This window comes from Vitis vinifera, chromosome 17 (genome assembly GCF_030704535.1).
Source record: "Vitis vinifera cultivar Pinot Noir 40024 chromosome 17, ASM3070453v1".
Lineage (NCBI taxonomy): Eukaryota > Viridiplantae > Streptophyta > Magnoliopsida > Vitales > Vitaceae > Vitis > Vitis vinifera.
In genome coordinates, this window is record NC_081821.1 from 7,025,406 (window position 1) to 7,166,938 (window position 141,533).

Below are 141,533 nucleotides of genomic sequence, written 5' to 3' on the forward strand. Positions count from 1 at the left end.
TTTTGCGGAGTTGGCATGTTTACATAATTTCCCCTTATTTTAATAAAAAATATTAAATTAAATAACAATCATTTTTTTTCCTAACTCTTTCAACGAGAACGATGAAACAACTTTAATTTAAAAAAAAATCATAATTTTTAAGAAATGTGACTTGTTTATGGGATAAAATGTAAATTTTAGTAAAAGCGAGATTGAAAGTTCGTTTGATTGTAATTTTAGAAAATATTTTTATTTTTTTTAATATTTGAAAAAATAAATCATTTAGAAAAACAAGATAAGCACCTTGTCTTCATTTTTAAACAATAAAAACATTTCTCAAAAAATTGTTTTCCCTACTACCATAAAAAAATAAAAAAAGTGGAAAAAACACTAGTACGTAAAGGCTCAATTCGTTTGCAGAACCACTCATGGCTTCACTCATTCTCTTCAACCTCGCGGGTCCATGAGTTCGAGGCTAAACCCACCTCCATCTTCAACCGATATGTCCAAATGGCTAACCATGATTCGCAGACACGCTTCAGACGCCAACCCTTTTCATGCAATCTCTTTCTTTAAAGCCATTCCGAGAAATCAACGTGAGAATGCCCCACTTGATGATCACTTCGTATATGCTTCCTTGATCAAAGCTTGTAACAGACTGTCTGCAATTCGTGAAGGACGATCGATACACTGTCATGTTCTAAGGTTTGGGTTGGACTACAATGTTAATGTGCTGAATGCTCTTGTTTATCTTTATTCGAGTGCGGAGAAGTCGATGGGCTGTGCTTGTGCTCTGTTTGATAAAATTCCTGAGAAAACGATTGTTACAGTTAACTGTATGATATCTGGGTTTGTGAAGAACAAGCGCTTTCATGCGGGTGTGGGCTTGTTTAATCGAGTTCTGGGAGGTGGTTTTGATTTGAGAGTGAAACCAAATTATGTTACTTTGGTGATTTTGATTTCTGGGTGCGTTGAGTTTGGGAGGTTTAGCATTGGGAATTCCCTGCATTCTTATTGTTGCAAAACGAGTTTGGATTTGAAGAATGAGGTCCGTAATGCGCTTATCCATTTATATGCGGAATTTGAATATATGGATGCTGCTGCTAAGCTGTTTCATGAAACGAACGTGAGGGATTTGGTTTCTTGGAACACTATGATTGCAGGGTATGCTAAGAATAATGACTGTAGAAATGCCTTTTCCTTGTTTAGAGAAATGAGAATTGGGAATGTTGAATGTGATAGAGTATCTCTGGTTAGCTTGATTTCAGCATGTACTAATAGTAGAGATCTCCACATGGGGAAAGCGGTTCATGCATTTATAAAAGTAAGTGGAATGGAGATGATGATTCATTTTGAGACTGCATTGATCAACATGTATTCCAAATGTGGATCCATAGAGTTAGGTAGAAAAGTTTTTGATGAACTAGCAGATGAAAATATTGCATCTTGGAACTCCATGATATATGGGTATGTCGAGTGTGGGTTTAATATTGAGGCTTTGAGTCTCTGGAATGTTATTCAGTCTAGAAAGATAAAACCAGATGAAGTGACAATGCTAGGATTGATATCAGCTTGCCGGAGTTCAGGAGATTTGCATCAGGGAATTCAAATAAATTCTTATATAGAGAGCAGTGATCATCTTAGTGGGAGTACAGTCCTTTGCAATGCTCTTATTGATATGTATGCAAAATGTGGGAGTATGGATCGAGCTGAAACTGTTTTTAGTAAGATGCCCAGAAGAGATGTTATCTCTTGGACTTCAATCATAGTAGGTTATGCAATCAATGGTGAAGGAGAGGAAGCCCTTCTTGCTTTTCGGAAAATGGGTGCTGAGAAAATTGAACCAAATTCTGTCACATTTCTTGGAGTTCTGTCAGCATGTGACCATGCTGGCTTGGTTGACAAAGGCAAAAACTTGTATGATATTATGTGTAAGTACTACCACATAGAGCCAAAGATTGAGCACTGTGGATGCATGGTTGATATGCATGCAAGAGCTGGAATGCTAGAAGAGGCGTACAAGTTTGTGAAGGACATGCCAGTAGAGCCAAATGCAGTTGTTTGGAGGATGTTAATTAATGCTTGTAGAGTTCATGGAGATTTTAATTTGGGGTTGAACTTAGTGAGTGGGCTCATTGACGTAAAGACAGAACATGGTCCCGAAGATCATGTTATTTCCTCAAACATTTTTGCTGAAGCAGGAAGATGGGATGATGTTTTACAAGAAAGAAGTTTGATGGTAGCCCAAAAAGCTGTAAAACTACCAGGAAAAAGCTCAATTGCAGACTCACTTGAGTGACTTCATTGTGTGAGGTTTAAGGCATCTTGAGGTAAATATGACTGTTTGATGTCTAAGCTAGAAACAATCTCTTAATTTCTCCCCTGTCCAGACCATCAATAGCAGCACAGGTGGCATTCATCTTCAAGTACTCTACATCGCAGCCCCAATATCCAACTGGCAAAACTTAATTAAGGTGTCGCTTTTGAACTCCAGTAGGAAGTGCACGGCTCAGTAAATTGATCCATGATTGTTATAAATATCATTCCTGACTTGGTTTCAAGAGTGCTACTCAGCAAAGTCTTATGATTCTTATCTCATCTATTTGGGGTTGGCCCAGCTCAACTATTCAACTAAAATTTTTATGCTGGCTGGCAAGCACCCCCTTCTTTACATCCTGGCAGAGTTGTATGATTCCATTATTATCAAATAATTGGTAACTACTTTCTGCAGGTTTGTGCCAAAGAAACTTTCATTTGGGAATGCAAACCTGAGCAGCGTCATCATCGATCATATTTGATTCCTGGCAGAGATTGCCTTCCTTGTCTGCCATACTAATAAATCTGGTCTTGTTCCATATTTCCAATCATTCTAGGCACGGCTCTTCAATATTGGATCTCTCCATCTTTAGGATTTGTATCTTGGAAGTTTTTATCATTCAATGTATAACCAAAATGTTATCCATTGATACTGACCCAATTATGATGTTTGTTAAACAGATACAAATTGTCCAGCTTGATCATTATATTTCTACTTATCCTTCCAGGATTGCTCCTATGTTCCAGCAATTTCAGTAGATAGCAGAATGGGTGGCCCTTCGAATAATGTAGTTGTTCCCTTTTGTTCTATCAATGTATTTGTTCTGGGCTATGCTGTAGTTGGTACCTTTTTTGTATCAATGCATTTGTTACCAACTATGATGATTATCTCTTGAAAACAGAATGTCTAACATAAAAATTATGATTTTGGCTACAAATAAGGCCAAATGGAGAAAGTTATTCTAAACCGGGCCCCATGTATGATAGATTTCAAAATATTCATATTCAGCAGTAGGTTAAAGCAGCAGACTGCCGAGATGGAAATTACAAAATCTAAGATGGCATTTGGAAACATTGAAAAGCAGTGCTTGGATTCCTTTCCCTATAACAGAAACAAAAACAAGACTATATTTCCAACTTTTTCCTTTACAGAACTTGTGCTTCTTAACGGTAATCCAGGGAACATGCATCATCATCTTCCACACGCAAACCTCCATTTACTGAAGGCCTCTGCCAAAGCTTGCCATTTGAAGATGTTTCCAGCTGATTATCTGGCATAAATTGTTTTAATTCATTGCTGTCATGTTGCACCCTTCCAGTTATCTCCAAGCGCATACCATTCCCTAGGCTCTTGTTTAGTTGTTTCCCTTTAGCAGGCTTCCTATTTGGTCCTGGGTCCATAAAGATTGGTTGTACCTTGAGAGTTGGGTTTGGTTTAATCCGGTTTATTTCTCTTTCATCTGGTGGCCTTAGTATTCTGTTCTCTGATTCTAATTCTGAAACTTCATCTTGATTCACCATCACCTAAAAAAAACATGAGAAGAAAACTCCTGTTAGTTGAGCTAAACCAGTTGTTAAAAAAATACATGACCTAAGATGGGAAAAGCAAATATGAGGTGGGAACCATCATGGGAAAACCATATTAAGAAATTTTTGTGTGTCCATGATAATGAATGCACAATAAATTTTTATGGTTACGAAAGACAAGCAGTGGACAGAGAGTAAAGATAACTTGTTCTGCAGATAGTTGCACAGAAATGCGTAGATATCAATAAAAGGACCAAATATGCACCCAAATTCAACTTAAAACTTGCAATGAGATGGAAGATTCATGCCTGCACAGAGCAACAACAACATAAAAGACAGTCCACTATTAATACCTTGCGGCCAACCAAGTCAAAAGTCACAATCACTTTATTCCGTTTGGCTTGCTCAGCTGCTTCAATCTCCTGCTTTTTCTTCCTTAATAGTTCCTTCTCCTAAGATTAAAAAAAAAAAAAAAGGAAAAAAAGAAAAAAATTAACAAATTTTTTGCAGTATGTTCTCCTGGATTTAAGACATGCTTGCATTTGTATACAGGTTGGATCCGAAGAATACCTCCACTGACAGCCAACTGTTCCCCTCAATTTCGTAGTAGTCACTTTGGTCATCTATAACTGTTGTACGTGCTGCAGAATCCCGGTCATACTCAACAAGTCTCTTTGCGTAAGCTTCAGCTGCTGCTTCAGCATCTGTTAGGGGAACAATGCTTTCATCCAGACCGGCATATGTGCTTCCTTCTCTTAGCACAAGGGCACCACAAAAACTGCATGGCCCCTCTCCCTCTTGTTCGCAAACTATCTTGCCACAAGATAAACAATTGCTCACCAGTGTGTGCTGACGGGCTTGGCATGTACATGGTTTTCCTTGCTTGAATACAATAGACCCTTTTGCAGCCTCTGCAAGTGAAACAACTTTGCCAGCTTTTTTCTTTCTAGAGCCACCTTGGTTTGCTACGTGTGTGTTTCTTGAATTGCTGGTATCGGTTGGAGCCTGTTTTTCCTGATTAACAGGGACCATAACCTGTTTCTGTGTTCTCAATGGTTTCTTGGCTCCTCCAAAGGAACCTTCATTCGACGGTGGTTTAACATAGGCGTGTAATTTGGAAGTTGGAACATCTGGGGTGCTGCTATGGGAATCCTTGTGACCTCTTCGTCGTAAATATTCCTCAATTACACTTTGGCCAGCTTCCTGACCAATGATATTCTGTAAAGGAAAATAAAACCAAGAAATATAAAATTGCAACATAAACATGACATTTATCCTATACATATATTCTCTCCTTTCATTAATATGCATCATACTCAAACAATATAGTCACTTCTCCTTCATATTCTAAAACATCACTGTATAAAGCAAGAATCATATGATGAAATAAATTGCATGTTTACAAAAAAAGAAGTGAACTGACAATGATCAATCTAAAATGCATGCACAGCATTTGAATCCTTGCATGCTAACAGGGTGTTATGCTTGCTCAGACAACTGTTCCAAATATTCCAACACAAATAAGGCATTGAGGTCTGATAATCCTAATTTTGGTCTACTAAAATAGAACAAATTCAGACATAATTATATAAAGATAGCTATTTATTTCATTAGGGGCAGTTACCAGTAAGGGACTTCCCAAAGGGAACAGACTCAATTTGGTATAATATATCCTCCCTATGGGAGTGTTCCACTCAGCATCAAAATAACAGGTTAAATCAAGTACAGTATTCAAGACCCTGTTTGTAATAATAACTGGATGACCTAAATCACCAATGTTACTGAACCCACTGCATCTAAAAACATGTATTCCAACAGTTAAACCTTTCTTTGATATAGATTCTCTATTCCTCACTGGTACAGAAAATATCACACTGTGAAGTGCAGACAAGGAAATAAAATCTCCCTTCTCTCTGATATATGAATGAGAAAAAATCCCTGAATCAATCCCCTTACCATGGGCCAATGTACCTCAGTGAACCAGATGGGCCAAAATTGTCTTAACCCTCATTATTTTAGTTAGGTTTAAGTCTAACAAGAATAATATTCTAGGACCAGCAATTCATTTATTTTCAAATCAATCCAATTACAATCTATTATTTGATTGACTAATCCTTACAAATATATTTATATTATTTATTAAATATATTAATTATTAATACTATTAAATAATGAATCCCCATTTCATTTATACATGGTCTGCTATAAGGAGAAGATAATAAAAATGAAAAATGAAATAGAAAGATGCAATTCAAATAACTGTAAATGTAATTATGAGCATAATGAGACATTCTCAGCTTTCGTTCAGAAAGGTGGAAGCTAAGATAAAAAGGAAGAATCAACCATTCAAGTACGCTGAATTGTACGAGAAAGATGAGAAGGGATAAAGACATGTGTGGTACAAATCTCATCTACACTACTGAATGGGGATATAAAAATGATAGAATCATTTCTGATTGAACCAAAGACGGTCCCTGATTGCATTAGCTCGGTCTCCAACTAATATGAATTTCTAACTACCCCAAGCAACAAAGTTCAATCTGAACCAAAAGTTCAAAATTTTAAACATCCATATTCAGTTTATCAGTTTCAACCTTCTTGAACTTCAATAACCCACAACTTCATTCTAATCAAGTACATGCATATTTCAACTACTTGGCATTCGCTAAATGAATTAATTTTTAGCATTAAGCTTCACATGAAATCATTTCTACTGTTAGATCCTCGACAATCTAGCTATCCCTCTGTCCACACTGCCTCAATCCCAATCTTTTCAACCACCCCACCCCTTTTGGTCAACTATAATAAAATCAATAGTCTGTAACCTGAATTGAAGGACAGCAGAAGCTTAATCTATAATATCCAAATACATCATGTTTAACAACAGAATTTAAACCTTGAGAGAAGCCCATTCAGGAGAAACGTAATTTTAGGCTAAAAATTTGAAATTGTTTCCAGGAGTCAAGGATTTGGGCATTTTGGGGTGAAAAACAAGGATTGAAAAATTGTCACTTGCATTGCAGCAAGAAACAAGAATACAGATGGTCATATCAGTTCTCTAAGATATGGGTGTGACTGGTGTGAAAAAAATTGAAAGTAATCAATCTAAAATTCAAATAATAATCGCATAAAATGGAGAGATTAAAGATTAGAGAGAAGAGATACGAACATGGAGGTATTCTTGGGCGTCAAGGGGAGGAGCGAGCTCGCAGTAAGAGACAAGTCCTGAGATGATGTCTTCGTCTAAGTCTAGACCCGTTTCCATTCCTTTGCACAGTTCTATCAACGCCTTCTCCAGCCATTGCCCTGAATTTTCCATTCTTCCTCTCTCTCACTCTCTCTCTCTCTCTCTCTCTTCCTGATCGAAGGATTTTGTTCTTGATTTCGCCTCCTACTCAAAGAAAACTTTTCCCCTGTATAGTTTTCACCTTCTCAACGACGTCGTTTCAACTATTGCATCCCTTCGTCTCTTTGTAAAAATAGAAAATCTTGTAAAAATACATTAAGGTTAATTTTATTCACCATCTTAAAGGTGTCGGTTAAATATTGTGGACCCCGCATTTCGGCTCAATGCGTTTCCCACTCGATGGCGAGCTCGATTTTTATTTGAAAAAATGATTGGATTTATCATTTGAAAATGACTTGGAGTCGCCACTTATTTTTGTTTTATTTTCAAAGGGTAAACAAAATAAGAAAGAAAAACCCTAAGTGTGACTCCTTATTTTGGAAAAGGTGGTCTGTAAAAAAAAACCGGATCGGGTCCGGGGGTCAGGTTACTTATCGGGAAGGTACGGTAGAGACCGTAGCACCCCTCTAAGTCCCTAGAGTCGGGTCCCTACTAATAAAGTGAAATTGACGTGGCAATCGAATAAGAGAGTCAATGGATACTCACATCAATCATGCATATATATGAGAATCAGAATATATATAGGGGATGATCAGAATGAGTGAATACGTACCTGGGCAGCAAACAACAACGCGCTATCAAGAAACGGGATTAGTGCACAATTAATGAATACAAAACATAGCTCATACATATCGGAGTGCGAAGCGAAGCTCAAGCGAAATACAGTAAGCACGATAATTGACAATCAAAAGGGGTCAAACATAGGGCCCCCAATAAAGCCCGATTTATTATTCACGAGCTAATCCCACAAACCCCGCGTTTTGGAATTAGAAAGGAATCACTATTGCTTATGTAAAGTCAAGAAGATCAGAAGATTATTTAGGAACTGAAATGCGATTAAAAACTATTCGAGTGAAAACTGGATTATTGGAGCTTATTTGAAAATTGGAGTGTTTGGAATTAAATTTTGAAGATTAGAGCTCCGGTGATTAAATCGAAACTTGTTAAAGAAAGAGAGAAACGGACTTTGGGAAATTGAAATGCGAGACCATAGACTTTTGAAAGCTGAATTTATAATAATGATAACAATGAGGTCTTGAGAGGTTGAATTAATAATAATAATGATTATAAGATTTCGAAAGTCTGAATTAATGATAATAATAACAATAATAAGATTTTAAAGGTGTGAATTAATAATAATAATAATAATAAGATTTTGAGAATTTGGATTAATGATAATAATAATAATAATAAATAGATTTTGAAAGTTGAGTTAATAATAATAATAATAATGAGATTTTTGGAAGTTTGGGTTGGTGATGATAATGATGATAATAAATAGACTTTGAAAGTTGAGTTTATAATAATAATAATAATAATGAGATTTTGAGAGTTGGGATTAATGATAATGATAAATAATGATAAATAGATTTTTGAAAATGTGAATTAATAATAATGATAATAATGAGATTTTGTAAGTTGAGTTAGTGGTAATAATAATAGGGTTTTGAAAGTTAGGATTAATGATAATAATAATAACAATGAATAGATTTTGAGAATTTGAGGTAATAATAATAATAATAATGAGATTCTTGAAAGTTTGGGTTAATGATGATAAAAATAACAATAGTGAATAGATTTTGAAATTTGGGTTGGTAATAATAATTATAGGGTTTTAAAAGTTTGGATTAATGATGGTAATAATAATAATAAATAGATTTTGAAAATGTGAATTAATAATAATGATAATAATGAGATTTTGTGAGTTGAGTTAGTGATGATAAAAATAATTATAATAAATAAATTTTGAAATTTTGGGTTAGTAATGATAATTATAAGGTTTTGAAAGTTTGGATTAATGATTGTAATAATAACAATAAATAAATGTTGGAAGTTTGAATTAATAATAATGATGATAAAAAGATTTTGAAGGTTGAATTAATAATAATCATAGGATTTTAAAAGTTTGGATTAATGATAGTAATAATAACAATAAATAAATGTTGGAAGTTTGAATTAATAATAATGATGATAAAAAGATTTTGAAGGTTGAATTAATAATAATCATAGGATTTTAAAAGTTTGGATTAATAATAGTAATAATAATGATAAATAGATTTTGAGGGTTGAGTTAATAATAATTATAATAATAATTAATGATAATAATAATAATAATTATAATGAGTTAATAATAATTATAATAATAATTAATGATAATAATAATAATAATTATAATAATAATAATAATAATAACAATGATAATAGTAATTAATAATAATACTAAATGATAATATGCATCCATCAAGCCCAAGCCCAAAGATGTCAAATGGGCAAGCCCAAAGCACCCAATGCTTTCACAAACTTGGGTCTCTCATCTGAGTCCAGCACACTATAGCCCAAACCCGCTCTCATTCTCTCTTTGGGCCTTTCAGCCAGGCCCATATCCATCATCTTGGACAAGCCCAAACTCTAATTCCATCACAGCCCATTTATTTGAGGAAACATGCTACCCTCCATCAACAAACTTGGATTGGGCTCCAACCCAAGCCCAAGCCTGTCACCCACGCAAGCTCCATCACAGCCCGAGGCATCTCCCTCCATCTGGGCAGCTCTCTCAGACGAGACCTCCACCAACAGCGACGTAGAGGAGAGGGAAGGGGTGGCGGCTTCGAGGGCGGCGCTGAGACGGTGAAGATACATGGATTTCGAGGCCACGACACCAGAAGATGGGTGTCTTCGCCGACGGCGCCGTCGACCACGCCGCGGAAGCAGTCGAAGAGGACGGCGCGCGGGCCGCCGTCGCCGGCATAGAGGGAGGCGCTCTGAATCGAGGCAGCGGCGCTGAACCCCAAAGGCGGCTCCGGCGAGGTTCGTGGGGAATGAAAAGCTGCTTGGCTGTTGCCCATTCTCTAGCCACTGAAGAAGGCTCGCGCGCAGAGAGGTCTGAGTGATGGTGGGGGCAAGGATATAGAGAGAGAAGGTGGTGATGAAGAGAGGGAGGGTGACATGCATGTACAGTCCCCATGCACGTGAAAGAGATGATGGAAATGAGAGGGTGGTGTTTCTGATGGGTGGTGAGGGTAAAAGAGTGGAGAGTTAGAAAGAGAAGTGGGCATGGAAAACGTAGAGAGAGAAAAGGTGGTGCCGGGCATGTATGACAGGTTTGAAAGAAAATGGGTATGAAGATGGGGATGCATGGGGGCGAGTGGGTGAGTATCATGGATGGCTGGATGGTGGATTTGCCTAAGATATTGGTCATGGGGAAGGTTGGCTCAGGGTATGGGTTTGACAGTGGAGACATGAGCATGAGAGGTATGTGCTGCTGACGATGGGTATGAGGGACGGTGAGGATGAAGATTTCCATCATGCCAGAGAAAGGTTTTGAAATAAAAATAAAACGTGCATGGGAAAAGAGAAAACAGAGGGTAAAACAATGTAAATATCAGAAGCAAACAAGAAATATCCAATGACAAATATATTGAGCCTCATTCCAGATGTAAATCCTTAGGCTATGGTCTGTGGAAAAACGGAGAACGCTAACACGATTTGAATGAACCCATACCATGATATCTTCAAATGAAATCAAAGAAAAACGAGAGAATAGCAGAGCAAACCCATTCGAGCAGTGAATGAAAACTAAAACCCATAAGGAAAATGCATGAAGAACAAATGTGATGAGAAATATGATCAGAAAACCTACGAGGCTCGCACCTGGGAGGGCTTCTTCCCAAAAACAAATCCGAAAACCCGTGGGTTTCGCTCCTGCTACTCTGCTCCGCTTTTCTCACCCCCCTCCTTTCTGCAGATCCCCCCCTTTTTCTTCCATTTTTTTCTTTTTCCTCCTCTGTTTTCCTTTTGTTCCTGTCTTCCTCAGCAAGCCAGCCGTATCCCGTCCAATCTGCCCCCCCCGAGAGCCGCCCACTTGAGTCCCCTCTCTGCCCCAAAAACCAGCTCCTGACCATCATGTCGAGCCCCGGGAAAAAGGTAGGAAAAGGAAAAAAAATAAAATAAATCCAAAATAACATAAAGAAAAATCCTACCTCCAGGGGGGTCTACAAATATGCCCCTCTTTGATAGAGTTCACGAGTGTAAGGAACGTGAACACTAGAGTGAAAAAGAAGTGTGAAAAGCGAGTGAAATGAAGTGAACTCTATCGAAGAACAAAGAAAGACCCCCGGACCCAAAAGGTACAAGTAGAACACAAACTCACTTAAGGCTTTAAAATTCTAAGAGGCTCAAGGCACCTCTAAAGCTGCATCGAGGACCCAGACTCCCTCTAAGATGTCTCTAAAAGTGACCCAAGAGATCAACGTCAAAGATGAGTAACGGTCGAACCACCCTGGAGTATGAGATGAATATGGGATAAGCACCAGGTAACGAAGTGAGGAAAGCCGAGGACGAATGCAAAACCCTGAAGGTAAGATGTGCAATGCCAATGGACATGAACGCCAGGAGTTGTGACTCTGGATGACAAGACCGACTCTAGGCACTAAACTGAGAAAATAAAAGCTCTGGAAGCCAAACCAAAAACTAACTCTAAAAGCTAAACTAGAAAATAACAGCTCTGGAAGCCTAAACAAGACAACAATGACGGCTCTGGAAGCCTAAACGAGACGACAGTAATGGCTCTGGAAGTCTAACCAAAAAAACTAACTCTAAGAGCTAAACTAGAAAATAACAGCTCTGGAAGCCTAAACAAGACGACAGTGATGGCTCTGGAAGCCTAAACAAGACGACAGTGATGGCTCTGGAAGCCTAAATAAGACGACAGTAATGGCTTTGAAAGCCTAAGCAAGATGACAGTAATGGCTCTGGAAGCCTAAACAAGAAAATAGTGATGGCGGTAATGGCTCTGGAAGCCTAAGCAAGATGACGGTAATGGCTCTGGAAGCCTAAGCAAGATGACAGTAGTGGCTCTGGAAACCTAAACAAGATGATAGAAATGGCTCTGGAAGCCTAAACAAGATGACAGTGATGACTCTGGAAGCCTAAACAAGACGACAGTGATGGCTCTGGAAGCCTAAATAAGACGATAGTAATGGCTCTGAAAGCCTAAGCAAGATGATAGTAATGGCTCTGGAAGCCTAAACAAGAAAATAGTGATGACGGTAATGGCTCTGGAAGCCTAAGCAAGATGACGGTAATGGCTCTGGAAGCCTAAGCAAGATGACAGTAGTGGCTCTGGAAACCTAAACAAGATGATAGAAATGGCTCTGGAAGCCTAAACAAGATGACAGTGATGACTCTGGAAGCCTAAACAAGATGACAGTGATGACTCTGGAAGCCTAAACAAGATGACAGTAATGACTCTGGAAGCCTAAACAAGATGACAGTAATGGCTCTGGAAGCCTAAACAAGATGACAGTGATGGCTCTGGAAGTCTAACAAAAAAAACTAACTCTAAGAGCTAAACTAGAAAATAACAGCTCTGGAAGCCTAAACAAGACGACAGTGATGGCTCTGGAAGCCTAAACAAGACGACAGTGATGGCTCTGGAAGCCTAAATAAGACGACAGTAATGGCTCTGAAAGCCTAAGCAAGATGACAGTAATGGCTCTGGAAGCCTAAACAAGAAAATAGTGATGGTGGTAATGGCTCTGGAAGCCTAAGCAAGATGACGGTAATGGCTCTGGAAGCCTAAGCAAGATGACAGTAGTGGCTCTGGAAACCTAAACAAGATGATAGAAATGGCTCTGGAAGCCTAAACAAGATGACAGTGATGGCTCTGGAAGCCTAAACCGAAAATAGTGATGGCTATGAATGCCAAAATTGAGAAGCGATGATGGCTCTGAACGCCAAAACTGAAAATAGTGATGGCTCTGAACGCCAAACTGAAAATAGTGATGGCTCTGAACACCAAAACTGAAAAGCGATGATGGCTCTGAACGCCAAAACTGAAAATAGTGATGGCTCTGAACGCCGAAACCGGGAATGCGGCTCTGAACGTCAAACTGAGGAAGTGATGATGATGGCTCTGAACGCTGATACTGAGAAGTGATGACGACTCTGAACGCCAAACTGAAAATAGTGATGGCTATGAATGCCAAAACTGAGAAGCGATGATGGCTCTGAACGCCCAACTGAAGATAGTGATGATGATGACTCTGAACGTCAAACTGAGAACAGTGGTAACGACTCTAAACGCCGAAACCGAGGATGCAACTCTGAATATCGATCTGAAAACCGATGATGGCTCTGAACGCCGAAACTAAAAAGTGATGATGGCTCTGAACGCCGAAACTAAAAAAATGATGATGACTCTGAACGCCGAAACTGAGAAAATAATAGCTTTGGAAGCCAAAACAAAAAGCTAACTTTAAACACTAAACTAGAAGAATAATGGCTCTGGAAGCCAAACCAAGGAACTAACTCTAAAAGCTGAATTAGAAAATAACAGCTCTGGAAGCCAAACCGAAAAGCTAGTTCTAAATGCTAAACTAGAAGGCCCACAGGTGAACTAACAGTAGGGGAATGCCTTAAACAAAGTAAACAAGGGGGATGCCCCAAACAAGGCGAGAGGAAAGGGGGATGCCCTAAACAAACTGAAAGTAGGGGGATGCCTTAAACAAACTAAAGGTAGGGGGATGCCCTAAACAAAAGCGACAGTAGGGGGATGCCCTAAACGAAATGACAGTGGGGGATGCCTCAAACGAAATGACAGTGGGGGATGCCCCAAACGAAAATGACAGTGGGGGGATGCCCCAAACGAAAATGACAGCGGGGGGATGCCCCAAACGTAAATGACAGCGGGGGGATGCCCCAAACGAAAATGACAGCGGGGGGATGCCCCAAACGAAAATGACAGCGGAGGGATGCCCCAAACGAAAATGACAGTGGGGGGATGCCCCAAACGTAAATGACAGCGGGGGGATGCCTCAAACGTAAATGACAGCGAGGGGATGCCCCAAACGTAAATGACAGCGGGGGATGCCCCAAACGTAAATGACAGCGGGGGGATGCCCCAAGCGTAAATGACAGCGGAGGGATGCCCCAAACGTAAATGACAGCGGGGGGATGCCCCAAACGTAAATGACAGCGGGGGGATGCCCCAAGCATAAATGACAGCAGGGGGATGCCCCAAACGTAAATGACAGCGGGGGGATGCCCCAAACGTAAATGATAGCGGGGGGATGCCCCCAGCGTAAATGACAGTGGGGGGATGCCCCGATATGACATCGGATGTGTGATAGGTCAGAAGAACCAAATGAGCTCAGATCACCCGCCATCGAATGCGCGATCCAAATCATCCACGTGTACAACTGAATCAGACCCATAGATCAAAAGGGCGTCCCCCGGAAGGAAAACATGATGACATCGAGGCGTCGCGAAGTGCAGCCCTAACTGGGTAACTCCCGAGAGGCTCCACGGAGGAAATATCGTGTCAACGTGTATCTCGTAAGTGGGGATGAGCATGCAACTCCATGGAGATCTGTAAATCTCAATCGAAACGGAAATATGCCCCAGTATGGCATTAAATGTATGATAGGTCGAAGATCGGGTGGCATGAAATCGTCTATCCTCGATCATGCGACATAAGTGAAGATCCATAAATCTCATCTGAAATGGAAAATATGCCTCCAGTATGACACCCAATGTACCCGATCTGTCCTGATGACCCGAGAATAACGCCAATGGGACGCGTAACAGATCGCATCCCTTTGAAATGATGTCGCGGGAAATCCAGGCACCAGAGACAACTCCATACGACTATATCAAAGGGTATGAATCTGGCTGAATGACTCAAAAGAGGCTCCTCGGAGTAGTCGGACAAAATGAGATCAAACATCGACCTGGCATGTATCTCATAACCGTGGATGATCATGTAAACCAGTGGGGATCTATAAATCTCGATCAAGATGGGGAATGTGCCCCAATGTGGCATCGAGAATGCAATACGTCGAAAAATCAGATGAGCTCAAGTCATCCATGCCTGGATGGACGAATCTCGATAGGCTCCACTAAGGAATCATCGTGAGAATAGCAAATATATCATCATCTCTGCATACATCTCGCCAAATAAGGCTAGGCACGCGACTCCCTCATGATCTGTAAATCTCATCCAAACCGAAATATGCCCCTGTATGGCGTCGAAATGTATGATAAGTCGGAGATCAGATAGCATGGAATCATCTATCCTCGAACATGTGACCTCTGCGAAGATCCGTAAATCTCACCCAAAACGGAAATATGCCCCAGTATGGCATCAGGTGCGTGACAGGTCCGAAGAACAAATGTCATGAAATCATCCATCATCGCACAAGCAACCTCCATGAAAGTCCGTAAATCTCATCCGAAACGGAAATATGCCCCAGTATGGCATCAGGTGCGTGACAGGTCCGAAGAACAAATGTCATGAAATCATCCATCATCGCACATGCGACCTCCATGAAAGTCCGTAAATCTCATCCGAAACGGAAAATATGCCCCAGTATGGCATCAGGTGCGTGACAGGTCCGAAGAACAAATGTCATGAAATCATCCATCATCGCACAAGCGACCTCCATGAAAGTTCGTAAATCTCATCCGAAACGGAAAATATGCCCCAGTATGGGCATCGGATGCACGACAGGTCAGAAATCGAGCGACACGAAATCATCTGTCATCGAACATGTAACAATGGTCGTCCGAATCCATAACTAAATCATGCACACATGCCCAAAATGTACCTCCCAGGTGGAGAGGCATGATGGAATCCAAGTGTCGAGAAGTGCGGACCCGGCTGGGTGGATCTCAGAGGCTCCGTAAGATAAACGATCATGTCCACGTCTCGATGAGCATCCAGTAAGTGATGGTCGCGCAAGTCCGTGAGGGTCCATGAACCTCTAAATGAAATGGGATATGCCCCAGTGTGGTGCCAGAGGTATGATAGGTCAAAAATCAGGTGACACCAAATCAATCATCATCAAACTCACGATCCTGGTAATCCGAACACAACTGAATCAGACCTACACATCGAAGAGGCGACTCCCAGAAGAAGAAGCATGACAATATCTAAATATCAACCAGATCTCAAACACCTGTCCAAGTAGAGGCTGCTGAAGACGACATCTGATCCCATGGCCTCAGGGTGGTCTTAAGACACGGGACGTAACGTAGGCCAAGGTGATAGGGTGATAGAAATGAAAGGAAACTAGGCTCAAATACCCAATGATCAAAACTCATGCCCTCATATATGAAATGCAACATGTATAGTGAACCCCATGAGCCATGGACCTGAGAATGCCTAACGTGAATATGATATCGATAAGGAGACAAATGGAGCAAAATGAACTGATAGTGACATGTGTAATGATGATGCGAAGTGAGCATCGAAACCGAGATGGGTCGCTATAAGGAGGGAATAAGACGCGAAGGGAATGAGATGAATCACAAGCAATGATAAAAACGACGGCGAAATAATGAATATGTGAAGAAAGGTGGTGATCGACTCAGATCAAACATGAAGTGAAGTCACATCAATAATGAAGGTAATGATGGAAAAGGCAATGACTCAGAGTCCTTAGGAGAAGGTCACTCGTCTCTCTCACAAATAGATATGACGAAGCAATACAAATAGCGTGGGATCTCAGAGAGTTCACATACGAACTCCCAATAACGAACATACTTGATAAAAATGACCCCCAGACATCAATATACATACCCAATGATCGAGAACACTATGCACATACACACATGTGCTAATAATAATAATAATAATTTTTTTTTTTTTTTTTTTTTTTTTTTTACATATATACAAATACGCGTACCCTGAACATGAACAAATGAACCCCAAAGATGATATCAATAACAAATGGACACACCCCCAAGTGCTAAGGTAACAAACAAACTCTCTCTGACAAGATGACCTTCTCAAACTAAGGATCTCTAAATCAGTGTCCGCGAGATAGATGGCGGAAATGATGTGACTACCCTCCATGTGATGAACTGAGGAGGATCACCTCCCAGGGTGAAGCGAAATATGAAACAAACAGATAGTAGATAGGATAAGGAAGAAGAGATGAATAACATCACCAATAAGATGAGATGAAAATGCAAAGGTGTAGTGATAGGAAAAGACAATGAGAAAAAACATGCCTCTAGGTCCAAAGCTCATGAAACTACCAAACAATGCATGCATACATTAAAGGGCCCCTATCCCGGTGTGAAAATGTGAGCAAGGCGATAAGAAAGAAAGGCTATAATGCGCATGCGTGGCTCAATGGGCTAGCAACGGACTATGTATCAAAAGGGAGTAACAAGGTAATGGCTAACCGAAATGACGGCCACCCATCCTGCGACCATGGTCTCAAACATAGTACCTCTTTAGCTGATCCACATTGGTTGGCTCTGAGAATCGGTTTCCATCTAAATCCATCAACCATGCAGCGCCCTCTGGGGTCAACTCCCTGATGAAATAAGGTCCGCTCCAGTTGGGTCTGAACTTCCCTCTAGGATCCCTGATCAATCCCCTGATGACTTTCAGAACCAAGTCACCTATCTGTAATGGTCTGGGCCTGACCCGCTTTTTGAAAGCGCGGGCCATCTTCCTCTGATATGCACGAACATGGTCTGCTGCTCTCAATCTCCTCTCATCTAGGAGATTGAGCTGATCAAATCGAGCCTGAGCCCAATCTGCCTCGGGAATCTGCTGCTCTAGTGCTACTCTCAACGAACCCATCTCAATCTCAACGGGTAGCATCGCCTCCATGCCATATACCAAGGAGTAGGGTGTGGCGCCTGTAGAGGTGCGAAAAGAAGTCCGATAAGCCCTCAATGCAAATGGGAGCTTCTCTGACCAATCCCGAGAAGCCTCGACCATCCTCCGTAATATCCTCTTGATATTCTTATTCGCGGCCTCTACTGCTCCATTCGTCTGCGGCCTGTATGCAGACGATCTATGATGCCGGATGCTGTATCTCTGTACTAAGGTGTCAACCTCTGCTCTGAAATGTACTCCTCTATCCGAAATCAACTCATGAGGGACTCCATAGCGACAGATAATGTGTGATCTGATGAAACTAGCAACTCCAGACGATGTCAATCTCGCATATGAGGCGGCCTCCACCCACTTGGTGAAGTAAACGATGGCGACCAGGATAAACTCATGACCACTAGAAGATTTCGGTGAAATCTTCCCGATGATATCAATACCCCAGACGGAAAATGGCCATGGTGAAGTCAGTGCGTGCAGCTCGGAGGGCGACACGTGAACGAGATCTCCGTGTATCTGACACTCGGGACACCTCTGAACGAACTGGCAGCAATCTGTCTCCATGGTCAACCAGAAGTATCCTGTCCTCATGATCTTACGAGCCAACATATGTCCTCCCATATGTGGTCCGCAGACTCCCGCATGAACCTCTCTCATCACTCGATCGGCAGAGGTGCGGTCCAAACATAATAGTAGCATCCCATCAAGTGATCGTCTATACAATGTCTCGCCATAGATGACGAATCGGGTAGCCAACTGTCTCAATGCTCTCTTATCCTTGGCCGTGGCAGCCTCAGGATATACGCCAAGTCTCAAAAAGTGATATATGTCATGATACCATGGCAAACCATCATCTGGCTCTGCATCATCGATCAAGCAACAGTAAGCGGGAGCAGATCTCGACTCGATCAACAAAGGTCGAACAGTGGCGTCAACGGGAATATCGATCATGGAAGCTAGAGTAGCTAAAGCATCAGCAAACTGGTTCTGCGCTCTAGGCAGATGGGTATATCTCAAATCATCAAATCTCCCAACCAGTAACTCCAAATATGCATGATAAGGCTTAAGCTTCACATCTCTAGTCTTCCACTCGCCCTGAATCTGTCTCAATACCAGATTGGAGTCACCAAACACCTCCATCTGTCTAATCCCGAGCTCGAGGGCCGTCTCTAATCCCAAGATACAAGCCTCATACTCAACAATGTTGTTCGTGGCAGGATGTCGATCCGAGAATGCCAAACGAACAGATCTGGGAATGTGATCACCGTGAGGGGATATCAACAAGACGCCTATCCCATATCCAGAATGGTTGGCCGCGCCATCAAAGTACATGTGCCAACCCGACAGACTAGTCACAGCAGCGACATCCTCGTCTGGAAAATCATTGTCAATAGCTCTGGCATCAGAAACTGGTAATGAAGCTAGATGATCTGCTACAATGCTCCCTCTGATGGACTTCTGAGTGACATAATGGATGTCAAACTCAGTCAGAAGTACCAACCATCTCATGAGGCGACCGACTAGGGCGGGTCTATCAAACAAATATCTCAGAGGATCTAGACGGGATATCAAATGCACGGAATACTCGGTCATATAATGTCTCAATCGGCGAGTGGCCCAAACCAATGCCAAGCAATAGCGCTCAATCATGACATATCTCGTCTCATAGTCTAGCATCCTCTTACTCAGATAATAGATGGCTCGATCCTTGCCCGAATCATCGAGCTGAGCTAACATGCATCCTAACGCTACGTCTGAGACTGATAGGTATAGGAGTAGAGGACGGCCTGGTGTAGGAGGCGCTAGAACTGGAGGCGACAACAAGTACTCCCTAATCCTCTCAAATGCGCGCTGACACTGATCATCCCAAACAGTAGGCTGACTCTTCCTCAAGAGTCGAAAAATGGGCTCACAGATGTCTGTCAATCTGGCTATGAATCTACTGATGTACTGAAGTCTGCCCAGGAAGCCTCTGATCTCTCTCTTTGTCCTCGGCGCTGGCATGTCAAGAATGGCTCTAATCTTGTCCGGATCTACCTCCATGCCTCGCTCACTGACCATGTATCCCAAGAGTTTCCCAGAAGTCACTCCGAAAGTGCACTTCTTGGGATTCAGTCTCAATCTGAACTGTCTAATCCTCTCAAAGAACCTCTCAAGAGCTGCCAAATGATCTGATCTATCTCGGGATTTCACTATCATGTCGTCTACGTAAACCTCGACATCCCGATGCATCATGTCATGGAAGAGTGTGGTCGCTGCTCTCTGATATGTGGCTCCTGCGTTCTTCAATCCGAATGGCATGACTCTATAGCAATAAGTGCCCCACTCGGTAATGAAGGACGTCTTCTCCATGTCCTCTGGAGCCATCAAGATCTGACTGTACCCGGAAAATCCGTCCATAAAGGACAACATCGAATGACCTGCCGTACTGTCAACTAGCATGTCGATGTGTGGAAGAGGAAAATCATCCTTAGGACTAGCCTTGTTGAGATCTCGGAAATCAACACAGACTCTCACCTTGCCGTCCTTCTTGGGAACAGGGACGACATTGGCCAGCCACTCCGGGTACTCAACCACTGATAAGAATCCTACACTGAGCTGCTTCTGGATCTCCTCTTTCACCCGCAAGCTCCAACGAGGGTGCAATCGTCTCAACTTCTGCTTAACCGGTCTGACCTGGGGCAGAACTGGCAAACGATGCTGGACGATAGAGGGATCAAGGCCTGGCATGTCCTCATAGGACCATGCGAAAACGTCCAAGTAGGATTGGAGTAGCTGGATGAGGCTATCTCTCTCATCTGTAGACAAATCCGATCCGATCCTCAACTCCCTAGGCTGATCTACCGTGCCAAAGTCAGCAATCTCGGTGTCCCCTACAGCAGGTGAAACTCTCTGATCAACGGGGTCTGAATCGGAAGCAGAAGACGAATCATCGTCTGAGTCGTGCTGCGCAATCTCATCATCAATGTCAAAAATCTGTGATGTGGGTGAAGATGGTGCAGATAAATCAATAACATGAGAGACAGGCAAATACTCAAAGGTGCTCAAATCCATAGATGAAAAGTCAGAAACATAGTCATGACGGGAGACAAATCCCGATAAAACATCAAAGGTGAGAGGTGGGTCCACAAGGTCGGACGCTCCCTCAACTAGGCCAACAGGGCCATCAAACAAATCAACAGCAACTATAACATCCTCGACGGCCTCTGGAGTGGGGGCAACCTGGATCTCCTCGGCGATCTCGAGGACGGACACCCCAAAGAGATCAAAAGGTGAAGCGAGCTCCGGCGGGGCCATCTCCTCGGTCTGGCTCAAACTCATCGCGAGCATCTCATCAACGTACTCGTCACGCGGCACGGCTCCATCCACTACGTCTCCAATCTCGGCAAAAGTCCCGTGATCATCGATCTCATCCGGGAAGCAAAGCGTCATAAGGCTCGTGCGATCTGGGGAAGGAGGAGCAATCAACACAGAAGCCGAAGGGCCAGGGGCTCCGTCACTCAACTGTAACTGCCGGACGAGGCGCTGAAGCTCGGCCTCCTGGATGGTGCTGAGTCCTCCGATGATCCCATCAGATGGTGCATGTGACTCCGATGCCCTCACAAAGTAATCAGATAAGCTCCTGGTGTAGGGGCGAAGAGGATAGTCGAAAGGCGTGTGGGTCAGCCGAGCCCTCGCTCTCTCCTTGCGCAAACGCGCCATGTATCGATAGTCAGCCTCGGTGGGGATGAACCCAAGCCCAAATGGTACGTCATGATCAGGAATGGTGATGAACTCGCTCGGTCCATGCTGACGTCGACCCAACCCCATGCCGGGTAGATAGGACATGCCTCTCATGATATCAAGCACCACTGTGCTCCCATGCTGGTCAAAGGACATAGCGATGAAGTCCCGGCAAAAGTCTCCTAGCTCAAGAGTCTGTACCTCATCAAAAGTGAACCCGGTCAGTAGTAAATCATCGTCACTGTGGCTGATCTGGAGTACGGGCTCAGCGGAAACGAACATGTCCCCTGCCGACTGTACAACGACTACCTGGCCCTCATGGATGAACTTCACTTTCTGATGAAGTGAAGAAGGAATGGCTCCAGCTCGATGAATCCACGGTCGGCCCAAAAGCAGGTTAAAGGATGTAGGAATCCTCAAAACCTGAAAGATAGTGATAAATGTGGTCGGACCTATCAGGAGCTCAATCTCCAATGTACCCATGACCTCTCTACGGGTGCTGTCATAAGCTCGAACGGTCTGAGTGGATGGACCGAAGTCGGATGGTGCGTACCCAAGAGCGATGGCGGTGGCCAGAGGACATACGTTCAGGGCCGAGCCATTGTCCAGAAGGACAGATGGAACTCGGCGACCTGAACAGCCAACAGATATATAGAGAGGACGCGTGTGGCCAGAACCCTCTGGTGGCAAGTCGTCATCGGAAAAGACGATACAAGTGGCTCTGCCAGCTGTCATCATATGAATGAGTCCCTCAGGAGTGGTCGTGGTATCAACTTTGATCTGGCTCAAAGCTCGAGTCAGTGCATCCCGATGAGTACTGGAGGACGCTAAAAGGCTCCAGATAGAAATACGAGCCTGAGTGCTCTGCAACTGCCTCAAAATCTCGTCATCCTCTACTCTGACCTCCTCCTGGGATGACGTACCCCCTAAGGGTCCAGCGGCAGCAGCTGGAGATGGCTGTCTCATCACTCTACCTCCTCGGAGAACGTACTGAATGTCCAGAGTCTGAGAATCATCAACGTACGGAGCCTGAACCCCCTCAACATCCGGGATCAAGATGAAAGGTGTCTGGACACTGTAATGCGGAAAAATCAATGGCTCAACTGTGGCAGCCTGCATGGACGCCGCCTCGGGAACTAATCGGAAGGGAGCAGGCATCCGAGGACCCAGAGTCACCCCACTCGTCTCGTAAATCACATCTGGCATGATGGGCTCTGGGTCTGAATCATCATCACTCAGCATGTGGATGTGATCATCGACCTCATCAAACTCTAAGAAATGAATATCATCGGCTGGTGGAGGGACTGCATGTGCGGTGTGAGCAGGCAACGGGTTCGTGGTCACACTCGGCTGACCTAAGTGTACCAAACCCTGGTCGATCAAATCCTGAACGGCATGCCTCAAAGCGGTGCATCGATCGGTCTCATGTCCAGGCCCCTGATGGTATGCACAGTGTAGATCCATCCTGAACTGAGGTGGAATCGGCTGAGGCGGCGGCCGAGGGGTGAGAGTAGTCAATAACCCAGCCTCTGTAAGCTTCCGAAGAGCCTGGCTCAACGGCATGCCTATCTGTGAGAACTGCCTCTGCGCCCTCAAAGCAAATGGAGCAGAAGTCTGCTGAGCTCTGGGTCGGGGATAAGGCGCTGCGGGCCTCGTAGTGAGCTGAGCAGCATAGCATGGCTGTCCGGTAGCCGTGTAGGAAACCGGGGGTCTCTCAACGCCCTGGGAGGCATAATAAGGCAAAGCCAAAGTCTGCGGAGTATATGTCTGATCATAAGCTGGTCGAGGTGCCCGTGGCCTGTACTGATGAGATGCATAAGACGAATGAGGCTCGGGAAACTGTAGGGTCGGCTGACGGCGCCTAGGAGGCCTCTGACTGGATGAACTGATAGCACTAACATCTGTCGACCTCTGTCCTACGAATGGTTTCTTCCCCTTAACATCACTAGGGGAAGAATCTGTCCATAAACCTCTCGAGATGCCGTCCTCGACATCATACAGAGCCATAACTAGAGACCCAAAATCTGTGAACTGGGCCCCTACTACATGTCTGGCGATCCGCGGCTGCAGGCTCCTCAAAACCATCTGAATCTGGTCCCTCTCTGATGGTCTATCGATAATCTCAGCTATCTTCCCGTGCCAGCGAGAAATGAAAGAAGAAACAGACTCCTCCGCCCTCTGTCTCAAAGCCTCGAGCTCCCTCCTCGATACATCTACGACAGTGTTAAACGAAAACTGTCGTAGGAACTCCTGGGCCAAGTCGTCCCATGTGCGGCGCCTCGAGGCCTCCAAAGATGCAAACCAACGCTGGGCCGCCCCACTCAAAGATAGTGGGAAAAGAGTAATCATCTGAGGCTCGTCCAGTCCATGAGCCCTCATTACGGTGCTGTATAATCGGAGATGGAGGCGTGGACAACCAATGCCGGTATACCTCTCAATATCAGGCATCCTGAACTTAGCCGGCAAGCTAGCTACCAACACTCCATCAAAACCCTCCCAAGTAGTGGCTCTGTCTGAAGCCCTCAACTGTCTCAAACCCTGCTCAAGTCTATCCATGCGAGCATGTGGGTCCTTTGAGGTCGGGGTGGGCACGGTGATGGGAGGCGGGGCAACCCCGGTCTGACTATGCAGAGTGAACGGCATGGCCTGTGGCGCTGACTGACTGGGTGGAGGAGGTGGTGGCACTGTAGGGTCATACTGGGCACCAACCGGGGGCGGGACCTGTTGGGCCTGCTGCCCATCTATCCTCCGGCCAAGGCTAGCTATAGCCTCCTGGATCGAAGCCATGGCCTCCGCGAACTGATCGACGGTAACTATCTGTGAATCCATATCCCTCTGATCTGATCTCTGGTCTAACTGGTCCGATACCCTGATCAATCTACCCCCAACTCTAATCCAAGAAGTCGATCCCAGACTGAACGTATCGGTACTCCTACAATAGTGAAAATACTAGATAAGGTGCGGGGTAAGGGAAACTTCACAAAGAATGTCTATCAAATGTGTCAAAAGGTAGCCTGGAAGCGAACAAACCGATATCCAACCCTGAGCAGATATATAAGAGACTACTGCGAAGGTAACCAAACCTGTTACTACTGAACCGACTCTGAAGGCCCACGGACGCACCCACGTGTAGGGAGGGAGTCCTAATTGAAGGATCTACGACTCAACCTACAAGGTGAAGGTGGCTCTAAATGGATATGGGTGGACTTTAAAAGATCCCTAGCAGAAGAGTTCATACCCTCCAGCGGTACGCAACCCTCTGCACGCCTCAAAAGAGACGGGGTGCTTCCATGCAAGGTGGTCATCACCTCCACACATGCACTACCTCGGCATCCCAGGGGGTTTCCTATGGTGAAACCTCTCAAACTCTCAACGCTCAATGGTCAACTAAAGTGCATAGTGAATGGTGTGGGTGCATCCGAAAACCCTAAGGATCTAGAGCAGAAGATGAAACACACTGGTCGCACGACTATCCATGAAACCTAGCTCGGGGCTATACAGGTCTTCAATGATCGGACTCCAATCGACATCAAAGTGTCGCTCTCCTCCAGAATGCTCCCGTGCATCGATATAGCCCGTCGCTAGACCCTACTCCTAATCTCTGGCTCGGTCAGAGAGCAAGCACACAGAAAGTCTCACACTTGCAATAGTGAGAACCAAGATGAAAGGAATGACCGAAACCAAGAGAGTTGGAGATAGGGGATAGAAGTGAGACCCACCTAGACAAGCGGCATGCAATCATGCAGAGGGAGGGCAATCATGCATCATACAGTCAGGCAGAGCAGGATATATCACTCATGTACACACAAGATAAGCGAGAATATGACAATCAAGACGAGTAGTGATACAAACATCATGCTCAAAGACGATCAAAATAGTATACAAGTCAGAGAATCAACATGTCAAGCTGAATGATATACAATGGTGAGTGTATGCATGTGAAGTGATCAGAACAATCATGCCAAAATCAGAATCAATACGCTAAGCAATGCAATAAGATCAATCATCAATAATCCAGCATGTCAAAATCTCAAATGAATACGACATCTAAACATGCATCAAGAAATCCTCAATGTACAATCAAGAGATGAGCATCCACTGATCGTCCAATCAAAAGCCACGTTTGCTTCACTCTAAGTTCAAGCTTGACCCTCTAAAAAAAAAATTCCCCAGCGGAGTCGCCATTTTGTGGACCCCGCATTTCGGCTCAATGCGTTTCCCACTCGATGGCGAGCTCGATTTTTATTTGAAAAAATGATTGGATTTATCATTTGAAAATGACTTGGAGTCGCCACTTATTTTTGTTTTATTTTCAAAGGGTAAACAAAATAAGAAAGAAAAACCCTAAGTGTGACTCCTTATTTTGGAAAAGGTGGTCTGTAAAAAAAAACCGGATCGGGTCCGGGGGTCAGGTTACTTATCGGGAAGGTACGGTAGAGACCGTAGCACCCCTCTAAGTCCCTAGAGTCGGGTCCCTACTAATAAAGTGAAATTGACGTGGCAATCGAATAAGAGAGTCAATGGATACTCACATCAATCATGCATATATATGAGAATCAGAATATATATAGGGGATGATCAGAATGAGTGAATACGTACCTGGGCAGCAAACAGCAACGCGCTATCAAGAAACGGGATTAGTGCACAATTAATGAATACAAAACATAGCTCATACATATCGGAGTGCGAAGCGAAGCTCAAGCGAAATACAGTAAGCACGATAATTGACAATCAAAAGGGGTCAAACATAGGGCCCCCAATAAAGCCCGATTTATTATTCACGAGCTAATCCCACAAACCCCGCGTTTTGGAATTAGAAAGGAATCACTATTGCTTATGTAAAGTCAAGAAGATCAGAAGATTATTTAGGAACTGAAATGCGATTAAAAACTATTCGAGTGAAAACTGGATTATTGGAGCTTATTTGAAAATTGGAGTGTTTGGAATTAAATTTTGAAGATTAGAGCTCCGGTGATTAAATCGAAACTTGTTAAAGAAAGAGAGAAACGGACTTTGGGAAATTGAAATGCGAGACCATAGACTTTTGAAAGCTGAATTTATAATAATGATAACAATGAGGTCTTGAGAGGTTGAATTAATAATAATAATGATTATAAGATTTCGAAAGTCTGAATTAATGATAATAATAACAATAATAAGATTTTAAAGGTGTGAATTAATAATAATAATAATAATAAGATTTTGAGAATTTGGATTAATGATAATAATAATAATAATAAATAGATTTTGAAAGTTGAGTTAATAATAATAATAATAATGAGATTTTTGGAAGTTTGGGTTGGTGATGATAATGATGATAATAAATAGACTTTGAAAGTTGAGTTTATAATAATAATAATAATAATGAGATTTTGAGAGTTGGGATTAATGATAATGATAAATAATGATAAATAGATTTTTGAAAATGTGAATTAATAATAATGATAATAATGAGATTTTGTAAGTTGAGTTAGTGGTAATAATAATAGGGTTTTGAAAGTTAGGATTAATGATAATAATAATAACAATGAATAGATTTTGAGAATTTGAGGTAATAATAATAATAATAATGAGATTCTTGAAAGTTTGGGTTAATGATGATAAAAATAACAATAGTGAATAGATTTTGAAATTTGGGTTGGTAATAATAATTATAGGGTTTTAAAAGTTTGGATTAATGATGGTAATAATAATAATAAATAGATTTTGAAAATGTGAATTAATAATAATGATAATAATGAGATTTTGTGAGTTGAGTTAGTGATGATAAAAATAATTATAATAAATAAATTTTGAAATTTTGGGTTAGTAATGATAATTATAAGGTTTTGAAAGTTTGGATTAATGATTGTAATAATAACAATAAATAAATGTTGGAAGTTTGAATTAATAATAATGATGATAAAAAGATTTTGAAGGTTGAATTAATAATAATCATAGGATTTTAAAAGTTTGGATTAATGATAGTAATAATAACAATAAATAAATGTTGGAAGTTTGAATTAATAATAATGATGATAAAAAGATTTTGAAGGTTGAATTAATAATAATCATAGGATTTTAAAAGTTTGGATTAATAATAGTAATAATAATGATAAATAGATTTTGAGGGTTGAGTTAATAATAATTATAATAATAATTAATGATAATAATAATAATAATTATAATGAGTTAATAATAATTATAATAATAATTAATGATAATAATAATAATAATTATAATAATAATAATAATAATAACAATGATAATAGTAATTAATAATAATACTAAATGATAATATGCATCCATCAAGCCCAAGCCCAAAGATGTCAAATGGGCAAGCCCAAAGCACCCAATGCTTTCACAAACTTGGGTCTCTCATCTGAGTCCAGCACACTATAGCCCAAACCCGCTCTCATTCTCTCTTTGGGCCTTTCAGCCAGGCCCATATCCATCATCTTGGACAAACCCAAACTCTAATTCCATCACAGCCCATTTATTTGAGGAAACATGCTACCCTCCATCAACAAACTTGGATTGGGCTCCAACCCAAGCCCAAGCCTGTCACCCACGCAAGCTCCATCACAGCCCGAGGCATCTCCCTCCATCTGGGCAGCTCTCTCAGACGAGACCTCCACCAGCAGCGACGTAGAGGAGAGGGAAGGGGTGGCGGCTTCGAGGGCGGCGCTGAGACGGTGAAGATACATGGATTTCGAGGCCACGACACCAGAAGATGGGTGTCTTCGCCGATGGCGCCGTCGACCACGCCGCGGAAGCAGTCGAAGAGGACGGCGCGCGGGCCGCCGTCGCCGGCATAGAGGGAGGCGCTCTGAATCGAGGCAGCGGCGCTGAACCCCAAAGGCGGCTCCGGCGAGGTTCGTGGGGAATGAAAAGCTGCTTGGCTGTTGCCCATTCTCTAGCCACTAAAGAAGGCTCGCGCGCAGAGAGGTCTGAGTGATGGTGGGGGCAAGGATATAGAGAGAGAAGGTGGTGATGAAGAGAGGGAGGGTGACATGCATGTACAGTCCCCATGCACGTGAAAGAGATGATGGAAATGAGAGGGTGGTGTTTCTGATGGGTGGTGAGGGTAAAAGAGTGGAGAGTTAGAAAGAGAAGTGGGCATGGAAAACGTAGAGAGAGAAAAGGTGGTGCCGGGCATGTATGACAGGTTTGAAAGAAAATGGGTATGAAGATGGGGATGCATGGGGGCGAGTGGGTGAGTATCATGGATGGCTGGATGGTGGATTTGCCTAAGATATTGGTCATGGGGAAGGTTGGCTCAGGGTATGGGTTTGACAGTGGAGACATGAGCATGAGAGGTATGTGCTGCTGACGATGGGTATGAGGGACGGTGAGAATGAAGATTTCCATCATGCCAGAGAAAGGTTTTGAAATAAAAATAAAACGTGCATGGGAAAAGAGAAAACAGAGGGTAAAACAATGTAAATATCAAGAAGCAAACAAGAAATATCCAATGACAAATATATTGAGCCTCATTCCAGATGTAAATCCTTAGGCTATGGTCTGTGGAAAAACGGAGAACGCTAACACGATTTGAATGAACCCATACCATGATATCTTCAAATGAAATCAAAGAAAAACGAGAGAATAGCAGAGCAAACCCATTCGAGCAGTGAATGAAAACTAAAACCCATAAGGAAAATGCATGAAGAACAAATGTGATGAGAAATATGATCAGAAAACCTACGAGGCTCGCACCTGGGAGGGCTTCTTCCCAAAAAAAAATCCGAAAACCCGTGGGTTTCGCTCCTGCTACTCTGCTCCGCTTTTCTCACCCCCCTCCTTTCTGCAGATCCCCCCCTTTTTCTTCCATTTTTTTCTTTTTCCTCCTCTGTTTTCCTTCTGTTCCTGTCTTCCTCAGCAAGCCAGCCGTATCCCGTCCAATCTGCCCCCCCGAGAGCCGCCCACTTGAGTCCCCTCTCTGCCCCAAAAACCAGCTCCTGACCATCATGTCGAGCCCCGGGAAAAAGGTAGGAAAAGGAAAAAAAATAAAATAAATCCAAAATAACATAAAGAAAAATCCTACCTCCAGGGGGGTCTACAAATATATTTATGTTTTTAAATATTTGAAATTTCTTCCAATATTTCTCATATTTTTTTTATTTTTCATTTTCATTTATCTCCCTTCTTATTCAAAATAAAAAAGGTATAAGATTAAATTTTAAATCTACAAGAGTTAGGATGTATTTAAACAAAACGTCAAGGGTGGTGAATAAATATAATTCTATTTAAAAAGTTAGGTATAAAATTTCTCTTAGAACATTTTTTAAATAAGAATATTTATTTTAAAATTTAAATAATATTAAAATATTTTTTATAATATATATATATATATATCCAACAATATCTTTTATTTTCATAAATAAAAAATAAAAATTTAAATTATGCTCTATCACTATCATAGACTTCATGTTTTTCATTTTTAAAAATATAAAGACATGTTTACCATATATTTTGAAACTTGGTTTTAAAAATTATTTTTTATTCTTTAACTTAAAAACAATTGTTAGAAATGAGTTTCAAAAAACATGCTCTAACTAATCCATATTTTCTTTTTATTTTAAAAAATTGGTAAAAAATAACTCTTATTTATTTTCTAAAAATTGTTTTCTATTTTATTTTATTTTCAAAAATTATTTCTAAATAACAATATTCAAACCATGTTAGAAAATTTTTAAAATGAGTTTTTTTTTATAAATAAAAAACTGTTTTTAAATCACAGTATCAATTTTAAAAATAAGTCTTAAAAAATAATTTAAAATTTTCAAAACTTGAGGTATTTAAACTTTTTAATACCTTAATTTTTTTAAACAGACTTTAATGATCACAATTTATATCATAATTTTTTCTCATAATCAAAATTTTCTATCCATGTAATGATTAATTAAATGTCAATCATTATTTGTTAAACAAATAAGCAGTTTTGAAAGCACTTGTCAACTTTCTCCGTTTTGTCGTTAGTTTTATTCTTTGCGTCAAAAGCGCAGAAGCGTGTTTGGGAGGTTTTCCCGTTTCGAAGAAGCTGATAAAAACAATTTTAACTCGATCTTACGATTGATCCGTTGATTTCAGACGTCAAGTTTAATCAAAATTCTTTCAACGGTCGAAAATGTTTCAGAGACTCTATGATGACTGCAGAGGAACGAACCCTTTGCCTCCTTGTCTACAATCCCTCCATTGTAAACCCTAGTCGTCCCGGTGACACCATTTCCGGCGAGCTTCGACGACGGCTTAGATTCCAACTCCAACGGTATTCTTCCTTCATTTGAGTAATTCGTTTCCTCCATTTTCTTGGGAGCCAAACTGAAAATTTGAGAACATTTTCTTTCCCTTGTGTGAAGCATTCTGCTAATTATAGTCAGTTGGGTTTTAGGAGTTGATGAAATCATCTATTTTAGCTTCATAGTTTAGAATGAGTCCTGCTTTGCTTCCTAAACATGTTGCTGCAGTGGTAAAATATCAGAAGAATCCTCTTAAAGCACTGGAAATATTCAATTCAGTTAAAAAGGAGGATGGGTTCAAGCACACATTGTTAACCTATAAGGGCATGATTGAAAAGCTTGGGTTTCATGGGGAGTTCGAGGCCATGGAAGAGGTGCTCGCGGAGACGAGGATGAATATCGACAATGGTTTATTAGAAGGAGTTTATATTGGGGCCATGAGAAATTATGGAAGAAAAGGAAAAATTCAAGAAGCTGTGGATGTATTTGAGAGGATGGATTTTTTCAATTGTGAGCCATCGGTTCAGTCATATAATGCGATAATGAATATACTGGTGGAGTATCGGTATTTTGATCAAGCCCACAAGGTGTATATGAGAATGAGAGACAAGGGTATAGTTCCTGATGTTTACACCTTCACAATTAGGATGAAGTCCTTTTGTAGGACCAGTAGGCCACATGCTGCTCGGAGGCTTCTGAATAACATGCCTTCCCAGGGGTGTGAATCAAGTGCAGTTGCATATTGTACAGTGATAGGTGGGTTTTATGAAGAGAATCATCGAGTTGAAGCACATGAATTGTTTGAGGAAATGCTTGGTCTAGGTATTTGTCCAGATATAATGGCATTTAATAAGCTTATACACACACTTTGTAGGAAGGGGCATGTTCAAGAAAGTGAAAGACTTCTCAACAAGGTTTTAAAGAGGGGAGTGTCTCCAAATTTATTTACAGTCAATATCTTCATTCAAGGCTTTTGTCAAAGGGCCATGCTTAATGAAGCTATCCGTTTGTTGGATGGTGTAGGGAGGGGTCTGACTCCTGATGTGATCACATACAACACACTCATATGTGGCCTGTGTAAGAACTTTAAGGTTGTGGAAGCTGAGCATTATTTGCGTAAGATGGTGAATGAAGGGTATGAGCCTGATGGTTTCACCTACAACAGTATTATTGATGGATATTGCAAGCTGGGTATGATGCAAAATGCAGATCAAATTCTGAGAGATGGAGCTTTCAAGGGGTTTGTGCCTGATGAATCCACATATTGCTCCCTAATCAATGGGTTATGCCAGGATGGTGACATAGATAGGGCAATAAATGTATTTAATGAAGCCATGGAAAAAGGATTAAAGCCTAATCTTGTTCTCTGCAACACATTAGTCAAAGGTTTGTCTCAGCAGGGACTTATTTTGCAAGCCTTGAAGCTGATGAATGAAATGTCAGAGAATGGTTGCAGTCCTGACATATGGACGTACAATTTAGTTATAAATGGTTTGTGCAAGATAGGTTGTGTATCTGATGCCGATAACCTAGTAATTGATGCTATAGCCAAAGGGCATCTTCCCGATGTTTTCACTTTTAATACCCTAATTGATGGTTATTGTAAAAAACTGAAGTTGGACAATGCGATTGAGATCGTTGATAGAATGTGGAACCATGGTGTTTCCCCAGATGTGATCACATATAACTCCATTCTCAATGGCCTCTGCAAGGCTGGAAAGTATGAAGATGTAATGGGAACTTTCAAATTAATGATGGAGAAGGGGTGTGTTCCTAACATTATCACATATAATATACTGACAGAAAGCTTTTGCAAAGCTCGAAAAGTAGAGGAAGCTCTGAACTTGATTGAGGAAATGCAAAACAAGGGTCTGACTCCAGATGTTGTCAATTTTGGGACATTGATGAAAGGTTTTTGCGATAATGGGGATTTGGATGGAGCCTACCAGCTATTTAAAAGAGTAGATGAGCAATATAAATTTTCTCATACAATAGCAACTTACAATATCATGATCAATGCATTTGCTGGGAAGCTGAATATGAACATGGCAGAAAAGCTTTTTAATAAGATGTGTGAAAATGGCTTCTCTCCAGACAGTTACACTTACCGTGTTATGATTGATGGTTTCTGTAAAACAGGAAACATTAATTCTGGGTACAGTTTTCTTCTGGTAAAGATTGAGAAGGGATTGATTCCATCACTGACAACATTTGGAAGGGTATTAAACTGTCTTTGCCTGAAGCGTAGAGTTCATGAAGCAGTTGGTATCATCCACCTTATGGTGCATAAAGGTATTGTACCAGAGGTTGTTAACACAATTTTTGAGGCTGATAAGAAGGAAGTAGCAGCACCTAAGATTGTTGTAGAAAACTTGATGAAGAAGGGTCATATAACTTACTTTGCATATGAAATTCTGCATGATGGCATTAGAGATAAGAAGCTATCAAGGAAGAAGCTTCCAACTTCCCAGAAGGTGTTCTCTTGATTTCAGACAGAGGACCTTGATATCTTGATTTCAAAGTGTGTATGCAACACATTAATCTGCATCAGACCAGTAAACTTCAAGTACAAGGCTACAACGCGGAGGACTCTAGTGAAGTCTGTGAAAAAGTTACCATAGATAAGGTAGGCAGTGGACTCTACAATAGCTGCATTTCTTATTTGTTATTCTCTGCATATTTTTTCCTCATGACATAATATAACTTTTCTCAGGTGTCTCAGGTTTAAGTTGAGCCCATGTAGACTCAACAAACCAAATGGCTTGCTGCAGTTCAATTGCTGGCATTGAGGTACTCTTACATTTTGAGATACACGTCTTTGTCACAAAGCTAGATATTGAGATCTTATTACCTGAGTAATAATAATATCTCAAAGAGATCTTATTACCTGAGATTCATGGGTGGCATTCTTATTTCTAAATTCAAGTAGGTGACAGTACTAAAATTCATCATCTTTAGGTCCATGGGGCAGGAAATGGATCGTTGAGTTTTTGGCTGCTATGTCAAAGGCAGTAGTGTCTAAGAGGGTCTTGTATCATGTTCCCCTTGTTCCATAGTCTTGAAGGATTTCATGGAGATTCCTTTTGAGGATAGTGTTCTCCAGCTCTTTCTTGTTTGCTTGCTAGGCTTTAGACCATCCATAATACCCATCCAACACCTCTTTTTATCTTTTTGGATAATCCATTTGCATCACTTGATCATAAAACCTTACAACTATTTTCAGCATCGAATTGCATAGTGAATGTGGTATACCCAGATAACATAGATGTGAGTTTATGTGGCCATGGATTTTGTTTCAAAATTTTAATTTCTTTTATTGCATTTTTTCAGGAAAACATTTGAAATGCAATAGAAGAAAAGACAACATACACTTAATCCTGTTGAGATCATACATGGATGCCAAAAGGGAAAATTTGCATTTTAGGTTGCAGTGTCAGTTTCCTGGTACATTATAACAAGGGTGAACTGGTGCTACAGGCATGTCAAAGCTAGCATGTAACTTCAACTTCTAGGATTGTTATTTTTGTGCTTTTGACATCAAGGTGAATGAGGACCAATAAGGCATCTTAGTAAAATCAAAAACAAGATTCACAATTATTCTGTAAGAAAATTTGTAATATAAATCATTTAAAGATGATAGAAGAAATATTAGCAAATAATACATTCTACTAGACTACCATTTAAAAAGAGAAGGTCATGCTTCTTTGGCTTTTCTCTCAAGCATATAATGCTTAGTGTGTTGGAGGAGATCTGACATACTGTGATCATAAACAAATAATACAGTTGTGTTTCTTGTTTATTGGTGTCCTAATTGCATGTTTCTATGCTTTATTTAACATGTGTATTATTTCTTACAGGGGTATATTTGTTTTACAGTTTGAAAAGAACGAAATTGACAACTTATATTGTGACCTTATTTCATTATTAAGTAGGTAATTCTCTATGAATTAACATAAGAATGCATGTTTCCTACCTATTACAACCTAAGGCTCCTTTTTATTTAAAGTACTTGGGAAAGGGGAAAAAAAAGGAAGAAATATTAACTTCTCTTGTTTAGTTTATAATGAAAACATGAAAAAAAAAAAAACCATGAAATATGATAAAATAATTTGAGAACTTCTACATCCTATATTCTTCATAATAGAAAAATAATATAATTGAAGGAGGATTGGAGAAAAGTTAGCAAGTTCAAATTTATTTTTATATTTTTCTTCCATTTTCTTTTCCTTTTTCTCACACTCTCAGTGGTTCAAATGGAGCTTCAATGTTTTCTTATCCTCTGCCTTTTACGAGCATATGTAAATTCTAGCACAAAATATGTTTGCAATTTGTATAGAATGGAGTTCTTATTTCTGCATGGGGTTGTTCCTCTGAGTTATATTGCAGAATGCCAGGTGGCCTGGTGAGGGGCAGGGGGAGAGACATGGAAGCATAATACTCATTCCTCATAATCAAAATCTTGGCTCATTCTTCCTATAGTTTGTGCTGAAGAGGCAGAGTGCAACCAAGGTCCCATATTCATCAGTTATGGAGCTTGGAAAGCTGTTTGCATTTTGGCAGGTATTGGCATCATGTTATGCTCTGCAACTGTTTCAGAATTGGAGCTCTAGCTAAATTTGTGCTTTGCAAACTGAAGCTAAAGTGTGTCTTGAAGATTTCCAATGGGCAGATCGAGTAGCTTCTGCAGGACATTAACCCTTAAAACAGAGCCAGATCCTTGTGTGTAATCTAGCTGCTTTGCAATCAGAACCATCAAATTTTCACTCTCTTAGGATTTAGGTTAAGAAAGTTCTGTATAAATCAGTATTAGCTTGTGGTGCTTTTAAGAATATTTCTTTGAGACACTTATATCTAATGGACTTCTCTTGTTCAATATTTTTACATGGAGAAAAATAAAAATGGAACTGTTATTAGCTTATTGCTGAGTTCGTAACTTGCACTTTCTTGAAACCTCAAGCTATGGTCTATCTTGAAGCAGATGAAGTGCCATGTACATGGTCATAGCTTCCCACAAAGTATCTGCTTACAGAACTGTGTTCACTTGACATTTATAAAGGCCTTTTCCAGATTTGTTCGTGAATCTACACTTTGTTCTGCAATTTCCTTTCCGAAGGGCCCAACTCCATTAGGCAATCACAACCACACCCCTGCAAAAATAGGATCAAACTTGATCAAAATCCCAAATATAAATTTTCCTATATTTTGATAAATGGTTTTTATTGTAAAAGAAGAAAAAAAATCCTTCCTTTTCTCTTGCTAAGCAAATATGAAAAGAACAAGCTTCTTGAATGAAATTAATTGATGTCCTTTCCCAGAGAATATGGTTTAAATTTTATTTTGCACTCATAAGATAAACCCAAGCTACACAGAGAAGAGGCTTTAGAGATATTCTGCACAGAAAATAGGAACAAAGCTGCTAGTCCAAGGAACACCCACCTGTGAATATGGTAACTAAGTAGATTGATATTGTTTATAGGTTTATGATTTTTGCAACAGAAGTTCAAAATTATAATTCAATCAAAAGGTGAATTTCTATTGAGAGATCCTCGTTTTAGCTGCAAGTACACAACAAGAGTTCCTTGTTTGATAAGTAAGTTGAGACTCTTTTATTCCTTTCTTTTGTTTGAGACACCGAGTGTTGAAGTAGTTTCTTGAAGAAAATTTTAACTAATTCCTTTCAATTTTCTTTCATAGGAATTTTGATACCTTCTGACCCTTTGGAGAGGTTGTTCCAAGCAATATAAAAGCAGAGAGTTGGTACTAGTCTCTTTTTAAAATTTTCTGATATTTTAATGCTTAATGTATTTGTGATATCCACTTTCTAGTTTCTTCTAAGATATTTAGTAATTTGATAAGTTTTTCCAAATATTTACAGTTATAACACTATTTTTAGGATTTGATCTAGTGTGTTTGCATGTAGGAATAAGAATGGAAATAGGATGAGAGTGAAGGTAGTGAGAATGGGATTTCGTTTCAGGTCAATGACCTTTTTATTCCTATTCCCTTTCTAAAAAATAATCCAAACATATTAATGAATGGGGATGGTATTGATTTCTCATTCCCATTCTAACATTCCAAATGCGATGAGTCTCAACCATAGCTTCAGATTCATGGTTTCGAGAAATAGTAATGAAAAATAAATTTAAAACAACATTTAATAATTGTAATGCAGCATATTGGTACATAGGAATCAAAATGGGATGGTTCAGCCAGAATTCCCAACGCAATATGTCTAAGAGCAGTATACCCAAACAATCCCTGATCCAAATAATCTTTGTTAACATTGGATGTCAAATACAGTGCATGAAATTGTGCAAGATCCATCTAGAGTTTATGGGGAATATCTAGATCTGTTTGCAAAGAACTCAATTTTCTTCCTCTCATTGCTATTTACTAAAACCCTTTTTGATAATCTCACAATTTCATGGTTGAAATGGAAAATATCAATAAAAAGCTCTTGATAAACCAACATATTTTCAATCGATGATGATGACAAATTTCCATGTTTTTAGCACTAATTCCTGCGGCATTCAGAATCTTGTTGTTCAAATTATTATTTTACACACAAATTTTGTGTACTATGAAATTAAAGAACAAGAAAATAGTGAAAAAACCTATATTGATAAAGATACGAGTACACTCCTCTATGATATTTTTTAATCCAAGGAATATACAATCTTGATCCAAAGATGATGGTCACGTACTCTTGATTGAATTAGTGGAGGGCTGACTCTTTGACAATTTTCTTTGAATTTAAGAAGACACTTGAACTTGAGCAAATTTGAAGTGTGCTGAAAGATGCTTGTGAATTTCTGCAGAACTTTCTTCAAATTTTATTTTATTTTATTTTTTATTTTTATTTTTTATATATATTTTTTTCTGAGAAGAATTTATTTCTTTATAGAAAACTATGAATAAAGAAATTTTTTTTGTCGTGGTTTCAAAATTCAAATAAATAATTTATTTGAATTGAAGATTTAAGATTTTATCATTTTTTAATTATAAAAAATGTGCCATAAGATTTGGGCCCACCATTTTTTTTTGTATACAATCATAAACCTGCATCTATGTCTAAACATGAAGGATAAAATGGAATAAATGAGTCAAAGAATAGATTGGAGTTTAACTTACATGTTTGGAAAGGTGGTTGAGTTTCATGAGCCTGAATTTGAAAGCCGCCAATCTTCAGCGCTATCTGTACTGCATGAGTCATGATGCTCTTCTGTCCTGCATTTGTAGACAGTGGCCAAACTCCAACCATTTGGTTCCCATTCAGTTTGGGTTCAAATCTTCCAGTTTTTTTGGATTTTGCCCCAATCAGCAAGATGTTGATCAGTTATCTGACATCAAATGCTACACTTAATCAAAATGATATGCAGTATACCACTTTTCTAGTTTGAGTGAGTGTATGGTAAGATATATATTTCAATGACAGTATTATTTTAAACTAGATGCCTGTTGACACCAAAATCCTTTTCATTAAGGGGAAATAAACACCTGAAATCCAAATTAAGAATTGAGAACCCCAAATATTAAAATGAAGCTGACGATTGCTGAATAAGGAGTCAAACAATACAACTGTCACTTATGCGTGTCTAAACAGTATCCAAGATAAAGCAGAGCAACAGATAGGCTATTATCCAAAACTGCCCATGTATTTTAGCCATTCTTCAGGCACCCATTTCCTTTTCTGTTACTTACATTTTCTACTTTTCATTTTTTTTGTGGCAAATATTTATGACCACCTTAAACAGATGTGAGAACCAAGATAAGTATAAAAAGAAAAGGGAAAAAAGACATTGAACCAAAAAGATCAAGATTTACCAATCAAGCAATGGTCATATCTCACACAGAACTCCATCCAGGTTCCTTCTTCACCCCAGTTCCCTCCATCAGGCTTCTGATCTTCATGACATCTTCCCACCAGCCCATATCTGCACAGATGTTTGACAAGGTGACATAAGCTCCAGCTTCACAGGGCTCCAACTCAATGACTCTTTTTGCCGCTAGCCTTCCAAGCTCAATATCCCCATGTACCTTGCAAGCAGCAAGCAATATTCCCCATAGCAAAGCATCAGGTTCAATGGGCATATTGTTAATGAACCTTTCAGCCTCTTTCAGCCTTCCAGATCGCCCAAGAAGATCAACCATACAGGCATAATGGTAGTAACCAGGTTCAATTCCATACTCTTTGGCCATTGAATTTAGATGGGAATAGCCTTCTTCAACCATACCATTATGACTACATGCAGATAAGACACCAACAAATGTTACTGAATCAGGTTTAGTTCCTTCTTTCCTCATGAGGTCATACACTTTTAAAGCCTCTGCACCTTTTCCATGCTGAGCATAGCTCACTATCATAGCCGTCCAACTGATCAAATCAGGTTTTTCAATCTGTTCAAACACCTTATGACATTCGTCAATGCTTCCACATTTTGAATACATTGTAACTAGAGAGCTGCCAACAGAAACTTCTGCATTTAAGCCCATTTTTGTAACACAAGCATGCAGTTGGGTACCAATGTCTAAGCTGTTTAAAATTGCTACAGCCCCAATGACAGATGAAACTGTGAAGGAGTCAATCCACAAATCAGCCATCCGTATTTCATGGAACAGCAGAAGTGCATCTTCAATATACCCATTTTGAGCATATCCTGAAACCAAGGAGGAGCATGAAAACTGATCCTTTTGGGGGAGCATGTCAAATACCCTCCTTGCCAAGACTATGGCACCACATTTTGAGTACATATTTACAAGTGCACCACCCACAAGTACCTCTTTGCCAACTCGTGCTCGAAGAGCATACCCATGAACTTCCTTTCCTTTTTCTAAGGAATGAAGAGCAGAACATGCAGTTAGAGCTGCAGTTAAAGTCATTTGATCTGGTCTAATTTCTTCTAACAGCATCTCTCTGAACAACTGAACAGCTTGTTCTGCATGGTCATGTTCTGAAAACCCAGTGATCATGGAGGCCCATGAAACATTGTCTTTGTCAGGCATTTGCTCAAAAACTGTGTAAGATTCCTCTAAACTACCACATTTTGAGTACATTGTGAAAAGAGAACTGCCCACAGAAATATCAGTGAACAAACCAATTTTAAGAATGTAGCAATGGATCAGTCTCCCCAAACTTAGACTGTCTATTATGCTCAAGACACTAGAACTACAAAACTTATCAGGTCTCAGACCCTCCTGAAGCATCCTCTGAAACAATTCAACTGCCCTTCCAGTACTCCCACTTTGAGCAAAGGCAGATATCATAACAGCCCACATGGCTAGGTTCTTTGTACTTTCCATCTCTCTGAACACCCTCTCAGATAAGTCAACCACTCCTATTTTTGAATACATATTGATCAAAGCAGAACTTACATTGGAATCCAAATAGAACCCAGTTTTGAAAATCCAGGAATGTAGTTGGACTGCCTCTTTGATCATAACTGGCTCAGTACAAGCAGTAAGTACACTAGTTATGGTGTAGTTGTTTATTTTCTCTCCTACTTTTCTCATTTCTTTGAAGAAGTGGAAAGCAGAAATACTGTCATCCTTCTGAACAAAACCAGAAATGATGGTAGTCCAGGAAACTACATTGCGGATTGGCATTCGCAAAAATTCCTTCACAGCTTGATCCATATCCCTGCATTTGGCATACAAATCAATGATGGCAGTCCCCACAAAAACATCTTCTCCTGCACCACATTTAATCACCCATCCTTGAACCCCTCTTCCAAACTCAAGTTCCTCAAGTGCAGCACAAGCTGTTAAAATGCTTGAAAACGTAAAACTATTTGGCATAAAAAATCTGCAGCACATTTGGCAGAAAAGATCTAAAGCAACCCAATTTTCCCTATTTTTAACAGCCCCAGAAATGATAGCATTCCAGCAAACCACGTTCTCACATAAAACGTCTTGAAACACCCTTAAAGCATCCTCAAAGCTACAAAGCTTCGCAAACAAATCAATCATTCCAGCCCGAACATACCCATTTGAGAAGAACCCATTTTTCAGTGCAAGTGAATATACCAGTTCACCATACAAAGGAGACCCTAAGGCAGTACAAGCCGAAAGAACACTCCCATAGGTGAACTGGTTGGGATCAAATCCTGAAAAACGCATCTTACAAAAATTCCTCCACGAATCCTCAAATGAAAAGTTCTGGTTGCAACCTGAAATCAAAATATTCCAAGAAATAACATTTGGGTGAGGAGTTTTATCAAACAATCTGAGTGCATGAACCATGGAATTGGATTTACAATACCAACCCATCAAAGAATTGGTCATGAAGGTGTTGGATTGTAAAATAGCAGTTTTGAGAAAATGGGCATGCAAGATCTTTGTATTTCTGAGGGTGCATCGTCCTGATTTTGTATAATCACTGAAAAAGTGAAAAGGGTCAAATGGTGGAAGAACTGTGTCATGTGTGCTATGAAAATTTTCTGAGTTTTCAGTGACTGCGAGCGAGGATATGGATCTGCAGGCGGAAGGTAAGATGTTGCTCTGGAGTTTTTTGTGGATGAAAGAAGTCATTTAAGTTTTCTCGAGGGAGAGAGAAGAGAGAAGATCAATTTTAAAGAGCGCGGGAATCTGTAATAACGGTAACTAGGAACTAAAATTTTGGTTTAAATTCTTGAGCGGGTACAACAAAGCATCGCCGTCAAGATGGCCGAGTTGGTCTAAGGCGCCAGTTTCAGGTACTGGTCCGAAAGGGCATGGGTTCGAATCCCATTCTTGACATTTTTCCTTTTGTAGAAATGTTAAAAAAAGCTAAATAAAAAAGAAATTAAAATTGACAATTTTTTTTTTATTTGTAAAAATGTAAAAGACCTTCACTATGGTCTTGCTTTGACTTGGGCTCCATTGTGATTTAGTTTTGCCATGTCTTGAGATCTCTTAAATAAAAATAAAAAATAAAAATTGATGAGTAAATTAAAATTTTCTATTTATTTATAAAAATGTAAAAAAAATAAAAAATCAGTTGAGTTTTTCTTTGACTTGGGTTTTAGTATGACTTATCTTTGCTATATCTTTAATTTTAGTGTCTCTTGAACCTTAGCTTGACTTGTGTCTTAGGGTGGTTTGAACCTTGAGAAAATTACTTCATTTTTAGGAGCATTGGGCTTGGATTTGAGGCATTGTTGTCAAGATGGCTGAGTTGATCTAAGGCGCGAGTTTTAGGTATTGGTCCGAAAGGGCATCGATTTGAATCTCATTCTTGAGATTTCTTATTTTTCACATTATAAACACAAATTTCTCTTAAATAAAAATATTGATTAGTGAATTGATCGAATTCTTTTATTGATTTGTAATGTGAGTGCAATCTTTGGATATCCTCTAACTTGTTCAAAAAACTTCACTTGTGTCTTATTGTGGCTTGGGTTTTCGTGTGACTTAGATTTGGCATGCCTTGAGTCTTAGTGTCTCTTGGACCTTGACTTTGTTAGGCTTTTACTTGGTTTGAGTCTTTGCATCACTTAGATTTTTTAATTGATTTATACCTTAGCAACATTCAACTTGGACTTCATTTGGATCTTGGTGGGACAAATTTTGGCATGACTTGGGCCTTTGCTTAAGTTAAATAACGTTAACAATGACATGAATACATCTTGAATTTAACTTAAGTTGAGTCTTGACTTGAGTTTGGGCCTTTACTTTACTTAAGCTTAATCATTGACTTGAATTAAGACCAGATCTTGGCTTAAATTGGGTTTTGTTTGGACCTTATAGACTTGAATAACATTGATTGAGAGCATGGATGCTTAATTTTAGATTAAAGATGCTTCAAATTTGTTTTTTCAAACCTTCAAACTTGACTTTCAAATCATTGAAGACTGGAAAGGCTTCTTAAATCCTTAAAACAAGCTATCTCCAACTCTTTTAAAGTGTGAAAGTTTACAAATCTGGAAGTATGCATATAGTATCTTAGTTCTTGAGTAAACTTGTGAAGTTCAATACATGTCACTTGTAGGACCTATGAGTTCTTCTTTATGAGTTGTTTTCCACATGTCAAATGTGAAAGATTTATTATTTGTTCAACATGAATCTACTAAGGTCACTTGTGTCAACTTTTGTTTATCTAAGAAAATAGACTTTTTAAAAAAAAATAAAAAATAAAAATTGGAGTATCATTGACTGTAGAAGTTTACAAACGATTATAGTAAAGTTTAGTTTTGCATCCCTTTGTCCTCATTAATGATGCTTTTGCCCCCACTCATGTCATTTCAAGTTCTTTAAGAGAAATATTTTCACTTACATCGGTCATTACACTAAGTTCTATGCCATGTGCTTGTGTAGTCAATTCACTTGATTTATTATAAGATGTGGTAACTATTGAGATTAAGTCTTAGAAAACATGATATGATGTAACATATTGAGATTCATTTATAAATTTATTTGCCTATCTTTCTTGTTTTCTCATTTATTATCTCATATCCATTAATTAGTTATTTTAACATATACACCCACATCACTTATATTGTATATGACTTGGGTGCATTTGAAATTGCATGAAAGATCCAAATCATGGGTTCCTTACAGAGTGATGAATAGTTTACAGTCGGTTCATGAATTTGGTAATCTATTTGAGACATGGTGTACTACTTGCTAATTGGCGGGATAACTTGTCTTGGTCATTAGGATGGTTTTCCCATGGTGAGTGCACTAGTGTATGTGATACATACTGGATAAGACCTATGATGAATCATGATATAAGGCTATCGATTGTCATGATTCATTAAGCAACTATACTACATGGATTCTCAACCTTGAACAAATATTGAGCTTTTGCTAAAGTCAACATGAAGCTTTGACTTATGAGTAAGACCTTGATGTGATTATATATCATTATGGATTGAGTCATTGTTGATGGAGGCTGGTGACAACATGTATTTTCAATAAAGACACCATAATATCTCATGAGATTGAGATAGTGTGCTCTATTGGGTGATTTAAAGGACATATAATCTAGAAGACTATGACCATAATATTTCCTTTAATGAAAATTTGACATGAGCTCCTTATAGGTAGAGTATGTTAATTGATCACATAATAAATAAGATTTATAACTTAAAGATTGGAGAAACAATCTTGATAGGTGATAACACTATCTTATTAGATTATGAACATCGATTTATGTGAAGTTTGCATGTTATTGATAGTAGGTCATGAACTTGAATTTCGTTTCGTTGTTATTTATATAGGGTACTAGAGTGAAGTTAATTATTTGTTGTGGGATGTTGAATTAACTTCAAAATTAGATTATGAGGGATCTAGAACTCTTATGGGGCCTAGTGGTCCTTGCTCGAGCTTATGTACCTTGATGATATGGTTTATGAGGGTTGGATTGACTCTAGGTTTCCTTTTATGCATAAATCCATTTTGGTAATTATGCAAGGTTGCACAGGACTTAGTGAACAAAGTCTCTAGATTGGACTAATTGATTAATTAAACATTTATATTAGGTTAATTAATCAATTAGGACTCATTTTGGGCTAAATTGACCCAAACCTTTAGTGTACTCAAGTCACTTAAACCCAGTTAGGGAACCTTATGAATACCCTTTTAGGGGTTAAGGTTTTCATAACTTTTTAGAGTATCGTCTTCCACCTCTAGAGAGAAGGGAGCCATAGCCTCCTCTTCTTCCAAAGATGCACCCTTTAGAGTGTCAATATCAAAATTAGAGCGATCAAGTCGAAGATCTTAGGTGTATGAGACTTTTAGATACTTCAAACATCTTTTTCATCATGTAGAATTGATTCAAAGAATGCCCAAATCACAGGTAAAGTTTTCTAAAGAACTATTATTCTAGATTCTAATATTAAAACTTGAATTTTTTTGCTTTCATTGCTAGGATCTAAAGCCTTAGGAAGTTATTCATGCATCGAACCAAACCTGGGATAGAGAACAAAGTGATCCGAGATTTCCTATAGCAAGTTCTCAATGTGTTTAGTGAGTACAAATTTTGATAGTAGATCTCTACAAGATGGGCTTTACTTGGACATTTTAGGCTTGAATAACATTAATTAAAAGTACGACTATTTAATTTCAAATTAAAGATGCTTCAAATTTGTTTTTCAAACCTTTAAACTTGTTTTTCAACTCATTGAAGGCTTGAAGAGCTTCTTTAATCCTCAAAGGCTTGAAATGCTTCTTAAATCCTTAAAACAAACTATCTCCAAGTCTTTTAAAGAGTGAAAGTTTACAAATCTTAAAGTATGCCTATAGTATCTTAGTTCTTGAGTAAACTTGTGAAGTTCAATGCATGCGACTTGTAGGACCTATGAGTTCTTCTTTATAAGTTCTTTGCCACATGTCAAATGTCAAAACATCTATTCTTTGTTCAACTTGAATCAGCTAAGGTCTTTTGTGTCAATTCTTGCTTATCTAAAAAAGTAGACTTTTTTTTTTAAATAGAAAATAAATAAAAATTGGAGCTTCATTGAGCATAGAGGTTCACAAATAATTATAGTCAAGTTTGATGTGGCATCCCTTTGTCATTAGTAATGATACTTTTGCCCCCACTCATGTTGTTTCAAGTTCTTTAAGAGATATATTTTCACTTACATTTTTCATTATACTAAGTTCTATGTTATGTGCTTATGTAGTCAATTCACTTGATTTATAGTAAGATGTGGTAAGTTCTCAATGCATTCGGTGCATACAAATTTTGATAGTAGAACTTTCCAAAAAATTTTCTTTTCAATTAAAACTTAAATTTGTTCATTTTTTTATATGGTTAAAATTTGTGTACACAAATTTCTCTAAAATAGAAAAAATAGTTGAGCAAATTGAAATATTTTATTGATTTAGAAAAATATGGGTACAATTTCCAAGTATCATGCTATTCTTCCTTTCTAGTATTGTTGGTTGAGGCTTATAAAAAATTCAACTTGGGTCTTGGTGTGACTTAGCCTTTAACATAACTTGAGATTTGCCATGTCTTGAGCCTTTAGGTATTTTGGATCTTGAGTTGACATGAACCTAAGCTTGTTTTAGTCCTTAACTTGACTTGGGCCTTAGTGTGACTTGAATCTTAGCGGTCTCAAGCTCTGGCTTGATTTGAGTCTTGATGTGACTTAGGCTTCTAACTTGATTTAGGTTTTGCTAAGATCGGGCTTGGACTTGATTTGGATTTTGATTTAACTTAGGCCTCAATGAAACTTGAGCTTTGGTGTGGTTTAGACCTAAACCTTGACAGATTGAATAATGTTGACTTAAAGTATGACTATGTGATCTTGGATTAAAGATACTATAAAATTGTTCTTCAAATTCTTGAATATTCGAAAGCTTCAAGGCACTTGAATCTATGCTCTTTTGTGGCCGAATTGGTGGTTTTATTCCTAAGGAGCAGATTGGTAGATTGGTAGAACTTCAATGCACTTTACCACTTTTGACTTTATTTATTTTTTAGTCCATTATCAAACTACTCTATTATCAGTGAAGGAGTTCTAACTTTGGATTTTAGACTCAAAGAGAGCAAGAAGCTCTTCAAGTTTGGATTTTAAACTTGGAGAGAATATGAAGCTCTTCAAGTCTTCAAAGATTCAAGAAAACCTTTATTTATAGGCCTAAATTATTATTATTATTATAGTTCTCTTCATGATAATTATTCAAAATTAGTTGATTGATAATTATATTTTTATAATTATAAAAAACATTTAATTTATTTTTTATTTGATTAAAATACTAATATTCCTTTGCTTGCGCCTCATGTGGCATATGCCCTATTTTATTAAAGATATGAATTACACAGCAATAAAGTGAATAAAAATTACCACTCTATTATCGTTTGTTGAAATACAGAAAGTAATTTTCCCTATATTTAAATAAATAGATAAATAGCTATATAAATTTGTTAGATTTATAATAATGTTAACTGCACTTCATGATCCCTAAAACTAAGCCTTGAGATGGTTGAGTCTTGTGATATAAACCTAGATAGGTGTAATTTAAAATTGGGACAATTGTGATATTAGATGTTATAAAAGGTTTACCCTTATTTTTAAATGTTAGTTAATTGACAATATCACAATGAAGCAATCTTATAGTCAAAGATGAGGGTTTGAGTTCAAGAGTATCAATAAAAACTAGCTTAAGTAAGTCTTTTATTAAAACCATAATGGTCAATAGATTTCAAATTTACATTTGCAATATCACTTTTACTCTCCGATGTCCCTTTTAATTAAAATAATCCTTTCAGAAGAAATTTTTTATTAAAAGAAACATAACAACATCACATTTAGGAAAATAACTTCCATGTATTGAAAACCCAGACATATAAACCCCCTTTTGACATTTTATCTAATAATCACTTGATGTGAAAAAAAAAGGATTAGAAAGTTGTTGAAAGGTACCTTTATTCTAAATCAATCATATTCATGTTTTTAAAAGATGAAAATCTTTCTTCAAAATTTGTAGTTTGTAAGTAACTTTTAATCAAATAACCCTCTTCAAAATCCAAGTCAACATGACATGCCATTCAATTACACTTTTGATAATCAAGGCCATTTCAAAACCATGGACTTTTCAAAATCCTTGTGAAGGGAACACATAGACCATTAATTATAGCTTGACAACCAAATTCCTTGAAGTTTCTGCTTCTATGTAAATCAGATTATGAGTGGCCATCGCTTCCCTGATAATCAAGAAATGAGCTTCCCATCAGGTTGCATTCAATGGAAAACCTTAGAATAAATATCACTCATTAAACAGTCAAAAGGGTTAGGTACATATCATAGTCTACTCCGAATTTTTCAAGCCAAAGTTGTTTGTATGCAATTGACTAGTAGCTCTCCCTGCAGGCCATGAAGGTGAAAGCTCTCCCTGCAGGCCATGAAGGTGAATTTTCTATTCCATAATTAAGGTTAGGTTTTTTTCTGTTTATTTCTTTCTGACCGGCATGTTAAGAGAGATGCAAGAACTTTATATAAATCAAGCATACCCACCAGATGGCACTCAAGATTCATAGAGAAACTGAGATAGAAGGAGATGGGAGAGGAAAACAAAGTGACGTTATATGGAATGTGGGCTAGCCCTTTCGTCAGGAGGGTTGAAATTACCCTCAAAATTAAAGGCATACCTTATGAGTATGTAGAAGAAGATTTGAGAAACAAAAGCCAGTTGCTCCTCCAGTACAATCCTGTCCACAAGAAGGTTCCTGTACTTGTCCACAATGGAAAACCCATTGCTGAATCATTGGTCATCCTTGAATATATTGAAGAAACCTGGAAGAATGGTCCTAAAATTCTTCCTGAGGATCCCTATGAAAGGGCCAAAGTTCGCTTCTGGGCTAGCTTTATCCAGCAACAGGCGAGACAGTCTGTATGCCTATTGCCTAGCAACTGTTTATTTCAATTCTTTCTCAATGGTTTAGGATCATTTGTATAACTGTGAGATTATATTGATATTCTTCACCATGGGGGTAAAGTGCTATAACAAAATTCAGTTCAGATTGATATGCAAGTTTTTTCAGGTTGATGCGAGGACTAATGGCTAGTTACCTATAAATGCAGTTATTTGATAGCTTGGTCTCAGCAGCAAAAAGCAGTGGGGAAGCGCATGAGAAAGCCATGAAGGAAGTGTTTGAGAAACTGACTGTTTTTGAAGAGGGAATGAAGGACTTCTTTCCAAGTGGCACTCCTCATTTTGAAGATGAGAATATTGGTTTCCTGGACATTGTATTGTGTTCGCTGTTTGGCCACCACAAAGCTCAAGAAGAAGCCCTTGGTCTGAAGATCATTGATCCAGAAAGGCATCCACTGGTATACTCTTGGGTGACAGCTTTGAATGAAGTACCAGCTGTGAAAGAGTCTCTTCCTCCTCATGACAAGATGGTGGCATTGATTCAGTTTCTTAGGCGAAATGCCCCTCACCGATCTTCTGAAGCTTGAGTTATAGCTTGATATGGTGGGTCTGTGCAATGTTCTTTGACAGGTTTGCCTTTATAGTTCTAGCCACTTGTGGGGAATAAGCCATAGTTAGAGCCAAACCACTTGTGGGGAATAAGCCATAGTTAAATTTTGTTTCGATTTATTGCCAGAAAAAATGCTTTTCCTTGTTCTTGAATACAGCTTTACTAAATAAAACAGAGAAAGAAGAGCTTGTCACTAGATCTTTTCTGCAGTAGGGATACTTAATAACAATATAAGGATGCTAATTACACTAAGAAATAAAAAATCAGCCTGATTTCCTAAGAACACTCTTTATATGCACATTAATCACCTTTAATATATAGTGCCACTTTTTGTAGTAGTGACTCTATTCAACTTGCAGAGATCCATACCCTGTGAAGGCTGCCCTCTGACTTGTGGTTAAATAAATGCCATGGCAAAAGGGAGTCTTTATACAGAAGTTAAGCATGAACCATGCTCCAAGGAGCTGTTGCAATTTAACTATGAAATCAACTTCATGAGCCATTATATTGCAAAGGGTTTCAATTTTCAACACCTTTGTTGTGCGAAAGACGAGGGACTACATCTTCTATTTAGATTTTCCTTTGAATAAGAGCATGTTTGGAAGTTATTTTGAAAGAAAAAAAACTAAAAATGCTTTTTAATGCTTGAAAGTGCTCTGATAAAATAATTGGATGTTTGATAAATTTTTGAAAATCGCTTTTTAAGAATCAAGAGATTCATTTGAAGTGATTCTCAAATGATTACTCAAAATGATTCCTAAACAATAACTTGATAAATGATTTTTCAAAAATGACTTTTTTTGTTACATAATACTGAGCCAAAAACTCTATTAAAATACCTTCTTTTTTTTTTTCTTTTTAATTCATAACACAATAGGAAATGACTCTCTTTAAAAGCGTTTCTATTGGAAGCGTTATTAATTAAAGCACCTCCAAAAGCTCCCATTTGTTTCTCAAACACATGAAGTGGGAAGTCTCCTAAAATAAATGTCTAAAAAGCAAAAGAGTATTGTTTCTTAACTGCAGGACACTACTACCAACCCTAATTTTTTCACCGTGAAATGTTGAGAAAAACATTAGGTATAGTTTCTTGAACGACTTGTTAAAAATACTTCGGTTAAGTCATGTACCTACATTTAAGTTTCATGTGAGAAGGTCGTTTGACATTATATAAATGAGTTCTTGATCCTTCTTTCCACTCATCTTAATCCTATGTACATGAATTTTATCATCATTTATACAAACATTAAGCACAGATTAAGGAGAGGGAAGATACAAGGTGACTTACTTTTACAACATAATTTTGTAAATAATTTAGGTAATACAAGCAAGTTTTGTGAATTTATTTTGGTTAGTTTAAAATAAAGTTGAAATGTTATTTACTTGATCTTCTAACAGGCAATCCTTAAGTCAATGGTGAGAAACTGGGATTCCTAGACATTGTATTATGTTCGATATTTTGGAAAGAGCAAGAAGAAGTTCTTGGTATAAAGATCATTGACCCAGGAAAGCATCCACTGATATCCTCATGGATAAAGATCATTGAACAAGCAGCCTATGGTGAAAGATGCTCTGCTGTTGGTTGTTCATCAGTTTAATAGACAAAGCTATTTTGCCTCCATGGCTCTTTGATTCAACTTCACTCATTAAAATCAGTAAAAGAAGACGTGTCTTTGAATCTTTTCCAGAGTGGGTGTTGAGGCTTCGCGTCCCTGGTGATCCACGTAGTTGCCAAATGGATGGACGCACGATCTCAACCAATATAGATTCTTGATTCAATCGTTCCACCTGCAAAAGGCGTCCGGACGGGGTGTCCGGACGCACCCTTCGATGGTTTTGTCAGTCATAGTTAGAGAGAGAGAGGTAATTCAGTTGGCCTTTTACTAGGTATAGCAAGCTTACCTTCCTCTTTGTGTGAAGGTTCGTATATATAGTATCAGAAGTTTTGTTCCCCTCTTTAATGGTGGGGAGATATTTTGTGTTGTCATGATGACACTAGGTGGTGGCAGGGCCATCATCACCCTACGGGCGGCTGACAGAGATCGTGGTAGGTGATTGTGGGAAGTGATTTGTTGTCACTTCATCTTGTCCTTTCACTCTGCAGGTAGCGGAACGTGGGCCATGGCAGACTGTTGTGATAATGTGCAAGACTTGCTTACTTCAGTCAATGATTTGGGCAACGTATCCGGATGGCCTGTGCTTAGTCGTTCGGATGCATTTGTGGAAGTCGTCCGGATGTCATGCTTATGAGTGTCGTGTGCTTCTCCTTGAGGTAGTTCTGATAGGAGAAGCGCGCCACATGTACTCTTGGGGAAATTCGGATGGGGTTGACCCCGGATGAGAATGTGTGCCACGTGTCATCAGGAGATGTGTGCCACGTGTTATCAGGGGGAGGGGTCTCTACAGTGGGGACAGTTCTTAACCACACAGATCTATGAGTCCTCTCATGTTCAATTTGACAGTTGAAGATGGTGACAGCTTAACGTCCCATAAAGACTCCTTCAATGCATGTTAATAACAATTTCGTAGGCATTGCACTCAATGAGGTCCATGGTGCCATCACTACCAGTTTCTGTACTAGTGTCCTTCTGAACTAGCAGAGCACTACTCCCTTAGAAGTGAGAATACCCTCCTTGATTTCTAGTCAACCAAATCCCACAATGAAGTGAGTCCTCATATCATTTGAGCTACAACTGAGCTCAGAGGAATCGTGAAATTTACTAACCATGAAATCAACTTCAAGAACTAGAAAACCGTTCTCAGGTGAATTAGGTAAATGTGATTGATTTCAACTTACTTAAGAAACAAGAAATTTTGGTCATTACATGATCAGTGAGCTAATCCTTGATATGTTTTTAATAGAAAATCCATAACATATGCACTTATTTTTAACCAGATAAAAGGAGTTAGTATACATCCCATATCCTATTATTAAGAGGCTGAAGAAATGGTCCAGCTGTGAATTGTTTAGATTTTAAGTTTGGTGACTTCTTAGAAACTTGGCAAACAAGTTAAGTGATATGCTGGAACTCTATATAAGGTGAGCATTCAAAAGAATAAGCTCAAAATCCAAGAAAAAACTGAGAGGGACGTAAGGAGATGGCAGAGGAAAACCAAGTGAAGTTACATGGGATATGGGCTAGCCCTTATGTTAAGAGGGTAGAAATGGCCCTCAAACTTGAAGGCATTCCCTATGAGTATGTGGAAGAAGATTTGAGGAACAAAAGCCAGTTGCTCCTCCAGTATAATCCTGTCCACAAGAAGGTTCCTGTACTCATCCACAATGGAAAACCCATTGCTGAGTCATTGATCATACTTGAATATATTGATAAAACCTGGAAGAATGGTCCTCCACTTCTGCCTCAGGATCATTATAAAAGGGCCAAAGTTCGCTTCTGGGCCAGCTTTGTCCAGCAAGAGGTGAGAAAATAGTAGCCTATATTTGTATTCGTGCATGCTCATTATAAAATATATTCTAACTCCTGCATTGCATGACTTACCTTCCTGTTGTATAGAATAAGGGGCTTTTAAAATTGATTCTAATATATTTCATTTTCTTGCATATGGTTTAAGATTGGTGGTTTACTTACTTGCTAGATTGAATAGAACCCTGCTGTTGAAAAAACACTAAAAACCAATCACTCTAAGAACTGAGAACATAACTGGAAATAAGCAGTGAGAAACCACAAAACATTCTGCATACACCATCAATCATGCGCTCTTGGGTGATTTAAAGGACATATAATCTAGAAGACTATGACCATAACATTTCCTTGAGTGAAAATTTGACATAATAAATAAGATTTATAACTTAAAGATTGGAGAAACAATTTTGATAGGTGATAACATTACCTTGTAAGATTATGAACATCGATTTATGTGAAGTTTGCATGCAATTGATAGTAGGTCATGAACTTGAGTTTCGTTTCGTAATTAATATTTAAATAGGGAACTAGAGTGAAGTTGATTCTTTGTTGTGAGATGTTAAATTAACTTCATAATTAGATTATGAGGGAGCAAAAACTCTTATGGGGCCCAGTGGTCATTCCTCAAACTTATATACCTAGATGATATGGTTTATGAGGGTTGGATTGACTCTAGGTTCCCTTTTATGCATAAAGCCAATTTAGTAATTATGCAAGGTTGCATAGGACTTAGTGAACAAAGTCTCTAGATTGAACTAATTGATTAATTAAACATCTCTATTAGGTTAATTAATCAATTAAGACTCATTTTGGGCTAAATTGACCCAAACCCTTAGTGTACTCAAGTCATTTAAACCCAGTTAGGGAACCTTATAAATACCCTTTTAGGGGTTAGGGTTTTCATAACCTTTTAGAGTGTCGTCTTCCACTTCTAGAGAGAAGGGAGCCATAGCCTCATCCTCTTCCTAAGATGCACCCTTTAGAGTGTCAAGATCAAAGTTAGAATGATCAAGTCGAACATCTTGGGTGTATGAGACTTTTAGATACTTCAAACATCTTCTTCATCTTGTAGAATTGATTCAAGAACGTCCAAATCACAGGTAAAGTTTTCTAAAACACTATTATTCTAGATTGTAATATTAAAACTTGTATTTTTTGTTTTCATTGTTAGGATCTAAAGCCTTAGGAAATTATTCATGCATCGAACCAAACCTAGGATAGGGAATAGAGTGATTCGAAATTTCCTATAGCAAGTTCTCAATGTGTTTAGTGAGTACAAATTTTGATAGTAGAGCTTTCAAAAAATTTTGATAGTAGATCTCTACAAGATGGGCATTGCTTGGATTGTGTAGGCTTGAATAACATTGATTAAGAGTATGACTATTTAATTTCAAATTAAAGATGCTTCAAATTTGTTTTTCAAACCTTTAAACTTGTTTTTCAACTCATTAAAGGCTTGAAGAGCTTCTTTAATCCTCAAAGGCTTGAAATGCTTCTTAAATCCCTAAAACAAACTATCCCCAACTCTTTTAAAGTGTGAAAGTTTACAAATCTTAAAGTATGCCTATAGTATCCTAGTTCTTGAGTAAACTTGTGAAGTTCAATGCATGGGACTTGTAGGACCTACGAGTTCTTCTTTATAAGTTGTTTGCCACATGTCAAATGTGAAAAGATCTATTCTTTGTTCAACATGAATCTACTAAGGTTTTTTGTGTAAATTCTTGCTTATCTAAAAAAATAGACTTTTTTTTAAAAAATAAAAATAAAAATTGGAGCTTCATTGAACATAGAGGTTCACCAACAATTATAGTCAAGTTTGATGTGGCATCCCTTTGTCCTCATTAATGATACTTTTGCCTCCACTCATGCCGTTTCAAGTTCTTTAAGAGATATATTTTCACTTACATTTTTCATTACATCAAATTCTATGTTTTGTGCTTATGTAGTCAATTCACTTGATTTATAGTAAGATGTGGTAAGTTCTCAGTGCATACAAATTTTGATCGTAGAACTTTCCAAAAAAATTTCTTTTCAATTAAAACTCAAATTTGTTCATTTTTTTATATGGTTAAAATTTGTGTAGACAAATTTCTCTAAAATAGAAAAAATAGATGAGCAAATTGAAATATTTTATTGATTTAGAAAAATGTGAGTACAATTTCTAAGTATTGTGTTATTCTTCCTTTCTAGTATTGTTGGTTGAGGCTTATAAAAAATTCAACTTGGGTCTTGGTGTGACTTAGCCTTTAACATAACTTGAGATTTGCCATGTCTTGAACCTTTATGTATTTTGGATCTTGAGTTGACGTAAACCTAAGCTTGTTTTAGTCCTTAACTTGACTTGGGCCTTGTTGTAGCTTGAATCTTAGCGGTCTCAAGCTCTAACTTGATTTGAGTCTTGATGTGGCTTGGGCTTCTAACTTGATTTAGGTCTTGCTAAGATTGGGCTTGGACTTGATTTGGATTTTGATTTAACTTAGGCCTCAACTAGATTTGAGCTTTGGTGTGGCTTAGGCCTAAACCTTGACTAGACTGAATAATGTTGACTTAAAGTATGACTATGTGATCTTGGATTAGAGATACTATAAAATTGTTCCTCAAATTCTTGAATCTTTGAAAGCTTCAAGGCACTTGAATCTACGCTCTTTAGTGGGTGGATTTGTGGTTTTATTCCTAAGAAGCAAATTGGTAGATTTGTAGAACTTCAATGCACTTTATTACTTTTGACTTTATTCCTTTTTTAGTCCATTATCAAACTACTCTATTATCAGTGAAGGAGTTCTCTCAAGTCTGGATTTTAAACTCAAAGAATATGATGCTTTTCAAGTCTTCAAAGATTCAAGAAAACCTTTATTTATAGGCCTAAATTATTATTATTATTATTATTATTATTATTATTATTTTATAGTTCTCTTTCATGATAATTATTCAAAATTAGTTGATTGATAATTATATTTTTATAATTATCAAAAACATTTAATTTATTTTTTATTTGATTAAAATACTAATATTCCTTTGCTTGAGCCTCATGTGGCATATGCCCTATTGGATGATTGTGACATTAGATGCAGAGCAGTAAAGTGAATAAAAATTACCACTCTATTATCATTTGTTGAAATACAAAAAGTAATTTTCCCTATATTTAAATAAATAGATAAATAGCTATCTAAATTTGTTAGATTTATAATAATGTTAACTGCACTTCAATGCTCCCTAAAACTAAGCCTTGAGATGGTTGTGAGTCTTGTGATATAAACCTAGATAGGTATAATTTAAAATTGGGACGATTGTGATATTAGATGTTATAAAAGGTTTACCTTATTTTTAAATATTAGTTAATTGACAATATCACAATGAAGTAATCTTTGAGTCAAAGATGAGGGTTTGAGTTCAAGAGTATCAAGAAAAGCTAGCTTAAGTAAGTCTTTTATTAAAATCATAATGGTTAATAAATTTCAAATTTACATTTTCAATATCACTTTTACTTTCCAGTGTTAATTAAAATAATTCTCTGAGGAGAAATATTTGATTAAAAGAGACATAACAACATCACATTTAGGAAAATAACTTCCATGTATTGAAAACTGGACATATAAACCCCCTTTTGACTTTTTATCTAAAAATTGCTTAATGTGAAAAAAAGGGATTAGAAAGTTGTTGAAAGGTACTTTTATTCTAAATCAATCATATTCATGTTTTTAAAAGATGAAAATCTTTCTTCAAAATTTGTAGTTTGTAAGTAACTTTTAATCAAATAACCCTTTTCAAAATCCAAGTCAACATGACATATAGGCCATTCAATTACACTTTTGATAATCAAGGCCATTTCAAAACCATGGACTTTTCAAAATCCTTGTGAAGGGAACACATAGACCATTAATTATAGCTTGACAACCAAATTCCTTGAAGTTTCTGCTTCTATGTAAATCAGATTATGAGTGGCCATCGCTTCCCTGATAATCAAGAAATGAGCTTCCCATCAGGTTGCATTCAATGGAAAACCTTAGAATAAATTAATATCACTCATTAATCAGTCAAAAGGGTTAGGTACATATCATAGTCTACTCCGAATTTTTCAAGCCAAAGTTGTTTGTATGCTATTGACTAGTAGCTCTCCCTGCAGGCCATGAAGGTGAAAGCTCTCCCTGCAGGCCATGAAGGTGAATTTTCTATTCCATAATTAAGGTTAGGTTTTTTTCTGTTTATTTCTTTCTGACCGGCATGTTAAGAGAGATGCAAGAACTTCATATAAATCAAGCATACCCACCAGATGGCAATCAAGATCCATAGAGAAGCTGAGATAGAAGGAGATGGGAGAGGAAAACAAAGTGACGTTATATGGAATGTGGGCTAGTCCTTTCGTCAAGAGGGTTGAAATTGCCCTCAAAATTAAAGGCATACCTTATGAGTATGTAGAAGAAGATTTGAGAAACAAAAGCCAGTTGCTCCTCCAGTACAATCCTGTCCACAAGAAGGTTCCTGTACTTGTCCACAATGGAAAACCCATTACTGAATCATTGGTCATCCTTGAATATATTGAAGAAACCTGGAAGAATGGTCCTAAACTTCTTCCTGAGGATCCCTATGAAAGGGCCAAAGTTCGCTTCTGGGCTAGCTTTATCCAGCAACAGGTGAGACAATCTGTATGCCTAGCAACTGTTTATTTCAATTCTTTCTCAATGGTTTAGGATCATTTGTATAACTGTGAGATTATATTGATATTCTTCACCATGGTGGTAAAGTGCTATAACAAAATTCAGTTCAGATTGATGTGCAAGTTTTTTCAGGCTGATGCAAGGACTAATGGTTAGTTACCTATTAACTGCAGTTTGTTGATAGCATGGTCTCAGCAGCAAAAAGCAGTGGGGAAGCGCATGAGAAAGCCATGAAGGAAGCGTTTGAGAAAATGACTGTTTTTGAAGAGGGAATGAAGGACTTCTTTCCAAGTGGCACTCCTCATTTTGAAGATGAGAATATTGGTTTCCTGGACATTGTATTGTGTTCGCTGTTTGGCCCCCACAAAGCTCAAGAAGAAGCCCTTGGTCTGAAGATCATTGATCCAGAAAGGCATCCACTGGTATACTCTTGGGTGACAGCTTTGAATGAAGTACCAGCGGTGAAAGAGTCTCTTCCTCCTCATGACAAGATGGTGGCATTGATTCAGTTTCTTAGGCGAAACGCCCCTCACTGATCTTCTGAAGCTTGAGTTATAGCTTGATATGGTGTGTCTGTGCAATGTTCTTTGACAGGTTTGCCTTTATAGTTCTAGTCACTTGTGGGGAATAAGCCATAGTTAGAGCCAAACAATTGTTTGGTTACGCTGATGGCCTTGTTTTATGATGCTGGATCTTTCTAGATTTTGCTTCAATTTATTGCCAGAAAAAGCACTTTTCCTTGTTCTTGAATACAGCTTTACTAAATAAAACAGAGAAAGAAGAGCTTGTCACTAGATCTTTTCTGCAGTAGGGATACTTAATAACAATATAAGGATGCTAATTACATTAAGCAATAAAAAAATCACATTAATCACCTTTAATATATAGTGCCACTTTTTGTAGTAGTGACTGTATTCAATTTGCAGAGATCCATACCCTGTGAAGGCTGCCCTCTGACTTGTGGTTAAATAAATGCCACGGCAAAGGGGAGTCTTTATACAGGAGCTAAGCATGAACCGTGCTCCAAGGAGCAGTTGCAATTTAACTATGAAATCAACTTCATGAGCCATTATATTGCAAAGGGTTTCAATTTTCAACCCCTTTGTTGTGCGAAAGACGAGGGACTACATCTTCTATTTAGATTTTCCTTTGAATAAGAGCATGTTTGGAAGTGATTTTGAAAGAAAAAAAACTAAAAATGCTTTTTAATGCTTGAAAGTGCTCTAATAAAATAATTGGATGTTTGATAAATTTTTGAAAATCGCTTTAAGAATCAAGAGATTCATTTGAAGCGATTCTCAAATGATTACTCAAAATGATTCCTAAACAATAACTTGATAAATGATTTTTCGAAAATGACTCTTTTTGTTACATAATACTGAGCCAAAAACTCCATTAAAAAACCTTCTTCTTTTTTTGTTTTTAATTCATAACACAATAGGAGACGACTCTCTTTAAAAGCGTTTCTAATGGAAATTTTATTAATTAAAGCACCTCCAAAAGCTCCCATTTGTTTCTCAAGCACATGAAGCGGGAAATCTCCTAAAATAAACATCTAAAAAGCAAAAGAGTATTGTTTCTTAACTGCAGGACGCTGCAACCATCCCTAATTTTTTTCTCCTTGAAATGTTGAGAAAAACATTAGGTATAGTTTCTTGAACGACTTGTTAAAAATACTTCGATTAAGTCATGTACCTACATTGAAGTTTCATGTGAGAAGGTCATTTGACATTATATAAATGAGTTGTTGATCCCTCTTTCCACTCATCTTAATCCTATGTACATGAATTTTATCATCATTTATACAAACATTAAGCACAGATTAAGGAGAGGAAAGATACAAGGTGACTTACTTTTACAACATAATTTTGTAAATAATTTAGGTAATACAAGCGAGTTTTGTGAATTTATTTTGGTTAGTTTAAAATAAAATTGAAAGATGTTATTTACTTGATCTTCTAACAGGCAATCCTTAAGTCAATGGTGAGAAACTGGGATTCCTAGACATTGTATTATGTTCGATATTTTGGAAAGAGCAAGAAGAAGTTCTTGGTATAAAGATCATTGAACAAGCAGCCTGTGGTGAAAGATGCTCTGCTGTTGGTTGTTCATCAGCTTAATAGACAGAGCTATTTTGCCTCCATGGCTCTTTGATTCAACTTCACTAATTAAAATCAGTAAAAGAAGACGTGTCTCTGAATCTTTTCCAGAGTGGGGACAGTTCTTAACCACACAGATCTATGAGTCCTCCTCTCATGTTCAATTTTACAGTTGAAGATGTTGACAGCTTAACGTCCCATAAAGACTCCTTCAATGCGTGTTAATAACAATTTCGTAGGCATTGCACTCAATGAGGTCCATGGTGCCATCACTACCAGTTTCTGTACTAGTGTTATGAAGTGAGTCCTCGATTTCTAGTCAACCAAATCCCACAATGAAGTGAGTCCTCAGCTCATTTGAGCTACAACTGAGCTCAGAGGAATCATGAAATTTACTAATCATGAAATCAACTTCAAGGACCAGAAAACTGTTCTCAGGTGAATTAGGTAAATGTGATTGATTTCAGATCCTTAAGAAACAAGAAATTCTGGTCATTACATGATCAATGAGCTAATCCTTGATATGTTTTTAATAGAAAATCCATAACATATGCACTTATTTTTAACCAGATAAAAGGAGTTAGTATACATATGTCCTATTATTAAGAGGCTGAAGAAATGGTCCAGCTGTGAATTGTTTAGATTTTAAGTTTGGTGACTTCTTAGAAACTTGGCAAACAAGTCAAGTAATATGCTGGAACTCTATATAAGGTGAGCATTCAGAAGAAAAAGCTCAAGATCCAAGAAAAAACTGAGAGGGACGTAAGGAGATGGCAGAGGAAAACCAAGTGAAGTTACATGGGATATGGGCTAGCCCTTATGTTAAGAGGGTAGAAATGGTCCTCAAATTTAAAGCCATTCCCTGTGAGTATGTGGAAGAAGATTTGAGGAACAAAAGCCAGTTGCTCCTCCAGTATAATCCTGTCCACAAGAAGGTTTCTGTACTCATCCACAATGGAAAACCCATTGCTGAGTAATTGATCATACTTGAATATATTTATGAAACCTGGAAGAATGGTCCTCCACTTCTGCCTCAGGATCCCTATAAAAGGGCCAAAGTTCGCTTCTGGGCCAGCTTTGTCCAGCAAGAGGTGAGAAAATAGTAGCCTATATTTGTATTCGTGCATGCCCATTATAGAATATATTCTAACTCCTGCAGTGCATGACTTGCCTTCCTGTTGTATAGAATAAGGGGTTTTAAAATTGATTCTAATATATTTCATTTTCTTGCATATGGTTTAAGATTGTTGGTTTAATTACCTGCTAGATTGAATAGAACCCTGCTGTTGAAAAAACACTAAACACCATTCACTCTAAGAACTGAGAACATAACTGGAAATAAGCAGTGAGAAACCACAAAACAACCTGCATACACCATCAAGGTTGATGTTGCCTTTCCTGTCCCTGAAACCACTGATGGTCTAGCTCAGTTGAGCTGCTGCCTATGGAACTGCAGGGGCAACCTGCAGAAACCAGTGGTGCAGCTTGGGGGAGGCGCAGCAACATCAATCTCTATGATGGACAATCTGCATACAGAAACATAAGTTTTTAGGCTGATACAAGGACTAATGATTATGAGTGTAGTTGTTTGAGAACATGCTCTTAGTAGTCAAAAGTGATGGGGAAGCACAAGAGAAAGCCATCAAGGTAGCGTTTGAGAAACTGAAGTTGTTTGAAGAGGGAATGAAGGATTTCTTTCAAGGTGGCACTCATCATATTGATGGTGAGAATATGGGATTCCTAGACATTGTGCTGTGTTCATTATTTGGCGCCCACAAAGTTCAAGAAGTCGTCCTTGGTGTAAAGTTCATCGACCCAGAAAAGTATCCATTGGTATACTCTTGGTTGACAGCTTTGACAGAGCTAGCTGTGGTGAAAGAGTTGCGACCTCCTCATGAGAAGCTGATGGAGATTCTTCAGTTTGTTAGACAGAGTGCCCTTCAATCCTCTGCAGCTTGAGTAGTAGTCAAGGAAGGTGTCTATGTGATGTCCTTGAGCAGATCTTCACCTCTGGTACTTTTAGTTAGCGTGAAAATAAGCAGCAGTCAGCCCAGCTGTTTTGTTGGCTTCTGTTGATGGCTAAGTTTCTGCCTTTAGCTCACTGGATTTTGCTTGTAATATGGCCTATGACCACCTCCATTTAATAATTTTCATATCAATATAGAAAAGGTGTTTGCTCAAAAGACATATTTTTCCTTTTCCTGAATTGAACTTCAATAATTATAAACAGTAAAGAGGATTCATCATTTGAATCTTTTCCTCAGAGCAACTGTTAAATAACTTGCAATTTGAGATATGAGGACGCTAATTTCAGTTCAACAATCAGCCTGCTTCTCATTAGAACTTGCCTCTACACATGTTAATCATCTTTTAACAATTTCCTAGAGGTTGGACCCTATGAGGACAGTCAGACTTAGTAGTGCTCCTCTTTAAATATCAAGTCTCTCTCCTGCAGAAATCCTCCTTGAATTCTAGTTGAGAAAATGTCAAACAAAGCGAGTCTATGCATGAGTTGATTAAGTAACAAGTTTGGAAGAGCAGGTGCTATTCACTAACCATGAAATCATCTTCAAGAGCCAAGATAGTGCAAGGGGTTTTGACTTTGAAGCCCTCAGCTGAGGAACTGATAGACTGCACTTTCAAGCCAGATTTTCTTTGATATGATTAAATCAGAGCAATCCATCAAAATTTGGCACATATACATCATAAAATTTAATATTAAGCTCTCATTTGCTCATCCAACAGTATGAAGCATAAGCAGTTCAAAGCACATCCTCAATGTCAATGTATCCTATAGATGATCACTAGAATGACACTTACAACTGCAAATCTGCAGAAAATAATTCATAAGTTCATAATTCTCACACCTTACCCCAAACGTCAAATATGGATTTACTTGCACAACACCATACCATTGAAAGGCAACATTTAGAAATGGTCCATGCCAAATTTAATACAGCAGTTAACTTCAGATCATAAATTTGGAAACTCTTTTATTCTACTAAGTCTAGGCAATGGAAAAAAAGAAAACAAAAGAACAAATGCTCATACAATGTACAGAGAATGGATACCTCAACTGGGAAAATGGTCCAAATAATCCTTCTACCAGTTCATGGTGGTAGATGTCCTTCATCACCACCCAACATAGCTTCAAGGATGGGAAAGGTTGCCAGATGTTTCAGGTTTGGGTTGATGAGTGGAGAAACCAATAAAACCTAAACAAAATTGGGAAAAATCACCAATTACCAATTTAGGATGTTGAATGAAAGCTAAGATGTTTTTCCCTTCAACTAAATGTTCAAAGACCCTTGAAATCTCGAGTTTGGACAAAATATTGCTGAAATCCAAGTCCAAAACACACCAATATTATCATCTCTGCCCAAGCCAAGTCTAAGTAAGAAGGATCTAGAAATAAAAAATAAACGCAATACAAGAAGCCCTGCTTGTAATGTGAACAATGCTTCTGGAGAATCCAGACTTTTGCTTGCTAAATTGTTTCTCCTGCCATTTTTTTTCCTTAGTCAAAGTGAAAAACAGGGCGCGAGGGATGTTGCCTTTTGTTTATTGTTTCTGTAGGATGCTTTCAGAATTATGAAAGTTACAAATATATTTGACCATGCATTCTTGAGCATCAAGAAATTAGACTTCATTATGTGATCAATGAGCTCTTCCTAAGCATATTCAAATGTTTATTTTAATACAGAGATCACATTATGATTTGGTTGCCAGATCAAGGAAAAGTAAGGCAAAGCTAAAGAGATAAGGTTGAAATTCTATTTAATGGTTCCCCAAGCATGACCTCGAGATTCAAGCATCACATTTGAGAGAGATGGAAGAGGAAAACCAAATTAAGCTACATGGAATGTGGGGTAGCACTTTCACTAAGAGGGTAGAGCTAGCCCTCAAAATTAAGGGCATACCCTATGAGTATATTGAAGAAGATTTGAGCAACAAGAGCCAATTGGTCCTCAAGTACAATCCTGTTCACAAGAAGGTTCCTGTCCTTGTGCACAATGGAAAACCCATCATTGAGTCTCTCATCATTCTTGAATATATCGATGAAACCTGGAAGAATGCTCCCCGGTTGCTGCCTGATGATCCCTATGAAAGAGCTAAAGTTCGCTTCTGGGCCAGTTTTTTCCATCAACAGGTGAGAAAATTCGAAAAAAGTACATATCCTTGTCTCAATATCACCCTCATTCTTGACCAGAAAATTGTTAACCATTGGCTAGCCCTTTCCATTAAAAAAACAATTGACTTCTAAATCTGATTCAATGGCTAACACTGAATTTTTTTCTTGAAGTGCAGTTGTTTGAGGATATGGGTCGAGTAATCACATCTGATGGAGAAGCACAAGAGAAAGCCACAAAGGACTTGTTTGAGAAGCTGACAGTTTTGGAAGAGGGAATGAAGGATTTCTTTCCAGGGGGCACTCCTTCCATTAATGGTGAAAACATGGGACTCCTGGACATTCTAATGTGTGCATTATTTGGTCCGTACAAAGCTCATGAAGAAGTCCTGGGAATGAAGATGATCGACCCAGAAAGGAACCCACTGTTATTCTCATGGGTGATGGCTATAACGGAGATACCTGTGGTGCAAGAGTCAACCCCTCCTCATGAGAAACTCGTGGGCCTTGTTCAGTTTATCAGACAGCATGCTCTTCAGTCCTGTGTGGCTTGACCACCTAATAATGCGACAAATGGAGTTTGTGCCTTGCGCTGATTAGTCTTCTTCTGTGTGGCCCTTCCATCCGTGTAGAGTAAGTGACAGCAGAAACCCCAGGATCTTAGCGGGTTCTGCCGACCAAGACTAGGCTTTATGTTTTTGGATTTTGCTTGTAGCAGAACACAAACACACCTTTGTCTCATCCACTTGGTTCAAATATAAGAATTTTTTTTTAGCAGAGGGCATTTTCTACTTTCCTTTTCCACTCAGAAATAGCAATTTGCAGTAGAGGAAGCTCATATTTTGCTTAATATCCCAGAGTCCCAATGAATAAACCTCCATGATTGTGCTCCACAACATCTAAAACCAATTCCTCATAGTGCCATATATTAAGCCTAATCAGAAGCACATTATTTCTTTAACCATTATAAATTCGGACTTCAATCTCAACCACAAAACTTGTTACTAAACAATTCATGGTTATAGTTTTATTTTCTCCTTGAAGAAGCTGCACTTCTTTCCGGACTTGTATACAAAGATGTCACCACAAATAATCAGACTGATGCTGGTGTCACACTATACGAACAATTCAGTACAACATTATGATGAATGTTGTCGCCTCGCGTATCCGATGGTCCACGTTGCTGCTAGATGGATGGACACGTGATTCTCAACACACAAGGGGTTCTTGATTCAGCGGTTGTACCTACAAAAAGGCATCCGGACAGGGTGTCCGGACACACCCTTCGATGGTTTTATTAGCCATGGTGAGAAAGAGGAATGTAAATCAGTTGACCTTTTACTAGGTATCGAGAGGTTACCAGGAGATCTCTTTCTTCTTCGTGCGAAGGCATATATATACAGCTGCAGGGGTACTGTTCCTCTCATTAATGGTGAGGAGATATTTTATGTTGTGATGATGACAATAGGTGTCAGCAGGAGCATTATCACCCTACGAACGACTGTCAGAAACCATGGTAGGTGATGCGGCTGTCAGAGATCGTGGGAAGGTGATCATGTAGAATGATCGTGGGAAATGACTTGCTATCACTTCATCTTGTCTTCTCATTCTGCAGGTGACAAGATGTGGGTCATGGCTGCTTGTTGTGATTGCGTGTAAGACTTGCTTTACTTTGATTGACCATCCAGACGATTTATATCCGGATGGCTTATGCTGATTATCCGGATGTGTTGTGGAGACTATCCGGATGTCTACACTCTGCCAGCGTCGTTTGCTCTTCCTTGGATAGGAGAAGCTGAAACGTCGTTTGCCTTTCCTTGAGGCGGTTCGGATAGGATAACTGCACCATGCATATCCTTAGGGGAATCCGGATGATGATGGTCCGGCTGATAACACGTGCCACGCGTCACTATGAGCTGCGTGCCACGTGTTTCCCAAGGGGAGGGGTCCCTACAATGAAGGCTTAATACTTTCATTCAAATTTGAAAGCAGACATCTCATGATAATTTTGTGCAGAAATCAATATCTGTTCAAAGTCAAAAATTCTTTCACGCAGATAAAATTGAGAATCTCTGTAATCTAGCTCTCTCATGCCTGTTTCTTAACGATCTTTGGCTCTGCCACCAAGAAGGCTTAAATGATCCTACAAAATCGTTTAGAATGTATTACAGTTGCTCATTTCCGAGTTCATGATGCTTTATGTGCCAATGCCAACTCCAAATCTCAGAGTTCTTATACCAGATAAAATTAGGCATTTGGAGCACCATACACCATGCAAAAATCAACAGAGTGAATATTTATTTCTGTGTTTTTTTATGTGACATGTAGCGGACTGCAACCAACACAGTAAAATAAAAATATTGTAGAAGAAGCACCTAGGAGATAGGACCTCAACACACCCACATCGATTAAGATACGGCATTGAGAAGCTTACACAATGACCAAAGTATAAATAACCTTTCATCTCTGAGGGTCATCAGCCTTGGATGCTAAACCACAGGCGAGCCACAAAGAGAAACCACTTGAGTTAAATAAGGATGAGCTTGATCACAAACCATTTGGCCAATTAGAGATCCATTTTTCATTTTTAATTATTATCATTAATCCAATGGGCGACAAACAGCCGCTAACATTCATGTAGAAGTTACGTCGTGTAGCATAGCAAATGCATTTGTTCCAACAATGATCAGAAATGAGTATGTAGGTATACCCCTTGAATCCGCCTTCCAGTTCTGGGAAACTTGAGCTGACTTGCTCCTTTCTTGGTGTCCGGTACCCCAGCCTTTTATCTAAATTTCAAGCATTCTGAATGATATGAGAAAAAACCCTAAACTTAAATTTGAAATTAAGCAAAAAGAAAGAAGAAAACCAAAACCATCCTATTTTTATCTTTCACTTTAAATTGGTAAATTCAAGTACCATACTAATTCAAGAATACAAGTATCAAAATACAGTCTTTTTCTGAATCACCGCATCATCTTTCATTCTACTCTCCTTTTATTGGCCTACGACCCTCTTGGTAAATTAATCACTGCATCATCTTTTCTCATTTTTCTTTTTGTCTAAAAATTAAGATCGGATGCATAAAATTGTTCCACATCGTAAAGGTTTAAGTGAAACCTATTCTAATTTTACAAAATTTTCAGAATGGGTTATAATTAACTTATAAGAGTTGTGTTGTGCTTTGAATTTTCAGCTCGGGCAATCCTTCTTTCCACCCTAACATTTATTAAGTTAAACCATTTATTTGGCTTATGAGTTTACCCTATTTCATATTTAATATCCTCCAACATCTCCATCATACTATCATCTTGTAAAAGAATAGAGTACTAATGTTAATAAAATTAAAACGCTCATCTGCATATAATTGGTATTCTTGTAAAAGAATAGATTATTAATATCAGTAAAATTGAAATTTATGTATTAACATTCCATGTTCTAATGTAAAGACATATCCACCCAAAATTAAACATATTTTACACGGCACTAACTCTCCATCATTCCTTTTATGACTTTGATACATGAAAAAAGAAAGGTAAGAAATGTGAATAAAGTGTGAATAAAAAGGATTTCTAAGTGCATGACAAGATTTCATGTCATTGAAATGTTTTTATTTTTATTATTTTTATTTTCTTTTCTTTTTAACACTTCATCAGCTATCAAAATAACAAGGTTTGAACAAATAAAATGCCCGTATGAAAATTAATATGATTATTCATAAATTGTTATGAATAATAAATATAATGAAACAAGATTATATCCATTAATATTAATTTGCACAGTAGAATTATTCAATATATGATAATTGTGGTATTTCTCGTCTTAATAAATATTTATTTTTTCAATATTTATTATTGATAAAATTAACTGATAGTTAACCTTTCATTTAAGAGAATTTTATCTATTGGGTAAAGGTTTTAAAAACAATTTCTCAACAAATAATTTTTTTAAACTATTTTCAAACTCAAATTCCATTTAGAAACAAAAATTAATTGAGAATTAAAATATATAATTCAGTAAAGATAAAGGTATTTTGCATCTCAACAACTTTAAAAATATTTTCTCTATTTTTAAAAGAATTTAAAGCATTTTCCATCTTTTTAATTTATTTAGAACATTTTACAAAATTGTGATAGAAAATATCCTAAATTTGTTATATAAAGTAATTTTTCAGAACAAATTTTAAAAAATTATTTTTGGTTAAAAGTTTGTCAAGTGTGTTTTTAAAATAAAAAATATTTTCGAAAAACAAATTTTAAAAAATTATTTTTCATTAAAAAATTGGCAAGTATATTTTTAAAATAAAAAATATAGTTTCTATTTCACAAAATAACAATTACCAAATAAACATTAAAAAGCATATAAAAATATTGACATTAGAGATCTAAAGTCTCTTTTGTCAAATAACCTAACCCTGTTTTTCTCTTTTATCCTTTTTTTAATAGTGACTGTCTAATGGCTAATTCCAAATATGAAATTCAAAAAATGGGGGAGCTTTGGAGGCTGGATTGGCACCTGACAATGAACCATACCCAACAGCTCTGCAGTTCTGTGTTGACAAACTGTCAGACCCTCAAGAACCTCAGGCAAGTCCACTTCTATGTATGACGGTTCATAACCACACAGATCTATGAGTCCACTTCTCATGTTCAGTTTGAGAGTTGAAGATGGTAACAGCTTAATCTCCCATAAAGACTGCTTCTATGCATGTTAATACCCTTCTAACAATTTCCCAGGCATTGCACTCAATGAGGTCGATGGTGTCATCACTACCAGTTTCTGTAGTAGTGTGTGTGCTTCTGAACTTGCAGAGCTCTGCTCCCTAAGAATACCCTCCTTGATTTCTAGTCAACCAATTCCCACGATGAAATGAGTCCTCAAAGCATTTGAGCTGCAACCGAGCTCAGAGGAATCATTGAAATTTACTAACCATGAAATCAACTTTAAGGACCATGAAGCAAGAACCAGAAAACTCTTTTTCAGGTGAATTAGGTAATTGTGATTGGTTTCAGCTTCCTTAAGAAACAAGCAATTCGGATCATTACAGGATCAATGAGCTAATCCTAGGTATGTTTCTAATGGAAAATCCATAACATACACACTTATTTTTACCAGATAAAAGGAGTTAGTATACATCCCATATCCTTTTATTAAGGGGGCGACTTCTTAGAAACTTGATAAACAAGTTAAAGTGATATACTAGAACTCCATATATATTAAAGTGTGTTTGATAGTGATTCTAGAAAACGTTTCTAATCTTTTTAACACTCGAATGATAAAAATTTTCAAGTGTTAAAAATATTAGAAACATTTCCTAAAATCATTGTCAAACGAGCTCTAAGTTTATCATTCAGAAGGAGGAAAACAAAGTGAAGTTACATGGGATATGGGCTAGCCCTTATGTAAAGAGAGTAGAAATGACCCTCAAACTTAAAGGCATTTTTGAGTATGTGGAAGAGGATTTGAGGAACAAAAGCCAGTTGCTCCTCCAGTATAATCCTGTCCAAAAGAAGGTTCCTGTACTCATCCACAATGGAAAACCCATTGCTGAGTCATTGATCATCCTTGAATATATTGGTGAAACCTGGAAGAATGGTACTCCTCTTCTGCCTCAGGTTTCCTATAAAAGGGCCAAAGTTCGCTTCTGGGTCAGCTTTGTCCAGCAAGAGTTAGAGAAAAAAGGAGCCTATATTTGTATTCGTGCATGCCCATTATAGTATATATTCTAACTCCTGCATTACATGAATTACCTTCCAGTTGTATAGAATAAAGGGCTTTAAAAATTGATTCTAATATATTTCATTTTCCTGCATATGGTTTAGGATTGGCAGTAACTTAAACTGCAAGATTGAATAGAACCCTACAGTTGAAAAAACACTAAAAACCAATCACACTATGAACTGAGAACATAACTGGAAATAAGCAGTGAGAAACTACAAAACAACCTGCATACACCATCAAGGTTGATGTTGCCTTTCCTGTCCCTGAAACCACTGATGGTCTAGCTCAGTTGGGCTCTGCCTATGGAACTGCAGGGGCAACCTGCTGAAGCCAGTGGTGCAGCTTAGTGGAGGCGCAGCAATGTCAATCTCTATGATGGACATTCTGCATACAGAAACATAGGTTTTTAGGCTGATACAAGGACTAATGATTATGAGTGCAATTGTTTGAGAACATGCTCTTAGTGATCAAAAGTGATGGGAAAGCACAAGAGAAAGCCATCAAGGTAGTATTTGAGAAACTGAAGTTGTTTGAAGAGGATATGAAGGATTTCTTTCAAGGTGACACTCATCATATCGATGGTGAGAATATGGGATTCCTAGACATTGTGCTGTGTTCATGATTTGGTGCCCACAAAGCTCGAGAAGAAGCCCTTGGTGTCAAGTTCATTGACCCAGAAATATATCCACCGGTATGCTCATGGGTGACAGCTTTGACAGAGCTAGCTGTGGTGAAAGAGTTTCGACCTCCTCATGAGAAGCTGGTGGAGATCCTTCAGTTTGTTAGACAGAGTGCCCTCCAATCTTCTGCAGCTAGCAGTAGTTAAGGAAGGTGTCTATTTGAGGTCTTTGAGCCGATCTTCACCTCTCTGGTGCTTTTAACTAGTGTGAAAATAAGCAGCAGTCAGCTTGTTGGTTTCTGTTGATGGCTTAGTTTCTACCTTCAGCTCACGGGATTTTGCTTGTAATAAGGCCAATGGCCACCTCCATTTAATAATTTTCGTGTCAATATAGAAAAGGTGTTTCCTCAAAAAGACATATTTTTCCTTTTCTTGAATTGAACTTCAATAATTATAACCAGTAAAGAAGATTCATCATTTGAATCTTTTCCAGAGAGCAACAGTTAAATAACTTGCAATTTGAGATATGAGGATGCTAATTTCAGTACAACAATCAGCCTGCTTCCCATCAGAACTTGCCTCTACACATGGTAATCATCTTTTGACAATTTCCTAGAGGTTGAACTCTATGAGGACAGTCATACTTAGTAGCGCTCCTTCTTTAAGTATTTAGTCTCTGCTCCTTCAAAAATCCTCCTTGAATTCTAGCCGTGAAGATGTCAAACAAAGCAAGTCTATGCATGACTTGATTGAGTACCAAGTTTGGAAGAGCAGGTGCTATTCACTAACCATGAAATCATCTTCAAGAGCCAAGATAGTGAAAGAGGTTTTGACTTTGAAGCCCTAAGCTGTGCAGGGGAAAATGAGGGACTACACTTTAAGGCCAGATATCCTTTGACAAGATTGAACCAGAGCAATCTATCAAAATTTGGCACATGCAAAATCAAATAAAATAGATGTTTTTAAATTTGTGGCCCATTTTAAAATATTATTTTCCCTAAAACTAATGAAATGTGGGGATACATCTCTTATGAAGTAACTACTCACATCTAGTGTGTGACAATTTTTCTTGGTGTGATAACTACATGATACATTTTTTCTTGGTGTGATAACTACCCTTAATCTTCTTTGATGGTAAGAAGAGAAAAAGGGTAGAGATATGTTGCATTAATTTCATAGGGATAAGGGTCTCTACTCTACAAGAATAGGTCTATGAGTTGCATCGATGCATGGGCATAAGGTTTTGAAAGGACTAGCTAATCAGATTCACACAAAATAGGGATTCATTGGCTAGACCTTATGCCCATGCACCGATGGAACTCACAGTCTATTCTTTTAGACTAATGCAGCATATCCGTTTTTTTCTTCTTACCATCAAAGAAGACTAAGGATAGTTATCGCACCAAGAAAAAAATGTCTTACTCTCAGTAGATATGGGTAGTTACTCTATAAGATATGTATCCTTACGTTTCATTTATTTTTAGGGAAAATAATATTTTTAAATGCGTCACAAATTTAAAACTTTTTATTTTATTTTATTTTTATTAAAATAAAAAACCGTTTCCAACATTAATCATGTCAATACAATGTCAATGTATCCTATAGATGATCACTAGAATGACACTTATAACTGAAAATCCGCAGAAAATAATTCGTTAGTCCATAATTCTTACACCTTACCCCAAACGTCAAATACGGCTTTACTTGCACAACACTTTGGAAAAATCACCTATTACCAATTCAGGCTGCTGAATGAAAACTAGAATGCTTTTCCCTTTTCCTAATTGTTCAAAGACAGTAGAAATCTCAGAGTTTGGGCAAAATATTTCTGAAATCCTTGTCCAAAATTCCTTTTCCTTCTCTGCCCAAACCAGGTCTAGGTAAGAAGGATCTAGAAATAATATATCCAAGCAATACAAGAAGCCCTGCTTGCAGTGTGAACAATGCTTCTGGAGAATCCAGACTTTTGCTTGCTTTATTGTTTCTCCTGCCATTTTTTTCCCTCAGTCAACGTGAAAAACAGGGCGACAGGGATGTTGCCTTTTGTTTATTGTTTCCCGTGGGATACTTTCAGAATTATGAAAGTCACAAATATATTTGACCATGTATTCTTGAGCTTCAAGAAACTGGGCTTCATTATATGATCAATGAGCTCATCCTAAGCATATTCAAATGTTTGCTTTAATACACAGATCACATTATGATTTGGTTGTCAGATCAGGGAAAAGCAATGCAAGCTAAAGAGATAAGGTTGAAATTCTATTTAATGTTTCCCCAAGCATGACCTCGAGATTCAAGCATCACATTTGAGAGAGATGGAAGAGGAAAACCAAATTAAGCTACATGGAATGTGGGGTAGCACTTTCACTAAGAGGGTAGAGCTGGCCCTCAAACTTAAGGGCATACCCTATGAGTATATTGAAGAAGATTTGAGCAACAAGAGCCAATTGGTCCTCAAGTACAATCCTGTTCACAAGAAGGTTCCTGTCCTTGTTCACAATGGAAAACCCATCATTGAGTCTCTCATCATTCTTGAATATATCGATGAAACCTGGAAGAATGCTCCCCGGTTGCTGCCTGATGATCTATGAAAGAGCCAAAGTTCGCTTCTGGGCCAGTTTTCTCAATCAACAGGTGAGAAAATTTGAAAAAAAGTACATATCCTTGTCTCAATATCCCCCTCATTCTTGACCAGAAAATTGTTAACCATTGGCTAGCCCTTTCCATTCAAAAACAAATGATTTCTAAATCTGATTCAATGGCTAACACTGAAATTTTTTCTTGAAGTGCAGTTGTTTGAGGATATGGGTCGAGTAATCACATCTGATGGAGAAGCACAAGAGAAAGCCACAAAGGACTTGTTTGAGAAGCTGACAATTTTGGAAGAGGGAATGAAGGATTTCTTTCCAGGGGGCACTCCTTCCATTAATGGTGAAAACATGGGACTCCTGGACATTCTAATGTATGCATTATTTGGTCCGTACAAAGCTCATGAAGAAGTCCTGGGAATGAAGATGATCGACCCAGAAAGGAATTCACTGTTATTCTCATGGGTGATGGCTCTAACGGAGCTACCTGTGGTGAAAGAGTCAACCCCTCCTCATGAGAAGCTCGTGGCCCTTGTTCAGTTTATCAGACAGAATGCTCTTCAGTCCTGTGTGGCTTGACCACCTAATAATGCGACAAATGGAGTTTGTGCCTTGCGCTGATTAGTCTTCTTCTGTGTGGCCCTTCCATCCATGTAGAGTAAGTGACAGCAGAAACCCCAGGATCTTAGCGGGTTCTGCCGACCAAGACTAGCCATTATGTTTTTGGATTTTGCTTGTAACAGGGCACAAACACAACTTTGTTTCACCCACTTGGTTCAAATATAAGAAATTTTTTTAGCAGAGGGCATTTTCTACTTTCCTTTTCCACTCAGAAATAAGGAGACTGCTGAGTTATATATGGTGCATCGGTTCATCAATTTGCAGTACAGAAAGCTAATATTTTTCTTAATATCCCAAGAGAATTCTGAACTCTACCCTGCAATCTCCCTTGACAGAGCCAAAGAAGGACCTTGAAGTGCAGGCCTCTGCTCCCAGAGTCCCAATGAATAGACCTCCACGATTGTGCTACACAACGCTAAAACCAATTTCTCATTGTGCCATATATTAAGCCTAAGCAGCGGCATATCATTTCTTTAACCATTATACGTTAAAATCAATCAAGATGAATACCCTAATTTCATATATACTGAAATATTTAACAAGGTGAATACCCTAATTTCTTATATACTGGAATCTCCTGATTAAAAAAATGAGTAGAAAAATTATAGCGGAAGCATACCTGAATCCATTGAAGGAGAAACCTTATAGGAAGAAAACCCTTTGAGATGGTCTTCCAATTCTAGCCACTAGATTCTGAGTCAATTTCTCTCTGAGAGGATTTTCAAAAATTGGAATGCGTAGTCGTAGAATGGGGACCATAACCCTATTTATAAACCGCTACGGCAGTTTTAATTTTATCACAATTATATTTCTACCCCTCATAGAATTAATAATTGTCTAATGGTATCTACACAATAATCTCATGACAATTATACCCTTAAGCCAATTAATCAATTATTAATTAGATCACTGTATTTAGGCTTAATTAAATGATAGCACACACATTTTAATTATTTACATGTGTGGCCCAAATTATAGATTAATTACAAAAATTAATCTAACAATCTCCCAGTGGGCCACATGCATATGTAATCAAATAAATGTGCTTAACCTTATGAGCTCAAAATTTGCTATCATGTCCTTAGGGTATATCCGAACAATCTCGTCCATTAACTATACTGACATAGGATCAAGGTGGCCTTTGTTACATCAATCGTTACTAGACCAATCAATGGTCACATATATCTGCACAGCTAAATGACATAGATCAATCATGAGTGCATAGCATGGAAATTACATGCAATGTGATCTATTCATGCCTATTTCCAACTGGTCCAACTTAACTTTATTGAGATCAAATCTTTAGCATAATTTAACAGAGTGCAATAAAATGAATACTTTATTTCTGCAGAACACAATCCAAATGTATAGATAAAGTCTAAACATAACATAGAGCAATATACAATGAATAATACAAACTCCCACTAAATTTGGATATCCTCAAATGAGACAACACCCATATGAGCAGTGTGCTCATGAAAGACCTTGGGTGGTAATCCCTTTGTAAGCGGATCCGCTATCATGGAGTTTGTTCCAATATGCTCTATGGATATCTGTCCACTCTGTACTTTTTTTTTTACAACTAGGAACTTGATATCAATGTATTTTGATTTTGTAGAATTCCTGTTGTTATTGGAATATAAAACTGCTGATTTATTGTCACAAAATATCTTCAGTGGTCTTTCAATACCATCTAGAACACGCAGCCCAGTGACAAAATTTCGTAGTCATATTCCTTGATTGGATGCCTCATAACATGCTACAAACTCTGCTTCCATGGTGGATGAAGTTATGAGTGTCTGTTTGGCAGACCTCCATGAAATTGCTCCACCAGCCAACAGAATAATATAGCCTGATGTGGATCTTCTGCTGTCTTGGCATCCAGCAAAGTCGGAGTCGGAATATCCAATGAACTTTAACTGATCCAATCTCCTATATGTAAGCATGTACTCTTTTGTTCTCTGTAAATATCTCATAACCCTCTTGGCTGCTCTCCAATGATCCATTCCAGGGTTACTTAGATATCTGCCTAACATGCCAACAATGTACGCAATATCCGGACGTGTACATACCTGAGCATACATTAGACTCCCCACAGCCGAAGCGTAAGGAATCTTCTGCATTTCTTGACTTTCTAAACTATTTTTAGGGCATTGATTAAGACTGAATTTGTCTCCTTTAGCGACAGGGGTATCACCTGGTTTGCTATTTTGCATGTCATACCTTTGGAGGACTTTATCAATATAGGTCCTTTGTGACAATCCTAAAATACCCCTAGAACGATCTCGGTGTATCTGGATTCCTAAGACAAAGAAGGCATCACCAAGATCTTTCATCTCAAAATGTTTTGATAAAAATCTCTTGGTGTCGTGCAATATGCTAATATCATTTGTGGCTAGCAATATGTCATCGACATATAAAACCAGGAAAATATACTTACTCCCACTGAATTTGTGATACACACATTCATCCATAAGATTTGCCTCAAAACCATATGAGATAATAATTTGATGAAACTTGAAGTACCACTGACGAGAAGCTTGCTTGAGCCCATAAATGGATTTAGTTAATTTACAAACCATATTCTTTGAGTCTTCGGACACAAAATTTTCTGGTTGTACCATATAAATTGTTTCATCAATGGCACCATTGAGAAACGTTGTTTTAACATCTATTTGATGTAACTCAAGATCATAATGTGCAACTAGTGCCATGATTATCCTGAAAGAGTCCTTCGTAGAAACCGGAGAGAAGGTCTCTTTGAAGTCAATTCCTTCTTTTTGAGTAAAGCCTTTAGCTACAAGACGTGCTTTATATCTTTCTATATTACCATTTGAATCCCGCTTGGTTTTAAATATCCATTTACAACCAATGGGCTTCGTACCAACTGGTAATGGGACAAGTTCCCAAACTTTATTGTCTTGCATAGATTTGTACTCTTCATTCATGGCTTCAATCCATTTCTGAGAGTTGGAACTTTTCATGGCTTGCTGGAAGTTGATTGGATCATCTTCCATCATTCCACTTTCTACCTCACGTTCCTGGAGATATACGATATAATCGTCCGAAATTGCATCTCTCCTCTCTCTAGTATATCTCCTTAATGGCATATTTTCTTGAGGTTGTTGAGTTTGTTCTTCAGGAGCAATGTCCTCATTTGCAATTAAGGGTTGAACAATATTGTCTGTTGGTTGAGGATCCAAATTTACTTCTTGATCAATGATAGGTAGTGAAACCTGTACATTATCAAAAACAATAGTAGATCCCTCTTCCTCCTCAAAGACAATATTCCTAGCCTGATTTCTCCCCCCAAACTCAACATCCTCAAAAAATGTTGCAGTTCCCGTCTCAAAAATTGACCTTATAGCAGGATCATAAAATTTAAAACCCCTTGATCGCTCTGCATAGCCAATAAAGTAGCTGCTAACTGTTTCAGAGTCCAATTTCTTTTCATGAGGCTTATAAGGTCTCGCTTCAGCTGGACATCCCCAAATATGAAAATGCTTTAAACTGGGCTTTCGACCCGTCCAAAGCTCATAAGGCGTTTTAGCAGCCGCTTTAGTTGGCACCCGATTCAGGATATAAGCTGCCGTTTTGAGTGCTTCACCCCAGAGTTTTTCGGGTAAAGTAGAATGACTAATCATACTCCTTACCATGTCCTTAAGAGTTCGGTTTCGTCTTTCTGCTACACCATTCATGCTAGGTGATCCTAGCATGGTGTATTGAGGGACGATCCCACATTCCTCTAGGTATTTAGAAAATGGTCCTGGACGTTGTTCACCTGATCCGTCATATCTATCATAGTATTCACCACCACGGTCAGATCTGACGCTCTTTATTCTTTTGTCGAGTTGTAACTCAACTTCTGCTTTAAATGTTTTGAACACGTCCAATGATTGTGATTTCTCATGTATAAGAAATAGGTAGTCATATCTTGAATAGTCGTCTATGAATGTTATAAAGTACTGTTGACCATTCCAAGATGCCGTAGGGTATGGTCCACAGATATTTGTATGAATTAATTCTAAGACGTCTGTAGCTCTATTGGCACCTAATTTCTTTGTTTTGGTCTGTTTTCCTTTAATACACTCAACACAAATATCAAAATCTGAAAAGTCAAGTGAATCCAAAATTCCATCGGACACAAGTCGCTCAACTCTGGATTTAGAGATACACTACAAGAAAAAAGGTCTTCATTGACAGTTTTTCATCGTCAAGATAAGGTATATCTGTTAAGGTAGATCAGTATTCACATATGTCGTCTATGCCAGTGTCAAGAAATGATAAAAGCTAGCTTGACATATGCATATGTTAAGTAAACCTTATTTCTATTAATGTAGGAATCTTATTAATATGACATATGTTAAAACGTTTCTTCCACTTTAGTCAAGGTTAGGTTAAACATATGTGAAGGTTAACTCATTGTTTTGTCAAGATTATATTCAATATATGTTAAGCTTAAGTATGATATATGTCAATGTTGTTTTATATGCTTTTAAATTTAATTTACACATATGTCAAGGATGTTTTTTGTTATTTTTTTTTTTCAAAGTTGAAATTTTAATATGTTAAGGTTCTTTTATTCTTATGTCAAGGAATACAATTTCTTTTATGTCAAGATTTCTTTATTCATATAAAGGAAATTGTTTTATTTCATATCAAGGTTGCATATGGAACATGTCAACAACCTAACCTGTTGCCCAAATAATCTGCATCAAAATTGAACCTATTGTGTGTGTGTCTATATATATATATATATATATAAAGTACATGAATGTATAAAATATACTTTAAAAAAAATATGAACATGTAGGCAAATATATTGACAAAAAAAAAAAAAAACCTTAATATCCTTGCATAATCTTATATTATCTCACATACATCCAAAAAAAGGCAAATATGTACCCAAAAATCCAATAGTTATACATGATAAATATAATGTAGCCATGATCTTGTGCCTTCAAAAGTGCTGTAATTGCTGCAAATGCCACCAAATCTTCTGCAAGTAAGAAAAAAAAATCAGTATATGTTTATATTTGAAAGATTAATAAAAGGATATATATGTTTATATTTGAAAGATTAATAAAAGGATATAAACATGTATCCAAATATATTCCCAAACAACCTAACAACTATATAAAATCTTGTTATCTTGTCAAATATATATGAAAAAAGAATAGATATTTACCCAAAAATAACCAAATATCAAGTAGCTGTACATGATAACAAAAATTTATGCGTGATCTTCTCCTCTAAAAACTGCAGCACTGCAAATGTCACCTAACCTTTGGCAAGAAAGAAAAAAGTAACATTATTTTATATTTATTTTTTAAAGTTTATTAAAAATTCAATGAAAAAAAATCTACATCCAATGTATATTAAACATGTCACATAATCTTTTGCAAGTATGAAAAAAAAAACAACATTATTTTATATTTGTGTTTGAAAGTTCATTAAAAAGATATAAATATGTATCCTAAATATATCAAAATGTATCCACAAACAACCCAGCAAGTATACATGATCTTATACTATTATCAAATAGTCCAAAACATAGTCTTTGCTACCAGCAGAGATTGGGGCACTTTCTCTTTTAGGGACATTAGATCTTCACTCAAACCAGGTGGGTAGACATTCTATATTCAGTTTAAGTATAAAATTTATCCGACCAGTGTCAAATTCTTCTGAGACTTCAGATATACCCTCTTTGAGTGATTTAACCTACATGTTATTTCTTCTTATCTTAGTTAGCTTCACATTTACTAGCATTATGGCTGCCTGCGTGACCTTAGCATTTTTGAATTGTGGACAACAGATTCATGGGAGGATTATTCGAAGAGGCCTTGATGGGAATTTGGCCTTGTCTAATGCCCTTATAGACATGTATTCCAAATGTGGAAATATTGCTAATTCGCACCAAGTTTTTGGGGGTATGTCTCGTAGAGATTTGGTTTCTTGGACTACCATGATGATTGGGTATGAGACTCATGGGTATGGAGAAGAGGTTGTTGAATTGTTTGACAAAATGGTCAGGTCAGATATTAAGCCTGACTGAGTCTTGTTTATGGGCATTCTTAGTGCTTGCAGTCATGCTGGACTTGTAGATGAAGGCTTGAGATATTTTAAATTAATGGTGGGTGATTATAACATTAGTCCAGACTAGGAGATTTATGGGTGTGAAGTGGATTTGCTAGGACTTGCTGGGAAAGTTGAGGAAGCTTATGAACTCATAGAGAGCATGCCATTCAAGCCTGATGAGTGCGTTTGGGGGCCATTTCTTGGAGCTTGTAAAGCACACAGGTTTCCCAATTCCAGAAAATTAGCTGCTCATAGGATATTGGATCTGAGGCCTAATATGGCAGGGACTTATGTGATGCTATCAAATATATATGCAACTGATGGTAAGTGGGGGAGTTTGTAAGACTAAGAAAGTTGATGAAAAGAATGGGAAATAAGAAGGAGACTGGTAGGAGCTGGGTCGAGATAGGAAATCATGTCTATAGTTTTGTTGTTGGGGATGAGGTGGGCCCCAAAATAGAGGGGATATATCAAGTTCTGGAAAATTTGATTGGGCATATGAAGGAATCAAGGTATGTTCCTGATTTAGATTGCTTGATATATGACTTAGAAGATGGCACTTGAGAAGCAGTTGAAGTCCAAAAGGTGAGAAAACCATATACAAATGGGGGATTGAAGAGAGTCATTTGATTTTTATGAACAACCTCGAAGTGGGTACTAGCAAGAAAGTTTTGAGGTGAATTGACCTTTCCATCTTTGAAAGAGATCCTATTTTATTATAACAGAGAAGAAGAATGATCTGTAGTAATAACATGATGGTGTGCAACAAATAAGACATCTTATCAGATCAGCAAAGACCATTGTTTGTATATACAAAATTCACAATGTACTTATCTTATGACCTTAATTTGTACTACAACACATTAATAACCAAAGAGAAATGCATTGAAAGATTATTCTTCAACTTACTTGGTTGTGAGTGCCCTTTGTTGTTTGGGACAACTTCTAGGACTGCAGCTTTAGATTTTGATAACATGTTTACAACCTCAAATCCATGGATGTGAAATGAAAGACAAGATGTGTTATTTAAAATGCATACCATGTAGGACTAAGACATTCAACTCCTAAACCAAATTCAGGTTGATACGATCTTTGAAAATTTTGAAATCTCAAATTTAATCACTAGCAAAGAGCTAACCTTAACTTGTTATGGCATTGGCAAACCAAAAACTAATTGATGAGAGGAGATTTCCTTCCATGGTGAACACCATTTCAATGGAGAGGAAGAGTGGCACTTTCCTTTATGTTGGATAACATTTCTATGAACCTGCAAGATTAACAAAAGGCAAGGTTAAACTCATTTTGTAGCATTACTAAGACAGCCAAGTAAAATCTGCTTTAGATAGATTATGTATCATTTTTTATTCATAACAAGAATTTATACATGATTTTATACTCTAAAAATTGCAAGTGCTACAAATGTCACCCAACCTCTTGCAAGTAAAAAAAAAAACAACATTACTTTAAGTCTATATTTGAAATTTTACTAAAATGATATTAACATGTACCAAAATTTATACGAAAAGAATCCAACAAACATACATAATAAAAAAAAAAAACATGAATTAGTACTTTCATCAAATGTATCTTTTAAAAGATATAGGTATGTACCCAAAAGTATCCAAAACTTCAGCATCTATGCATGACAATAAGATCTTACATATGATCTTGTCATCTCAAAATTGCAACAACTGCAAATGTCACCCGAAACCTTGCAAAGAGAAAAGATGCAACATTAATTGAAATTTATGTCTGAAATTTTATTAAAAAATTATAAATTAACATACCCACTATACTTGGTCTAAGATAAGAGTGCTCAAAAATGAGACCCATTCAGATCTCACTTCATCTAACTCAGCTCGTGAATAGGTTTTTTTCCTTCAAACTAAAATATATGACAAGAGAAAATATGTTATTGTGAAACATTAAATATATGTATAAGTTCTCATGTACTTATGAAAATACATAGGCAGATAAACCTGAGATGTTAAGAGACTTCTATTTGCAATTATGTCTCGCATGTATCGCATGACAAAATATCCGCACATGACACCATCCAACTGTTTGGGCCCCTATGAGCAAAATTATAGCAACAAAATTTCACAATCAAATATGACATCATATAAATTTGGTCAATTTTTTCATCATTCACATTTTAAATTTAAAAAAATAATGAATGACATAATGTTAGTTTCAAGTAAAATTTGCACCTAAATTATACTCAATACATGTCTAGCATAATACCTTAAGCTCCCATGTTTACAACTTGGAGGGTTAAATTAGGTAAAATATAAGAATGTACAATAACATGTCTATGTGAAATATGGAGAAAAAAAAAATGAATAGATAAAGGTAATGATTAATTATATTTATTAAGAATAGTGATTAACTTTAAAAAAATATAATAGTTAACTTTTGTCTATGTGAGAATATCCCTTAGAAAAGATCATGACTTTGAAGACTTCATTAAGGTAAATCAATCAAGCTTCAAGAGCAATTATCGATAATATATTTCGAAATATGTAGTATTAACCTCATTTTACATCTCATAGATTGACATTATAGAAGAGAAATGCAATTAGTAATTATAAGGAATAAATGTTTTACATATGAACAATTTGATTGAAGATGGATAAAAGAGTAAAGAGTTTTGATTAAAGAGAGAGAGAGAGAGGTTGTGCCTTACAAGAAACATCTAAACTAAATATAGGATGTATATAAGACATACTAAGGTTAAAAGAAAGATATAAAGAACAACTCACACCTAAGTAACATGATCAAAGCAATCTAAAGGATCCCCATTGCTTCCTTACCCACACACACATCTAAATTGTTCTAAAGGATTGTAAATGCTATGGATATAGTGATCAAAATTTAATAATTGTTCTTCCTATGACCAACATTTCAAATTGACTAATTATGTATATATTAATTTTTTTATGCTTGAATTTTCTAAGGTTTGATCTTCCACATCATAATACAATTGAAAAAAGTCTTCTAGTCATGCATTTTAATTTAACAAAAATTTTACTATTTTTCTTCTAGTTTCTATTACTATTTCTTGAAATATTAATTGTAAAAGGTAAAAATGGATCATAAATCTTTCAATCACATGAAAAAATGGGTTTGTTCTTTTTTAGTACTACTTCATTAATTAATAGTGGAATAATGGACATATGAGTACATTGTATTCATAGCATTTTAGATTATATTTTTGTAAGGTAGTGAAACAAACATATATGGTATCCTTCTCAACTCAAGTTAGAAATAGGAAATAATAACAAAAACAATTATAAACTAAGAAAATTCATATATATATATATATATATATATATATATATATATAGGTATATATTCATGTGAGAGAAAGCCATATAGAATCTTTACATTTCAAAAATCAAGTAAATTTTCATTCAAGAAAGCAACTTAAATGTAGGTAAGTCTTTAAAAAGTTTAGGAGAAAAAAAAAATGTAACCTCAACAACCATCCACTTGAGCTCTTTTTTAGATCCTTTCTTCTTTTGAGATACAAAAATTCGAAACCCCCTACAAAAAATAAGATTACATTAGTGTTCGTTTTGAGATATGAAAACTAAAATTATGGTAGGCTTACATGTTCACAATATCTTTTATATCTTGGTATAGCTGTTGCAATTGCGAGTCTAAATAGTAGACTATTTGTGATTTGAGGTCAATTACAGCCAAAACCCAATGAAACCTACAATATATTAACATATAATTTAGATAAATAGCATTTATAAGGCTAAGAAATTAAAAACAATTATGATTAACAACTTACCTTGGGTTATATGGAAGAAAAACCAAGTCTGCCAATTTAGAGTCAATTAGGCGATCAGCAATGAACCTTGCTCTTTTTTCAATTTGTGGGGCTATTGTTCCAGCCTTGGACACCATTCCTGGATGAATAAATATAATTTTCTCCTGTAGTGTCTCATCCAGATGTTCATGCAACCGCCTAATGAAATATCACCCAATTTAGAATTACTTAACAAAAAAAAAAAAAAACAGCTTCTAACTTATTTATATCATGAATGTAACATAAAGATTTACAACAAAATCTCACCAAATATAGAAACATATGCAATTCATAGTCAACTCTTTTGCAGAAATTACATCATTCATTTCACTTGTCAAGAGGAAAGTTTGAAATTTCATCCCAAAAACATTGATTGGAAAGTCAACTTTGGGTGCCGGTTTACCCTCCAACATTGCTGAAACTGTTTTAGAAAACAGTTGTACATCTCTAGGATTCTCATATTTGATTTTCTTTGGGGATGCTTGTATCTTCTTCATTTTATTCTTCCTCTTGCCAACCTCCTAAACACATAAATAGATGCATGACATTAAAATGAAAAATAAAGAAACCAAGAGTGTAGGAAAATATAACTCAACTTTGAAAGTTTGGGTATAACGTTATTCACCTCATCATCATCATTTATCACAAATGCAATAGGCCACAAAACCTCATATCCAACACCCTCCCTTATTGTCCTAATGTTTTCAGAAAGTGGGAATGGAAGAAGTGCATTAGGTTGAAGAGGGTAAAGGATGACCACTAATATATCAGCACCATCAATGGAAATCTGTGAATCTCGTAAATAAGTTCCATATGCAACAATGTTATCTTCAGTTTCAAGAGCTAATTTGCATTTATAAACCTGTAAAAACATATTTTGTAATCCTTAGTCTTTCATTATAGTTATTTTATATATTGTTTTTATAAATTTAACTTAGAAAAAGGCATATATACCTGAGTTAGTGGAGAAGCTTTTCGAGTCCCTTGTGCTGATAGGTTCTCCACATGAGCACTATCATGAGTCTTCCCTCCTATTTCTTCATGTTGCAACAATTGTTTCCTTATGTTTGTGCTGCTCACTTCAGAGCGGGGTGTGAGGGGTTCTTTTTTTCCAGCTTTCAAAGCAATGATCTCCTCTTCCAAGCTCTTGACTTTCTCCATTAACATCCTTTGACATTCCTCCTCTTCAAGAGTTTTTGTGGGTTTTGGTGTGTTGAAGAATTGTTTGGGTTTTTTTTTTCCACCTTTTCCTCTAACCCGTCCAGGATGCTCTAATGTACCCAATGCTAAAGTGAGGATATCCTTTTGGCCAACACATGTGATCTTCCCTTCCTCAACAGCCTTTGTCAACTCATCCTCCAAAAAAATATGAGATACTTCAAAAGTCATATTAAATAAATAAAAAAAACAAATGAAATTGACTAAAACTAAGTATAGGTTTGACAACTTACAATCTTTTCCACTACAGGCCTCGTAACTTCATCATATTCACCTTTTTTGAATCTTGCTAGCTTCCACAAGACCCATCTATCAATAGGTTTCCTCGAACCTGTCTTTTGCATCTATCAAAAAACAAAAAAGTGAAGTAATTAAACTTTACAAAAGTAAATATCCAACAAAATAAAATATACTAATTCAACTTACCAATTCTTCTTGAAGTCCTGCATATCCTTTCCTACTCACTCGATGAATATAAACGTATTTTGCCCTCCTTTCTTTTCCTTTTTTTGATTTAACTTGAAACTCTTTTGACAACCTATTAGCCACTAACTTTCTCCAGTCTTCAATTGGAATGTAATTATATTCAGTTGGTGGCTGCAAAAGATACTCGGGCTTATCCTTATAAGGTAGGATATACTCTTTTGTCAATCTGTGCCTGAATGACCTAAAGCTAGTCCCAATGGATGATATGACGTTGTTTTTGCTATTCTCATCAACCAAGAATGCACCCTAAAATATAAGATCTTGATTATTTACACAAAATAAAAGAAAATAATTTCATTAGATTACTACATACTTGATAAAAAATTGATTATTTAATAATCATGTCAGTCTACACAAAATATAGAAAAATAATTTCAATAGATTTCTATATGCCTTAACGCAATCCCATAATTTCTCCTTCAATTCCACAGGCACTACTCTCCATTCAGTATGATAAACTGGCACCATGGTTCGTGCTAACACACCCATGTATGATACAAGCTGTACATATCCCTCACCCACTCCCTCACCATCATCATTATATTGAATGTCAATTTTCAGTCCTTCACTTCTCTTTTTAGCAATTTCAGGTTTTAAAGTTGGGCCTCTTAACCTTTTTGGTGAGGTAATCTTCTGTTTTCCTTCCTTTTCATCCATCTACATGACAATCAAAAGAATATGATTAATCTCATAATACATACATACATATATATATATATATATATATCTTACATTCAAAAGTAAAACATGATATTTTAATAGTTACCTGCTTTTTATCTCTTATTGGTGGAGCCATCCGTAAAAATGTAGCACTTTTCTCCCAAGTTCCCAAATAATTCAGAATTAGGCAATAATAAACAACACTTGAAAATGTATCTCAACTAAATCTAAAGAAATTAGTTACGAAATGATTTCATAAGTATGAATAAATAATTGTTGTACAAACTTTGCAATACATGAAAATTAATCTTAAATGTTGATTATGAAATATGCATAAAATTAATAGGCTAATCTATTGCTAAACCTCAACAACAACATATCATCAAGTTTAAAGAAAATTACCATGACTTATCTTATAAACACACACACACACACACACATTCTACCATTATAGCTTAGTTAAATTACATCTATTTTAGTCACTACTGTTATAAGGTCCTAATTGGAATGCATGTTTCTAGTTAGGATGCAATACTCATAAAATGAAGCTTAAGAGTGTGGGTTGAGGATGCATTGCAAGGTGTTTGATTTTCCTACTATTAAGCATATAAGTATTAATCATATGTAATGAGATGTGGTTGCCTTAACTTTAATGATTCTAGGATACATGGCTTCACTTACACAATATTGAGGATGGAGTAATGTCACTAATAGTTAACAATAACAAACCAAAGACTACATTCGTTGAAGTAAAATAAATTGAAGAAGATTTTCTCTAAATTCACATAAAGTCAAAAATCCACCAAATTCACATTAATGAAACTTTATTTGAATTTTTTAAAACTAATGTTATTCAATTACACAAAAATTGCAACTTGATCAATTATCTCTCAAAAGTTTTGTTCTCTAGCATAAACAAGTGACCTAAAACAAAGGAAGGAGCAAGAAAATAAAATTTATGGTATTCATACACCGTTTCAGTTGGAAATAAGAATATTCAACTATCAATTAAAACATATTTTTCCATTGTTAGATGACTCCTAACGAAGATCAACTTCATATAATGTAGGTTGTTATTATGTTTATAGTTAATTCATATATGTTATTTATTAATGTTTCAAACCGGTTCATTATGGGTTGGTGGATTCAATCTATCTTCCCATAAAACCTTTTGCTTTGTTTTGCATAGTACGTAGTTTAACACTTTGATTTAAAGTTTTTAATTCAAATCTATAGAAACCTTCAATGCAATTACCCCTTAAATTATTTAAAAGTTGAATCAATATGAAATAAGTGTGAGTAATGGCTTTATCTTGTCTAATCTTAAATTAAACATACAATATCAACATATAAGCAACATTTATTTAACTACATATCAATTAAGCTCAAATGAAAGTTCAAACTATTCAAAATATATAAATATGATGCTAACTGCATTTATTTAGAATAGCTTAGCAAGTATATAATAATAAAAATATATTTGACAAGAATAAAATAAAAACATAACATTGTTGAGCATCATATTGTATATTAACAATAACTCAAAAATCACATAATACACTTAGTAATCACAATCACAACCAAAAAAAAGTATTAAGCTTAATTTTCAATCCAAATCCCCTCACAATCAGTACGCATACAAATTTCATCATAATCTTCAACTTCATCAAAAGACTTAATATTAGGCATCTCATTCGCAAATGGGTGATGCTCCATACAATTGTCGGCTATGTTGTCATCACCTTCTATGTCAAACAACTCCATTTTTGGCCTTGATAATACAATAGACCATCTTGGATCAACTTGATCTTCTACATAAAAAACTTGTTGGGCTTGCGTTGCCAAAATGAAAGGATCTGATTTATGTCCTATCTTGCTCAAATCAACTAATGTAAAACCAAGCTCATCAACTTTGACACCATTCTTGCTATCAACCCAATAACACTTAAAAACACAAATGTTAAACATGTTATAATCAAGGTCCCAAATCTCTGTGATAATCCCATAAAAACACGTCACCAAGCACAGGATTCTTATCTTTGGAACTTGCAATTTGCATGGTCGATGCCACAATACTAACACCACTATTTTGGTTGACTCGTGCCTCATCACGGTTCTTGATGTGGTAACGACAACCATGAATGATATATCCAGGGTACGTAAGAACTTGTTGTCTTGGTCCTTGTGCAAGCCACTTAAGTTCCTTTTCAATAGGTTCTTTCTTGCTTATGTCATCTGAAACCTGTAAGGTTCATTGATGATATGTAAGTTAATGTAATTTAAATTTTGTAAGCATTAAATTTTAAGGGGAGCATGAATAGTTTCATACCTTTTTTCTAAGCCAATGACTAAATGTGCGCACATGTTCATCCTCTAGCCACTTCACTCTTTTTGATTGACGAGGATATTTTGTCTTCAAATATTTCATATGTTCACTATCAAGCAAAAATAGGCAAGTCATGGTTTGTATAAACATTAGTTAGAGTTTTAAAATCATATATTCATATATATGACACTTACTCAATAAACGGTTATACAATGGTTGTATTTTGTAGAACATAATGATGTGCTTGCTCCACCAATTTATAATCATGAATAGTTATTGCACGACCACCAAGTAATGGTTTCCCACATTTCCATTCATCTTTCATACTAGAAGGAATTCCAATTGCATCCATGCCCGATAAATACTCTGTACAAAACTCTAAGGCTTCCTCAGCGATATAGCACTCAGCAATACACCCTTCTGGACGATTATGATTTCGAACATAACCCTTCAGGACTTTCATGTACCTTTCAAATGGGTACATCCATCTCATATACACTGGTCCACATAATCTAACCTCTCTTACCAAATGCACTGTTAAATGAAGCATGATGTCAAAGATGGAAGGTGGAAAATACTTCTCTAGCAAGCACAAAATCACCACTATGTCCTGTTGTAAATCATTCAATCTTGACACATCCACCACTTTTGCACAAAGTGCATTAAAGAAAAAACACAATCTTGTAATGGCATATCTGACATGCTTAGGCAACACAGATCTTATTGCTACTGGTAGTAGTTGTTGCATAAGTGCATGATAATCATGGGACTTAAGACCATTAAGCTTTAGCTCTTCCATGGACACAAGGTTTCTAAAGTTTGAACAATAACCTTCAGGAACCTTTAAATCAGCCAAAGTCTGCAATACTATTTTTTTTTCCTTTCTACTTAGAGTATAACATGCAGGGGGAAGATAAGTTCGCTTCAACCCAAAGGTTGGTGCTAAGCCAGGCCTTAAGCCCATTTCGAGAAGATCAAGTCGAGACTTTACTCCATCCTTTGTTTTACCTGGAATGTTAAGCACGGTTCCGATGATGCTCTCGCAAACATTCTTCTCTATATGCATGACATCCAAGTTGTGTCGGATATAAAAATATTTCCAGTATTCAAGTTCAAAAAATATAGACTTCTTTTTCCAGCAACTTGTAGGATTAGCAAAGGATTCACATTGTTTAACCTTCTTTTTCTTTCCCCATGAGTTATGAATCATATCAACTTTTGTAAATATTTCCTCTCCGGTAAGTTCTTTTGGAGGTAACCTAAACTCTTGTTCACCATTAAATGCCTTTTTTTGCTTTCTAAATGGATGATTGCATGGAAGAAACCTTCTATGGCCGGTATATGAGTTCTTATTCCCATGTTTTAGCCAATGTGAATTTGTTTCTTCACCACATATTGGACAAGCATGATATCCCTTAACAGTGCAACCAGACAAGTTCCCATATGCAGGGAAATCATTAATCGTCCATAACAAAATAGCCTTTAATGTGAAGAACTCTCGTTGATGTGCATCATAGGCTTTCACCCCTACCTCCCACAATGCTTTCAAATCATCGACTAATGGTGCCAAATAAACATCAATATCCTTACCAGGCTGTCGTGGTCCTGATATTAGCAAAGATAACATCATGAATTTCCTCTTCATACATAACCAAGGGGGAAGGTTGTAAGTTATTGTGAGAACAGGCCAACAACTATACCTACTGGTCATGGAGCTATGAGGATTGATACCATCTGCTGAAATAGCAAGTCTAAGGTTCCTACAATCTGAAGCAAATTCAGGCCACATTTGGTTCACTAGTTGCCATGTTGGGGAATCCACTGGGTGTCGAAGCTTACCATCATTTTCTCTACCTTTTGCATGCCATTTTAGGTCTTTGGCTATTTTGGGAGATTGAAACATCCTCTTAAACCTAGGGATGGGTGGGAAATACCACAACACTTTTGCAGGAATCCTCTTAGTGTTTCTTGCCCCAACTTTGTTTACCTTCCACCTTGACGTTCCACAAGTAGGACATAAAGATGCATCATTTAACTCATTCCTGTATAGTATGCAATCATTTGGGCATGCATGTATCTTTTTGTATTCCATCCCTAATGCATTCAATGTTTTCTTTGCCTCATACATGGATAAGGGCATCTCATTGTTGACCGGTAGCATATCCCCTAATATTTGGAGTAAATCTGAAAAACTTTTATCTGACCACCCATACCGTGCCTTCACATTGTACAATTTAACTAATGCAGAAAGCTTTGTGAACTTTATACAACCAGGATACAAAGGTTTTTCAGCATCTTCAAGCAATTTTTTAAATGACATTGGGTCAGTCATGAACTCATCATCTATAACATGAACCATTTGTACTGTACTAGCAACGTCACCACAATCCATCGTGTCATAACATTGTGTCATTTCAGTTGGTTGTCTACTAGTAGGACCTGCTTCTCCATGCCAATACCATGTATGATAACTTTGGTCAATACCATTGAAAAACCTATGTTCCCGAATCTTGTTAGGTGTATGATGTATTAAGTTTCCACATCGCATACAAGGACAACGAATTCCACTTTGATTCGGACAATGTTCTAATGCAAAATTAATGAAGTACTCAACTCCTCCCTCATACTCCCGTGACATTCTATCTTTAGACATCTAACTTCGATCCATTCTATGATTGAAATACACAATGAATTAATCATGAGGAATTTTAACATTAGTGTTGTGTCATATATCAAAAGGATTCATCATGTAATATAGCCATGTTGTCTACAAGTATATCAAAGTGAGATAGTTAATTATAAAAATTGTCATATTCAATTCATGTCATTGTAGGTAATGCCACAAATTATCCATTTAAAATTCCTATTAGTTCATGATATTTCATCATATTAAATACATTTAATTTCATTAGGTATTGAACCAAAGTAAAAAATGTGGTTCTCTTATAGAATTATGATCCTATCTAGTTTATGCACTACCATACAAATGAGAAATAAATATATGTTACACTTTTTCAAGTCTTTATTCAATAGCGAATCGTCGAAGATCATTTATTATGCATATTTCTGTAAAATTAAAATAAATTTATATATCAAAATATTAAACCAAGAAACATAATTAACTCTCATGATTCTATCTTGTTAAACTAAAATCAACTTAAACTACATGTCTTATGCATTCTAACATCTCCAACTTCCTAGTTTAGGTGGTGGTTCCTATCCCATATAGGAAAACATAATCCCTACATGTCAACTACTATTATGTTTCGTTTCATTTTAGAAAAATTTCGACAGCATTTCCCTATAGTTCTCCAAGTACACAAAATGGAGAAGGCATATTATTCAGCCTTGTCCAAATATGCACCTAGAGAACAAAAGGAACGAATGTCGAAATTTCTAAAAAATGAATGAAGCATAAGAGCGTAACTTCAAAGATATTATGTTTTCCTTATATTGTCCAATTGGACAATTCAAGCATCATTTGTAGAAAAAAAAGTCTCATTCACATGCTAGACTAAGTTAGAAGTTGTCAACTTCAAACTAGTTCATCAATGAACCATTTGCATTCTTTGACAACTTAAATGTCCTTAGCATGTAATAAGAGAAATTTTTGTCATACAAGGATGCTAGAACGGGAAGTCTAATGTTTCATGCATGAACTTATTTAAATTCTATCTAAGTATCCTTAACACATTAAAATGAAATACATTTAATTCCTTTAACATATTTGTTATTTGCCTAGTAGCGGAAAAAAGAAATATATTTACTTGAAAACTCATGAGTAGAGAAATTTAATTACACTTGGCCACAAACAAACAAAAGTTAATACTCAAAATATAAAGTCATCAACGTCACATTCAATGGAATCAAATTAAATCAAAAGTAAACCCACCCACTAGACCAAATCTACTAACCATCAAATAACTCAACTACAAGTTTGATTATATATGTTCAATTTCCTTAAAAAAAAAATGAAGTATTGACAAGTTAGAGTTTCATGGGAAAGTATAGAGAGAGAGAAACAGGAGAGAGTAAAGAATTACCTTAACAAGACTTGTCCCTTGAAATTGTCCTCTAGTGATTGAGAAATTAAAAAACTAACCCATGATTAGGAGGACCTGCATTTTTGGTACAAGGATATGAGCTTTTAAACAACAAATAGAACATCAATATCCATTAAAACTCTTAGTTCTTTTTCCCCTTGTTTGTTTCCTTTTTTCTTATCCAGGTTTCATGTTTCTTGTTTTACTTTTTGGATAAAAAGATAGGATCATCATTACGTACCCATGCAGTTTGAGAAAGCTTTGCTTATTTCTACAATGGGTTGGTAATTGTGGACCATTATTACATAGCAATAAAATATTTTCTAATGAATTTTGTAATAAATAAATTAGAATTATAAAATATCCATTTTTAATTTATTTATGATATTTATTTTATAATATTTTTCTTTCAATAATTTTAGAATTTTCATATTTAATGTTTATCTTTTTCATATAAACAATTTTTTATTAATAAATAATTTTACCATAAAATTTGTCATGTTTTTTAATAAATTGTTTATCATTGCTTTCATAATAATTATAAATAAAATACTATTTCAGAGAGAAATATCATTGATCAGCCGGCTCCAACACAAAATTCGTAACCAATTATTGGTCCACAGAAATTTTGGTAAATTTTCCAAAATCTATCTGATATTTCGATATTAATCGGTATTTTTATCGATTTTTCGGAAAATTTACCGATATTTCGGAAAATTTACCGATATTTCCTACTAGTCCAAGCCACGCACAGGATACAAAATCTGTCTGTTTTTTTTTTAAAAAAAAAAAAAAAAGACATAACATGCTATTCAATAATATGACCATGATTTGCAGGTAAATGTTGAGTTTTTTAGCCTGCCTAAAAAATCGTGGAGTTAGGGTTCATAATATTTAAATCCAATGACACAAAAGCTAAGAGACCCTTACAACACATCCAGAAACCACACAAAGCAAAGAAAAAAGCATTTTTTTTTTTTTTATGGTTTTCCATGGGGGTTTTGCATGGATTGTCTCCGAAATCAACAAAGGAAGGATCTTCCTGGAAATGGAATGGGTGATGGATTTTCATGAGAATCAAATGGAGATTGCAATAATAATAATAGTAATAATAAACTTATTAGAATAGTACCTGCGTTGAATGAGAGTGGCAGAGGAAACAATGGCCTTTTTGGGGATTCTCTCTTGTGGAAGGCAACTTCAATGAGAGTGGCAGAGGAAACAATGGCCTTTTTAGGGATTCTCTCTTGTGGAAGGCAACTTCAAAAATGGCTTATTCATGGCCGAGTCAAAGGAAGTGGGTGCCTTTTTTATTTTTAGATTTAGTACAAAAAAAAAAAAACAATGAAACAAATTATGAGAAATTTCGCTTGATGAAATCAGCAATTTTGCTTTCTAAAGGCCATATTTTAGAAATTAAAATTAATTTCATAAGATAATTTATTAATAATTTTAATAAATCTCAAATGAAATATTTGATATAAATTAATTTCATTTTTCATTTAAAATGTAATAAAACATGTTATGATAAAAGTATTTTAAAAATTTGAAAATAAATATTGTCTTCAACAAAATAGGCTCCCTTCATCTAACAATATGATAGAACCATATCGATCTTCTTTTTGATACTAAGTCCTATTGCAATGTCATATGTATAAATTATTTTTATTCAATAAAAACAAATATTTTTTTAACTCTATTATAACTTTATACATTTCCAAAATGCATATTTATTATTCTTAAAATTGAAATATTAAATCTACCGATATATGTTTGTTTATCTATGTTTTTTTCTTTTTATCACATCTATGTCAATTATACTTACAAAATAATTTCAAAATGTATATTGTTGCTTATTTTATCATTTTTACAGTTTTTTCGAGCATTCCTATGAATGTTAAATAATTTTTGCTCCATCCATATTTGTGAAAAAATATTCATTGATATTTTTTTGATATTTTCGATATATCCCTAAAATCGAAGTATCAATATATTCGTAATTATTGGTATTTTTATTATTGATTCTAATTATATATATAAAAAACGTTTAAATATATAGCAACAACTTTTTATGGATTTTTTTCCCACTCAACACCTTTTTTATGGATTTTTTTCCCACTTTTTATTTATTTTTTTCTCCACCGATTGGGACCAATGTTCAATATTTTGACAAGCTATAAGTAGCTAACAATTTAGGGATGATGATTGGAGAGATGACATTTTCTCCACTATCCTATAGCCTATAAGTAGTCTTCCACTTCCCATCTAGCATGCAGCATTTAAGCACTTGATAGTTAGGATGCTGATGACGTGACTCCACTACCTCCAAGGCTCTACTCTAAACTTTTCCAACATTGCCTTTACACTTGTAGGATGCTAGGATAACATGTCCAATATATTTTTCAAGAGCCTCTTTGTCATGCTTCTTGCAATTTTGGAATTGAGTAAACGTATACTCATTTAGTATCTCACTACCAAGACCACCAGTTGGAATAATGGGATATTTAAAAAATAATAATATTTTTTAATATAACATATATTATAATCTAGATTACATAACATATTAGAAAAGGACTTATGAAGTTTTAATATAACATTTTTTTTTTCAAATTTCACATTCATCAATTTTCTCTCCCCTAATTTTCTTAATACATTCTCTCCTCTAATTTTCTTAATAGAATCTTTTATTCGAGAAATTCAAGATGGAAATGAAATTTTAAAGCTTATTGTATTAATATATATATTTTTTAAATGGCTAATGAGAAAGATCACTGTACTTTGAAGAATTGAAATAATATATATATATATATATAATGGTATTACAACTTGACCAATAATCCAAAATTAAAATTGAAATAGGGAGGTGCATTCATCCATCTCTTATAATTATTATAATAAATATAAAGACAAACACATATTAGAGAATCATAAAACAAAAAGAAAGCTTAGAAGGAGAGAAAATAAGAAAAAAATAAAATAAAGTAATCTCAAAACAGACATTTTATAGTTGGAGAGAGAACCTTTTGTTTTATGAGGTAAGAAAATTTAGTCAATCATAACAATATTTTGTAATAGTTCCACCGTACCATTCAAAATATAGTTTCATTTTTAAAAACTAAATATTATTTTTAGAAATTAACAACATTATCAAATAATTGTTTTTTCATTAACAATATAGGGAGCTTTTTAAGAGCAATTTTTTTGCCTTTTTTTAAAAAAAAAAATTGAAAAGATTAAATAAATTAAAAATTATAAAATACAAATAAAGGAAAACACAATACTTTAAAATTATATTTTGCTTCATCTAGTTTTCATTTGATATTTAGTTAAACAAGATTTATATTTGTTTTCCAATGAATTCTTATTTATAATTTAATATGGCATCCAAATACAATAATATATAAGAAACATAATGAATTTCTACATCTTATTTAATTTCTATATCAACATTTCAATTATAATCCTAATGAAAACATTTTTTACAAAGTGATTATGTATATGGTAATGTGTTTTTTTTTTTTTCTTAGAATATTATAAACCTTGTATTTTGTTCTCTTGACACATTCCATATAAGATTGTCCTCCTACATCCTTTGATGCTTTAGTGTGCAATAGTGGTCATTTTTTAAGTTGTGTTTAGCTCTTATTAATTGATGGTCCACTAAGACTATATTGATCACTAGTTTTGGATTTTCAATTAGATATTTTGGAGAGACTAAGTGGATCCCTATTTTGTGTGTAGTGACCCTTAATTATTAGTTTAGGACTTTGTTTTTTTTTTATATATATTATTATTATTGATTTACAGCATATTTAGGTTTGTTTAGAATTCTAAAACCTTAATTCTTACAAATAAATTCATGTTTTAAAATAATATAATAATTGATATCATATTCTTTAAAAATATAAAATACAATAAGGTTTTGATAATGATTTGGAATGAGTTTTTTCTTCTTTTTTTTCTTTTTTTTTTCTTTTTTAAGAATGATTTAATAAGATTCAAGTTTTTTTGTTAACTTTATCTTATAAATTATAGAAATTGAGGTATTAATCAATATATTGAATGATTAAATTGAGAAATAATATATTAAGGTTATTAAATATATATTCAAAGCTTTATTTTATGATAAAATAATTTAATTTTTTTAACATCACAGGAATCCTAAATCAAAATAAAGATTTTAGTTTATTAATATATCAAAGCAATTCTCTTTTTAATACTTTATGGACCAAAAACAAAATTAAAATTTGAGTTTATTATGGTTATCTAATTCATGTCTTAAAATATAAAACAAAATGTGTTATTTTTTTTTTTTATAATAAACATGCCAAAATAGTTATTATTTTTAGATATCATGAATCATAAGTAAAGTTTATATGATATTAAAATTCACATATCAAAACATAAAATAAATTAATTTTCTAAATCAAAAACAAATATGCAACTTGTATGATTTTATGAAATATTTACACTTAGATTTCATTTAATTTAAAACATACCAAACACACCTTAAACTAACCCATGCATCAACCATCCATCAATAGTAGCCTAGCTTCCCATTTCTCTCACCCATCAATTGTGCTTTGTTGCTACTTGTTACTGCTCATATTTCAGATGGCTTAAAACGTATCTGCCATACCACTCTCTCTTTAAAGCTTATGTTTAGTTGCTCAAGACAAGTGCTTCAGACCATGCCATACCCTGCAACAACCTATTCTTTAGGCAATCAAAAAAAGCCTATCCCTACCACCTTCATCAGACATCACGCCTCTTTCTTCTGACACAGCCCATGCTTTGGGCTGCCAAAAACCCATTTGTCATAATGATATCCATGCTTCCCGTCCATTAATTCTCCCTCTTTATCCCTCCACACATGCACATTTAGATCAGCAGCACCTACTCTCACTGTGATGTCGTCTTCTTCTTTCCTTCAAACTAAACACCATAGCAGTTTCAATATGCAGCAAATGATTCGTGAAGAGGTGGAGGGGATGGCTCGACCCAAACGTTTTTTTAGCTCATCATGTAGAACTCGGTTGTCAACTCCATCGGAACTCACCGTGGGGAATCCGACATGCAACAAGTGTTCAGCTCTTGTTTTAGATATTAATTTTTGTGGACTTTGGGGTAAATCAATTGAATTAAAACAGTTTTTGTTTCAAGCTTTATGGTCTGAGGGCCATTTTCCTTCCTGGGTCTGATTCCAGAAGTGGGTCTTGTGGCACCGGTGTTTTCTTCCCTCGTGGAACCGGCAACCCTTTAGATTCACGCAAGAAACAGGGTACCATTTTCGCCCATTTGGGTCGTTTGAGCCTTTTCTTAACCTGCTTATTGTCTTCTCTCTCTGTCTGATCTGTTACTATTCATTTAAAAATACACCTCCACTGCATTAAATATCCACAACTTGCTTTGAATTTTGATTCTTTTCATGGCATGGTTTGATTTCAAAGATTCTGATTAATCTTCTGGTTTCTATTTTTTTTATTTCTTGGATATAACCTGACAATGTGAACCGGAATAGTTCTTTTGGGACCACTTGCCGGGTCTTTTCACAGATTTTCTTCTTGCATCTTTGCCGTTTGCTTTCCCATGTTCTCATTTTTCCTTTTTCTAATGGGCACTTGGGAGTTGTTCTAATTGTTGTGTCCTGTGGTTTAATCAGGATGCTCCACTGCCCTTATACCAGCCAGAGTAGCCCAGGCCCTGAAACTCAACTTTGATGAAATGGGTGTTGTATCACCATCACTGGGTGGCCGTTTCTCTCTGCAACATGGTACTATACAAACTTCCCTTTGATAATTGATCTTTTTTTTCAATAAACATCTTGTTGATAATCACTGTAGATGCGGCACCAGGGCGAAGGAACAGCCTGTATCCACCGCAGAAGCAGCACTGGCCGGCGCCTCCTGCAATGAAGCACCAGGAGATGGATGTTCCTCGGGGATGGACTCACTGACACTTGATGAAGCCCCTCTAATCTTATGATGAAATGCTCAAGTCACATAGAAAAAAGGAAAAGGAAAAAAATGATAGACAATGATCAAAAGCAAAATATTGCTGAGATTTTTCTTCTTTGGTTTTTCAGGATTTCAAGGGTGAGAATTTGGAAAAAGGAAAGGAATAAAAGTTGTCTGGGAGGGAAAAGTAGAGAGTCTATAAGGGTTATCATTAGGAATGATGATGATTTAGGTACGATTAGTGGTTGGTGGGGGGCGGGGATTGGCCTTTTGGAAAAGCGCTTGTAATAATGTTAGAGATGTTAACAAAAGAGAGTTGCCCTGCTTACATCTCTTTGTTTCCTCTCTTCTACCAGTACCATTTTAGCTTTAAATAATTTCCCCTTATTTTTTGTATGGTCAAGAAAATGTTTGTTGTGAAACTAAAAATTGTTCCTTGAAATTTGCCCCTTTGTTTATGCAGTAGTATGTGTATTGCCCTTGGAATATAATCATCAAAATGTGACGTGAAATATCACAGTATGGTGCATACTTCTTTTATAAGATGAGCATATTTGTATGATAGAGGATGTAGAAATTGCAAGGAAGTTAGACGGCGAGAATAGCGGTGGAATCAGCCGTTTCGGGGGTGAGGAGTGAGGACTGTGGGATTAGGTGTGGGCCGAGTCCGTGACTTGTTGGGTTGGCATCAAACCCAGCTGCAATTTTCCTTTGGCTTTTTCTTTGGTCCTCGTCTCCCTTTTCTTACACCAGAGACCACGCTGTGGAGAGTGGACTTTGAGAGACGTGGACTCAGATTCTTTTCCCACGATAGAATACATCTCCTCCCACTCGCTCAATGCATAGTCTTTCTTCCCTTTTGTTTTTGTGTGTGTGGTTTTGATTTTCTCATTCCTTTTTCTAAATCTAAGTCAGTCAAGGATTAGGATGATATACAGTAGAATGACAATGACGAGGCTCTTTAAATTTTTTCTAGGTCAACCTGGGCTCTAGATTGGATGGCTTGGGCCTACTCATATTGCAATCCTAATGAAAATTTCCAAAAAAAAAAACCCAAGATATAGTAAAATCATTTCAAATGAAACTTTTTTTTTTAATTAAAACTATATTTGTTAAAACTTAATATTAAGTTAAATTATGTTTAAGCTTTAAGTCATTAATTTGATTTATCAAAATTAATTTTATTTTAATTTATAATATTAAGTTATTATATTAGACATAATTTTTTTTATGGTTGGGAAATTTTTTTTATATAATTGGTGAAGTTTGTTCACTGCCCTTGCCTATCAATACAGCTTTATTGGGTGAACCATTTGAATCATTTTGTTTATGCGTTTGTGATTTTATGTTGTTTTCTTTACTTATTTTTTGCATGTCATTTACTAGAATTTGGAATGCTTCTGTTTTTCTTGTAAGTTGTATGGATTAAAAAAACTGTGGCAATGGTATTTGAGCTGGAGGCTCAACACGCAGTATTTGGGTGAGTTTAAGCATGGCGTTGAGGTGGCCACCTTGAACCGGAAAAGGGAAGATGAGGACATAGGGAGAGTCCATCCATCTCGCTTTTGGTCCACAATCTCAAGGGTGATATCCTATTACTAACGAGATTTTGAGTTCGTTTTTCCAACTAATAATTTCTTCAGAGACAACCCTGTGCTTCACTTTCTTTTTCAAGCTTGGTCTGTCATCATTTTCAGGCAGTAGCCTTTGGTATGTGCTGCATCCTTATATTCCACTTCTCCCATGTGTTCTTCAATAATCTGTGGTCAACATGTATTGTTTCCTTTTGTTTAAAATCTAAAAAAATAATTACGATTTAGAAATAACTTTTTATTAGCCTTCCATACATGGTGCAACTTGTACATTCCACTTCTCCCAGGTGTTCTTTAATAATATGTGGCCAACATGTCTTGTTTCCTTTTGTTTAAAGCACTCGTCCTCATCACTCTAGGCAGAAACGACTTTGTCAACAACTACTACTTGGTGCCCAACTCTACAAGATCTCGCCAATTTACTCTTCCCAATTATGTTTGCTATCTCATCTCCAAGTGCCGAAAAAATCTAATGGTAATTCTCCCCAGCATGTGTTACATTTTGGCCTAATCTGCATAAAATATTCACTATTGAATCTAATGAGGAATTGGGGATGAGTTGAGGGCAAATGCATTATGGTATTGCATATATGATAGTCTATCACAAGAGACTTGTTTTGGTAGGTAGAGACACTTGTTACATTAGAGCCTTTTCCAATGCATGTAAACTTTATAAATAAGCACTATTACTATTTTGTGCGTTGGGTTGTCCCATTTTCTAACAAAATACAATGTATTAATGTTATATATTTTAGTGACTTATATGTATGGTCTAAACTTATGGTTGCAAAGGCTATATAAGCTTGGAGCACGAAGGGTTTTTGTGACGGGCACTGGACCAATGGGGTGTGTACCAGCAGAACATGCCATGAGGAGCAAAAACAGAGAGTGCGCAGCTGAATTGCTGCAAGATCAAAGACGGAGATTTCATGGGCCTTTCACTTGGCTTTAATTTCATGTTCCTTTGATTAATGTTCTTGAACCTTGAGTAAGCATTCCTTGCACAACCCGAGCTCAAGATCAAAGAAATTTTCATTCATATTTAAGGTTAGATTATGGACAACCTCATGCCAGTGGTCTATATCATATTATGAGATCAAAGCATCCTTAGGACTTAGATAAGAGAGAATTAAAAATATTACATATTTTATTTCCAACCTTTTATGCATAAATATAAAACAATTTCATTATCTTAAAATTATAATTAATGAAATTTGATATACAATTTTTATGTCTTCTCTTGTTGTCCAAATGAATTATATAATGGTACTTCTAAACAGTACCATAGTTTCCTAAAATAATTAAGGACCACTTTTTTTTAAGTTCCAAATTTTCCTAAAATACTATAATGAATTTTTTCATAATTATTATGGTTGCAATAATAAACCAAATAAAAGGAAGTCATGTTACATCATTTAATAAATGTCATAAAAAATGCAAAAAAACAAAAAAAAACAAAAAAAAAAACAAAAATTTAAACCCTATAAAGGACATATATTTGCAAAGAGAATAAATATCTAATCCAATAAATTTTCATGAAAAATATTTTAACTTTTCACAAAATTTTTAATGGTGGCCTCTTAGGATTTTCTTTCAAGTTGCTTCTAGATGGGAATGGGTCTAGATAGAATTAAAAGAAAAAAAAAATGAGAAGTGAGATTTTCAATATTTACTAATATAGCCTTAATAGATTTATAAATGAAATTACATTGACTTATAAATTATTTGTCAAGATAGCTTTTACCAACCTTGACATACGAATATTTTAACTATATATATTGACTTATAATTTTTCTATCAAGATTGTATTACTATAAATTAAAGAAAATTTTAGCAAATTCCATATATGTCATTATTGCCTTTATTTAGCTACCTTGACATACAAATATATTAATTTTATATTGACTTATAAATTCTCTGTCAAGGTTGCATCGTTATAAGTCATGGAATAATAACTGGAATTCATATATGTCATTATTTCTTTTAACTAAGTTTTATATGTCATAGTTGTCCATTTAAATAAAAAATATTGACATATACTACTTTAAGTAAAGATAATATATGTCAACAATGACTCTTTTTCTTGTAGTGATATGACCTAGGCGTTTGTGCCACAATGAGGCCGAATTATCTTTATTCAATTTACGTTTTGTACCTCGTGATTCCACATGCAAGGTTTCATTATAGGACGGAACAGTTTCCAACAAATATAGATTATCATAAACATTAAGTAAACCGGTTCCTACAGCATTTGAATTAATAGATAATGTAAATCTATTGTTTCCAAATGAACAACAATAACCTGATTTGTCCAAAATAGAAACTGAAATTAAATTTCGTCTGAAAGACGGTATAACAAAAGTATCTATTAAATCCAAAAAATAATCAAATTTCAACAATAATCTAAAGTGCCCTATTGCCTCTACTTCTACCAACTGACCGTCTCCGACATAGATGCATCTTTCAGCATCACTTGGTTTTCGGTAACTCAGGCAACCCTTTCTTAACACGCCAAGCAGCATACTTGGTACATTCCTTCTTAGTATGTCCAGGCTTATTACAGAAGAAACATGTTACCTCAACTTTCTGTTTCTTTTGTTCTGGACCATTAGAAGCAGCAACCTTATTATCCTTATTCTTTCGTTTGCCCTTATCCTTGGAAGTGCTAGCCAGATGAGCACTTTCGGTCTTGTCTTGCTTCAATCTCTCTTCCTCTTGCACACAGAATGAAATGAGTTCATTAAGAGTCCATTTATCCTTTTGACAGTTATAACTGACCTTGAATTGATTAAATTGTGCAGGAAGAGAGATGAGAACCAAATGCACGAGTAAATCATCAGATAACTCGAGTTTCAAAGCCTTAAGTTTTGAAGCAAGATGAGACATCTCCATGATGTACTCCCGAACATTACCCTTGCCTTTATACTTCATTGAAATCAAGCTTGCTAAAAGCGTGCTCGTTTCAGCCTTATCGTTTTTGGCAAAACTTTTCTGAATTTCAGCAAGGAAGTCACTGGCATTAGTAACCTCATCGGTTACTGCACTCCTGAAAGCTTCTGGAATGCCGCGCTTCATGATCATAAGACTTAGCCTATTTGAACGTTCCCACTTACCCCAATAAACCTCATGCTCTTGAGTACTTTCCTCATTGAGTTCATCGGGTTTGGGCATTCTCAAGGCTAAGTCTATATCCATGCAGCCTAAGAGAATCATCATATTCTCTTTCCAGTCCTTAAAATTAGTCCCATTTAACATAGGGACATTATTGATGTTGGCAGATATAGAAGTAGTTGATATAAAAGCTGAATCGAGAACAAAATAAAATGAATCAAATAAACCATCATGCTCACATAAAATAAGCAATTAAACACATAATCTTTAAATTTAAAAGCAAATTATGACATTTCAAGATACCTAGCACAACATTAATATCAAGTCTTTGGACAGTAATATTAACTGTAAGTGGTACTCTTGTTGTAGTGATCAAACATTGATGATAAGTTATGTCAAATAATAAATCTATCTTTGGATTGATTTATTATTCACATTAAGTTACCTTTATAATCATCACATATTTATCACCACAGGTATGTATGCAATTTGACCAAATATTAACTTTCCTTTGGGCCAGTCAATACCCGCATGAATCACATACACACAAATATCTAACACCCCGAACAGACTAATCTACACGAAAGATGTCACTTTGGTGATTTTCCGCTTTAATTAGCCTATTTAAAATGCTAGATCAATAACTTAAATATTAATATCATAAAATGCTATTAAATAATAATAATAATAATAATAATAATAATAATAATAATAATAATAATAATAATAATAGTAATAAAAAAAAATTATCAACTCAATATTTCATAAATCTTAATCCATTGACATATATATATATATATATATATATATATATTAAAATAATAACTCAAAGAATTAATCAAGGAGTAGGCTCTGATACCACTTGTTAAAATCAATCAAGATGAATACCCTAATTTCATATATACTGGAATATTTAACAAGGTGAATACCCTAATTTCATATATACTGAAATATTTAACAAGGTGAATACCCTAATTTCTTATATACTGGAATCTCCTGATTAAAAAAATGAGTAGAAAAATAATAGCGGAAGCATACCTGAATCCATTGAAGGAGAAACCTTATAGGAAGAAAACCCTTTGAGATGGTCTTCCAATTCTAGCCACTAGATTCTGAGTCAATTTCTCTCTAAGAGGATTTTCAAAAATTGGAATGCGTAGTCGTAGAATGGGGACCATAACCCTATTTATAAACCGCTACGGCAGTTTTAATTTTATCACAATTATATTTCTACCCCTCATAGAAATAATAATTGTCTAATGGTATCTACACAATAATCTCATGACAATTATACCCTTAAGCCAATTAATCAATTATTAATTAGATCACTATATTTAGGCTTAATTAAATGATAGCACACACATTTTAATTATTTACATGTGTGGCCCAAATTATAGATTAATTACAAAAATTAATCTAACATTATAAACTAGGACTTCAATCTCAACCAAAAAGCTTCTTTACTAAACCATTCATGGTTATAGTTTTATTTTCTCCTTGAAGAAGCTGCACCTCTTTCCGGACTTGTACACAAAGATGTCACTGCATATGATCAGACTGATGTTGGTACCACACAATAGGACCAATTGATCAGTACAACATTATGATGAAGGCTTCAACCTCAACTGGAAGCGGGCAAAGTACCTCAGCTTAATTTAAACCAAAATAAGCCGCATAATCAAATGGCCAAACCTCTCTTGAATGATCACATGAACAATCTCCTATTGAAGTTCTTTCCCACTGCCACCTTCTCAACTCCTTCCAGGGTGTCTGCCTCTGGAAATGCACACCCACTGCATCGAGTCACATATATATAAGAAACTGATAAAACCAAGCAGGGCCTAGATGCAAACAAAATCTACTATATCACTCCTATTAAGATGGAGAAAGGCACCACAATGCCCAACACTGAGTCATGAACAAACCCTCCTTTCAAATCGGGAAAGATTTACCTACAAGATGAGTGCCACAATGCCAGAGTCATCTCAATCCTCTCAATCCACTAGTGCTTCACAAGAAAAAACGAATTGACAGTAATGTAACACTGGGAAAACTTCAATTCAGGACAATGTGCTTCACGACATCCAAGAAAAGTTTGTAGATACGTCAAAACCCCATGCAAGGATATCTAAAATTAGATAGTAAAATGGCATAAACAAATACTTTCATTCATATTTGAAAGCAAACTTCTCATCATAATTTTGTACACAAACCATTAATTGTTTGAAGTAAAAAAAAAAAAAAAAATTCACTCAACAGGATTAGTGATGGGCTACGGGACCGGGTCATAAACATCCCAAAAATCTCATAATTATAGTTTCACCACATATATCACAATGAGCTTTTTGGATCAGATCAAATTGAATTCAGATCACCAAACTCTAATAAAATATACCGCACTTGCTCATTTCCTGGTTCATAATGCTTTAAGTGCCAACTCCAAAAATCCCCAACTCCGAAAATCTCATAGTTCTTTTACAGCATGTAAAACTAATTAGGCATTTGGAGCACCATATACTATGCAAATATCAACAGAGTGAATATTATTTCTGTGGTTTTTTTTATGTGATAAGTAGTGGACTGCAACCAACATAGAAAAATAAAAATATGTTGTAGAAGTCTAGAAGAAGCACAGAGGAGATAGGAGCTCAGCACACACTAATGGAAATGCTCGAGTAGGTTAGGTCAATGTCGTCCATATCCATTAAGTTCCGGCATTGAGAAGCTTACACAATGCCAAAGTAAAAACTAACCTTTCATCTCGGAGGTTCATCAGCCTTGGATACTAAACCACATGGCAGCCACACGTTGTATGATTCATTAAAAACAAGGTAAAGGTAAGAAACGTGATCCGTAAATAAATTGTGAACAAGAAGGATTTCCAATTACATGAAGAGACTTCCTAGCAAGTCATAATTTGCTTAAACTACATTTTCAAAAATTGAAATGATTTTTTATTTTTTATTTTTTACATTATTATAATCGAAATTATATGGTGAAAACTAATATAGTTAAAAATGAATTAATATGAATAATAATTATATTGTCTTGCAATTAAGATTATATCCATTAATAATAATTTGTAGGGTTATATAATTTATGATAGTTGTTGCATTTCTCACCTTAATAAACATTTTATCTATCAAGTAAAGCTTTTAAAAATAATTTCTCAAAAAAATAAGTCTTGGCCATGTTTTCTAATAATTGTTTTTAAAAATTATTTATAAGTTAAAAAAATTAGAATTTTATAAAAATAAAAGTGTTTGACATGTTGCTTTTTAAAAATAAAAAATGTATTTAGATAAGTTGTTTTTAAAAATAAATTTTTTATTTTGATTTTTTTTAAAAAAATTGTAAATTTAATTCAAGTCTTTTATATATATATATATATGTTTTAGTAAAACATGAATAGTAATATCATAATAAAATCAAAAATTACTTTTTATAGTATATGTTTAAAAAAAATGTATATTAACATCTTTGCAAAAAATATAATTGATTTTTTATTATTTAAAATGAATAATCAATAAAATTTGACTGTAGACTACAGTCAAATTTTTCATTATATGTATATAACTAATAAAAAATAAAGTTTAACTTTTTTAACATATAAATGAATCAATTTTTTTTATTATATATATACATTTAGTTCTTAATTAGGAACACGATATTTGCAAATGGTTTGATTTAAAATGTAATTAATTAGATTGGTTTTTTGAATTTCAAATGATTCTTAAAAATTAAAAGATCTTACTTAATTTGAAATATATTTACAGAAAATTCAAAAAATATAGTTGTATAGAAACAGTAAATTTATAACTCATAAGATATTGGTTTTCATTTATTGTTTTTATAGCGATTAAACCTATTTTTAAAGTTTTAACTTATGCTTAAAAAATTGTAAATCCATGAATAAATTCAATACAAATGTGGCTTGATTTGAAGTTCATTTCTTCCATGATAAAATTAATAAAAATATAATTATGTGCAAAGAAAAATAATAAAATTATTATAAACCAATTTTTATTTACGATGGGTTCACTATTTAACTTTTAAATTATTTTTAAGCATTATTGGACTGTTAATGAGTCTAATGCATTAAATCTTGTTTAATTTGAATTTTATTTGTCTAATGAAAAAAAAATCATAAAAATATAATTCTATACATAAGAAAAGCAAGTCATTCTAAGTCAATTTTTGTCCATACATTTTTTTTTTTTTTGTTAATTGGATTATTATTTGAGTTTTAAATTATTTTTAAAAATGATTAAACTCGTTATTGAATCCAACTCACTTAACTTGGATTTTATTTTCCTAATGAAAAAAATTTGCAAAAATATAATCATATGCAAAGAATAATATAGTCAAGACATTCAAAATGAATTTTGGTCTATAAATTTCTAATGTTATTGAGTTTCATTATTTTGCTAGTACTAATTTATTCGGTTTATTAATGATTTTTTTTATTAAGTTAAAATAAATTCATAAAAATTTATGTAATTTAACTAATTATTATATTTAAAGATTTTCTATATGAAGAAAAAATAAAAATATATCATGTTCAGTTTTATTTTTTAAAATTCCTCTATGTTTTTGTTTTGTTTTTAAAAACAAATAAAAACAACTTTTACTCCTCTAAAAACTTTTTTTTTATTTCACTTTGTTTTTAAAAACTAAAAAAGAGAAGTACGGACCAAATAATTTTACGAATATTGAAAAACAATTTTCCATTTAAAAAAAAAAATTAATCATTCAACCTAACAGACTTTAATACTTCAATAATTTAAAAATACTCTCACAAAGAGTTCTCAAATTTATTTTAAGAACAAAAGTTTAGGAATTCAAATACAAGCATGATTTGAGATCATAAGGAATTGAAAATCTCAAAAAAAAAAAAAAAATAATAAGTAGTTTTTATTTTTTTTTTAAAACTTAAAATATTTTTCATAGGACATTTTATAAATATAAATAAAATAAAATATTTTAATTTGCTATAAAAAATAATTCTTTGTGAAATGATTTTTTTTTAAAATATTTGCATTCTTAGTAAAATATTTGTTTTCTATTTTAAATCCAAACAAAATTACAATTGCCAAATAAGCCTTAAAAATCCTATAGAAGTATATTACATTAGAGATCTAAAATCTCTTTTGCCAAATAACCTAATGCTAATTACTCCACCATTCTCCTTTTCTTGTTCTCTCAAAATTAAGATACAAGAGTGGTAAGGATGTCTAAATCAAATTCTATTCCAAACTATATAAGTTTAAAGTCAATTGTACAGTTTTTCATAGTTCTCATCTCATGACTGTAATGGGTTCTATGCAATGGATAAGGTTCATGTTGTTGTTTTAATTTTGTACTTGAACAACCTTTCTTGGATTCATCATATTTCATATTTAATATCCTCCAATCTCTCTATGTGCTTATTCTAAAGAATATAGTATTAGTGTTAAAAACACACCTGACTCAAAATTGAATACATCTCATACATGAGAAAAGAAAGGTAAGATATGTGATTGGGAAATAAAGCGTGACTAAAAGGATTTTCAAAGACATGAAAAGACTTTCTTATATTTTTAAAATTAAAAAAAAAATATTTTATATTCTGATTTCTATACAATTACCAAATAAACCTTAAAGCTAAGATTTTATTTATTGTCTTCATATTTTTAAAATTTTAAAAAAATATTTTATATTCTAATTAGTAATTTCTATACAATTACCAAATAAACCTTAAAGCTAAGATTTTATTTATTTTAATAATTACTTTCTTTAAGAACGGCTACTTCCAAATATGAAGTTCAAAAAATGGAGGGAGCTTTGAAGGCTGGATTGGCTCCTGATAATGAACCATACCCAACATCTCTGCAGTTCTTTGTTGACAAACTGTAGGAGCCTCAAGAACCTCAAGCAAGTCCACGCCTATGTATGCAAGACCGGCCTCGACACCGATCCCATCATCGCTGGAAAACTCCTCCTCCATTCCGCCGTCTCCGTCCCGGATGCGCTCGACTATGCTCGCCGCCTTTTCCTTCATTTTCCCAATCCAGATGTTTTCATGCACAATACCCTCATCCGAGGTCTCGCCGAGTCTGATACTCCACAAAACTCCCTCATTACATTCGTTGAAATGCGTCGCCGATTGACAGCGCCGCTTGATAGTTTTTCGTTTGCTTTCCTTCTCAAAGCGGCTGCGAGTTATCGGTCTCTGGAATCTGGGATTCAGTTGCATTGTCAAGCTATTGTGCATGGACTCGATACCCATCTCTTTGTTGGGACCACTCTTGTAAGTATGTACTCGGAATGCGGATTTGTCGCTTTTGCGAAGAAGGTGTTTGAGGAAATGTTTGAACCAAATGTTGTTGCTTGGAATGCGGTGGTTACTGCGTGTTTTAGGTGCGGAGATGTGAAGGGTGCAGATATGATGTTTAATAGAATGCCTTTTAGGAACTTGACCTCGTGGAATGTCATGCTTGCTGGGTACACCAAAGCTGGTGAGCTTGAGCTTGCGAGGAAATTGTTCTTGGAGATGCCCGTGAAGGATGATGTCTCGTGGAGTACTATGATTGTTGGGTTTGCTCATAATGGTTTTTTTTATGAGGCTTTTGGTTTTTTCAGGGAGTTGCAGCAGGTGGGAATGCGACCCAATGAGGTGAGCTTGACAGGGGCCCTTTCTGCATGTGCAGATGCTGGCGCAATCGAGTTTGGGAAGATCCTACATGGGTTTATAGAGAAATCTGGTTTTCTTTGGATGGTTTCTGTGAATAATGCACTCTTGGATACATATTCTAAATGCGGAAATGTGGGCATGGCTCGATTGGTTTTTGAGAGAATGCCAGAGAAAAGAAGTATTGTTTCATGGACTTCAATGATAGCAGGGCTTGCGATGCATGGATACGGTGAAGAAGCAATACAACTTTTCCATGAGATGGAGGAATCTGGGATAAGGCCTGACGGGATTGCCTTCATTTCCATTCTATATGCTTGTAGTCATGCTGGATTGATTGAAAAAGGGTATGAGTATTTTTATAAAATGAAGGACATATATAATATAGAACCAGCCATTGAGCATTATGGTTGTATGGTTGATCTGTATGGTCGTGCTGGTCAGCTAGATAAGGCTTATGAATTCATAATCCATATGCCTGTTTTGCCAACTGCCATTATTTGGAGGACACTTCTTGGGGCTTGCAGCATTCATGGAAATGTTAAATTGGCAGAGCGTGTAAAGGAAAGGCTTTCTGAGCTTGATCCCAACAACTCTGGTGACCATGTTCTGTTGTCAAATATATATGCAGTTGCAGGGAAATGGAAGGATGTTGCTGCTGTGAGAAGATCAATGACTGATCAGAGGATGAATAAAACCCCTGGTTGGAGCATGATTGAAGTTGACAAAATCATGTATAGTTTTGTGGCAGGTGAAGTACAGAATAGTATTACAGAAGAGGCTTATGAGAAGCTAAAAGAAATAATGTTGAAGCTTAGGGTTGAAGGGTGTTACATTCCAGAGGTTGGGAGTGTTTTACATGACATAGAAGACGAAGAAAAAGAAGATTCAGTTTCTAGGCACAGTGAGAAGCTTGCTGTTGCTTTTGGGATAGCAAGATTGTGCAAGGGAAGTATCATAAGAATAGTGAAGAACTTGAGGGTTTGCAGGGACTGTCATACTGTCATGAAACTGATATCTAAGGTGTATGGATTGGAGATTGTGGTGAGGGATAGAAGTCGGTTTCACTCCTTTAAAACTGGGTCTTGCTCCTGCAGAGATTACTGGTGAGTGGTGATTGATGAAGTTATTAGAGTGGTAGAGTTCTCTTGTGCTGAGTAAAGCAACTGAATCAGTTTTTCAGAATAGGAAAAGATCTTGAGAACTGTTGCAATTAATCAAATCATTAAAAAAAACATTTGAAGCAATTTTGCCAAAGAGAAAAGCTAATATGTTCATGGTGATTGGGAAAATCAAGAAAACTTCAATGATTTTCTTGGACCATCATATGCAAGGAATTTAGTTTCATGGTGATTGGGGAAATCAAGAAGACTTCAATGGTTTTCTTGGATTATCATACTGTGAGGAATTTAATTTCTGAGATTAACATACTGTGGTTTGGGGTGAGAAATAGAAGATGGCTCCATTCCTGTAAAGATGGCATTTTTTTCATGTGAAAACTACTAGAAAATTGTGATTAACAACTTATCAAAAAATGGTAAAAGCTCTCACGTGTGAATGGCAACTGAATCGATGATGCAGAAGAAAAAGGAGGCTAGAACAGTGGCAACATGATGAACAGCTGTGGAGTTTTGGGCTGTTTTTACCCAACCTTCTGTATGAATGTCTACACCATGGGTAAGGAAGATGTGAATCCATCTTCTAAAAATCTTGAGCCAAAAGGCCTAAAACCTCTATGAAGTTATAATTGCCATTATCACTCATTTTTCAGCCATCTAGATTAATTTGTACTGCATGGTAAGGAAAATGTATGTCTATCTTGTAATTGGCAGGGCCAAAAGATATATGGGATTATATTTATGACCATTGCAATTTGGATAGCCAAGAAAACCTTGAACAGCACATCTTGTACTTGACTGAATGTATTAGATGGAAGGATGGTTCTGGGTTATTTAAATGATTCTCTTGAACATGCTCTCTTATTCTTTTGAAATAGTACGGTAACTTGTGCAGGGATTTTCTTCAAAGTCTGGAGTTGATCGGTTTTCAATGACTTAAAAACATTATTTCTTTGGCATGATAATTGGATAGCACAAAAAGAAACAAGCACCCTTCCTCGCCTCAATGTGATTGGAGCATGTACTTCTAAGCATTTTAAGCATGTATTTGGAAAGGAATCCATGGCTCCAAGAGGATTCAACTTTGAAGAACTGAAAACAGAAAGTAAAAGACATTTCATGCCCTTTGTTTTGGTAGAAGGTGAGTATGTTTTGGTCTGTGGTCTCTAGATTCATTTGTCTGCAAGCGTTTGTTGTGATATCCTTCGTGATTTAGGTGCTTCCCGGGCAGACAGGCTTTGCATTTGGAGAATGACAAGACACTTGATGCCTTGAAGAAATTAAGAGCGCCTTTGACAATTATTATATGAAATATTTCTAGCATTTTTAATACTTAAAGGATAAAAATTTCTAAGTGTTATAGAAGTTAGAAACATTTTCTAGAATCACTATTAAACGCACTCTAACTATGCCTTTGAGTGATTTTAAGAAGTGTTTCAAGTCTTTCCAATACTTTTTTGAATCATTACTAAATGTATTCTAAGAGGAAGAAAAGTCTAACAAGAGAATCCCAATGATAAAATGACGAAAAATTTATCCTACCTAAACAAATTAGTTCTCTTGACACCGCTTAAGAGTTATATTTTTTTTTTTTTAAACTTAAGTTGAAACTACATTTCGAAAACCACCTATTAATTTTAAAAATAGGGTTTCAATACAAAATTAGAATTTAAGTTACATCTTTTACATGCGACTTGTGCAAAGATGAAAATTCGTATTTTCATAATGCAACTTTAATACAAAATCATAGGTCTTTAAAAATAATTACATGACTCCTAAGTGGCATCAAGAGGGCTAATTAATAATAAAGTTTGGGAATTAACCTACATAGAATAATATTTTGGTCATGAGGATCATTTTGGCTCCAAATGGCATAATCCTTACTCTAAAATGGTAAAGAAAATGCTAAGATATTATAATGGTACTTATAAAATTTCAAATCTAAATCGTTGGACATGTATGATAAAATATAAGTTGTTGGTGTAGTGTCAATCAAACAAAGTCCGTTTAGCTTCTCTGGAGTCAAACGAGTTTTTTCCCTACATAAAAGGATGTTCGAACAGATGGTTCGGATACGCCTCTACGAAACTTAAGTAAAAAAAGAAATAGGACGGATCTAATTCTTTCGAATGGCTCTGCACATGCGTACCTTTTTCATGCTTTTCATGGGGCTTTTATAGAGCAGATGACACCGTTGTCATAGCGTTGATGATGCCTTCATGCCTTTTCTATGATGGTGGTTGTCATCAGGGTGGAAATCAAGCCTTAGCAAGAGGGTCAACACCATCATTTCTACGCGGATTGAGCAATCATACCAAACAAAATCCATTGAATGGTGCCATTAACTGGCTATTGAGCAAGAGTCTCGAATTGTGTGATTGACTATGCATTTATGTTTGTCAATGTCGCAAATTGCATGTAATAATTAGTAAACATTGACTTTCAGGCGTAAATGTCATCTAGGCCGTTGCTAATGTGATTATCCGTTTACTCAATGCCTGGAGTCTTCGACTGTGTTGGTTAATCTGTTTGAAGATCTTAGTTGACATGATCTATCAATTCCGTCTGACTCTCATAAAAAAGGAAATCTCTTTCATCTTACGCTAGACGGAGTTTGTTTTCGCTCAAACAGATGGATCCAAATAGATCATCTGCTTCTTTGGACGGACCAACGATTTTTTATTTTAGGAAGGACACGTAAGTCATTGAGTGAGTATGCAAACAAATAAGATCCAGGTATTAATAAATAAATAAATTTAGAGTACAAAAATGACACATTTTTAGTAACATCTTAACAGTAAATTCTAGCTCCCCACCCACAAAAAAAAAGAAAAAGAAAAAAGGTGAATTTCTTCTATATTGTTGGTGGACCCAAATGGTAAAGGAGTGGAAAAGCTCTGTTTGAATGTCATTGGCCCATTGCCATGTCTCTTCTAAGGGCCAATCGACTGTCATTTCAAAATTAATACTATATTACAGATCACAATAGTTGAATTATATCTACCCGTCAATTCAATTTCATGATCACCAAATTCCAAATCCACTGCCTCTTTCCAATTCTTGGCAAAAAGTTAAGGATGCAGAAGTAGAAAAGTCTTACACATAAGGCTCAAGAGTGAAAAGTCTCAAACTTTTGGTTGAGCCTAAAGCGACTCTTCACCTACACACAAAGTCATACTATTGTGGTTCACTTCCCCATCAAACCAGAGGAGTTGAATTTAGTGAAAATATCTCTCTAAATTATAAAATCCAAGAAAATATTAAAAGCCTCAAATCTAACTTTTGAAAAAAGAGATTGTAGAGTTGAATATTCCAACCTTCTTTAATGAGGATGGGAAATGATTTTTCCCCACCAAATGTTTGGTTATAGTCAACGACCAGAAATATCAGTTTTATCACAACCCCACGGCTATATTCTCCGGTTGAAGCGTCTTCTTCCATTTTCCTAAAACCCTAGCCCTAATCTCATGCCCTCGTTGATGGCTTCCTCTGCAATTCTCCATTTTTCTCCGTCTTCATCCCTCCTCCTCTCCCGCAAAATCTGTCGGCCTTCCGTTTTCACAGCTGCTCAATTTCCGAGATCCCTTACAATTAAGGCTTCAACTTCTCTGGATTACTCCAACGTCTCTGTCATTGATAAGTCAGCAGCCCCATCCAAGGTTAGCGTACTCCAATTCATTGTCTCTCACCTACACTGAGTTTCATTCACTGGTTTAGCGTCTTGTTAGCAACATTTTTTTGTCAATTCGTCTTCTAATTTAGGAAATTCGAATATCTATCTTGTTTTATTGTATTTTAAGCTTTGATTAATAGTTGTGCTTGGTCATCTGTGTGAATTGATTGAAAGTTTGTACACATTCAATTGGAAACTGTCGGAAATGAAATTCTATGACTTTGCTTGCGGGATAATGTAATAACCAGTTTTATTTTTGGGTTGGGAGCTATAATTGTTTAGAAGGTGAATTCCTATATATACTCCTTTGTCTTTGCTAGCAGATTGGCTTATTTCAAATTGTCTCCATAAGCAGAAAAAGCTCATCCATTATGCTGTGCGAGTAAAATAGAACTATTTCATTTTTCTCGAGTTTTGCAAATGGCTTCTTATTCTGCCATGATAATCTACTGGATCCTGAAAATGGTGTGCATATCGCCATAAGTGATAATGGCTGTAGAGTGATATTATCTGTTTGGATTCGGCAAAACCAGATGGAACTTATGCTTTTCTTTTGGTTTGTTTTTGGTGGAAAATGAAATTGGGCAAAAAAAAAAATCTTTTTATGCTGATAGATAAGGCTTCTCATGATTTAGAATGTAATATTAGTAAGCTAGATATTGAAGCTTAATTAAGCTGGCACACATAGCCTATGTGTTTGAAAAGGGTGTTTTAAAAAACTTTTTAAAAAGGAAAAAAAGAAGATGCTCTCCATCGTTTTTGAGTAATGTAGAATTGTCACCAGCATATTAGGGGTGTTCTCTGATAAAAAATATTGCAGGTGTTTTGCAATAGCAACTGCAATTGGGGGTTTCCAGAAGATATGTCTCAAGAACACCAAACAAAGCCTTAGTTAAGATCATATCATTCTGTCATTCAGTTATTCTTGAGCTGTAATCTGTAATATCTTTCTTTTTTTTTTCTTTTTTTTGGGGTGGTGCAATTTGTGGTATCAGTGACCAAAATTCATTATTATTTGTTTGTCTTACCAATTTTATGCTGTTTCAGACTAATAACTGGAAATGGAAATTCGAGGATAATTCTATCAATATATATTATGAAGAATATGAAAAGGAGAGCTCTGATCCTCCTAAGGACATCCTTATGATACCAACAATCTCTGATGTTAGTACTGTAGAAGAATGGAGATTAGTGGCTAGAGATATTGTTCAACGAGTTGGCAAAGTCAACTGGAGAGCAACTATCATCGATTGGCCTGGACTGGGTTACTCTGATAGGCCAAAGATAGATTACAATGCAGATGTATTAGAGAAATTCCTCGTTGATTTCATGAGTGCACCAGATTGCCCTATTAGCCAAACAAGTGAGTAATCCAACTATTTTATGTCAATATTTGTTAATCATTGTTTTATGTGATGCCTTGTTTAATGTTTTAACAGCTATTTATGTTGATTATTTAATACTTAAATTACCATGAGTTTCTGAAAATTTTCCTCTGCATTTATTCATTCTGCTTGTGGTTAGAGTTTTCTGACATTTCTCTTAAACTGATCTTGTTCTGTCCTAACTCTCCTCTTTTTCCATTGCTATCAGTATGCTAGTTATATAAAATTCATGTATAACCACTTGTTTGAGTGCATTCTTTTGTTTCCAATTTTCCCTTTGATGATGAATCACTAGTTGATGAACTTTATATCAATAGATCAATGTTAGTGTAAGTCAGGGTTCAGTTTCATTGACATTGCTTTTCAGATGAATTAATTCGTACATCGTCTGTTTGCTTCAGTTTCTGAATATGCTTATTACTGGTATTTCTATCTCTGGAGTTGCAGGGTCCTATGTAGGAGTTCCTTTAAAACAGAATTCTATACCACATCATTCATTAGCTTCTTGTCATTTTGTGGAAGTCTAGCTTCTGATAGTATTCTGTTCAAAGTACAAATTCCAAATTCTAGTAGTTTCGCCCTTCTTCATCTTCTTCTTCTTCTTTGGATTCTTCTTCTTCTTCTTCTTCTGGAAGTGAAGAAGATTTTGGGTAGTTTGTCTTTGACCCATTTCTGCAGGACCCTTGGACTGTGGTTTTGATTAAGTGGGTGAGAAATCTGGCAACTTCTTAGGTTCTCTTCTGTTTTCATTTCTGGGATGGAAATGCCCATTTCTGCAGGACCCCTTGGACTGTGGTGTTGATTAAGTGGGTGAGAAATCTGGCAACTCCTTTGGTTCTCTTTTGTTTTCATTTCTGGGTTGGAAATGCCCATTTCTGCAGGACCCCTTGGACTGTGGTATTGATTAAGTGGGTGAGAAATCTGGCAACTCCTTTGGTTCTCTTTTGTTTTCATTTCTGGGATAGAAATGCCTCTGTTGACTATTTAACAGTGGATAAAGGTCTTTGAGGTTAGGCAGCATTTCCTTTTTAGCTTTGATGTCCTGATGTTAGGTTAAGGTTCCACTGTACAGTCTTTCACTCACCTGTGATGAAAGAGATGGATGTTTGGGATGCACATCATTTCAGTTTATCCATATTTATATAATGATTCATGCTCTGGTTGGTTATATAATGATTAATGTTCCTTGTCATATCTCTCCAATAGCAACTATCCTCTTGTTTACTTTACATTTTTCTTATAATTTGTATTTTTTTAGTGCCTTATCAACATATTGTACATGTGAAATCTTCTTCAAGATTTTACTTTATTCATACTATTAGTGTTCTCAGGTAATTTCTTAGCAATGTCTCTAGCTAATCATCTTCTGCATTTAAATCAGAAAATGACTTAGTGGTCTTTGGAGGAGGGCACGCAGCCACAATAACAATTCGAGCTGCAAAAAAGGGTTTGGTGAAGCCAGCTGCCATTGCTGCTGTTGCACCTACCTGGGCAGGTCCTCTACCTATTGTGTTTGGTCGAGATTCTGATATGGAAACAAGGTAATTTGAGATTCAATATCTGATTTTAAGGCTGTAATACTGGATAACTGGCCTTGAAGTACTATTTTGTGCTTCCTTTCTAGGATCATAGAACAAAGAGAGATGACTATTCATCATGTGGGAAAACTCATTTTATGATGGCTGTCCGTCTGTATTTCATTTGGCCATAACATGATCAGATGAGATTGTCATCTTTGATGTCCTCTGGTTTTTAAAACAACATGGTACAAAATTATTAGGCTTTCTAATTCCATAAATTTGATTTTTGAGATCTCTATGGTTCCTCTCCTGCATTTTCTCATACCTACTGATGCTGTTGATTTAGATCTTTCATAACCTATGAATAAAACGTACTAGCTTCCAAATGAATTATGCTTGTGCTGTTTAATGAATCTGATCAACCTAATCCTGTTGCCGGTTCTTATAAATCTACCAGGTATGGGTTACTTAGGGGCACCTTAAGGGCCCCTGCTGTGGGCTGGATGATGTACAACATGCTTGTCAGTAATGAAAAGGCAATTCAGTCCCAGTACAAATCCCATGTTTATGCAGATCCTAATAATGTCACTCCAAGCATTGTTGAGAGTAGATATGCACTGACCAAAAGGAAAGGGGCTCGCTATGTGCCTGCTGCTTTCTTAACTGGTCTTCTTGACCCTGTTAATTCTCGAGAGGAGTTTCTTGAACTGTTTGCAGCGTTGGAGGGACAGATACCAGTTCTGGTTGTGTCAACTAAGGGCTCTCCCAAGAGGTCAAAAGCAGAGATGGAAGCTCTCAGGGGAGCAAAAGGGGTGAGCAAGTTTGTTGAGCTGCCAGGAGCTCTTCTCCCTCAAGAAGAGTATCCTGCCGTTGTTGCAGAGGAGCTTTACAGGTTCTTGCAAGAGAATTTTGAATGCAAAGCGTAAGAACAGTTTTAATGGAAGTTAATGTCAAGAGGCAGTGGTAATTGTTCTTACCCTTATGAGGTTGTCAGTCATAGACTTCCAGTTTAACTTTTGACTTTAGGTTCCATGAGATTGCAAATTTATTCCGCTCTTGACAGAGGTATATACAAGAATATATGTATGAGTATAGTTACACTGGAAATGTAACAAGAATTATACCTCTTTATAGAAAGAGTTTCCATGCTTGAGTTTTCACTGAGGTCAACAAACCATCAGAGTTAAAGGGAAGAGCCGCCATGAAGACCTCAATATTCAATTTTATTAGCTGTAAGATCGGACATATTTCTAGGGAGCTAGTTGAAATCGTAAACCCATCGATTATTAGTGTGAGAAGAGTTAAGAGTTGGAGTGAATTTCCAATCACAATAGGTTGAAATTCAGAGTCAGGTTGGTGGGCATTGAGAGCTCTATTCTTTTGAATTGTTCAAAGAATGAATTCATTGAGCCTATTCAAGAAGAAGCTATGTCATAGTTTTAAAAGGCGCGCTTTAGGCTCAAGGCACAACCGCTCCCTAGTTATAGCGCCTCAACCGCCAAAACATGCATCTTATTGAAGAGGTGCGCCTTGTAAACTTTACTTTCCTTTTTCGATAGTTTGATTCTTGAAATTTTTAATTATATATTGAAATTTATATAATTTCATTATTTTTTTATTAAATGTTTCTTTTAATTGGATTAGATTTTGAATCATATTTTATAAAATCGATATATATCCAAGGTCACTTTTCATCACTTCACTAGGGTGTGCCTTGTGTTGCTCCTTGCACCTAAGCTGTAGGAGACTTTTGCACCTTCGATGCAAGGTCCTTTTAAAACTATGAGCTATGTGGATTATGTTATATGTGGTGAAACTAGAATGGGGTATAGGGATGGGGGTGAAGATGATCAGAAGCAGAGGCCTGGACTGTTGGATGTTTTCAAAGAATATATGAGGAGACACCCATTTCATGAAGTTAGGCCACTGTAACGTGTGTTATATTTGCTATAAAATACATCGGAATCTCACAAACAGGGTGGTTAATATGTGGATTTATGAGACAAAAAAACTTGTCCGAAGGTGGGATTGCTGGGACTAGGAGAAATGTGGAAAGGAGATGGATCATGGATGAAAATAAATAAATAAATAAAAACAAAAAAAAGAGGTGAAAGTGTGGAAGTGGAAGTGAGAATTTGTTACAAACAGGGGAAATGGACTGCTTGTGTTGAGATTAAAGTGTGTCATTAATTTTGAAGGTGATAGACATCCCAGATTATAATTCCCACCCGCCAATCACAAAAACAAAATAAGTGGATAGCATTGCCCACATATCACCGCCTCTGATCCGGACACAACAGCAGGGGAACTGGAAGTTAGGGCTATCCGCAACCCAATGAATTATCACTACCAACATAAAAATTCCTCCACATTTATGTCGCAATTGACATTTTCCTTTTCTGGTTGAGTTGTTTTTAGTGACCTCTGGAGCAAATGAACTAATGTTATATAAGATGTGGTCAACAAAAGCACACCAAGAAGCACCGCTCTCCACCTCAAAATGGCTTCCAGAGAAGCACCCATTTTAAATGCTTTTATCATCATAGTCTCATTCTTCTGTCTTTGCAATTTTGATATAATTAGGGCTTTGTCTTCATTTATTGATTTATTTTTGTTATTTTTAATTTGATGATGAAAAACGAAATGAGCCACGTGTAGCATGGGTGAATGTAGTGGACCATCTTATCCACAAATGATTTATTTATTTATTTATTTTAAAATGTTAGTGTATTTATGGAACAAGGGCGATGTGGAAACTTATTAGAAGCCAAAGGGAAGGGTTGGCAGAGGGTTTGACTTTTAAAGGATGCAAAGCAGCTGATTGGGGTCAACACACTTCACCCCTACAATCACACCGCATTCAATCTTGTGTCGGAGCTCGTCCTCACCTCTACCGCCCACGTGTCCGTTCTTCACGTGATTTATACGTGGTCTCTTCCGCCCAATTAATCACTGTGATGACAGGTGTCAATACCGACAAACTCCACCACAGCCCTCGAGCCTCACGATCTTGACACCTGGTCATCGACGCAAACTACTCACTTGGGTGGTGGGCCCTCTCCCCTGGATTTCTACTGTTTTTAAAATATCCCGTCATCCATTTGGGGCTTCTCGAAGCCCAACCATTGTAGGTTGTGTACTCTTTAAATATTTTGCCATGTGGGCTTGTTGCTTGCCATACATTTGTACGGGTACCCCTTGCTCTGGGCCGGATCGGGGGTGTGGGCCCTAAAGTACATGTGGGCTCCTAGTTGTTTGACAAATGGAGGGATTCTTTAATGTCATTCATTGTAAGCTTTTGTTTCTTGTTTTTTCTTCTTTTATAATTGAAGGTGATTTCCAGACATCGAAGTGGTTTGAGCGATGACTCATCGAGATGGATGATTGGATGGTTACTTTATGAATTTAATGTCACAAACCAGTCGAACGGGACTTGAGAAGTAGGTGGTAAGATGATTGACGAGAAGTCCTTACTTCTCTTAAGATAAAATGGTAGTATTGCATTGCCATTTCTAGGGTGGATATTTGAAGCAAGCTTAGAGTGCATTTCAAAATGTTGTTTTAAATTGAAGTATTTTCTTCAAAAACGTTTTTTTAAGTTAAAAATGTTTTTTAAAAACGTTATCAGAAACGATTCTTAATCTATTTATTAGTACTGAACAACTAATTTTCATAAAAGCTTAAGATACATATTATGTTTGACAAAAAGGTTGATAACCGTTGTTGAATCATTAGAAGATGGATCCCAAAAATCAAATCCATTAATACTTGAATAACATTTGGAGACATATATCACCATTTGATGGACAAGAAATAAAAGAACGTTGGGGGTAGTTGTTGTTTTAAATTAGAATGTTGTCTTCAAAAATATTTTTTAAGTTAAAAATGTTTTTTAAAAATGCTATCAGAAACTATTCTTAATCTATTTGTTATTTGTTACTGTTGAACAACCAATTTTCTTAAAAGCTTAAAATATATATTATATTTGACAAAAAAGTTGGTAACCGTTGTTGAATCATTGGAAGATGGATCCCAAAAATCAAACCCATTAATACTTGAATAACATTTGGAGACATATATCACCATTTGATGGACAAGAAATAAAAGAACGTTGGGGGTAGTTGTTGTTTTAAATTAGAATGTTGTCTTCAAAAATATTTTTTAAGTTAAAAATGTTTTTTAAAAATGCTATCAGAAACTATTCTTAATCTATTTGTTATTTGTTACTGTTGAACAACCAATTTTCTTAAAAGCTTAAAATATATATTTTGTTCGACAAAAAAGTTGGTAACCGTTATTGAATCATTGGAAGATGGATCCCAAAAATCAAACCCATTAATACTTGAACAATATTTGGAGACATGTATCACCATTTGATGGACAAGAGATAAAAGAACACTGGGGGTAGTTGATAAAATTAACTAATATTGTTGGGTCTTGTGGAAGATGAAAGTTATATATATATATAGTCATTGCTTTCATTTGTTGATTCATTAATCTTTTCGACCATAAATATATTTTTATCTTTCGTTAATTATTAATGTAAGTTGACGTGATTATCCAATTGGCATCACCACCTGTACCTCGCAACCATATCAGGCTTTCACCTCCTTAAATACTCTTCAAAACAACTGCACCATTTTGTTTGGCCACCAGCGCCAATACCAGCACCAAGTAGCTGGCGTGACTAATGCTGATGGCGAAGCCACTAAAGTCAGCATCCATTCCCATCTCTGCCTCTGCTTTCTATCACTGTTGTATGCGTTTGTTGCAGTCAAGTCCGCAGCCACAATTTGATTAAGAAAATGGTGAAGGATTCAGGGCCTTCTAATTCTACTTCTTATCTCATGTGAATCACACACAATCGACAAATCAACGTTCAGTCTATGAGTTGTGCTGACTTCACACTGTGTATCTTAAACGTTTTATTGTATGCTTCAAAGATACCATGTGCCCCACGGTTTGGAAACGCATGCATAATTTTTTCTTTTTTTTCTTTTAATATTGTAGGAAATTTTATACAAGCTTGACATTGTTGATATCACTTAACATTTAAGATTTTATGTTGAATTGTTAATTTTAAGATATGATCAGATTCTTATGGTTGAAAAGTCATAAGTTGAGACCTCATTATGCTTATTTTATTTTCCAAGTTACGTACAAGGATTAAAATGTAACGCATACAAAATGTCTTGTGTAAAACGTGAACTTGTTTAAAAAAATTGTATATTAGAAAATAAAAATAAAAACCGACATCAACAAATTTTGATAAGTGCAATCTTACATATTATATCTTAAGCCATTATAAAGAAAAAGATAATTATATCCAAAAAATGATGTATAGTAAAAAATTTGCGGTTATAATTGTAGTAATTTATAGAGAATTAAAGTGTTTATTTGGAAGGTTTTTAGAAAATAGTTTTTAAAAATGGTTTTTTTAATGAGTTTTAAAACAAAAATCTTTGAAAAGTTAGAACCTTTTCAACCCTTTTTTTTTTTTTAAAAAAAAATAACTTTTATTTGTAATATTTTATTTTTAATAGCTAAATTTGTACTATCATTTTCAAATAAATATTTTTAAAACAAATTAAAACAATTCAAGTATGTTTTGAACAAGAAGACTATGAATCCATACTTTTCACATGCATTTTTACTCAATTGTGATTCTCTTCTTATTTATGAAAATTTGAATTTTAAAATTAATGTAAAAATAAATTTAAGACAAATTTTGGGACACATTTTTTATATATTTTTTTCTCAAAAAAGGAAAAACTTATGTTAAAGAAGAGTTGCCAACGTATCCAAAAGGTTGCTAAAAATGAGGTATACAAACACAACTTTTCCACTTCGGAAATATATATGTATATATTTTTTTTGCAAAAAAGACACAAGCAAGAAAGAAAAAAAAAACGCCCATCGTCCATATTCATTTTGTCTTCTACTGGGAACAATTAGAGGCATGAACAATGGGTAGATGACGAAAGGGGTAGATGCATTCACAGTATGGACAGCATGTGTGCGTCCATATCAGCTTCTTTCCACCCAAGAAATTAAACAAAAACTGTGAAAGTGGACAATAGTCAAAAACAGCGTGCTTATACATTTATGAATCCAACATCAAGTCTTCTCCCTTCTCCCTTCTCCCTTCTCTCTTTTCTCTTCTCTCTTCTCTCTTCTATGAGTCTTATCTTTTCTGTGTCTTCTGTCTCGCTAACTGCTCATTAATCATCCACTACTGCGTATGTGTATGCACACCTCACAGTCAATTAGTCATAGACTCGTAGATAAGTTTTGCAACCCTTCTTACCCATGCAGGTCACAATCTTCTGACGCAGTTTTCAACCATCACCACGTATCAGTCTTTTGTACCTATCCCTTGTTTGTTAGGTTTTTATTTTCCATCCCTATAAATCCTCTTTCAAACTCTCACTGATTACTTTTCAAGGTGTTTGCATTCATACCCTAAAAGATTCTCTGGTAACTAAAGTGGATTTTTTTCTTTTTTTGAGGTGGGGCTATGGTTGCCCATCATAGGGGGTGAATCCTGAAGGAACAAAGTAGAGGCATTACTCCATTAAAAAAATGGGTTGGGATGATTTACAAGTTTTATACATGGATTGAAACTACAATGATCATGTTTCCTAATATGAACGCAATGAAAGTAGACCACGGATGAGGGGCTCCACAGTCCTCATGGCTAAGCTAAGCTCTCATATTCCATCCTTTTCTGAATTGAATGATGGGCCCCAAGCCTAATATGGGGAGTCCTCCAAAGTAATCCTCTCTCCCTCTCCCTCTGTCTATTCAAAATTTCAAATTTTCCACACAATTGAACGCTATCCACATCACCCCCTTCCCACGTCGTGCACACAACCTCAGAATCAAAAGGTACCTGCCGACTCCGTTGTTTTTCTAAAGCTAATAAATCTTCTGGAACATGCAATAGTATATTTCTTCTGCAGCTAGCCATGAAATCGGTTTTCAATTTCCACTGTTCACATTGATTTTCTGATGAATCTAGTTGTAATGCCGTAACGCACACAAACCCAATTTGTGACGCCTAGGGCCACTGGCCAAATTGGAGATTCACAAAGTTGATAATTAGTGGTGTAGTTACACAAATTCTGAATAATTAATTCTAGGCTTCCCTCCTAACTATAGTAGTCACATGGTGTCTAAATCCAAATACATGCATATTGGCTACATGTATCACCTCTTATCTATTCCTAAATGAAGCCGTCCTTTCAGCCATTATAACTATGTGATGAATCACAATATTTTCATGGACAACGAGTGCCGTGTGGTTTCACTCGGTACAGCTCTTTTCATGTACTCTTTCCCCCAGATGATGACTATGCTTGATGCATATATACATATATAGATATACGCACAACTATATTTCATGGTTTCATAGAATATCAATTGGTAATTAAGTTGTTGATCTAGTAGTGGACATTAATATAGGTGAGGCAGACAACTGAGGAGTGGATTGTGAGTTGAGACAAACCCAACTTGGCCATAACCTCCATGGAATGGATCCACTTGGAATGCACGTATCACAAGTAGCAAATCAATGTATTGCAAGGACGTACACTTCCATCTTCCGAAATTGGGTATGATCTGAAATTCGTAATTAGAAGAATTAGATGGATCATGGACGGACACATTTTTTTTAATGTGCATGCACCTCTGTGTTCAATAATCACCACCACATGGGCAGCTTTGCAGTATCCATGCAACGGAAGTTAAAAGAGCCTTTTAGCCCATAATAGAAACTCATCACTGTCAGGCGCACATTACCGGAATGGAGGCCTACTTGAATTTCAAAACATCTAAGGGCTTGTGAAGTGTTTTTAGAAAACGGTTTTTGTACCATTTTTCATCTTTCGAAACATGTTTGATAATTTATTTTAATTTTTTTTTGGGAGTAGGAGTAAGTAGAACCCTATTAAAAAACATGGTCCTCCTGACCTAACTAAAATTGGGTTACTCACGAAAATATCAAGAACGTTACATGGTACTATACTTGGATGCCATAAAATTATTGATTTGTTCATTTGACAGATTAATCTCTAATGGGAGCCCTCCCTAGAGAAAAAATTGCGTACTGATACCTAATCAATTCACCTAAAGCAGTAAGGGCGAAGCAAGGGTTTTCGTTTTTTACTTTTCTGGGGAGTAGGAGTAAGTGGAATTACCCTATTGAATGCGACGCGGTTTTGTGAGGTGGAGAGAGGTGACACAAAGGAGAAGCTGACTTTTTGCAAGGGAAGAGTAAATGCATGCTGTACTGTTTTGACTCGTAAGAAAGAATCCATTTACCTCACTTTGGTCAGCGTAGCCAGCCTATATATGCCCACCTGGACAAGGAAGCCCTTGCCTTGGACGCTTGTCTCCACATTTCCAAAGTTGAAACGCTAAGGAAAAGACCTTTGTCTGGAAACCCTTCCACAACTCAGAGAGAGAGACCGAAGAGCCATGGGGAGGCCACCTTGCTGTGACAAGATCGGGGTGAAGAAAGGGCCATGGACTCCTGAAGAGGACATCATCTTGGTCTCTTACATTCAAGAACATGGTCCAGGGAATTGGAGAGCAGTTCCTACTAGCACAGGTTTAATATTTCTCCTTTTTCTTTTTGGAATAATTTTTCTCTTTGCTTTTCCTTCTTTTAATCTACAAGCTTCAAAACTTTTCCCTTGGGTTTCATCTTCTGGGTTGGTGGTTTTCTTATTTCTGCTTTTCTGGTTTGGTTTGGTTGGTTTATCATTAAAGCTGTGTATTTAATACGCTGCAGATCCTGAGCAGTCACCTTGCCTCTTCTCTCTCTCTCGCTCTTCTATTTTTCCCTCAAATTTTTATTAATTTTGTGGTTCAAAATGAAGCTATATAGTATTAGATTTACTCTAAATTATTTAGTTTTATTCACAGTTTTTCCTTCTGCCTTTCTGGGTTTTTCAGGTCTGCTTAGATGCAGTAAGAGTTGCAGGCTTAGATGGACTAATTATCTCCGCCCGGGTATCAAACGCGGTAACTTTACTGATCAGGAGGAGAAGACGATAATCCACCTCCAGGCTCTTTTGGGCAATAGGTAAAACCACCACTCTCTCTTAGAGCTGATGCGGTTAGGGTTAAGCATAGGCTTTCAAAACTGGGTTGGATCTATGATCATGGATTCCCAGATTCCAGTAGGGGGATTTAATTATTGTTTTATAATTTATTTAGCATTACAAGTGTTTTTCTTTCTTGGGTTTATTTTTATGGGATGGATGTGAGATATTGACTTTTATTCTATGTAGTAATGTAAATTTTATTTCTATTTGGATGCAGATGGGCTGCCATAGCTTCTTATCTTCCTCAAAGAACGGACAATGATATAAAAAATTATTGGAACACCCATTTGAAAAAGAAGCTGAAGAAGTTTCCCACAGGTGTAGATGACCATAATCAAGATGGGTTTTCAATCTCCAAAGGTCAGTGGGAGAGAAGGCTTCAAACAGACATCCACATGGCTAAACAAGCGCTATGTGAGGCTTTGTCCATAGATACGTCAAGCTCGCTGCCTGACTTGAAGAGCTCTAACGGCTACAACCCTAACACCAGACCTGTCCAAGCATCTACATATGCATCCAGTGCTGAAAACATAGCCAAATTGCTGGAAGGTTGGATGAGAAATTCACCAAAATCAACTCGAACGAATTCTGAAGCTACTCAGAACTCCAAAAACTCCAGTGAAGGGGCAACTACACCAGATGCTCTTGACTCGTTGTTTAGCTTCAACTCTTCCAACTCTGATCTTTCTCTGTCTAATGATGAGACAGCAAATTTCACACCCGAAACCATTCTCTTCCAAGATGAAAGCAAGCCAAATTTGGAGACTCAAGTCCCTCTCACAATGATAGAGAAATGGCTCTTTGATGAAGGTGCTGCTACTCAAGAACAAGAAGACCTAATTGACATGTCACTAGAGGACACTGCTCAGCTCTTCTAGAAATGTTTTAACCCTCAAGGTCCTTTCCTTGTTTTTGTGCTTCCTCTTTGGGAGGGAGCTTTAGGCATTGACCTGATATAACATCTTTCAAGCTAAGCCTGAGCAGAAAGAGATCAAACCCTTAGTGAAAGCACATAGAAGTGTAAATTACAAGTATATCAATACTGTGTAATGTACTCCATAAAAAATAAGAACTCTTCATCTTCTTAGAACTGAAAGTCCTTGTACTTTGCGTGCCTTTAATTAGGGGGCATATATATCTCAAGAATGAGAACTATATATCTAGGGTTTTTCACTTGACCCAATTCTGAACAAGCTGAAGAATTGTATTGACAAAGGACCTGAGATAACTGGCTATTTAAACTTGCTAAATATGAAGCTGGCCTGTGTGGCCATCTGTATGAAAATTTAAATCTAAGTTCCATTCCTGTCTGAACTTGCTGTTTCCTATTCATTGCTTAGACCCACCCCATTTTGTTATGCGCTTAAATGTATGAGCATATCAGTAGGTAAGTAGTTTTGACATGTGTTGGCGACTTGGCGGATAGCTGTGGTGATGAAATAGGGTTTCACTTCCACATCTCTTCACTTATTGAATTTGTCGGCAAGGGAGGCAGAGCCACGTAAATCCAGATCTGCTTTCCTGCTTCGGCTGTTCTATAAGTCATACTCTTGTTATACCATATGATATGTTCATAAGATATTCTCCATGCCAAATATTGATATTGATTTGTTTCATACAAAGAGCAGATCGCATGCATGTGTTATACATACTATATGATATTGAATGTTACATGCTGGTACTTCAAAATTAAAAGGCACCAATACTTTCTGCAACATTATGTTAATTTCCTGCATGAGTGTAGAGTAATGTGAACATATACAGGACACAATACCGCAATTATTGATTTAGTTGTGAACACCCTTCAAATGGTATACATGTAACTCAATCTTCAAGGATCACATACGTTGTCTTCAACTAATTAAATTGAGGTTACGAAATGATATTGGCAGAATCTTTTGAGGGCAAATAAAAAGTAGAGGTACCCTCAAATAATGTTGAAAGCAACTTAAGCACTAATCTCTTGCCACTAAATATCGATGTCATTAACTATCGAAAAGGATTTCACAACAAAGAGGTAACGTGTCCATAATGGCCATTCAAGTGATGATGAATGTGATATGATTAGAATCTAGATTAGTCAGTACACTTGAGTACATTAAAGCCACTAATACTAATATATATCATTCAAAAAGTTAAACTCATATTGGTTCTTAAAATTTATGCCATTAATAATACATTACAATAATTAAATGAACATTAATATTTTGGGTTTGTTTGCCTCTACTGTTTAAGAAGATTTTTAGATGACGTTTTGTTCAAAATTTAAAAGAACCGATTTGGCATCTATCAAAAGTACAATCTAAGCTATTAGAAATGTTTGATAAAAGTCGTTTAATAATGGTACAAACAAATAAAATCAAGATGCAAATAAATAAGATGTTAGGTGATGTTGATTTTTTGATTGAATAGAAAAAGTTAAAATATTTAATTTTGTTTATTCAGCTGAAAGTAATATGTTAAAATCAATTAACATAACTAAAATAAGTTTATTATAATAAGTGTAATTTAATTATATTGGATAATATCAATAAATTACTCTTAGTTAAATAGAAAAAACCATATATTTTAACTTTTTCTATTCAGCTAAAAAATAGAGATATCACTTTACAACAAAGTATGAGACTGACATTGTTTTTATTAATTCTATGAGACTGACATTGTTTTTATTAATTCTAATTATTGGTTGATACTAATTTGATAATACCGAGGCTTTAAATTTCAAATTTAAAAAACTTTTTATATGACCTATTTTTCTATGGTCTCCATCCCAACTTTTTTAGATAGTAATTATGTTTTTTGTAAAATATTTTAATATTTAATATGAGATGTGAAGTATTTGACAGTAAACAACTGCATTAAAAAAAAGTTGTGTTTGATTAGTCTGAGTATCAATTGGGACAATAAATGGAGTTTAGTACATAAGTCAGTTATATTGGAAGGGCCAGACTATCTAGAGATTTGTTACCATCAAATCATTGATGGCACCAAATTAAAAGTCACATCTAACTTTTGCTAGTCTTCGATTAGTTAGAATTAAGCTAATTAAGGCTAGCTAACATAATCTTTATTTCAAGATTGTTGAATTTCGATAAAGCCATGCATTACTTACAAACAATTTTGAGTTTCAATAAGCTGTATTTTCCTCCCTAATTACTCTTAATTTTGTGAAGCCTCTTTCAAAATCCCTTTTATATATAAGTATATGAAATCAAATACATACAAATGAAATTAAGATATAAAAGAATAAAATCAAAATATAAAACATCAATGAAACTGAACGTAGGTTAAAAGTAATGTAATTTAAATTAAATTTATAACGTGATATGATTGATCCTCTTTATTATGTACTGAATCAATACAATTAACGGGACCCATGTATTATAGTATTCGCATCATCATCAAGCAAAAACAAATTAGGTTAAACATCTGCATCGGCCTTGACTACCTGATACCTATGAATAAATTTAATGGATTGGGGTCATGCATTCTTCTTCCAAGTTCAACTTTTTTCGCACACCCTTTATGAGAGCTAACCTAGACACTAGATATAGCACAAGGCCAGGAGTGCAACGGGAAGGCCTTTTGCAATTCGCCTTTAATTACATGGTAGTTAGTAGACATATATATATATATATATATATATATATATATATATATATATATATATATGCATGCATGCATAGGAGCCCCTATAGCATTTCATGTGTGTAAAAATTAAGTGGTTGAGCCTCAAGGCCCTAATCAGGCCACAACTGGCTTCCTCCAAATCTCAATCCAGTTGATAAAGCGTTCAAGATCACAAGATGCTCAAGTGGTCATTGAGGATGATCTATTGTCCTCACATTCTACTTTTCATGAAAATCAATTTGATTATCAAAATGGAGGAAAAACTATAGTCAGGAATTGCCTTGGGATTATGCAAATGGGCTATAAATGCACTAACATGTGAAGGGTTTGACTTTTGGCTGTTTTTACAAATTGGACTAATTGCTTGACACCCCATCACACACATGTAACCCAAACTGTAAAGCGCATCAGCAGAGGAGCCAAACCATAAGCCCCTCATGAATACCATCACCAAACTGTAAGGAAAAAAAACAGTACTTTTTACCTCCCTTTAGGTTGAAATGTCAAAAACAGACAAAAATTTATTGAACGCATGTTCACCCTTCTTTCCTTCCTTCACAAGCATCTTCAAGGCTTTAAAACTGCCTCCATATAGTTGGCTTTTTCACAGGGGAAGAAAAAGTCATGATCCCTCCCTGATAGGAAGCTTCACTTGAGAGTTGAGACACCATTTATGTAATATCTACATATGCGTGGCTGGTTAATGGGTGGGGAGCTGTCTAGGTGCAGAAGGTCATGAGAGCCCATGTTCCTCCATAGAATGAAAAACACAGCCATCCATCTCCTTGACTTTTTCTTTTTATTACTCCAATGGGGCTTATATCTGGTCCATATATCATCTCAAAACCTTTCTCATATACTACATAACCTGTTCGACAGAATCATGTGCATCCGAAAGTTGTATTTAAGTGAATCATGTGATTCATATAAATCTCACAAACAGATCTGCACATGACAAAACAATCAGGTTGGCTTGGTCCCATGAAGGGCCATCTTATGCCCATGTTTTCTTGTATTTCTTAATCTGGTATAGGTTAGTTGCTTCTCATCATCAACATCCATGAATCCCATGTTCTCTTCATCATCAATAGCCTAACAGACCTTCCTCTCCTGCATCCTCCGTCCTGAAATACAAGAATGACAAGAGGAAACATTTACTATAAAAGAAACATGATTGGGATCTTTCATATGATATATCATAGATATGCAGTAAAGCATTTGGTTTGTTATAAGTACATAAAACCAGCTACAGCTGATAATGGGAGAACTAACATCATGTGATACGGATGATGATTAGAAGTTAGAACTCATATAACCGAGCCGATTTTTTCTATATATATATATATTCATAAATTTTAATGCTAATTATTAAAAAATTTTAAAAATGTGTAGACCAAGTCAGCCATGGCATTCTTGTCTCTACTGGAGAAAATAATTAAAGGCCCCTACAAAACTAAATTCTGTGTGGGCCTCCATTCCAATTTTCCCCCAAGCCCCCATAACACAATAGAGTAAGCGATCTTATATTTCTTGTAACATTATTTGCTTAGAGCTTTCAAAAAGACACCCTCCAAGGTGTTACTGAGCTCTTTCCTTTTTTTTACCCCTTTTTTTCTGTCCCAATATCTAGCAAATTTTGAACAAAATTTGATTATCATCACAAAAGTGAGTGAATTCGGAAGCTGTTTCACCTTCTGAATAAGAAGGGGTCAGTTTATTGGCCCTTTTTAATCAAAGTTTTTGGATCTATTGCATTGAGACTGTTGCAGGACATGTTTTATACTTACACAAGAAGGAGAAGCTCTGGAATTATAATGGGTTTGAAGAAAAGGACTTGACAAGCAGGGGGCCATCCATATAAAGGTTTTGCTGAGCAAACTAATTTGACCTGGCTGTTTGTCCTTTGGTGTGGAGGCCCAAACAAATTGCGCCCACATGGGTTCGAGAATCACATCTTATACCCAACCCAAATCAGGACATGGGGCGAATCGACTGGAAATCCAACCCGAACATAGGAGGGAGAGAAGTGAAGGGCATGTAGAAGAGCCCAGATGGTTTGGATGGATGCGGAGGCTTCATTGTGCGAGTAGAAAAGGGTTGAGATTCTGGTTTTAGTGCAGCCTGAATGGCCTTAGCAGCCACCATGAGTGGGGGGGCCACCAAATGAAAAATCGAAAGGGAAAATTTCTGAATGGTGGGGGGTGGGTGCATGGTCTACTCAATATTGTAGAAAAGTCTTGCACAAATCTTTAATTGGGGACACAGCCCAAAAGCCGAGCCCATCAATAGAATCCAGGTTGTCTGATATATAGAGCTAGAGGACAGATTCATGAGTAAATGGCGTTGGATTGATCACTGATTTGATGGGCATTTGGGCCTTCGGCCACCCAATTACTCTAAGGCGAGATGCTATCTGTCTACACTTCCCTCCTTGGAAAAGAAGCATTTTTGTGAATTAAAAAGTGGGCCTCAAATTATTTTCCCAGAGAAAAAAAATGGGAAGAAAAAAATAAGGAAAGAAAAAGAAAGAATAAAGGTACCTTCCCTTGGAAATTACAGATATTGGGAGGGGTTGTTTGGGAAGAGAAAAGCGCATGAACTCCATAGCATACCAAACTCATAATTGGATATTGCTTGGGAGTGCCTTTGGACCCAGTTTCCGGGTCATGTGTATCAAACATGAATTGGGATATTCTTTTTGTTGGAAACAAATGGCTTTCCAGGGTGTGTCATGTGTCTCTCCCCCTTTCTTATATGAATCAATGCACTCTTGAATTATAATATGATTTTTTAAATAATAGTGCAATACCATTAAAGGAGATATTTCATATCAAACATTCAAAATCTATATTATCACCCTTCATGGTTCACTCAAATTATATTATAATACAACTTCAACATAAGCATATGTAGACATGTTACGACATCACAAAAGCAAAAAGCTTCAAAATCATAATACCAAGTTAAAGAGCATCATACCAGGATAACAAGGCAGTCACAGCCCAAGAATGCTAAGGAGTAATTGTTCTCTCCCATCTGCAATTAAAAGGTGGAAATGAAGAAAGATGAGTTTGGACATCGTGTAAAACCTGAAGGGTTTTTTATCCATTCATTGAAATAAATTTTAATTGAGTCTAGAAGGAAATTCAAGAGAGGATCCATTCATTTTAGGTGAAGGTTAGTTAATAAGCATTAATGAATTGAGAGGTCATCTGATGATGTTTACGTCCTAACACACGTGGAAAGTTATTTGGTGGGATTTGGTTTATTATAGACTTAGGCGAAGTTGCATCTATCAACTCTAAGTTGCCCAATTAAACTTTGGTTTGTAAGTCAAATCTCATCCATAATACTGAAAAGAAGAACAAATATGAAGAAGAAGACAAGGAGAAAGGGCAAACCCTTTAATTTGGTGGCCTGAGATCTTCCATAGGGCTTATTCTGGATCTGTAGAGTCACAAGTTGGGTACGGTTGGTGAGTAGCAAAAGGTTGAATCTTTCATAATCCCATCCCAAATAACAATCATTAATGTCTTCAAGTCCCTATCGGCATTTCTTTTCATTTATAAACACTTCCATGGTGATGATGCCCCATATCTTGACTGATGTAAGGATCCGTCTTATCTTTATTTTATTTGTAACTGATAAAAATGTGAGTATGATTCATTTGATGTCGAGCTATATACATCAGTTAACTCCCACTGAATTATGATGATGAAGAAACTACTAATCATCTTTTTCTAGATTACATGTATTGGTTCTCTTAATGTTACTATCAAAACCTAATTAATTTTTGTTTTCTTTTCTCGTTACAAGCCAATAAAGATCAAAGCTCACCATCCCTCAAACAACAATTACCATTGAATTGTGGATGACTTTTTTCTTTCAGATGATGTTTAGTGCATTTTAGGTAACAGGCTAGCTAGATAAATGAAAGTAGAGAACTGTGTAGCAACCATATATATATATATATATATTATCTGCTGTCATAAGAAATCAATAGTGAAGACAGTGACTGTTTTGATTCTGGAAATGTTAATTGTTATATCAATCTTGCTTTCACATGGCACCTTTGAATCATAAAAAACTATAGAGCGACCAATTCAATCATTAAGCCCATTGAATGGTTAGACAAGTTGAGGGGTCAGCCGCCCAGATGCATGAAAATTCAGTTGATTTTACAACACAAACTATTTAGGATTTGCCACATGATCAATTCTTCTCCGCCATTTTAGCCTAAAAGCTAATGACCGTGACAATATAGAAGGCCTTTTTCTGTGCTTTGATATCCCAATGGCAGTTTACAGTTATTTGATCAGTTAGAAAAGAATGATAGAATAAAGACAGTACAATATCACTTAAAAGTAAAATTAAGATGGTGCATCATAACCTGAAATAGCAATTTGAAAGAGTACCTACCAAGTCAAGAATTAATACACCTTCTAGTTAGTACTATTTAGTACTTAGAATAACCATCAGAATCATTACTTGTTTGAAAATTGCTTCTTCAAGGCATTATATATGTAAGGATCATTCACAGAAACTGTTGGACAAAGCCACCAAACATTCCACTTACAACCGATGATCGAGTATGTGGTTTTTGACAATAGGGTATGTGGTTTTCTCATGGTGTTGCCCTGCTCATTCCATCAAATTAGCATCCATCTATTTGGAGAAACTCCAAGCTCTTCATTAATTTCTAGCAATATATGGTACTTTCCTAAAATTACCTTTTGTCCACAAGTAGGTGCAACATTCATTTGATTAGAGAGTGATAATTTGTGATATATTCCTGACCCATGGCCAGGGCGTTATGTCCTTGTTCCTCTCACGTCCATTCTCCTGTTTTACAAGGTGACAGATCAATGCATATTTTCCTGATAGACCAAGCATTATGTGTTTGTCCCTTCCTTTCTTTTCATTTTGAGATACAGTACTGGGAGGGGCTTCTCAATGATCACTTGCTGTGCGGCCAATAATACTGAGGGATCAAATTTTAAAAATGGAAATGCCGTGGATGTGAAGTAATTGTTAGAGAGAAAAGATGTTTCTAAGACAGGTAGATTTACAAAATCCTCACGGCCAAAAACCCATCTTGTTTTTAATGCACATTTCGGCTGCATATGTCCATCATAGTACGTCCCGGAATCTCCTGCCCTCTTGAATGTCTTTGAATGTTACATAGTCCATAAAAACCGCGTAAAATTATTTTCTCCACGCTTTTCATTACATTGCAAGAGCTGAAAAGCATCTCAGTGTGGCTGCAATGTGGTTGGTTTGTTATCGTTTGTCATTGATTTGATTTGAGAAGAGGGCGATGGACCTTAGTACATTGTGGGGAACCCTCTTCATTATTAGAATCTTAGGTAATTAGACAAGGGTTGTTGACACAGTTCCAAGGGCCATGGTGACCTAACTTTTAAGTATCAGTTTGGACCCACTCATGAAATTTAGAATAAGATCAATACAACTTTGCCCTATTCATTCTGTAACTGACCAATCCCTGTGGTCTCACCATAAATCTCAGTTTTCCCATTATACTAGGGATGCCGTAATTGCGCGGCAATCACTGTCTATTTTCTTTCTTTCTTCCTTCCTTCCTTCCTTTCTGCTTGTTTTAAGCTAGTGACTTGGCGAGGCAGCTGGACCATCATTTCACAATACTGTTCTAGGGTTTGTATGTTTATGCAAGGACAAGGATCTTCTTCCATGCAGCTCCTTTTAGGTCCCTAACTATTGTTAATCTGAGTGTGCCACGTAGATACATGGATCAGGGTGCTTTAGTCTTTCTTCTAATACAAAAGTGTAACTTGTGACTTAATTTCTTTTCTACTTTTTTGGGAATAATGGAAGTGCCACTCTATTCCATGGTGTGGGTGTGCTGTGCCAGGTAACAAAGCCGGGATGAAGATGCAATGGGGAGATACTTGCCCCTATTAATAATAAACCCAAAGGACCTGCAAAAAAGAAAAAAGAAAAAGAAAAAGAAAAAGGAAAACATATAAATATGGTAAATCATGGCTGCTTGTGGCCTCTTTCCTATTTGCTAGTGGTATGCCACTCAGCCATATATAAATATACATGCTAGGGTTAGGGTTAGGCACCAACTCCCTCAAAGCTACCTTTTTCTTCATTCTTTGCTCCATGCTAGCTTCTGGGTCTTGATCAGTGGACTGACTAAAAAAGCAAAAGGAAAAAACCCTCCTGTTTCTATAGGTTTGAAAGAACTCCGCGCACCGGGAGAAGAATTAGGGTTTTCAAAGCATGAAGAAGCGCCAAATAGTTGTGAGAAGAGATCGATCAGAAAGAAGTTCCGATACTTCGTCTTCAACATACAGGAGCGTGCGCTACAGAGAGTGCCAAAAAAATCATGCAGCCAATATGGGCGGACATGCTGTGGATGGCTGCAGGGAGTTCATGGCAAGTGGAGTTGAGGGTACGAGTGCTGCTTTTACATGTGCTGCTTGTGGCTGCCACCGGAATTTCCACAGAAAGGAAGTGGACTCTGAGGTAGTTTGTGACTCTTCCTAGCCTAATTCCAATCATTGATAGCACATATAAGAAACATATATACGGAAAGCGGGATTATGTCTTTGAAAATTTGTGTAATGTTGTCTGTGATTGTTGTATTGATCTTGTATCTCTGATCATCATCCACAAGCATAGCTCCTGTAATTTTTAGTTCATATATTGGGAATATAAACATCTGAGTACTAAGTTCTGCAAGAGAGATCAAGGATCAATCTATATTTTCATTTCCCCTTTCATTTTGTTTGAGAAATTTCATTTCTCTTTTCATCAGAACAAAATTATTGTAAATCAGTGTGCTACAAGGAGCTAAGGAAGATAGGGTTAAAAGTAATGCTATTATTATACTCTCCTCTACTACAACTATGTATTGACTATGGAGGAATGAAGGCCAAGAGAAGGAGAAATCCCATCTCAGTTGCATGAATTTTAGATTGCAATAGCCATATGAATCAGGAAGACATATACACAAGTCCATTCCCTAATTAATTAAGCTGGAACCCTAAATCTTTTCTGGCCAACTTATCTCATAATTGAGGTGTCTGGCTGATTTCTTCCACATTATGCTAGGTTAAACCACTGATAATACCTCTGATTAAGTACATGAATTATGCCTCAAGAGGACAACAGGAAATTAATTAAACATATAGATTTTGTTTCACAGCAGCAGCTTCTACTATTTTATTCTAAAAGGTGGCATATGCTTAAATAATTAGTCTCATTCACTACAATATGGCCAGTGAATGTTTCTGATTACAATGATATTTCAGTATGATACTCCTTGATTATAAAAGCTTGATTAGCTGTGAAGTCTTTCACCTTCGAAACCCCTGCTCAACTATACTTGTAGCTATACCTAACTGAACAAAGGGTGGTTGAATTCAGTTTCCATATAATTTTTCTGGGAAGCCAATCGAGGGTATGTGTGTTTCAAAATTTTATTCTTCCTTCCTTCTCTAGCATCCTCCTGATAAAGAGGGATTAATCTTTATTTCAATCATCAACTATAAATTAAGGCCCACATATGTAATCATGCTTTCTCACCATAATCTTCTTTAGGGATTTACTTAAAAGTTGTCTAAGGCTTAAACTTGGAATTTCAACATATGCTGTAGGAGGTGACCCTCTTTGTCTTTTGGATGGTTAGTGGAATCTGTTAGAAGAGAACAAAGGAGAATAAAGGATATGAAAAACAGACAGTGTGTTAAATTAATCCAAGTGGAAACCTAACTTTATATCTTTTTCCTCGAGCATATCAAATGTCGTCTGGTCTTTTGGATTTTGTTTTACTCCCTTAGGGATTAAGGAACAATCAAAATCCAAGTGGTTGCCATAGCCATTAGCTAAATATAAATCATGATTAATGAGACTCACTTTCTTTGCTTCAGTGGAACATATGATCATCAAGATCAGTCATTTAAAAAACCCCCCAACTTAGAAAGCTTTGAGTGCAAGAGATTAAAGTAGAAGAAAACTAATTTCATAGATTGCATCTCTAAATTGGTAATGTCTTCTTATTTATGTGGATGCTATTGATTATAGGATATAGGGCTCCATCAAAAGTAGTACTCCAAGGAACATTTGGTCTTTGCCTAAAACTACATCCAAATTTGATGTCTTGGACCCTATTCCTTGCGGCTTGATCTTGTCCAAATATTCCAGTGACCCACATCCTAATCCCACAAATTATTGATAAATTGTATGGCCTGCATGCCCAATCTGTAACTCTCTAGGCCAGATAAAGCAAATGTTGTCGATTAAGTGTGGCATTTTATGAACTCTATGCTCTCCATCGCTAACTGACGATTAAACATTGTCTTCTTCTCATGTTTGTCGCCCTACTTCACATGTGTATTCAATCCAAGTGAGTGGTTATGGAATCTCATCAGTGCCTAAAAATACCCTATACTTGCAGGGTGTAGGCACTATGGCTGATCACCATCCATTTCCATATTGGGGAGACGACCGACCGACTAGACTACAATAAAGCCTATGTCATATCAAGCCTTATCCTAGACTTTATCGTTATTATTTTAGGTCTTAAGAAAATTGAAGGAGCGGCATCCATGAATACTGTCTTCACTTCTCTCTCCTTGTTATGAAATTAATGTGATTGAAATTTATGCACCAAAGGCTATGCAAAGAGAGATCATCAGGTGGAAGAAGATGGTGCCGACCATGGCATTGGCAGCTAGCTCTTCAACAATGACAACGAGAACCCAGAGAAAACCAAGGAGACAGCCAACATTAATTTGCATTACCTCCAATTCACAGCCTGGAAAGCTGAAATATGTTGGCAATCTTTTGCAGTTGATAGCAACATGTATTATATGGAGATCCCAGTGTGTACTACTTGTTTTGTAGGACACAGTCCAAGGATTGCTCATGGACTGGGCCAAGCCAGCACACTGCACCAGCCCAATTAGAAACACACAGTTTTGACCTTTTCCATGAACAGCGTGTGAGCCCAAGCCCAGCAATGTCAGGGTTTTTCCCAAAGATATCCCCCTCCATGCTAGACATCAAAAGTATTTCTTAAGGCAAAATGTCTGAAATAGCATAACAAAATAATCATAGAAAATACAATAATTGAATGAAATCTTGCTGGGCCTAAGTTTAGGGCCCAATCTCAACTCCAACTGCAAGCTGGGTCTTGTGGTCTAAGATACCAGAGTGATCAATTTAACTTGAATCAAAAATTGAATTGACCTTTTAGTGATGGTAAACTCGAATCGAACTAAATCAAACTTCTTTAAAATCGTTTCGGTTTGATTTAAATGATCGATTGAATATAAATTAATTTAAACCTTAAATCAAACTTCTTTTTAAAAATAATTAAATCTAGATAAATAAATAAAAAAGTTTAAAATGCATTGAAATTCTTAGTCCAAAATATAATGAATACATTTAAAAATTAATTTGATTATAGTTTATTAATAATAAATTATTTTAACGAAGCTTACAAACTGAATAAATATCAAGTTGCTCGAATTTTATGTTTTGGAGATAAGAAAATTAAAAACTAAACGGATAAAATCGACTTTAAAATTTTCAAACTAAACCTGACATTTATACTTATTGAAATGATTTTTTTTTATTTTCACTCACTTTCTTTATCTTGAACCCAACCAATTAAGTTTAATTTTTCATGTGAGGTCGAGTTTTATTAATTTTAAATACCTAAAATGTCTTACATTTTCAAAAGTGAGATTAGGAAGAGGCTTTATTCAAAACAAAAAGGCTATGTCTAGATTTGGAATAAAACATTGATCAAATGTTCCAAATTGAGTCCAACACATAACGATGATTATGTATCAATCAACTATGAATTCTAATTTAAAATTTAAAGTAAAATGACGGTTATTAGCTCATAAATAAAGTGGGTGAATGAAACAAGTGCAGAGGGAGAAAGGGTGGGCCTGGGCACATGACAAAAAACCGAACGTGGATAAGCCAATCCCCATGACATACATAGATAGACAAGAAGGGATGGTTTACAGCGCAAGCTGCGCACTCTTGTCGTTGAGATGCATCTTTCGGTCATGTGGTGAGTTCAGATGTGAGCACATGGTCGAACCCTAGTCCCCCACACCCTCCCCCAATAATGAGTCAATGACAACCAACCTTTTCCACTCAGCCCTTATCCAATACACTGCTGGACTAGGGCTTTTGCGCTACACCTCCTCTGATATGTTGCCGTGCCTAGATGGCTTCATTGTTGGTTGGGTTGATGGTGGATTTGTGCAGAGGTGGGTGTACTCATTTGGGGCATCAGAACCTTGTTCTTATCTTCAATATTTAATCATTTCTCTCTGGGGGCTGGACGACAAGTGGGGATATTGGGTCATTACCACAGGCAGTGTGGACCTACACTCATAACTAACTCCCATGTTACTAGGCAGCAATCCACCGGCAGCTTGTGAATTTGCTGAAACACCCTTTTGAACCTTTTCCCCTACATAGGTTTTTGGTGGAATGGTGGTCAAAATTTGCCATGATTCTCTGCATTATTATCATTATTGTTATTATGCATTATGACGGTTAAATCAGAGGGAATTGAGTTTTAGTTCTTGGCTTCACATGTATCCAGGTTTGATCTCAAATATAAGAGATGGGGCCTGTTTTTCTTGACCCACAGAAGAGATTTACCCCATGTTTTGGCTTGTCAACATTTGGAATGGAATATAAGTGATACAACAAGATAGATGAATTGTATGGTGATGAAAAATTTCGGTTGAAAGAGAGAGGAGAAAGGCATACAAAGAAGATAGAAAAAGGCCGAAAAAGATGGCACACCATAGGACATGGATGGTGAATGATTGGTGCCACAAAATAATTACATGGATCATTTATGTCATTTTCATGGGCGTTTAGGGAACATCACCCTCCCAATCCATGGATCACAGCTCGGTATATTAATCTCCCTGGCCACCCTCTCGAACTCAGCTATATATAGCCCAACATTAGTAAGGGAATCCAAATCAAGCCCACACACTATCTCAGTATTCAAGCCTCTCCCTCTCTCCATCTCCCCAATGGCAAAGCTTGTCCCTCTTCTGCTTTTGGCACTCTTTTCCATTTCCATGGTTGCAACAAAGGTGAGTACACCCCTCCAAACAAGTACTATAAAATTTTGCCTCTACATTTTGGTGTCTACTTTGATAACAAATTCATTTTTTTTTTTTTTTTTTTGTGTGTAGGTCATGGCAAAAGAAGCCCAATACCATCTTGACAGTGTAAGTCATGGAGTGTTGATAAAAATGTGCATCATGCTTTGGGAAATTCACATTTGATCCTCTTATAACACAACTTTTTATTTTCAGGGGTCGTATGGTCCAGGGAGTCTCAAGAGCAACCGTAAGTTCTACCACCTTTTCTCTTTGATCTTAATGCTAATTCTGCATAACGGGTTCAACTTTTTTCTTGCTTGAATCTGTTGTGGCCATCATTACCAGTTTTTCAGCCAAGTTTGTAAAGGTGTCAAACTGAATTTTCCAACTTCTTATTGAAAACCATCTAAGACTTCCCACCTGGCTGGATGTGAAAGTTCGATCCATTTCTCCCTAGTCAAAATTGTCTGGATAATGGATGATTTTTCAAAATATTTTGAAATAAGATTGTGGATGGTATTTCTTAAACAGACTAAAACTGTGTTTTTGAGCATTTGAACTCTTGATGGAACATAATAAATGGTGAATTCTGATGATCATTTATGTTTTTTTCCCTGGGTTAAATGAGCAGAATGCCCATCACAATGCACGAGGAGATGTAGCAAGACGCAGTACCACAAACCATGCATGTTTTTCTGTCAAAAGTGCTGTGCCAAGTGCCTGTGTGTACCCCCTGGCTACTATGGGAATAAGGCAGTGTGCCCTTGCTACAACAACTGGAAGACCAAGGAGGGAGGACCCAAGTGCCCTTAGATCATTTCCCTCTCTGCTCTCTTAATGCCCATCCTTCTAATCTACTACAGATTTAGTACTGATGTCATTACAAAAGGAATCATCATTTTCCCTAGAGGTGGATTTTAATCCATAGTTCCATCAGGTTTAGGCAGTTCTACATTCCTGGGAGATGAGCAGCATGACCGAATTTATTTCTTGTTAGGAGTATTATTCTATCAGTTTGCAATCTTATGTATGGCAAATCATATGAAATACTATCATGGTTTTTTTTTTCGGACTAGTTTTGATTGCTCTGTACGTAACTGATAGAGTTGAGAGCTCCAATGTTTCAACACCCCTTTTCTTTTAGGCTTTGTTTGATTGACATGCATGGAACAGGAAATAAAAGCAGATACCCTTCTCATGCAAAGTTTTTTGGAATAATGAGAGCCCAGAAGCATAGCACATGCAGATCATGATAGAAAACAAAAATAAAGATGATTGAATTATTAGACCATAAGTTCTGAGGTAAGAAGGGTAGAGAATGACAAATTTTCAAACCCAGAATGATTTGAGAAGAAATCTGCTAATTGAAGGGAACTAAAGATGAAATTCCATTCATTTGTCTGCAATAATCTGGATAAGACACTTGTTGGAGAA

The 141,533-nt window shown here is 36.2% G+C and overlaps 16 protein-coding genes, 1 long non-coding RNA gene, 1 other non-coding gene and 3 pseudogenes across 26 annotated transcripts; 15 read left to right on the forward strand and 6 right to left on the reverse strand.

The window, feature by feature from the left end:
- The first annotated feature begins 331 nt into the window (after positions 1-331).
- LOC104882315 (pentatricopeptide repeat-containing protein At4g33990) lies at positions 332-3,183 on the forward strand. Of its 2 annotated transcripts, none has more exons than XR_788042.3 (2): positions 332-2,453; positions 2,711-3,183. XR_788042.3 is itself a non-coding variant. In XM_010665076.3 (2 exons), the coding sequence occupies exon 1, from the start codon at positions 443-445 to the stop codon at positions 2,276-2,278; it is 1,836 nt and encodes a 611-aa protein (XP_010663378.1). In that variant the 5' UTR covers positions 332-442; the 3' UTR covers positions 2,279-2,309; positions 2,711-3,183. The 2 variants fall into 2 exon arrangements, 1 of the variants encoding a protein (XP_010663378.1); XM_010665076.3 differs by having other exon boundaries at positions 332-2,309.
- Positions 3,184-3,252: 69 nt separating this feature from the next.
- Positions 3,253-7,260, reverse strand: LOC100262075 (uncharacterized). Its single transcript, XM_002275908.4, has 4 exons — positions 6,992-7,260; positions 4,393-5,040; positions 4,176-4,274; positions 3,253-3,819 (listed from the first exon to the last, which is right to left on the reverse strand). The coding sequence occupies exons 1-4, from the start codon at positions 7,139-7,141 to the stop codon at positions 3,460-3,462; spliced, it is 1,257 nt and encodes a 418-aa protein (XP_002275944.1). The 5' UTR covers positions 7,142-7,260; the 3' UTR covers positions 3,253-3,459.
- A 23,326-nt stretch (positions 7,261-30,586) lies between these two features.
- On the forward strand, positions 30,587-35,720 carry LOC100253631 (putative pentatricopeptide repeat-containing protein At1g74580). Of its 5 annotated transcripts, XM_019226322.2 has the most exons (4): positions 30,587-33,428; positions 33,516-33,592; positions 34,133-34,734; positions 35,189-35,675. In XM_019226322.2, exon 1 carries the CDS (start codon positions 30,994-30,996, stop codon positions 33,286-33,288), a length of 2,295 nt encoding a protein of 764 aa, XP_019081867.1. In that variant the 5' UTR covers positions 30,587-30,993; the 3' UTR covers positions 33,289-33,428; positions 33,516-33,592; positions 34,133-34,734; positions 35,189-35,675. The 5 variants fall into 5 exon arrangements, with proteins under 5 accessions (XP_019081867.1, XP_010663373.1, XP_010663368.1 ...); XM_010665071.3 differs by lacking the exon at positions 34,133-34,734 and having other exon boundaries at positions 33,525-33,592; positions 35,189-35,720; XM_010665066.3 differs by having other exon boundaries at positions 34,133-35,675.
- LOC100248528 (pentatricopeptide repeat-containing protein At1g74600, chloroplastic) lies at positions 35,577-41,375 on the reverse strand. 2 transcript variants are annotated; one of them, XM_010665065.3, is made up of 4 exons: positions 41,065-41,375; positions 38,627-40,968; positions 37,934-38,142; positions 35,577-35,949 (listed from the first exon to the last, which is right to left on the reverse strand). In XM_010665065.3, the coding sequence occupies exons 1-2, from the start codon at positions 41,327-41,329 to the stop codon at positions 38,648-38,650; spliced, it is 2,586 nt and encodes an 861-aa protein (XP_010663367.1). In that variant the 5' UTR covers positions 41,330-41,375; the 3' UTR covers positions 35,577-35,949; positions 37,934-38,142; positions 38,627-38,647. The 2 variants fall into 2 exon arrangements, with proteins under 2 accessions (XP_010663367.1, XP_002268980.1); XM_002268944.4 differs by having other exon boundaries at positions 38,627-41,375.
- An 80-nt stretch (positions 41,376-41,455) lies between these two features.
- Positions 41,456-41,536, forward strand: TRNAL-CAG (transfer RNA leucine (anticodon CAG)). The gene has a single exon. It is a non-coding gene; the product is annotated as a tRNA-Leu (tRNA).
- A 6,044-nt stretch (positions 41,537-47,580) lies between these two features.
- Positions 47,581-48,906, forward strand: LOC100243397 (glutathione S-transferase U9-like). Its single transcript, XM_019226440.1, has 2 exons — positions 47,581-48,106; positions 48,310-48,906. Exons 1-2 carry the CDS (start codon positions 47,786-47,788, stop codon positions 48,685-48,687), a joined length of 699 nt encoding a protein of 232 aa, XP_019081985.1. The 5' UTR covers positions 47,581-47,785; the 3' UTR covers positions 48,688-48,906.
- A 2,903-nt stretch (positions 48,907-51,809) lies between these two features.
- On the forward strand, positions 51,810-52,142 carry LOC100265722 (glutathione S-transferase U9). The gene has a single exon (XM_002269036.1). The coding sequence runs from the start codon at positions 51,810-51,812 to the stop codon at positions 52,140-52,142; it is 333 nt and encodes a 110-aa protein (XP_002269072.1).
- Positions 52,143-56,246: 4,104 nt separating this feature from the next.
- Positions 56,247-57,584, forward strand: LOC100260496 (glutathione S-transferase U9). The gene is made up of 2 exons (XM_002269082.4): positions 56,247-56,766; positions 56,964-57,584. The coding sequence occupies exons 1-2, from the start codon at positions 56,446-56,448 to the stop codon at positions 57,324-57,326; spliced, it is 684 nt and encodes a 227-aa protein (XP_002269118.1). The 5' UTR covers positions 56,247-56,445; the 3' UTR covers positions 57,327-57,584.
- A 2,075-nt stretch (positions 57,585-59,659) lies between these two features.
- Positions 59,660-60,848, forward strand: LOC100256968 (glutathione S-transferase U9-like; annotated as a pseudogene).
- A 1,712-nt stretch (positions 60,849-62,560) lies between these two features.
- Positions 62,561-63,783, forward strand: LOC100250043 (glutathione S-transferase U9). Its single transcript, XM_010665563.3, has 2 exons — positions 62,561-63,039; positions 63,198-63,783. Exons 1-2 carry the CDS (start codon positions 62,719-62,721, stop codon positions 63,570-63,572), a joined length of 696 nt encoding a protein of 231 aa, XP_010663865.1. The 5' UTR covers positions 62,561-62,718; the 3' UTR covers positions 63,573-63,783.
- Positions 63,784-68,336: 4,553 nt separating this feature from the next.
- Positions 68,337-70,338, forward strand: LOC104877319 (glutathione S-transferase U9-like; annotated as a pseudogene).
- Positions 70,339-71,474: 1,136 nt separating this feature from the next.
- On the forward strand, positions 71,475-72,744 carry LOC100244908 (glutathione S-transferase U9-like; annotated as a pseudogene).
- A 4,612-nt stretch (positions 72,745-77,356) lies between these two features.
- Positions 77,357-82,974, reverse strand: LOC104882314 (uncharacterized). Its single transcript, XM_059734133.1, has 8 exons — positions 82,730-82,974; positions 82,445-82,621; positions 82,259-82,363; positions 82,122-82,191; positions 80,257-80,717; positions 79,555-79,912; positions 77,756-77,852; positions 77,357-77,566 (listed from the first exon to the last, which is right to left on the reverse strand). Exons 1-5 carry the CDS (start codon positions 82,957-82,959, stop codon positions 80,571-80,573), a joined length of 729 nt encoding a protein of 242 aa, XP_059590116.1. The 5' UTR covers positions 82,960-82,974; the 3' UTR covers positions 77,357-77,566; positions 77,756-77,852; positions 79,555-79,912; positions 80,257-80,570.
- A 35-nt stretch (positions 82,975-83,009) lies between these two features.
- Positions 83,010-84,962, reverse strand: LOC132252839 (uncharacterized). The gene is made up of 6 exons (XM_059734191.1): positions 84,933-84,962; positions 84,560-84,823; positions 84,107-84,412; positions 83,955-84,024; positions 83,417-83,838; positions 83,010-83,324 (listed from the first exon to the last, which is right to left on the reverse strand). The coding sequence occupies exons 1-6, from the start codon at positions 84,960-84,962 to the stop codon at positions 83,010-83,012; spliced, it is 1,407 nt and encodes a 468-aa protein (XP_059590174.1).
- A 1,463-nt stretch (positions 84,963-86,425) lies between these two features.
- Positions 86,426-89,544, reverse strand: LOC104882313 (uncharacterized). The gene is made up of 3 exons (XM_059734192.1): positions 87,364-89,544; positions 86,839-87,068; positions 86,426-86,753 (listed from the first exon to the last, which is right to left on the reverse strand). The coding sequence occupies exons 1-3, from the start codon at positions 89,542-89,544 to the stop codon at positions 86,426-86,428; spliced, it is 2,739 nt and encodes a 912-aa protein (XP_059590175.1).
- Positions 89,545-95,895: 6,351 nt separating this feature from the next.
- Positions 95,896-97,480, forward strand: LOC100854112 (uncharacterized). Of its 3 annotated transcripts, none has more exons than XM_059734163.1 (3): positions 95,896-96,322; positions 96,858-96,968; positions 97,051-97,480. In XM_059734163.1, the coding sequence occupies exons 1-3, from the start codon at positions 96,106-96,108 to the stop codon at positions 97,149-97,151; spliced, it is 429 nt and encodes a 142-aa protein (XP_059590146.1). In that variant the 5' UTR covers positions 95,896-96,105; the 3' UTR covers positions 97,152-97,480. The 3 variants fall into 3 exon arrangements, 2 of the variants coding, with proteins under 2 accessions (XP_059590146.1, XP_059590145.1); XM_059734162.1 differs by having other exon boundaries at positions 95,904-96,322; positions 97,039-97,480; XR_009464633.1 differs by having other exon boundaries at positions 95,905-96,476; positions 97,039-97,480.
- Positions 97,481-107,646: 10,166 nt separating this feature from the next.
- Positions 107,647-110,495, forward strand: LOC100243404 (pentatricopeptide repeat-containing protein At1g74630). The gene has a single exon (XM_002282048.4). The coding sequence runs from the start codon at positions 107,704-107,706 to the stop codon at positions 109,633-109,635; it is 1,932 nt and encodes a 643-aa protein (XP_002282084.1). The 5' UTR covers positions 107,647-107,703; the 3' UTR covers positions 109,636-110,495.
- Positions 110,496-112,822: 2,327 nt separating this feature from the next.
- On the forward strand, positions 112,823-117,381 carry LOC100260374 (uncharacterized). Its single transcript, XM_002284893.4, has 4 exons — positions 112,823-113,302; positions 114,364-114,679; positions 116,083-116,242; positions 116,679-117,381. The coding sequence occupies exons 1-4, from the start codon at positions 113,111-113,113 to the stop codon at positions 117,145-117,147; spliced, it is 1,137 nt and encodes a 378-aa protein (XP_002284929.1). The 5' UTR covers positions 112,823-113,110; the 3' UTR covers positions 117,148-117,381.
- A 7,318-nt stretch (positions 117,382-124,699) lies between these two features.
- MYB30 (R2R3 Myb30 transcription factor) lies at positions 124,700-126,209 on the forward strand. The gene is given in 3 exon segments (NM_001281017.1): positions 124,700-124,832; positions 125,180-125,309; positions 125,549-126,209. Coding segments are annotated over 3 exon segments (924 nt in total).
- Positions 126,210-129,230: 3,021 nt separating this feature from the next.
- On the reverse strand, positions 129,231-132,097 carry LOC104882312 (uncharacterized). The gene is made up of 2 exons (XR_788040.3): positions 131,941-132,097; positions 129,231-130,085 (listed from the first exon to the last, which is right to left on the reverse strand). It is a non-coding gene; the product is annotated as an uncharacterized LOC104882312 (long non-coding RNA).
- A 7,847-nt stretch (positions 132,098-139,944) lies between these two features.
- LOC100248537 (gibberellin-regulated protein 6) lies at positions 139,945-141,174 on the forward strand. Its single transcript, XM_002284901.5, has 4 exons — positions 139,945-140,087; positions 140,190-140,225; positions 140,313-140,346; positions 140,731-141,174. The coding sequence occupies exons 1-4, from the start codon at positions 140,025-140,027 to the stop codon at positions 140,910-140,912; spliced, it is 315 nt and encodes a 104-aa protein (XP_002284937.1). The 5' UTR covers positions 139,945-140,024; the 3' UTR covers positions 140,913-141,174.
- The last annotated feature ends 359 nt before the right edge of the window (positions 141,175-141,533 follow it).

Bases quoted from the DNA above. Each gene is read 5' to 3' on its own strand.
- LOC100248537 (XM_002284901.5), top strand. From the start codon at position 140,025: ATGGCAAAGCTTGTCCCTCTTCTGCTTTTGGCACTCTTTTCCATTTCC. The intron at 140,088-140,189 runs GTGAGTACACCC...TTTTGTGTGTAG, and splicing joins TTTCCATGGTTGCAACAAAG to GTCATGGCAAAAGAAGCCCA. The intron at 140,226-140,312 runs GTAAGTCATGGA...TTTTATTTTCAG, and splicing joins CCCAATACCATCTTGACAGT to GGGTCGTATGGTCCAGGGAG.
- LOC100253631 (XM_010665071.3), top strand. From the start codon at position 30,994: ATGAGTCCTGCTTTGCTTCCTAAACATGTTGCTGCAGTGGTAAAATAT.
- LOC100243397 (XM_019226440.1), top strand. From the start codon at position 47,786: ATGGGAGAGGAAAACAAAGTGACGTTATATGGAATGTGGGCTAGCCCT. The intron at 48,107-48,309 runs GCGAGACAGTCT...CTATAAATGCAG, and splicing joins CTAGCTTTATCCAGCAACAG to TTATTTGATAGCTTGGTCTC.
- LOC100262075 (XM_002275908.4), bottom strand. From the start codon at position 7,141: ATGGAAAATTCAGGGCAATGGCTGGAGAAGGCGTTGATAGAACTGTGC. The intron at 4,275-4,392 runs GTATTCTTCGGA...TTTTAATCTTAG, and splicing joins ACAGTTGGCTGTCAGTGGAG to GAGAAGGAACTATTAAGGAA. The intron at 3,820-4,175 runs GTATTAATAGTG...TGTTTTTTTTAG, and splicing joins TTGACTTGGTTGGCCGCAAG to GTGATGGTGAATCAAGATGA.
- LOC104882314 (XM_059734133.1), bottom strand. From the start codon at position 82,959: ATGAAGAAGATACAAGCATCCCCAAAGAAAATCAAATATGAGAATCCT. The intron at 82,192-82,258 runs GTAAGCCTACCA...TATTTTTTGTAG, and splicing joins ATAAAAGATATTGTGAACAT to GGGGTTTCGAATTTTTGTAT. The intron at 80,718-82,121 runs GTTACATTTTTT...TTTTGCTCATAG, and splicing joins TCAAGTGGATGGTTGTTGAG to GGGCCCAAACAGTTGGATGG.
- LOC100260374 (XM_002284893.4), top strand. From the start codon at position 113,111: ATGCCCTCGTTGATGGCTTCCTCTGCAATTCTCCATTTTTCTCCGTCT. The intron at 113,303-114,363 runs GTTAGCGTACTC...ATGCTGTTTCAG, and splicing joins AGTCAGCAGCCCCATCCAAG to ACTAATAACTGGAAATGGAA. The intron at 114,680-116,082 runs GTGAGTAATCCA...CATTTAAATCAG, and splicing joins TTGCCCTATTAGCCAAACAA to AAAATGACTTAGTGGTCTTT.
- LOC100854112 (XM_059734162.1), top strand. From the start codon at position 96,106: ATGTCGTCTTCTTCTTTCCTTCAAACTAAACACCATAGCAGTTTCAAT. The intron at 96,323-96,857 runs GTAAATCAATTG...TGGTTTAATCAG, and splicing joins TAATTTTTGTGGACTTTGGG to GATGCTCCACTGCCCTTATA. The intron at 96,969-97,038 runs GTACTATACAAA...TAATCACTGTAG, and splicing joins CCGTTTCTCTCTGCAACATG to ATGCGGCACCAGGGCGAAGG.
- LOC100250043 (XM_010665563.3), top strand. From the start codon at position 62,719: ATGGAAGAGGAAAACCAAATTAAGCTACATGGAATGTGGGGTAGCACT. The intron at 63,040-63,197 runs GTGAGAAAATTC...CTTGAAGTGCAG, and splicing joins CCAGTTTTTTCCATCAACAG to TTGTTTGAGGATATGGGTCG.
- LOC100248528 (XM_002268944.4), bottom strand. From the start codon at position 41,329: ATGACTTCTTTCATCCACAAAAAACTCCAGAGCAACATCTTACCTTCC.
- LOC132252839 (XM_059734191.1), bottom strand. From the start codon at position 84,962: ATGGCTCCACCAATAAGAGATAAAAAGCAG. The intron at 84,025-84,106 runs GTAAGTTGAATT...GTTTTTTGATAG, and splicing joins CAGGACTTCAAGAAGAATTG to ATGCAAAAGACAGGTTCGAG. The intron at 83,325-83,416 runs GTATATATGCCT...ATGTTTTTACAG, and splicing joins AAGCTTCTCCACTAACTCAG to GTTTATAAATGCAAATTAGC.
- LOC104882313 (XM_059734192.1), bottom strand. From the start codon at position 89,544: ATGGATTGTGGTGACGTTGCTAGTACAGTACAAATGGTTCATGTTATA. The intron at 87,069-87,363 runs GTATAACCGTTT...TGAACCTTACAG, and splicing joins TTCTACAAAATACAACCATT to GTTTCAGATGACATAAGCAA. The intron at 86,754-86,838 runs GTTTTTATGGGA...TTGGGTTGATAG, and splicing joins AATCCTGTGCTTGGTGACGT to CAAGAATGGTGTCAAAGTTG.
- LOC100265722 (XM_002269036.1), top strand. From the start codon at position 51,810: ATGGCAGAGGAAAACCAAGTGAAGTTACATGGGATATGGGCTAGCCCT.
- LOC100243404 (XM_002282048.4), top strand. From the start codon at position 107,704: ATGAACCATACCCAACATCTCTGCAGTTCTTTGTTGACAAACTGTAGG.
- LOC104882315 (XM_010665076.3), top strand. From the start codon at position 443: ATGAGTTCGAGGCTAAACCCACCTCCATCTTCAACCGATATGTCCAAA.
- LOC100260496 (XM_002269082.4), top strand. From the start codon at position 56,446: ATGGGAGAGGAAAACAAAGTGACGTTATATGGAATGTGGGCTAGTCCT. The intron at 56,767-56,963 runs GTGAGACAATCT...TATTAACTGCAG, and splicing joins CTAGCTTTATCCAGCAACAG to TTTGTTGATAGCATGGTCTC.